This window comes from Denticeps clupeoides, chromosome 3, assembly GCF_900700375.1.
Source record: "Denticeps clupeoides chromosome 3, fDenClu1.1, whole genome shotgun sequence".
Taxonomy (NCBI): domain Eukaryota; kingdom Metazoa; phylum Chordata; class Actinopteri; order Clupeiformes; family Denticipitidae; genus Denticeps; species Denticeps clupeoides.
The window spans coordinates 8696213-8803208 of NC_041709.1; the positions used below are offsets into that span (position 1 = coordinate 8696213).

Consider the following 106996-nt stretch of genomic DNA (forward strand, 5'->3'; position numbering starts at 1 on the left):
CATTTCAGAAACCTAAATCTATGGCTTATTTGAACCACCAAGGTTTTGCCCTGGAAGATGCCAGCCGATCTTCATTATAAGCAGGGTTGGGCAAAATACAGAATACACTGAATACTGAATATACATTTAGCCCAGAAATATTGAAGGCATGAGCATCACCAGTTAATGCAGGTAAGGGTGTATACGTAAATAAATAAGATGTGTTCTTAAAATAGGGACTTTTTTAAAGTAACCATGTTCTAAATTGTTCTTTTGTAAAAAAAAAAAAAAAAAAAGTGTGTCCCCGTTAAATCCCCACCGTGATAAATGGGCGTGTTATAAATATATATATTTTTTAGGAGAATCTGAAAAGTAGTGGGGTGGTGGGCCTAGATGAGGATTTTCATCGCCCCCCCCCCCTCTCTCTCTCTCTCGCTCCCGTTCGACACGCCCCTTTTAAATGCATATTAGACGCATTGGGAAGCACCCGGCGCTGGGAGAGTAGGTAGTAACCCGCAGCGGAACTATGGTGCGCGGAGGACGGCGGGATTGAGCAGTGAGGTGGATTACTTGCACAAACGCACAAATTCACTTCTCGCAGAACGCGTCGTCGTCGTTGAATCTCTCTCTCTCTCTCTCTCTCTCTCTCTCTCTCCCTCCGTCCCTCTGAAAGAATGGTGGTGGGGAACAGATGAAAGGGTAAGATCACGCGTCATCCTCTAATCCTCAGCCTGCCATGTGCGTCCGTGTTTCGTGCCGTTTTTTCCCCCCCAGACAGGAAGCGTCTGCGCCGCGATCTGTGCAGTCGAGACCGCACGAACATTCGGGGCGACTTTTTCAGCATCACGGACCGGCGACGGTGAAGGATGCTGCGCAGGAGGCTGCGTGCGCGGCGCGGAGGGCTTCGTGTTCCGTGAAAACGTGGAGTTGGAAAGATCGGAAACAGCCCAGAGGCGGAAGGACTGCAGGAAGAACGACGAGTGCTTCATTCGAGAGAGTTGCGGAGGACTTTGGCTTTTTCGTTGCCCTTTAAAGCGCAATACTACAGATCACGTGATAATCAAGTGACGGTGCTCTGGGGATTGGGGGGGGGGGGGGATGCTGTGGGCATCCTAATGTTACAACTAGATTAACCTCAAACCGAGCGTGACGAGAGGGGGGGGGGGCTCTCCAGCGTCACGTGGTGCAGGATGCTGAGGGGCTTTACGTCATGCACCGAGATCACCCATCACTGTGCTAGTGCTGTCATTTCTGTGCATCTGATTGCCTCTGTCCGTCATTTTAATGTCATGGTCAGGTCCGTAAAAAACAGAATTGTATGTATTTTAGTTTAGGAATATGGTATTAAGCAGACTCTACAGTCTGTAGCATCTGTGCCATATAGATGGATGCTACATTTTGATCCTTGTAATACCTCCATCCTCACTGCCCGTCACTCAGAGACGCATCCCTTAGACCTGTAGTAAGATCCTGATGCTCAGAAAGCTGTTGTCTCCACGGGGACCCATGCTGCTTTTCCTAGAATGTAATTACTGGCCATGGAACACAGGGCTGTTGTCCCCCCTCCTATTTAGTACTCAGAGGCTTCAAACCCAGATGGATGAAAGCTTTGCACCCCCTTCGGCTATTAATTCTCTTTTGCCTTAATGATGTGGGTCATAGAGCAGCAACAAAAGTGCGGTTCTCTCTCTGTCGTCAGAAACGGGCCTGGTGATCAGCGAGTGGTGCTGAGGGTGGAGCTCCCATGAATCAGGGTGAGGGCCAGCTGCACGGCCCATGAGAGGGACAGGGAAAGCCTCCTGCGACACAGTGCAGGGTGGCAGACGGAGAACCCTCCCCTCCTGCTACCTCTGCACCCCAGTCTCATCATGCACAGCAATCTGTGTTCAAGTTACTGTTCTACTGTATTATTTCCTGCAGGCCCATTTTCTCTGGCTTTACATGGTCAAGCTGCTCTGCATGCCCTGAAGAATGTGCTCTAAATGTGCTGTATCAACCTTTTAACATAATTACAAGCAGAGGTGTTAGAGTAATAGTGGCCCATAAACAGTCCGAAAATAGATCAGAAATGAAAATACAAATATACTGCTAATAATAGCCTCATAAATGTCTTTTGTACATGTCTGTCAGGACGCACTGAAGTGTGTAGTCAGATATGATTTGAGCTGGGGGTGTGACTTCATGCTAATTTACAGATATGCTTTGTTTTTAATAGTAGTTTTGAGGATTTTGCATGGTCTAAAGGGGAAAGTATGTCAGACCTGAGACTGAATTCTTCATATTTTACAATGGTTATTGTGCGTTTAAATCATAACAAGTTTTGCATGGTCTGATATTTATTGTCCCTTAATCCTATTGTCCTCTACATCATTTCTGAAATCCTTGAACTGTAGTGTAGAAGCTACAGCCAAAACGAGTTTGTTCTGTGTATTGGCTGCACCGGTTCCCTTCAGAGTGCAATATTAGATGATTTCATGTGGTATCCTGTGGCATGAAGGGATTAGAGAGATTAGGGACTGGTGGTCCCAAATAGAGTGGCAGTAAAGACAGTAGACCAAGACGAGATCACAAATGGGTCAATCATACTGGTCGGGTGCTGATGGTAGAGAGCGATGGGGAGCAGATAAATCCAGTGAATGTTGACTGGTCACCATTCCATGCCAGGTCCCAATAACCATTAATTAATTTGGTTTTCATTTACATTTACTAGACGCCCTTAAACAAAATGACTTACAATCAGTAGTTACAGGGTCAGTTCCTTCACCTTAAGAAGTGTCTTGCTCAGGGACACAATGGTAGTAAGAGGGCTTCAGTGGTTTAAAATTTAATGTCTGGGCCATAAGCGATTCATACTTCTGGTTTTTCAGAAGAATATATTGATAATATAGTGTGGTAAATATGTTAGGGCCTTAACAACAACGTGACATAATTTTTGCATGCGCAATCCCAGCCATCAACTTTGCATTTTACATCCCCAAATCTATCTATCCTCAAAAAAAAAAAAGATTCGATCAGGTGTATTATCCTCTTGGAGGGGTCGCTCACACTGCTACATATTTAGGCATTTAGTAAGATGTCCGACCATCTTCCATTGTGGAGTGAGTCAACTTCTTATGTTGATGCATCAAATGGCTTTTCTGTTAATGCCCTAATCTGTAGCACAAAACTGCCTGCAACAGCATGAACAATCTACCCCTGTGCTTATGGACTGAATTTTGCACACTAAACTGCAGGAAAGGTCTTTTTCTGCTCTACTCATGACTGTCATATTTGTTCAGGTATCATTGCACAGTAGAACTCTAGTTTTTGCATTGGTATTTGCATTTCTAGCAGTATGACAAGCAGACCTCAACTTGCCTGCCATTGTTCTTGTTGGCAAATATTTGAACTGAGGACACAGCTACCTCACAATATTCTGCTTTCTCTCGGCTTTTATTTTATTTCTCAGGATGCTGTGGAATTGCTTAGACGGACGAGTCAGAGAATCTGAATAATGATTGTGAACAAGGTGTGGCTTGATAAGCTCCTTGGTAAAATATACATGTGGGAACTTAAATGTATTGGGTTCTTTTCTTTTCCCACTTTAACACTTTGTACAAAACAAGAACCTTGCAAATGATAGAAAAGAATCAGGTCATGAAACTTAGACCCAAACAGGACAGGAAACTTTTGGTCATAAGGACATTTTCTGTTCACTTAACCTTTCACAGTATCAGACAATGGTTTTCGTTGGCATGCCAGGATTTATGACATTTATGTCCCTGATGTGTGTGTATGCATAATATACCTCCACTTATAGCAGCCTCAACATTGTAAAAATGTGAAATATTGTTATCTTCTCAGAACTCACGATGGTGTAAATGATTTAGGTTATGTGTCGGTCGATGGTGTGAGCAGTGCAGCTTGGTTCCTTAGACTTTCTTTACAGGAGTACTGGTGTTGGGGTGTGTGTGAGTGACTGATCTGCATCACCAGGAGCAGGTGGTCCTTTGACAGCAGTAACAGGAGGGAGTCAATGGGACAACAGTAGTGCGGTGGCCATCATCATAATCATTTTGCTCTGTGAGTGACACAGCACAGATGAGTGCCGAAGTTCCCAGGTCCCCTGTATTAATGAAGCTTTGCTTTGTTTCTGTCCTTTTTTACAGATAGATATAGATTGGACTGGAGTGGATATTTTGAACAACTACTCACATCTCCCTCCATGCTCAATAGATGTGAAATGATATGTGTATCTTCAGAATATTGTACCATTTTCTGTTGTTAAACCTGGTCAGGTAACTGTTTAGTTAAACTGATTGAGAGGAAGTATTTAATGATTGCAGGGAATAGTTTTGCTTAAGAATGAATTATAGAACCAAGACAGACATCTCCTTTAAGACTTAGATGCATGTTAATGAAGCAGCTCTGCCTAAATTATTCACATCCATCTGGACAGCTGTTCTAGGTTAAAGGGGCCATGTGGATTGTTCTTCAGACAGCCATTCACAAGAGTAAGATCTCTAAGTACAGGATAGCATGCAAAATGTGCAAAAGTGCCTTGGGCTCAGCAAGTTGTGTGTTATTATACATTCCAGTTGTGCCAAGCTGTTTCAGGACAGCAAGGCCTAATCCTGTTACAAGCACCTTGGCACATTTGCCTTACTGTCATGAAAGTGCCAACAGCCAAATACAGACATTTTGCCAGACATCTCGATTTACAGTATCGTACAGCATTACGTATGTGCATACATATATATATTTTCCCCCTGGATTAGTCTCTTAGAAGGCGAAGAGTATTGTGTTCCCACCTGGCATGATCATAAGGGATCATGGAAAGCTGCCAACTGAGACACTCCATGAGTAAACATTGAAGGGAGGGATATTTGAAAAGCTGACGGATATGCATTTGCATATGACTTAAGTACCGTTGCGAAAGTGCACCTCCCTTTAGACATATTTTCTTTCTGATTTATCCATAATTGTAAAGTGATAATCGGATGTGATCATTGGACAGTGGTGGCGGTGCAGGTCAGTTGTGTTATTCTTTTCACTGCCTTTGTTAAGAATATGGCTGTGCAAGGTGTGGGTACAGGGTGTGTAGATCTGCCATCATATAGAGGTGTCCCGGGGGGTCCTAATGAGCGGGTGTTGCTACGTAGCCAGGGGCCACACACAGGTGCAAAGAGTGGCTCACGCATCGGCTGTCTCCTGAGAGGACGCGCTCTTCGAACTGTTTGTTGCCGTATGTTGTGCTGTACGCTGTACGCTGAAGAGTCATTTGTCATTGTATTAACCTACAACCTTTTCTATCTGCTGGTAGAAAATATTGATGTAAGCTTTAGTTTGCAGTACTTAATGAAAATGTTTCATATGCAAATTATTATAGACGGAACAAAATATTTCAGTTTAACCCTAATAACTGAATAATGAGATGGTTCTGTGTTTAGCAGAATTATGAAGTCTTTAGAAAATTATTAACAAACATACCATTGATTTGTGGATAGTTGCTAAAATGTAGATTAGGTGTTCATGTTTATTTTTGTGCTTTTTGGGGAAATATAGTGAAGTAAATGCTTATAGGGAATTAAAAATAGACCTTCTTCATTTTGATTCCTTGGAATTTCAGTCTTTGCAGGCAATTACTGCTCTGTTGCTCTGGTAACTGTATCCAATAGTAACCATAGTATGTTGCTGTATATATCACTATAATTGAACTTTGACATTGCTCTGCATTTTCTTAATTTTTTATTGCAAGCTATGTTTTATCACACTCTACTTGTCTTAAGTGTCATGTATGTGCAATACATTTTTATATTATTATTTGAAAAATATCTGTCCAGTAATAAAAGCTTAAGAACCATTTCTCTCTTTTTCTGCCAGGGTATGGCTATCCATAAAATGATTTAATGGAGGAAACTACAGCAGCTCCATTAAGATGACACGCACAGACCCACCTGACATACTGGTGTCAACTGTGTATCGAGACGTTAAAGTGAAATCCCTTTCATCACGCTCCGAGACCTCACATCCCTCTGAAAAATGTGATTCCCCATCTTTCAGCACAGTGGAGGACAAACGGGACAAGAACAAAAAAAGGCACTGCCGCAGTTTTAACTTTGTTGAGTCACAGGACAAACCCAGATATCACTCTTCTTCCATGGAGTACCCACACAGGAGGGCCGATCGCGTTGGGGCCCATCCAGATGTTGCCTGGAATACCTTGGGCCATCAACACGGACCACTCCGCTTTTCCTCTCCTGATCTATACCACCACAGAGCCACTCCACAGCCAGTGCCTGTTGATGTGACAGGTGAAATAGCCATGGCAGAGGTTAAGAAAAGGACAAGGTCAAAAAGTGCTTCACGGGTACAGTCCAACCTAACTCCTGTACCTTTTGATGCCTCGCCACCTGTGGGGAGAAGGGGAAGAGATACTCAGAGATCACCACGAAATCCCCAGTGGAAGCCAGAAGTGTCACCACGTAGAGAGTGTTCATTTGCAGCAACGCGAGCACTCATGAGTGAAGTACACCCGATCAAGCTGCAACCTCAAAGGACAGACACTAGCCGATACTCTCCAGTGTATACCCCCGAAGGTTTGGACGAAAGCCGACCTGATAAGCCAGCAACAAGCCCTCATGTCAGGTGCCGTGTGGACATTAAGCCAGATGATGTAGTGTTGCAGCAGTCTGGACGCAAGACTCCGACTCCAAGAGTGGACATACCATGGCAAAGGCAATCAAGTGGAGGAGGGCGGAGTCTGACAGTACCCAGGCATTATTCAGCATCCAGGACACCAACACCCACAGACTCATTCAGTGGAGAATACCGACATGGTTATCAGTATTCCCAAAGTATGCCAAACAGTTACATTCAGCCAGTGGAGATTTCACTGCAGAGGATGCCTTCGCCACGGGAGCCAAGAGCATATCATGGAAGGGAACGGAGGGCTCATTCCAGCCCAAGTGTGCCAACTAAATTCTTTTATGCAGAGGAGATGGGACGATATGGAGCCCGTTCTCGGTCATCAGGAGGGGCTTATTACTCTGAAGACCATTACAGCATTCCCAGCCAAAACATTCCGCCCAAAATCCAGTATGTACAAGACCCGAGAGGTCAGATTGTACAAAGCATACATGCTCAGCCATATTTCAATGAATATCCAGTGCAGGCATATGCTAAAACCTACACTGCTAGCGAACCTGGGCCATACATCATACAGCCACCTGCAACAAGAACATTTTATGGAGAGGACCCGAGGATGTACCAGATTCAGACTTTCCCTCCTCGAATTTTCTACACGGGCAACTCCTATGCACCACCTCTGGAACATCATATTCCAGCCAGGGCATATTACACTGAGGGTCGTCGGCGTGCCCGTGTGGTCCAGCCTCAACCAGACGACTGGTATGGCTCAGACGTTTCTGGGTATTCCACCTCATATGCCTCTTCTTATGTTGCTCAGGTTACACCAACAAGAGTTAGACAAGAGCCAGTGCTTACAACCTGGTATGCCAACCCCTGCATGGAGCCAGAAAGGACAGCCCAAGAGCCAAGGTCATACTCAAGGTCATGGGACAATATTCTCAACACTCATGTAGAAAGGGAGCAGCCTCAAGCAACACAGAGAGGTCGGAGCTATGAGACCCTCCTGTCTCAGGGCAAACAGACATTGTCCACTGAGGACAGACCAAAACCTGTGGTTGTTAACCTCTCAAGCTCCCCTAGACGCTATGCAGCCTTGTCTTTGTCTGAAAATTCTCTGATAGACAAAAGCCCGACAGAGGGGGGGAAGAGTGCATCAGCAAAGCTGTGGTATGTCACCCCTGAAATCACCATTACGGACAATGACATTCACCCGGGCCATCTCAAAACAGAGGTTCGGTCTGCAAGTTGGGATGTTCTGGATTCCAAAAGCACTCCAGATCCAGATGCAACTGAGCAAGAGACAATGTCCTGCTCTGTGGATTCTACCAAAGAAAGGACACACAAAAGTGTCTCACTGCAGCAAAGTTTAGAGCAACTTGATGAGCTTTTAGCTGATCTAGTGATTGATTACAAACCTCCAGTCAGCATGAAGCCAAGTGAAGACCTGCTGGACCAGCTTAAGAAGCTAATTGATGATGAGGAGGCTGCATCACTGTCACATAAAGATTCAAAGGCAGGATCGGAGTGTAGTGGTCCACTAGACAAACAGCCAACCTCCATAAAAATGAACTACCCAGACACCGGTAAAGATGCAGATGGAAGCTGTGATGGACTGAGGAGTGCAGGTGAATGCTCCCCGGAGCAGAGCCCAGATGAAGATGACACCATGATGTGCTCAAACAGCAAGTGTCGCAGGACTGAGACACTGTTCAACGCTTGTCTATACTTCAAATCCTGTCATAGCTGCTACACCTACTATTGTTCCCGTAACTGCCGCCGAGTAGACTGGGATATTCATAAGGAGAGCTGCCTCTACGGGCGCATTGGAAGTATTTGTCGGCACATTATAAAGCACTGCCGAGAGACAGCCGAGGTCCATAAAGCTTTTTCCCGCATAGCTAAAGTGGGCTACCTGTCTCGAGGGAGAGGGGTCCTGTTTTTAGGTTTCCCCAACCCTGGATCCTCTAGTAATTTTCTTCATTATGGTTTGGAAAGCCTTCTCATGTCCCCAACATATCTCTCCCTCCGTGAGCTAGATAGCTTCAAGGATAACTTGGGAGAATACTGTAAAGAGCTACAAGAAGCTGGTAAGGAGTATGACCCCAATGAATGTTTTCTTTTGAATGTATCCATTGCTGTTGGTGAACAAATGCCTGACGGACCATCGCCACGGATCCAGACCCCAACCGTCAGGAAGTATGCCAAGGTAGCTCTGGCATCTTATAGCCCAGATAGGAAGGTTAACAGGAAAGAGCATGACATGGAGACCCTGATCCTCACGCCACCTCCTGGGACGGCCGAAATTGACAAAGAAGGAGAGGAAGGAAGAAAGGCAAGGGAGATCTGCTTCATCAATATCCAGAGGGAGCTGAGGATCAGAGGGGTGTTTCTGCGCCATGAATACCCACAAGTATATCAGCAGCTCTGTGAATTTGTAGAGAATAATCAGAGGTTTACACCCACTACCATCTACCCCATCGACAAGAGGACAGGAAAACAGTTTATGTGCATGATCATGGCTGCCTCAGAACCCAGAACCCTGGACTGGGTAGGGAATCCCCATCTTCTTGATGATATTATTTAAACAAGTGCACCTTTATATATTATACACATACATATCTACAGGCTTATTTATATATGTTTGTAGAAACATATTTTATTATTGAAAAGATATATATTCCTGTCTGTGTAATCAGTATTATTAACATTTATTTGATCTAAAATCACAAAAAATACCATACAATCTTTTTTATCATTTATAGACATTTACTACATTTGGTAGGGTGAATAGCCTTAGTGAAGTTTAAGGTGGAGACTGCATTTTACAGCTCATTCTGGCCAGTACAATTTCTGACATTGAATTAATGCACTTAAATGATTTTTTTACTTAAAGCCAATGAGCCAGTCTGTTTATTAAAAATATCAATTGTTAGTCATAACACCATTCAGTAAAGTACTGTTTTCAATTTTCTTTCCCATACAAATATTTTCCTATGCAAAAGTAGCTTGTAGCCACCCATTTCTTGTTAAAGATAGCTTTCTTTGGTGAAAAAATAAACACATACTTAAATTTATATTCATATACCTGCATGGCAAGATACATATATATGTTTATTGATGCCGTATAAGCTGCAGAATATAATATAAAGAGACATATAACAACATCCTGACAAAGACATAAAGCAAATTAATAGTCAAAAAAGAGAATGGCAAAAATGGCAAAAAATAAAATTCATCTTACAGATGGCAAATCGGGAGCTAAGATGTTTCTTGTTAAAGGTAAGTGATAGCTTTTATTAGATTGAGGGATATGAATTTATATAATCTTTAAAATCCTGAGACTGTAGTGGAGTGGAGTTTGAAGACTAAATTTTGTTTAAGCTAGTGATTCATCCTATGGGTTTCACCTGAAATTGAAATATTGGTGCTTTATTGTGTGCTTGGTAGATTTACTTGAGCAATAATGAACTTGAAGGGAAACTCATCTAAGCTTGTGTGGTACCAGTCATATGCTCTACACATTAGGTGTTGGCCTGTACTGTTCAATTTGAAACACTGTGATTGAAACATCTGATGTTCATTGTATAGTACTCCTGGAGTCTTTAAAAAATAGTGTGTATCTCAGAGTTTAGATTACTACACTAAATATGAGCTAAGATGTTTGATCCACGGCTGCTGTACCTTTGTCCATAGAATTATTTGTTCGACTAGCTGTCATACGTTTGTCTAAGTTAGATGTGTGTGTTGAATGTGTACCTTTTTTTTTTTTATTCAAGTAATATTTGATGAAAACTTAAACTGATGATAATTATTTCAGAAACTTAAAGTTGTGGTTGGATTAAAACAAGTTAAACCTTTAAACACATTGACAACTTCATTTTCAAATGGATTCAGTGGACATTGTGGACCACATATAGTGATTCAAATGTGATGCATTTTTAAGTGGCCTTTTACTAGGAGCTCTTGGTTTTTAGCATTGATTTTTTTTTTGTGTAATTTTATGGTGTTTGGTTTGTCTTTTTTTATTCTCAAACAGCACCCACTGGTGTTAAATCAAACCAATCTAAAAGTTATTCCACAGATTTTTATTTGGATGCTAAAGATTCACACCATAGCACAAAAACTGTTGGGCACTCAGAGCACTCCTGCTTGATAAACAGTATGTACAGAAAAAGAAAGAACTAAATGCATGTAATTCTATTTTTTCTATTTTATCATACATTGATGAGGATTATTAATCTGCTTGACTATTTGATATTTGGAATTCTATGAAGGAGAATTATATAGTTCAAATAGTAGAAAACAATATTTTTTAAGATTATTGTGTCAACTGTTCCTGTTATGCTGACATAAAAAATGAAGAAGCCTCATATGAATATGTCTTCAAATAATTGTTGTATTTTTTTTCTATCATTTCTTTTTTGACTGTGTGCCGTTTATAAACATAATAAATGGGACAGGAGGACTCAGCATATGATTGCCTGATTTCTGGTCTGTTCATTTTAATTGAATAAATATAAGCTATTTATTGTGTGTTATCCTTCAGTGTGTGGGATACAAGAGAGAGATAAGAGAATGGAATGAAACATATAATGTCTCACATAAGAAGAATTATGTATTTCCTCCTCTTGCATTATTTGAATGGTGTTTGTTGTGGTTGGTTGAAAAATTTATGTTTATTTGAATGGATGGGTCAGTCTCAACAGAACAGGAAATGTGGGACAGGCACTAAAGCCCCCAATTAACAATTATAAATTATAAAATAATTAAATGCATTTACATTACTTTCTCACGGACATTCCTGCAATAGATTTATGTTGGCTGTTGACATTTCTGGATGAGAAAGATCAGGATTATACTGTATTTCAGTATGGCAACTGGCTAGAGGGTTTATGGACTCACCACTCAGCCAGTTGGTTGAATCCAGATTTAACATTGCTGAAATAAAGTGGTGGTAGCCAAGTGGGGTCACAGGTTCAAACCACCACTTACTACCATGAGCAAAGTACCGTCCCCACACACTACTACACTGGGTGCCTGTCATGGCTGCCCACTGCTCATCAAGGGTGGTGAGTTAAAAGCAGTGGACACATTCTGTTGTGCCACCGTGTGCTGTGCTGCAGTGTATCACAATGACAATCACTTCACTTTCACTTCACTTTCATTGTGACCCTGACCTCTTAACCCTGAGTGTCTCCAGTGGGACTGTCCTTTTAACTACTGACTGTAAGTTGCTTTGGATAAGGCACCTGATAAATGCCGTAAATGCAAATGAGGAAAGGAAAGTCATGCTCAAGAATATCACATGGTTGTGAGATTTGGCACCTCAGTGCTATCACATTTTAACACCAATGGGTAGACTTTAGGGCAGGGCTCCTCAAGCCTTTTCCAATCCCTCTACCTGATTTTATGGGAGAGTCATAGCATTCTAGTAAATAACCTTATGCTAAAATAAAAGAACAAAAGGCAATCCAACAAGTATAAGCCCCAAAATAAATATATAGTGTGAAAACAAATTAATTTAAAGCTCAAATATAAGTCTTACTAAAAGAATATACAAAAACATATCACATGAATACTGTGAAAGTGGCTGTGTAGAAAGAATGTAGGGCCAGGAAGTTCAAATTGAGCTGTATGAACTCCTGTCAGGGCACGATGCCATATATCACACAGATTTAGGGATTCGGGACATGGAAGGAATTTAAGGACCAAGGCTTTAGGGAATTGAATACTTTAGAAAAGAGCGCCATCTATTGTTGCACAATAGAAACATGCACAGTTTCACTGTGCAAAACATTTTGAAATGTGACAGTGAAGTGATTGTCATTGTGAAGCACAGCACATGGTGCACACAACGAAATGTATCCTCTGCCTTTATGTCATTACCCTTAGTGAGCAGCGAGCAGCCATGAACGGAGGAATGTGTGGGGACGGTGCTTTGCTCAGTGGCCCCTCATGGTGACTCGGGATTTGAACCAGCAACCTTCCAATCACAGGTCCGCTTCCATACCCGCTAGGCCACCACTGCAGGTAAAACCCTTGTAAAAAAATTTTATATACACATTTGCTTGTAAAGGTTCAGTATAGATCATACATTTTTTTAAATGGTACATATTTCAAATGTTAAGAAATGAAAGTAAAGTGATTGTCATTGTGATACACTGCAGCACAGCACACGGTGACAAAATGAAATGTGTCCTCTGCTTTTAACCATCACCCTTGGTGAAAAGTGGGCTGCCATGACAGGCGCCCAGGGAGCACTGTGAGGGGACGGTACTTTGCTCAGTGGCACCTCAGTGGCACCTTGGCGCCTCGGGATTCGAACTGGCAACCTTCTGATTAAGGGGGCCGCTTCCTTACCTGTTAGGCCAACCACTGCCCAGGTAAGTCTTCATTTAATATAAGCAAATGATTTGTTTAAACTACTAAAATCCCCATGTGATTAGGGGTATCTGGATGGTATGGATAAAGTCAGGAAGATTTTAACCGGCAAACTCTACATGACACGAGCAGTACTAATATTTGACTTAGTGGTGAACCGAACACACATTATGACATGACCACAACATCTTTCACAGCACAATTGGCACCCAATGCATGCTGGGAACATGATGGAATTCCACCAACATTACATTATAAACCCACATTTATTACATTTGAATGAGAGAATGATATATAGCTATAGAAGTAACACATGCTCCTTCAGAAGTATTTGTTTGAATGCTTGCTTGAATTTCTTCCAGATGTTACAGGAGGTAGTAGCCTAGTGGATAACACACTCGAACCAGATGACCACAGCGTCTCAAACCCCACTTATTTCCATTGGATAAGGGCACCTGATAAATGCTGTAAATGTTATGATTAATTTCCGTAAGAACAAAATTATGTTTTCATCTATCCCAGAATTTTCAACATATACACTTGACATGTTGGTACTGAGTCACAGCATTCATAATCATCATAACATCTACATGTTATCATAACATCTACAAGTGTCTTGCTCATGGACACAATGGTAATAAGTGGGGTTTGAACCTGGGTCTTCTGTTCCAAGGCTAGTGTGATAATGACTAGGCTACTACCACCCTGGTAGAAGCCCTGGAAGAACACACAAGACCTCTAAACAGACTGAAGTCTTTTAGCTTATAAAATATTTTCATGAATACAAATGGCAACTTTTTTACATGCTAAATTCCATTCTTAATTCTCAGGCTTCAAAAGATTTATGCATTTTATATGGAGATAGTGGAACACAGTTGGGCCCAGATCATGCCACCTCTTATCCACCCATCAATTGCACCGAATATTGTGGTGTTGGATAATTCGAGCCGGTCTCTCTCTCATATGTAGAGAAACTTATTGCTGATATGAAGCCCACTTTGGCTTTTAAAAGAATCATTCCCAACTTGGACAGGCATTTTATCCTTTCCATCATTAACAGTAGTCTAGTCTCAGGTGTGGTCCCCAAAAGTTTCAAGCATGCTGTTGTTCAACCCCTGTTAAAAAAGAGTCTTGACTCCACTGTCTTATCAAGCTGTAGACCTATTTTGAAGTTACATTTTATATCAAATCTTGAAAAGATTGTTCATGTTCAGGTACAGTCATTTTTGAAAAGCAATCCTGGAAGTTCAGAATCAGCTCTGTAAAGAGTCTTTAATGACATTCTCTTAGCAAATGATTTGGGGGACTCTGTGTTACTTGTGCTTTTCGATTTAACTGCAGCTTTTGATAAAATTTATCATGATATTCTTGCTTCAAGGCTGGAGAATATATATATATATATATATTCAGCAGCACTTCTGTGGGGGTGCCACAGGGCTACATTCTGGGTCATCTTTTATTTTTGTTATACTTATTATTTTTCAAAAACACAATGTTTATTTTCACTTCTATGCAGATGATCCTCAAGTCTACTTTCCTCTTAAGTCTAATGAGGGATGCTCTATCCAACCTCTTCTTGACTGTCTGATTAATGTCAAGAGGTAGATGGCCTTAAATTTCCTGGACCTAAATAACAGTAAGACGGAATGCATGCTGTTTTGTAGTGTTTTTTAAATCACCGAATGGCTAGTCTCCAGCCTATTTGTCAGACATAGTCCCCCCACACATGTCCTTGACAGGCGATGGGTTAAAAGCAGAGGACACATTTCGTTGTATGCACCATGTGTACTGTGCTTGCTGTGTATCACAATGACAATCACTTCACTTTCACTCCACACCATTCTCTCAGGTCTTCAGCACAGAGACTATTGACTGTTCCTAGGTTTCGTTACAAGCTCAGAGGCGACAGGGCCTTTGCAGTAGCCGCCCCACGTTTACGGAATGACCTACCAATCAGTGTCAGACAGGGGTAAAAGACTCACTTTTACCCATTGTGAGGTGGTCCTTATGCAGTGTTTTCTTTTACCATGTTGTCTTAAATATTTTCTCTTTTTTAATTCAATTTATTATTTTTTATTTTTACTGAACATTTTGTCCATGTCTGTCCTGTTCCTGGCAATTATAATCTGCAGCACTCTGGTCAGCTCCTTTGTTGTTTTAAAGTGCTTTATAAATAAATATGGTATGCTATGTCACCTCTTTTTACCTTCATGACTGCTTTGTTCACTATTTTGATTTGTAGTGTACATTTATGAGTAACCAAACCAACAGCTACTAGTCTTCCACAATTTGACTCTGCTCTGGCATCAGTGTACCTCTAGATGGCAGCCTCACTATTTGTTAATTTACTCATTCAAATCAAATAAAGAGTCAACTGCAAAAAAAAAAATGCTGTAGGCCTATGATGAGAACCTATATAACCTTATGTTGGGGACTAAGAGTACTAAACATCTTATTCTATCAATCAAAAGCCAATCAAACCATCACAAGGCTTGGCAGGCATTCTTGTAGAATCTCACATAACAGAGGCCATGTTTATTCATGTTTCCTTGTAAATTTATAGATATAGAGGAAAAGAAATCAATTTGCTGTCACAGAGTCCTCTGGCATTAATGACTGTCACAGTTTACAACGTCTCTTCTACCACCAAAACAGTCTGGAGATGTCTGGAGACTTCTAACATGCACTGACACAGTGCAGAGTATCTGCTCTAATCCCAGTGACATCCAGTTGCAGACACTGGCAACAAATGTGCCTGGAGAGAATGCAGTGGGGTCTATCTGTGCACGACTGCTGCCGTTGTGACAGACTCCTTCCGCCAGAGGTGCCAAAATTATTGGCCATCCCAAGAATAGTGAAGACGAAGACGAAGAGGAAGCAAAGGAAGACATCCCTCTCCTTTTCACCTCACATTTTCGAGGGGGGGAGGCCTGAGAAAATCCATCCTTGGATCTTTTGTGGCTGTCACTCTGCATTACCTCCATTGTCTGCTGTGAGACATCGTGGAGATATTTTTAACGGTCGCTCGTCTCCGCGGAAGGGCAGAAAAAGAACTCTCTGAGGGGCTCAGCTGCTGGTGAACTCTGGGGCACAGGAGGAGAACCCCTTCCATCCAGAGAGCCTCTTGTTAGCCAGCTGATGTCAGCCCTGACCTGACAATCCATCTGCCATTTTCCACAAGCCAACCCTTCACCTGTGGATCCATCACACCCAACAACCATTGCTTAACTATGTTTCCAGCATTCTTCAGGTAATCTATCAAAGCTCAACTAATCCAATTCTATCATTCTGTTACAACCACTCATTTTTTCATGTTAGCATATGGTAAACAATAAATGTTGGGGTCTTGGAGTGATTAAATAATGACTGCAGAAGTTATTTTTTTTGCGTCTTAAATCAGCAGGGTATTGACGTCAAATCAAGGTCACTTTCAAATTAAAACAACCTACTCATTAGCAGCAAGTGAATTAATATTCAGGTCCATTCTAGGCCAGAGATAAGGCTCTGGAATAGGCTATGGCAGAGTGTAGCTAATATAACGTGACAATGATGAGGCTGAATAATTACAAATCTGAAAATAAATGAAAAAGCACAGTGCTTTTGGGTGCATGGTTTTACAAGGCTTAAAGCCATAGAGCTTAAACAAAGGGACATGACCTGTGTTTTGTCAGTGGTTAGTGCATATCGGGTCAAAGGAACATTAGCAGTTGACCACTCTTCAGTTGTTCGGTCTGTCTGGTCTGAAGTCTTTGACTTTGCATGTGGGTTCTTGTTAACTGTGCTGTTTTGTGCATGAATGCCTGACAATTTCAGCCATTTGAAAGTATTAAAGGTCACTATTGTCAGCAGTGTGGCAAGTCATTGTAATTACTAAAAATGCAATCACAGTGTGTGGGAGAGATTCTTCTGTCTTTTTAAAGTAGTGTGGAGGTGGCAACCATAAATAATCATATTCCTCCTCAATTTTAACACGTACACACAATCCACACAATATGCTCTTTACATAATGTAGAACAGTAGCTTTTTACACTGGCAGCTATTTGCTCACACGTACACGACTTTAATCTCCTTCTCTTTTAAACTCTGCCTAAAGAACATCCACAAATGTATAACTTACATATATCATATAAACGCACAATGCTGTCTTACATACAATACATACAAACACACAAACAAATCAAATGTTAATTATCACAAGCACAAAATCTTATTAAAAATCTCAACTGTTTAAGAATGGCTTCCTCTACACAGCTCATTACACAGCTCGGTCCATATATCTCCATTTTACCTGAAGTGTCACACCTTTCTTATTCTCATTCCGTGATAAGTGACTGTATGGTAAACATTATCCTGAATTACAGAGATTTGATAGCATTGATTGGTAACTAGGACCTTTGGGTTGTTTTCATTTGGTCAGTCACAATTCAAACATGGACATCCTACTTTTTTATTTATATATTATTTTTATTTTCATGAAAATAGGGGCAGTGGAGGCCTAGCGGTTAAGGAAGTGGCCCTGTAATCAGAAGGTTGCCTTTCCAATGTTTCTCAAAGAAGTATGATGGAATTTATTATAATTTAATCCTGAGATTCCTTGACTTATTTAATAATATTTATAATGACTTTATAATTTTTTCCTGTGACTTCACGCTATATACCGTGACCCACACAAAAAATACACCCCACCGGGGTAATGTTTTGAGATCATTTAGAGATAAAACAACAATTTCAGATCCATTTATGCAGTTAAGCCATAGCTGATACTTTAGCCTACAAACTGACCTACAGAAGGAAAAAAATTTATACAAATTAAATCAGTTGTCTGACAAATCCTATTGAGGCCAATTAGGGACCTGAGATCTAATCATGTGGTATAAGATTCATTTTGCATAAGCCTTTAACCCAACTACCTTTTCAGAGGAAAATGTATTTTAAATGTTCCTCAGCTCTCCGGGGGCCCAGTGTGGCTCTCCAGATCCGGAGACAAATTGCAACTTCATCAACTTTGTGAGTTATCCAAGGCCTGGGAGGAGAGAGGCACACTGGCTTACTGTCGCAGACACTTCAGCAGCCACTAAATCACAGAGCTCCTCCAGGTTATTTCCTGTGGAGGGAGCTGACAGCACGGTTCATGTGTTAGAGACCTCAGGAGCCCCATTCATTAAACATCACTTACGTGCCATTGGGCGGAGGAGGAAGAGGAGGAGGAGTGAGCGGTATACTCAACAGCTGGCCCACTCTTGAACCCAGGCACAAACCTCTGCAGCCCAGCAGACAGAACGCAGTGAGGTTCTCCCTCCCTGCAAAAAATCGAGCTTGCTAGTTAGCTAAACAAAGCGTAGCACAACTGCTGAGAAACGGAGGACATGCCAATACACTGTGGATATTATTATCGAATTATATCATAATATGCAGTGGCTGTAGCAAAGTAGCCAAGCATGTGCTAGAATCTATAGGTAGAATCTACAATTAGCTGCTTCCATTTGGTGCTGGATTCAGGGTGTCATGTCAAGGTGCATTGTTGAATGTGCTGACAACATCGAAATAAAAAATGATCGATGGATATCAAATTGATCAACCCTTGCAGTTCTGGATTTAGAGTCACACTCTAATATAAAGTGTAAAAAGACACTACAGGCTGATCCAACTTTGATGTAATGTTCGAATCCCCAAACCGCCAAGGTGCCACTGAGTAAAGCACCGTCCCCACACACTGCTCCCTGGTCGCCTTTCGTGGCTGCCCACTGCTCACCAAGGGTGATGGTTAAATGCAAAGGACACATTTCATTGTGTCACTGTGTGCTGTGCTGCAGTGTTTAACAATGACAAACACTTCACATAAAACAAGTCAATGAGTAGTGTGTGTGGCCTCCATATGCTTGTATGACCTCCCTACAACACCTGGACATGCTCCTGATGAGGGGATCTCCTCCATTCATACTATATCCATAGGGTGGTAGTAGCCTTGTGGGTAACACACTCGCCTATGAAGACCCAGGTTCAAATCCCACTTACTACCATTGTGTCCCTGAGCGAGACACTTAACCCTAAGTTGCTCCGGGTGATACAGTATAACTATACAATACTATACATCTATACTATATAACTAATACAATAACTACACTGGGGAAAAAAGGATTAAAAGGGATCAAATTTCCAAAACACATCTTTGTTTATTGTCAATACTTGGTTGGGCCTGAAGGGTTTTTATTTTTATATCAAATTAATAAAAAAAATGACCCTTTTCATTAAATTGCTAACTATATTTTTAAAAGGCTGAGCTCTGAAATCTACAAAGAGATCTGGAATCTGGACGTATCCTGCAGACCATAACAACACAAATGTTTTGCATAAATTTTCTCCTTCTCTGTGGAGAGTGTTATGTTGGTGATGTTGGGGGGGGGGAACGAAAACACTGACATCTATTAATGTGATGGCTCTTCATTGAGTTATTTGAAACTTAGTACATACTGTTTGATCCACACAAGACAACACATGAACATTACACACGCAACATGAGAAAACAAGAGACGAAGTTCATTCTTTTATTAGAAAATCTACTTATATACAGTATATATGTACTGCAGTAAATATTGTTAAATTCCTTAGGGTACATGATAAACCCATAACCTTCCTCACTATAAATAAAGTCTCATTTGAAATGTCTCTTTAGTTTGCTGCTGTGTGCTCAATGCAGGAACACATCCCCCAGCACATTCCATCTTCTCAATACTGTGGTGTGGCTGCACAGAGTACAATATTTACTTTCTAAACAGAAAGGAGGAGGGAACAAAAAAAAAAAAAAAAAAGGTCAGTCAAAAGAAAATGGCAGTAGGAAACCTGAGTCGGATCATGTTTTGGATCTCAACAAACACCCTGAATCCATACAGACAGCAGCTTCTGGAGTTGATTACATTGTTGCGCGTCCCTGTGTGTGACAACAGGGAGAAAGTGAAAGCAACCACCCGAGGCGGTAATGAGCAAAACTGGGGGGGGGGATCGTGTTATTGCATTAGCATTAACATAACACAGTAAAAAATGGTACATTTCCTAAATGTAGCCTGATAGGATGAAATATTCACAGACAATATGTGGTTCAAAATAGTACAGTCCACAGAAGAAAAAAAACATGAATATGTCACAGTAAAAACATACAATAATGTCTTTTTATTTGATCATATAAAAAAATCTGTTTCTCATTCCATATACCCTCTGACCTACCTCCATGTGCTGTGAAAAAAGTGAGGTTTGCAGTTGATCGCCAACCTAACATGCCAAAATGCCTTGATTTGAATCATATATATTTATATTTATATATATATTTGAGAGGAAAAAAGCCCCTCACAATTCTACAGAACTGACGTTTTGTCTTATTGAACAGTATCAGGCACTGAAGTTCTATGGCCAAAGCAGGTTTGCCTCATCATGTTACCCTGAATGAAATCACTATATACATACAATAATAAAAAATGAAACTGCAAAGATATTCCCTTTACATGTCAATGTACAACACAGTTTGATAAGGTTTTACATTGTGATACTTGATCGGGGTGAACCGGGGAAACGGGTGTCGCTACAGTCCTCTCTACATGCATTCCATACACACTTATGTACAGTTCATTTGTAGGCAGTGGATGAAATAACGTCTTTCCATTTCCTCTTGGTGAGGACTGCGCCAGTCATTTTAATTGTTTTTCGTTTGTCAGTACATTCTTGATAGACAGGCAACAAGTAGAGGAGACGTCTGCTCTGATATGGCTGAGGCTGAGCGGTCCTGTCCCAGGACCCACAGAGGCAGACTTTCTCACATCATGCTGACCTGCAAAACCACCTCCATTTGTTCTTCTCCCACTCTTCATCTGGATTCTTGTTCACCGGCCTCCTCTCCTCTGTGTCCGCCGGCTGTGGAGTCAGACTCAGGCTACTCAAGGTGGAGCTACTGGCTCGACTTCTTGTCTTTCTGGAAACTGAAGCTTGTGCGGCGGCTGAGCTTCCGTTGCTTCTGAGCAAAGTAGTCGGCCCGCGATGTGCTGGCCCGTGATTCCAGGATGTAGTTCACCTGGTGATGAAGAAGACGCATGAACACATTAGGGATGGTGGAACAGGGCAGGACCCTGTCGGGGACTGTCAGATGATGTGAGCATATGTTACGGTAATGACGACGTCGCTGACCACGCCTCATAAATAACTTGAGTAATGGGGCTAGAGGAAGACTGGGGTCATGAGAACACTGATAACTTTAATGGATGGGTAATATTGCCAGTCTGCAGTAGAGTAAGCCTTTAGACCTTGAGGTGAGTAGGCTGTCAAATGAATGGTGGAGGAGCTAGAATTTAAAAAAGGTCTGCCAGTACTTATTTATCAATAACATAAATTATAATGGTTTTATGTCACTTGGCCACAAACGTATGTACAGTATGTCAGTATTACGTATCATATTTATAAATGCTCATATCCACTTGTTACGTTTAACCATCTTCTAAATATAATGTGCATATAGTAAAATGGCAGACATTGCAATTCTGGAACTGTAAGAATAATATTCGACAATACTAAATAACCCTAGTCTGAAGACCAAAACGAACTAAACAATTGTCTTGAATATAAGAATTTTAGTTTTCTTATCAAAATGGTTTTTGACCTTCAAAAAACACAATTTGTCAGATGGCACCATCTACCACTATTGACATCTTATACATCTTATAATGTATAAAAACTATAGTAATAACATCCTAATAACCGTTTAAGTGATTAGAATAATGCTAAATGTAACATTGGGTTTGAATTGAATCATTTCTAAAAGATTAGCCAAAAAGTCCACACACAAAAATAAAAATTCTGGTATCATAAAATGGAGCCCATCTATAATGTAACATGCACCCAGATTCTTCTGCACCTGCAAAAGCACAGTGTATAAATCACACACACAGGCGGCAGTGGAGGGTGGGAGTGCAGCCTTTACATTCTCCAAAAATAAAGAAATAGAAAGAAAGCGCTGCAGATATAAATCCTCTTTTTCAGTAGACAAGAAACTGTGAGCTTTCCTGTCAGTCCTCGTGCCCAGTACAGACCCAAGGCGGTGGCTGTTCAGCGGCTGAGTGCATTTTCTATTGTCCTCGCAACAAAAGTCAGACACCTCAGCTGCACCTTTCCACCATATTCCAGTTATAGAATTTATACAAAACACACAAAAAAACAAAGTTTATTGTAATTTATTTCTTAACTACATATATCTTAAAAAGAGGATTTAGGAACAAACTTAGTTTTAATCAGTGGAATTAATGATTTAATAAATGGCTGACATTAATGGCCCTTACCTTGAGCACAATCTCATTGACTGTAGCAGCGTCTGACTCAAAATAAAGAGCCTTGTAGTCATGATTGCTGAGATATGTGATCTTGAATATTGCATGACCTGCAAGGACAATGGCAAGACATTAGTTACACAAACAAAACAAAGGGATCTAAAGCAGACCAAGACTGTCAAAAACACCAAGGACATTAAATTACATACATTATGATTGAATATCAGTAGAGATTTGGGACTGTGGGTACGGTTTTTAAATTGTTAAATTGTTGGGCTTGTTTTGTAGTTTATGCTATCCTCATGGTTTGCATATATATTACAAGATCTGCTTTGTAGTAGTCCTTTAACTTGTCAACAAGGCCCTTGCTAAGTATGTAGCACTGTACTCTGCTTGAGTTTGAAAATAGTGCCTTGTCACCATTTCGCATGCTGGTGCTACTGTACCCCCTTCATATTTCAGTGCTAACCTTGACGTCAAGACATTTCATTCATTAACAGTAATGCACCAAAGAGGGGTTTAAATCAACCAGGACATGCAATGCACTACCAAGGAAGCTGCATGCAAACCGGTCCAGTCCCCATACATGCCACAGACCAGCCAATTGGTTATAATCAATTTGGGATTTAAGTGGCCGGAATTAATTTGTCTCAGACAAAAAAGCGGCAAGGGTCTGGACCCAAATAACCAACCACGCATCTAAAGTAATTAAGAGTACAGGCAATAGAGCAAAGCTGTGGAGCCTTTGCTAATAAACTTCAAAACCCAAAAATGCCTATCATGCAATTAGTTTTTATAGATTATTTATGGTAAAACAAATCAGTCATCAATTATCATGGCAAAAGAACGTAACATCCTAGCCAGAAAAGATTTTTGCAGATTTTTTAATCTAAGCAATAAAAAAAATAAATCTTTTCTCCAATGAAAATGCAAAAATAAAATGCTTAAGTGCATCTTACCCAACTATACAAACCCATAACCTTTATGCGTCAGAGAGATGGAGACAAAACAGGCTATTTTTCTTGGATTAATTTCATTTTATTGCCCATTAGTTTTGTATTGTAATTGTGTTATAATGGTAGTAAGTCATCATTGCAACACATATTTTAAATGGGCTTGACTGCGCTGATTACTGCAGAGACTATCCAGGCACCTAAAGATGCGTCTATTTTAGTGGCGCACCCATGCGTGGCAAACGTCTCCCTGTGGTGTGCCATCCCTCAGCCGGGCATCTTGAATTGAATTGATATGGATCAACTAGACACCCGCGAGCTGCGCTGGCACATTGTCAACACCATGCCCAGTTCTGAACGTTTTGGGTTAACTGCGCCACTCTGTACAGCTCACAGGTTGTCATGTTGTGAGTAACCCATCTAAAGCTGCGCCGTACTGATCAAATTTCTGGGTTAAATCAGAGCGCCTTTGCTCACTTTCAGAAGAGAAGAGGCAGCAGGACTTCAGCTAACAACAATCACTGTATTCTCATTATAACCACTGCTGCTGAGAAATGTTGGGGTGCTTGTAAAGCATCTAGAGGTTAAAATAATTTAAAAAATTATGACCCAGTCAACCAATCTGTACAGTAACTCTGGATGTGTAAGACTGAACAATTCTTGCCTTAAAGTCATGCCCACCTATTCAGGCTGTCCCCTGGACCACATATTTCTAAATTAGGCAGTCAGAGAAGCTAAGGTTTAATATCGCTGTGTCCCTGAGCAAGTAAGTGCAATGCAATGAGGCTTTGCAGAAAACAACAGGAACATTTCATTTATTTTATCAATCAATTAATCAGATTTCAAGATTCGGACAGTGGGATATTAAGAGCTACATGATTATTCAATAATAACATTCAATAATAACATTGTATTTCAGATTATTATAGGAATATTATTTTCCATGTTAACGTCATAAGTGGCCTGTTTTGAAAGACCCAGAGGACAAGGACAGGCACAATGTCAGCGAGGACACTGTGAGCTGCTACAGAAACTACTCGAAAACTGAAGGTCTCCACTGTGTGAAGTTTTCTTCATTGAAAAACTGATTACACATTAACATTGCTGACACATTAGAAATCCAACCATGTCCTTCCTGGCCTATCTAATAGGGATGGACTCCGTAAGGCCCAGATGACTGAGGTGTATGAGGCAGGATGTCCCTCACCACAGCCTGGTGGCTGATCCACATTACACGCAAGACATTAGTCTTTTGCTCAGGACAAGTTTGTTCGATTAACTCACAGTTAGGAATTGGTTAATCTGGACTGCAGTCTCCAGGGAGACTCCAGCCGTTCTCCTGAAGTGAGAATGTTCCTCATTAATCTTATGAGCTGTGGTGTAGAACCGGGAGATGGAGCATGAGACGATGGGGAGACGCAGAGTGTCAATCAGCTGGCCTGAACACCATGGTACACTGAGGATCTGACTAGGTCTGATGTTAGGTTCACACTCTGACAAGGATTCGGGTGAGGAGATGGGGGGGCTCTGATATCCTGTCAATACCTTTTTTTAGCTCATCTAGATTAGGGCTTTATTTATTATCAGGCGATTTATTTTCTCGATCAGTTCCACACATCTGCAATGGTTAGGGTTTTGCGTGGCCCTGCACCTAGCACAGTGCAAGGGCCGCTTTCCTGTCTAACAGGCATGTAGCTGAAATGACTATAAAGTCAACTCCAATTTCCCCACCGCTATGTCGCTGCAGCTGCACAAATGCCCTAGGGGGGCATTGGTGTCCCCTCGCAGCAACACTGACATTAACCAATTGAGCAGATTATTAAAATCGTGATTTTGGTTCGATTTCGATATATATATCGTTCAGCCCTAGTCTAGATCAGAATATGTTTAATGTTTAACATCTCCGAGTCTTCAGAGTGTAACAACAGATGTATCAATCAAATGTCAGAAAGCGTAACACAATCTCCGGCTCTCTGACTACACCGAGACGTTGTGCTGATGGATGAAAGATGTTTCTTACGCTGAAGTGTCTGTTATGGCACTGAATGCTGTTCTTTATGCAACTTTTATGGGTGCGAAAAAAAAGTTTCTGGTAGAGGCATGCGAGGTGAGTGCAGTGTCTGTGTGTGTTTGTTTTGAAAGCGGCAGTACTCACTAGGACTCTTCTCCTCTACAAGGTCACAGGCACAGAGGAGATCGGAGTCGATGGAGATAGGCTTCTGTCGGATCCAGAACTTGGTGCTGGTCTTCTGATTGGTGACAGGGTCGATCTCTACCTTCTCTCCTGAGACGCCTGCGACAGAGCAACGAACTGGGGGTGAATCAGGATGAACAAGAACAATCATAGGTCCCTTATAATGTGAATATTAATACTGGCTGCACAGTCAATTTATACTTGATGCATTGCAATGCAGATGTGGACGTTTCTGATTATGTCATAATGAGGTTGTTTGATGATTTTCTGGCAGCAGCATAAAAATTCTTGTTAAAAAGCAGTGCCAGTAGTGACTGTGGACTCACGTCCAAAGGAATGGGCCTTAATCAGTGACCAAGAACCAGATGGTCACTCTGTCAGAGCTCCAGAGTTCCTCAAAGGACAGAGCAGATCCTTATAAAAGGACAACCATCTTTGTAACAATCTTAAAATGGCTATGAGCCCATGCTTCCCATCTAACCTGATGGAGCTTGATAGGGGCCGTACGGAGGAATGGGCCAAACTGACCAAGGACATGTGTGCCAAGCTTGTGGCATCATATTCAAAAAGACTTGAGGCTTTAAGTGGTGCCAAAGGTGCACCGACAAAGTATTGAGCAAAGAATGTGAATACTTACGTACATATGATTTCTTTTTTTTTTTTTAAATAATTTTTTTTTCATGTAGTCATTATGAGGTGTTGTGTGGAGAATTCTGAGAAAAAATATGAATTTAATCAATTTTGGAATAAAGCTGTAACATAACAAAATGTGTGAAAAAGCGGTGCGTTGTGAATAGTTTCCAGATGCACTGTATATTTTGCACATTGTGGACATGAGATAAAAGGTACAAATAAAAAAAAACAAAAAAAAACCTTCAACTGAAAATCATGTTAAAATAATTTCTACCAGCATGTATTTTAAGGTTGATTTTTTCTGGATTCGGAATTATAAGATGTGTTTCCATTGAAATATTCATATAGTAAGTGAACTTTCCACAAGAAATTCAATTTAGCTTACAACCTCACATATAAAGTTTTGTGCATGTTATTCAAACTCTTCCCAGACTGAAAACATCTGGTGAGGGACCGGCTGTCTTCTTTCTACAAATAACAATGAAGAGAATCCGGGATGAAACTGAACAAAGGGAAGGGGATATTGCTGGCTCTCGCCACCCCCCTCTGCGATGACAGATACTGTGTACTGCAGGAATATTTGTCCTCTCTTCTGTAAACATCTTCTATTCAATAATCTGGAAAGCCATGGCGGCACTGGTGCACGCGCACAGGCACACACACACACACACACACACACACACATACACAGGCTTTCCTAAACAGATGAGTGAAAATTCTTTAGAACATGAACCGAACCCCCTAACTCCCACCATTATGTTCTATCTACATGCAGACACACACACAGGCACACACACAAATAACACTCTGGAACCGCACCACAGGGGACGACCAGAGAGCGGCGGAAATGACAGCTGTCAATCAGACAAACCAACGTGAAAAATTGCAGGCAAAGATCAGCATGCCAAAAACCCCACTTGTCAATCACAGGCTGCTCCACAACACAATCATCTTTACAATGGAATGCAGCACAACGGGGCTGGCTGCCATTTTGGGAAAGCTTCTGAACAGTCAGAGCTTTTTTTTCTTCCTTTACCCTGGTCATTTCAGGAATGAATGTACTTGGCATTTGAACAGGAGCAGTCCCTGAGTGATAATGGCAAGTCAAACCCCTCCATCTGCTACAGATATTAGAGGGAAGATGTAGATAAAAAAAAAAAAGGCTATTAAACCCACACCTTCACATTTGTCTTTGAGCATATGGGAATGGTTGCCATAGCAAAAACACAAAGAAATAAATCAAAGAACAGTGGCATTCTGGTGTAATGTGAAATAGCATAGCAATCATCCAAAATTACAACCGGAGATTCTCAAAATGGGCAACAAAAAAAAATGGTAAAATTTCGTTAGGCTTCAAAAGGTTACTTTTGTATGTTTACCATATATCAAAGATTTTGAAGCGTACAGTGTTATGAAATCTTTTATGCATAGCGCACACTTTATTTATTTAGTTATACATTTATGCATCAATCAGATTTCAATGACTTTCCGTAACTTTATAAGTTTATTTTGTATGCCAAGCCTTTAAAAAAAAATGGAAAATGATATTTTCAAATTCCATGACTTTTTAATGACCATAAGAACCCTGTGATTAGAAGTTTCTTGTATTTAAAAGTCAGAGTGATTAGGGGCATCAAGAGCTGTGCTACAAACACTACGGCAGGTATTCAGACTGATCGAACCCAGCTGAGAGCTGATCCTCGACCATATGATCGTGGAGTGTCACGCGGTCCTCTGCTCCTACTCCGACTGTAACTGGCGAATGAGCTGTTCTTTCTGCTAACGAGAGGCGACACCTTCCCAATAACTCAGCCTTGCAATCCTGAACATTCGCTTTTCCGCCATGTGGTTAATGAGCTTTATTGAACCAGTGACTTGCCATTGAACATGCTGCCATCTTTTTTCATTTGCATCCATTATGTGGCTGTGAGTAGCGCCGACCTGGGAGCTGCATAGACCACAGGGAATAAGAAGGGCAGCATCTTCAGCGGCCCCGCACGTCTGCCCTTATTTTTCAGCATTTGCTGAATGTTCTTATCAAGAGTTGAACCTCAACATTTCTACACTGCATGCAGGGAGTCTGAAGGCTGATTACTGACTTCCTCACTTTCTAGCTCAAGGAACTGCACCTCTTCTCCCAAGGGGCTAAATAAACGTTGATTACCCCCGACCTCTCAACATAATCATGCTCTCAACGGCAGCTTTCTGTAAACAGGAAGGGGCCAGCATCCAATAGGAAGTCCTCCCTCCTGACCTGTGCCTGACCTCTCCAGCACAGATTGACAATTTTTCAAAGTGCAACATTTAGTTACTCTGTCTGAAACCCAACCCGAGGCGTGCAGCTCATTTGGTTAACATGAACCAGACATGGATTACACAGGAGCCACGTTAAGGTTTCACATGTCTGCGGGGGTGGAGCAAGGGCCTGAGTGGGATCGCTGAGGGATTCTTACCGAGCTGCACATCGGTGGTGAAGCGCAGCTTGTGGATCATGCTGATCTTGAAGGATTTGTAGTGATGGCTGCTTAGCATGTCCTGCACTGTAGTAATGTCTATGGGTGGGTCCTCTTCTGAGCTCTCCTCCCCTCTGGAGCCTGGAGACAGAACCCAAGTAGATGAGGAGAGAGAACAACAACCAAAAAAAAACTCGCCCTGAGTGTGTTTTTAACAGCCATGCACTGGGAGCTGCTCCAGCTTGTGGGATCTCCTCCATCACACTCACTGTTTTCCCTGACCAGGCAGAACTCCAGGGTACTCTGACTCTCCAGTGTGCTCTCCAGATCCACTGCCACGTTGGGCTCTGTCTGCTTCTCCAGCCGGTACATAGGACCTGCACAGACACGGAAAGACTTTTAGAAGGAGTCACCACAGGTCCACACAGGTTATTTAAGAAAATAAAATATAGACATGTTAGACATGTGGGTGTGTGAAACTCTTCTTGGGCTTTGGGTTCATTCTGATCACAAGATCACCAGGGTCAGGGCCATTCTCATATTTCGTTCCACAGTGTCACAGTCACCCGACACAAAGGTCAGTGCTCCCTCTCTCCTCCCTCTCTCCCTAACACCCACTTCTATCCTTCTCCAGCTTCAGATGTGAGACAGGCACCAACGCTCCCTCTTATGTTGGTGACCCAGACCAAGGGACCAATTGGATTCTCTTTCTCCCCCAACCCAAGGGTGACCTATCTAGATCTCTAACTGCCAGATGCAATCATGCATCTCCAGTGAAAAGACCAACAATGAAATAAAGTACAGTTGGCAATGGAAACAAATAATGACTGCAGAGCTTGGAATTGGATTCTTTGGTTGCTGCGATGCTTTGTTTTATTCAATGTCAGACAGAAACCTCCTTCTGTCTGCAGAGTGGACATGACAACGCAAGAGCTCAACTTAAACCAACCTGCCAATCTGTGTTTAAATGCGGGTCTGTGCCTCACCTATAGAAGACTAATCATGAAGACTAATTTCACATCAACAAAGTTACATCCTATATAATGACGTTGAAGCTTCATTAAAAAAAAAGGTAATTAAGTAAAACATGCTTAGCCTTTTTTATGAAATATTTTACAGAAATAGCTGTGACATGGCCTGATTGGATTAGCCGAGTGCCGGTGACGTGTGCCAGGCGCACTGCTGCATTATATCCACAGGTCTAATTGAATCGGGCCTGTCCTTTTGAATCAATACCTGCTGGGGCTGAAGGATGCCACCGGATAGCTGCCTCCCAAAGGGTCCGCAGATGACTCACAATCACCAAGCGCTCCCAAAAGGGCCACGCCATTCCGCAAAGGTCTGCATGGGGAACTAAAGCCTGACCCAAGATATGTGTACATTTTTTTTTATTTCCCTCCTTATTGCCATAATATGAAAAACCACTGAAAAAGATGAGAATCTAAGTAGGGCAAAGGCTTTGGGCAATATTTACCCTTTTACAAATACCGAGGTTTCCAAAATGTCACCAGAGCCTTGGAATGCTGATAACCTCCACAGAGAAAGAAAACAATATGCCTTCATGGCCTAAAGCGTCTCTGTGTTCAACAGTTTGCCGGCAATGAGGTGAACACTTAAGTACGTTGTGGCCACGTGGCTTATGGCGGTTTACGTGGTTTATGGCGGCTGTTGCGTATGTGCGTGTGATCAAATGCACATGCTTGTGTATCAATATCTGCACAACAGTCTGTGATCCCTGCTTCCCAACATGACACTGAGGAGGAGAAGAGGGTGACTAATTCACAAACACAAAAAATGACCTTTTAAATCCCTGCACAGGCACTGGTGACCTGGTGAGAACTTAAGGGCAGGACATAACCTGCAGATATCCTCATTTTTGACATTTGCGAAAATATCTTGCAATCTGCAAAAGTCAAGAGTTATTTTTACCAGAAATCATGTAATATTTTCAAATTAGCTTGAAATTATGGCATTTTCAAGAAAAAGTGATCAGAAAAATGTAACAATAACCTACAATATAATATATGTAAAAGTTACATTATATATGTTAACAAAATATATACAATGTAAATATTAAAAGAATGCAACACTTAAAGCTGTTATAGATTTTCTCATCTCCCTGTGGTCATCATAAAGCCAATTACATAGTCAGAAAAGCATTTTGGGAATATTTAAATGCTCTAAGATGTTGTTCATCTATAAAACAACAGAAAGGGTTAATCAGTTTATTCTTTTCAAGATACGGGGAAATAGCAACCTTTTGTGTTTTTTCATCTACTTATTCATAAAGCCTAATGCAAAAAGTCTATTCCAGCACAAAGATGGGCATGTACATTTTGGAACGTTAACACGCAAAAGCTAGAATTTTGCTGTAAAATTCTGATGTGGCGAAACACAAGCTCTGCACGGCCGCTAAACAAACATTAGCATGGCGCAAACATTGCCTACCGCTAAAACAGTCACATAAACACACACATATATATTTCCACACCCGGACAGACACACACAGCACTGCTGCCCACACCAAACATGCCCTTGCTCCTCCCTTTGGGCTGCAGAGCTCATTTGCAGTTCAAACACACACAGTGCCCAAAGCTCAGTCATCACCTCCTCCCAAATGTCAGCGGCGTTTACCCCGATAACGCACACTGTGTCCATTCAATCCCCTCTTATCTGGGCCTACAGATGCAGCTCGCTTTATAGCCCACGCCTATTCATTGTGCGTGTCATATTTCAGAATAAAATAAGCCGGCCGTGACTGCCGGGGACCTTTGGTGGTGTTGCACCATTTTAAAAACCCAGTTAAAGAAGCCGCTCTGAGTGCCAGAGCGTAACGTTACATTTATTGTCTCATTGTCTCACCCATGCTGTTTTACTATTTTTTATATTTTTGTTTCAATATTATATATGGTGAAAGCAGCCAGACTGAGATTACGTGAAAAGAAACAGCCCAGACTGAAGTGCTGCTAGTGATAAGCGTTCAGACCAAACCTTCTTTGTCTCCGCAGGTGCAGGTTATAACAGCTCGGCTGATTTATCTGTCCAAATCACGGCAACTGAGAATCGAAACAACTGAAAGGGGGGGGAAAAAAGAGAGGATTTTTTGTATTCATGGTTCAATAGCAGGCTGGCGAGGAAGTGGATACATCACCCGTTGATTACAAATCTATGTGCAAAACAGATACTGGGACACAACTGCAGAGTCAAAAACATCATCATCAAAAGTGAGTCTCGAAGGAAATGTCGCAGTCAATAAAACACGGACCACTGAAGACGCAACTGAGACCTCCCAGGTAATTGCACCATTTCCCCTGGAAAAGGCTATCATTAGATTAGATCATTTCTCATTTGGTAGATGAATTACTGAATGCTACCACAAGAAGGTGAGATCCGTGGCTCTGGCCTGGCAGGGGAATCGAGGCTCTCACCTGCGACAACAGCCAAAAAAAAAAAAAAAAAAATGCAGAGGAGCGTCTGACTCAACCCCCCATCTCCCCCAAAAAGATACCAAGAAGATGCAGCCAGAATGGATGGAGGGAGAAGATTGGAAAGACTACCCCCCCCTCTCCAGTGAGTAAATAAATAATCAATACTCATCTAAATGCAAATGGGAAGTGAGGCCACTTCTGATAGCCAGGCCTTTATCAACTGGCCAGTTTTCCCAGACTTCTACCACCACCTAATCACCATCACTCAGTCTCAGTTCACAAACCTCCTCCTAGCAAATGGCCAGGATCAGCTGAAACCATCAGAGCAGGCCATGCACCACTGCCTGCAAGCAGAGGGGTTGTGCTGGGCTACCCCTGTGTGTGTTTGTGTGTTTGTGTGTGTGTTTGTGTATTGAAAAACTGTGATGCAATGTCATATTTGAACAAACAAATAAAACATATAATGTATCACGTGTGATATCACCGTTACTTCACAAAGATGAGAGCACTCTCAAATTGTGTGGTTAAAAATTCAGTCCTTCACCTCACCTGCCCTCTGGAAAATGCCATGCCATTATTGGAGATTTAATAAAGCCCATAGTTCTCTATTTTTCCGTTCAAATATCCCCTGCCTACAAGTAAGCAAGCAAATAAATAAAGAATTCTCACCATGATCCTACCCCAAGTCGGGCTATATAAATTTTAGGTAAAATGCATTTTTATTGCACTTTCTATTTTAAACAGTAAGTGAACAAGGTTTTCAGTTCAAACCTCAAATAAGAATAACTCATAAATAATAAAATAAAAATTACCGAAGACAAAGGGCTAACAAAAATATGATTGTGGTAGTGGTCTATGGACAAGACGTCTGGTCGTCTAGTCCTTAGACCACTACCACAATCATATTTTTGTTAGCCCTTTGTCCAGATTCAAATCCCACGTACTACCATTGTGTCCCTGAGCAAGACGCTTAACCCTATGTTGTTCCGGGGGGGGACTGTCCCTGTCACTACTGATTGTATGTCGCTCTGGATAAGGGTGTCTGATACATGCCATAAATGTAAATGTTCTTGTAAAAATAAATAGCAATTGCACAGTACAATGATAAAGTGCAAACAAATGAAGAAAAAGAAAGAAGCCTATGCACAGAATTTTGTAACATACAAGATAAAATAAAATCTTATGTATTGATTCTTCATTCACTCATTATTATAGCTGGTATTATAGGATGGCTGAATGTGTTTGGAACCCTGTCAAAATATGACTGCAGTATTGACTAGAGGTGTGAACCTTCACTGGTTCAATGCCTCGATATCGATGAATCACAATGCATGCCATACATTTTCCAAATGGTCACATGATGTTTTCAAATACAAGAAAAAATGTCTCAAAAGCCTGTGTGGATGCTTCGATTTGCTACAATGAGCAGAAAAAGGTTTGTATTGTTCTCTTCCACGATGGTGGCCTGTAACCACAAGAAACTTTAAAAAACAAAATATCTAATTTCACTTCAGTGAAATCATCAGTGAATAAGTAAATGTCAGTTTTTCAATGTTTTATCAACTTGGTCACAGCATAGAAATGAGATGTTTTCTTTTGAAAAAGGTTAGATGTAACTATATACCTGATTTGTAGAACAATAATTTCTTTTAATATCTAATACCTTTTGATTAACATTATTTTATTATTAATTCAGGTAAAAATTGGTAAACAGTTGCATGTCAAAACCTTTATTGAAATATAAAGTGAACAGCAACACTGAGTATAAAAAAAAAAATCCAACACTGATGTTACTGTGATATCTTAGTTCAAAACAGAATTCAAAATCTTTCAATTCAATTGATTTAAACTCAACATCCAATTTCAAATGACCCTGATGGGACTATTCAGACCGTGTACAGATTGAGAACATGTGTGAGAACTGTACACTGTGTGGACACTGCTACAATGAGCAGAAAAATCATCTGTGCTCAGTCCGAGCTCCCCACAATGGCAGAGAAATGCCTGGTTCAGACGTCCGTGGTGTCAGATGAGCGCGTACTGAACACAGACCGTTTTTAGAAAATCTAAAGATGCTTCCAGGCCGAACACGCTGTGCGGCTGAATACAACATCAACTGTATATATCTATGGTGCATATATCTATTAAGGTTGCCAACTTTTTCCAACCCCAAATGAGGGACATTTTCTTGTAGGTGCGCACACTTGTCTCACTCGGTCACAATTTGAGGTTGCTGCTCAGTCTATTCTTTTGTTTGCCCCCTGGTAGTTGGCTATTCAAATGTTAATATCGCTGACGATCATCTTAATTTAATTGTGGCAGCCAAAATCGTGATTGTGATTAAAATTCGATTAATAGTGCAGCCCTAATCCAAAGTTACACAGTCTGACTGGTGTTATAATTTTCATTTGGGGCACATTACACAAGCATCTTCTAGTATATACCTCCCTCCGCTCCACGCATGATGCTTGAGCTCTGGCTCTGTGGTCCGTGCAACACTTGAATCTTTCCAGAGAAATGCAGAAGACGGAGAAGAAACGTTTTGACAAAAATCACACAAACCAGAAAAGATTAAAAAAAAAAAAAAAAAAAAACGATGAATAAGAAGCAAATAAATGAACGGTGTCGCAAAGGAGTGGGAGTTCTGCTTGCCTTTGTTCAGAAGAGTGTGCGTGTGTGTGTGTGTGTGTGTATATATATATATATATACGATGCATGTTTATACGCGTATCCACCAGAGACACTGCTGCCAAGAGAATAAAGTTGTTTTTTCCCCCCACCTTCTTCTTTTTCTCCGGCTAAAGAACAGTGAGACATGTTGCAGACAGAGACAGGAGCTTTCAGACAAACCTGTCAAATATGCAGTTTGCAGCTCTGCACAACAGTTCCATCCCTCTCAATAACAACTCTGACAAATATAGTTACGTTTGAACACCGCTGAATAGTGCTCCGCAGTCAGTCCCCAGCCTCAATTCTCAATGGTATTTTAAAGCCATTTTCTAAATATAGAGTTAGAAGAGTATCAAACCTCAAAAAATAAGAAAAGGGGGGAAAAAATTAGATTTCTGTTGCTTTCCTTCCACAGAGAACAGAGCAGCATCAGATCATACAGTCATCATCCTTCATTATCACCAAACTATAAGGCGCCAGCAAAGAAAACCCTGCTGATGCAGGCCAAGGTGACACCTGACGAAAGCCGGAGAGGCGTCTCCTATTGTCCTCCTGTAGAAGTTGTTGCTAAATGAGGGCTTATTCCCGAGAGGCGGGGGGTTAAAAGAAAAAAATCAATGTTATCTTTCCACAAAATGCCCTCCAGTGAAATTAGTGGTTGAACTAAAAATACAGATTCGAGCACCACAGGAAGAGCTGCCACTGTAAGCAGCTTTGAAGGCACTCTGGCTTATCAAGGTGGTTCAGGGTGCATTTTAATGTATTTGAAGTCTACAGTTAAAAGGTCTTGGGACAACATTTTGTACGTTTGGCTATATTCATACGTTAATCTTCCAAACACTCAACCAACAATGGCCCGCAAATTGATATGTGCTGACAAATGAAGACTATTTCTTGACAACAGTCCAATTGTGAAAGTGGAGAGGTGCAAAAAGAGAACGCAGAACAACAGAGTGTCCGGGCTAGAGAGGGTCGATCGCGATCTTCAGCACATCTGTTCCTACTTATGCCCATGGCCTTACTGACACTCTCAAAAACCACACACACAGACCCCACCGACCACTGTCCCTTTCAGCAGTCAATCACTGAATGGAAAACAAAGCTCACGTCTGGGAAAAGAGTTGTCACACAATCATCCACGCCTGTCATCCAAAGCAGACTATCTGTTTTATCACAGTTTTTTTTTTCTTTTCCACCTGCTTCACAGCGTTTAGAAGAGCTTTGCTGAACATTTGACAGAAACGGAGAATGATGATTGATAAGCAGCAAGTTGCGTGACTGCTGAAGTTCCGTTGATGGGTGGTGGAATTTAGACGGAAGGAACTGATCGTCAATTTGGGGCAACAGAGCTCACCTTGCTTCAAGTACAGTATTTATAAGATATAAAAGCCCGAGATTAGATATTTAAATAGCTGGCACAATAAAAAATGTATAGTAATAACTTGATTATTTTATTTTTGTGATAAATATATTATATAAAAGTTAATAAATGAATGAAAGCTGATTTAAATATGAGTATATCCATAGCTGATAAGACCAATATTGAACAATGTTAAGTTCTACACCATGGGAAGTACTAAATTGTAAATATATCAATATATTAACATATTCATTACCCCTTATAAAGCCACCTTTATCACCATCACAGTTCCATCAAATTTCCATTATGCTACGTCGGTAATATTAATATTATTTAATCATTTCCACTGCTAATGCTGCTCCATGCCCTCAACCCGCACCAAAGCCAATCTCCTATCCACCCCTTATCAGAGGTTGCCACTCTACTTCATCAGTGTCTGACCGAGGGCTATCCGTTACCCACGACTTTTTATATTAAATCTTCAGCCTTTATCTGATCCCCAGCAATCCGGCCATGAGAAATTAGACATCACATGCCAGTGTGTTATCACCCATCTCAGCAGATGGCTCCTCTCACACCTTTAGCTCCGAGAGGCCTGAGCAGCACGCTACAGCACATTCTACATGCCGCAATACTGCACTACTACGTTGGGCCTATCTGGCCATGACTTATGATTTCATTTTTAAGGAGGGTCGTGGACGTAAAGCATGAAGGTAAGACGTTTCTGATTGTGGGTCATTATGGGTGAACTTCTACCTGAGCCTTTCTGCGATCCTTTCCGTTTTTTGAGTGCCTTCTGCAGAATCTCCTTCATGGTCACCTTCAGGCTGTCCACAGGGATCAGAGAGAAGCCATGGGCTGCGTTTCTGCAGTAAGAAAAAAAGAGGAAGGAAAAATATATTACAGAATGAAATTGGCAGCATTGGGACACACAACAGCTACAACAAAAATCTGTTGAGAGCTTTTAATCATTGTTTTTTATATATAACAAAGGGTTTGAGTCACTGCTCAGAGACGGAAAAGAGGATAGCCCAGGAGACATGGAAAAAAAAAAAAAATAAAGAGAATCATTTGCACACAAAGCTATGGCCATTTAAATATATCACTTCCATTGATTCCCTCTCAATGATATCTCAAGGTTTCATGTACCAAATGCTGCTTTTATCAGCATTTGTTAGTAGATTCAGTTCTGTTCCTGCATTAAACTGATATTATTGTACCTCTTTTGTTACTTAATGTTCAAATTGAACGTATTTATTGCTATAAAGCAAAATGTTATTAATAATAAGATCTTAAATAAAGCTTCAGAAAAAAAGGACCAGTGGGGGCTAAAGACAACATTTTGTGGCTATAATTTAACAGTTCATTAGGATGTCTCATAAAATGATTCAGTGATGCTGAAATGGGACCAGTCATCATCCTCCGAAAATTGTGTTGAGGTCAGTGTGTCAGTCCTTCAGGTGCTTGGCTAAATTTGATACTTTTGCACCTTCTGTTTGCACCCCTTGAGTGTGAGGAGGCGGGGCTGTTTGGGTGTGTGTTTCAAATCATAATGTACATCTGACTAAATACCGTGCACTTACAAATAGTCCATATTAACATAATTAGCTACAACTTCCATTTTCTTCATACCAGGAAAACTTTTGAAAATTCACACATGGGCAGAGTTGGTCATGCAAGTGATGCATGACCACTGCAGCAGATGTGTTTAAGAGCATAGTGCTCAGGGAGGAGAGGACACAGAGTGAATTCTGTTTCCCTTGCTCTTCAACAGTAACAACAGCAGCAACACAAAAAAACAACCCAAGGCCACAGATGGAAGGAAAACAAGCCCCACTGTTCCAGTCCAAGGAGCCAAGTGTCCACTTCCATTTAGTGACCCTGACCCACATCAAGGCCAAGTGCTTTTGACAGCGTAAGCGGCCAGCAGCCTTCACATTGGTTTGCACGTTAAGCTGCTGAGCGCCATGCCTGGCCCGGCCTAGCCCCTGAGTGGCGTCTGATCCCCTACACCGCTGCTTAGCGAGAGTCAGGCCCTGGGCTTGGCGTTACCACATCAGCAGCTCTTGCTTCAGGAGGTGGCAGCTGACCCTTGGTGCACCGCTCCCCAGGAAGCTGGACCAAGGCCCAGGGCAATAAAAGAAAAAAAAGTGTGTGGTAGACAGGACAGTGCAAGCAGCTGTGCCTCCGCTACCCCCAACAAACACACACTCTACACTCCAAAAATAAGATCTTTCAACAGCTCTTCAGAACTGACAAAATATACAATCATAACCACGAGTCAACCGAAGTTTCCAACAAGAACCATGGACAAATCCTGTTTAGCATGTAGTAATTAAATATACAACTACATACATAACACAGAAACCCTAAAAAAAAAAAAAAAAAAAGGTAAGGATTATAGGGTGTGTTGGGGGAGCAGCATGTTAGTGACTTATTCCATTGAACACATTCCACATAATTAGCAAAGAGGAGCTGTCTATGGTGCTGATATATTGTTGTTTTTTTTTTTTACTAGATTACAACACAGAAACAAACAAAATTAGAATGTGTAGATTAAAATGTTTAGCATTTTATGTTACATTTGTCATGAAAATGTGAAAACTGAAGGACTTTTTACATGTTAGAGAATGTAGAAAACATCAATACCGCAGTGTAATACTGCAAAACCCAGCACCAGTCCAATACTAGTCTGACTACTCTCAGGCAAGCACAACGCCACCTTTGTATTTGGAGCCAAGCTAGTGTCATCAGCCTTGAAATGAGGAAACTACCGAGACTACATCATGGAGGCTGTTTGGATTTACAACAAACTGAATTTTATTTTCATACAGACAGAAGACTTTTCGTTTTTGCCTAAAGCATCTGACTGACTAGGCTCAGGCTCAGAAATTGAAAGAGACTTGTGTCACTGGGGGAAAACAGCTTCTTCCTGTTCACAGCTTCTAACTCTTTCTTACAGATGCAGATAGACTGGCCACGGCCCATTCACACCAACAGCAAGACTCAGCAATATCTTCAGGGTATTTCCGATCTGAACAACATGAGCCTGTTCCTGGACTGGAACAGGCCACGCTCAGGCCTGCATGTAAGTGCAGCGAAATCTGGGCCAAAGTCCAACATACACACACATCATTTTATCCTTTTACACTGTGGTAGGAGACACTGGCTTCTTTTTTAATGCAGTTTTAATACAGACTCTTTTTAAAACAGTCTCTGAAGAGCATTACATTTTCTTGAAAAAAAGGGAAAACAGGTCATTTCAATGTTAAAAGGGCACGATGGCACAGGACTCGTTTCACTGTGGATAGTGATACACTCTTACCAGCTTCAGCCAGCATCTTCACAAGGTCTTTTGCTTTTGTTCTGGGATTAATATGCACATTCAATACCAGAACACGTTCATCTCTTGGACTCAGTAGCCATCTCCTTCCAGAGCGGTATGATGGCTGGACATTCCTATGTTGTTTATACTTGCGTATAATTGTTTGAACAGATGAACGTGGCACCTTCAGGCATCTGGAAATTGCTCCCAAGGATGAACTAGTTTTGTGGAGGTCCACAATTCTCTTGACTTTTGACTTTGTAGAAAGTAATAAAAAAAGATCTCTAAAAAAAAATTCACTCACACATTATTTTGACATTTAGCAAATAGAAATTATTTTTGGAATCCAAATGGCCCTAAAACGGAAAGGGTTTTGTATGATTTGAAAAAAAAATTATGTGTCTTTTTATACAGTGTATGTACATGCCTGGACAAGGGAAATCTGTATGAATGCTTTGGATTGATGGTACTTACATTCTCACAAAGAGTGACTGCTTAGCTGCCAGGCCAGGGGAGGAGTACTTCTCCACAAGTGCCAACGTGCTGAAGCCAAATTTGTGAATGGGTTCGTTTGAGTCCAACGGTGGGAAGTCTGTGTCTACTTCACCATCGTCTTCAGCAATGTGGAGGCAGTACGCATTAACGTTCTCACTGTAGAAGAGAAGGTACCATGAGTGAATGGACAAATACACACACAATACCAGGGGTGGGTAAGCTTGTGGCAAACATTGGGATTGGTGAATAGTGTTGATGACATCATTTCTGCAAATGTCCCCTATAGGCGGCTATCCTCCTTGTCCCGTCTTTCTCCTTCTCATTTGCATTTAAAGCTACACACAGCGAAACTGCGCATCCTGGGGAAATCATTGTGGGACTGACTAAAAATGGCTTTAAATCTGCACCACTGCTGAATTTCAGAGGACTTCAGGTATAGTATTTGCGGAACACTAAGACCTATATAAAAATAAAAAGGGGACCTTTAAATGTGTGCATGCACACAACTAATTTGCTTTATGTCTAGAATGGGACATTTATACATTAATTAACATCATGGTCAAAGTTTCATTGTTGGTGAAACTAAAATGTAATAGCCAGATGCTAAAGTCCATTTAAACGTTGCACCTCCTCACCATTTTTGCATCGTTCTTGCACTAATAAAAAAATATTTACCACTTGTAAAAAAACAGTTGGGAAAGGGCTGAAGTTGTTCAGCTCTATACGCAACACCTGGTAGAACGCCAGACATTACAGATCAAGGTCAAATAAATGCGGTCACAATCATGATTTGAGTTGGGCGATTCTGTACCAATCTTCGATGGGCCGGATGAGGCCCACAGGCTGTAATTTGCCCACTTCTGCACTAGGCCATCTTCTTCACCCTTCACTCTGGAGAAAGCTTCTGACAACTTTCTATCAGCATTAGTATCTCTTCAGAAGAGCAAGTATTTGCTCCCATTAAACAATGAGCCTAGGGGATCCATGAAGCTGTTTATAGGTCATGGGTTGGGTTTCCTCTGGTCATTTAGGGTAAGTACCAACCACAAAACCACACAAGACCATCTGTTTTGGAGAAGTCTGATTTAGTGTCACAACACAGTCTTCCTGAAAGACCGAAAATCATTGTCCATTTTCCTGCTTCCAACACAAATCCAAGAAATGACTGTTTCCTTGCTGCATTATAAACACTTGAATTACCATTGTGAACAGAAATTGTTTTTTTTTTTTTTACTTCACCTTGCAGTGGTTTTAACATTCTGGTAGATATAGTGTATAAATACATGGGTCATTAAAATTTCCTCATTTGGGAATACCACTGTGCGCCCCAGTTTGGCATCTCCCTCCAGTTTCCAAGTCAACACAACAGAGGGGTTATGACCGCCTCAAACCCTGAACAAGAGCAGCACAAACAAAACAGAGGCACAATTTAAGCTGTCGGCCAATTAAAAGCATGGGTAATTAAAATGGAGGGAACAGTGGGGGGATTGTTACAAAACTCTGCTTCTGTTTGAGTACACAGGGTACTCAGTCTTTTTAAGGCTTTATTTTTGGTATCTTATTCATGTGAGAAGACAACCTCAGAGACACAAATTGCATCAAGACCAAAAACTAATGTCATGTGGGAGGGTGGGTGTGAAAACTGAGAATTCCTGTCTCTGATACTGGAACAGTTTGTACAAAAGCAACGGAGGCTTTTAATGTGGCGTAACATTTTCATAACTGCCTAGGTGCAATGAGAAAGGAATTGGTTGATTGGTTCAAGTTTGAGTCATCCTCTGTACTGTATGAAGTAGTGGTCAGTCGATAAAAGCCTTTTCAAGACAAGTGGCATCCGTGGGCAGGTGTTTTGTAAAAATAAGGGCACATCTCAAACAGAGACAACTCTTTTGTGTTAATGCACAATAAATGTTCATTAGTACATGAGTCACATTTGTTGTCACATTTTTATTCCTAACAATTCTGTCCCAGCAGGAGTGGTGCTCCCATTAATAGGGCACGAGCAATCACTGAATGGTCGGTTAGAATGAAAATGAAGAACATGAGTATGAAGGTGTCTGTCAGCATAATAAAATGTATTTTATGTAACAAAAATAATAAATTTTCAGTCAAAAGTGATGTTAAAACATGTTTTATGATACTATTATCAGAATATTTGCAACACTTTGTTAGGTTTTATGTTGCAGGGCTTTCATGTTTAATGTAGGATATATAATGCAATAATAGCTATAAATTAGCCTTCAGTCTCCTCAGAGGCATACTGGGAGAAAACCCCTCACTGCTGGACCGGAGAGGAAGTGTCTTAATTTTGGCTGACACCTCTCTGGGCCGTGGTCTGAGTGGGAGAGACTGGCTGTCAGAGCTCATGTCAGGTCCTCTCCCTGAGCAGCACAGGGTAGAGCCTCAGGGAGCACAGCTATCTGAGAGGTGAATCTCACCCAACCTCTCCGTCATTCTGCTCTCTGCTGCATCTCCGCAGCTCCTCGTCTCTCCTTTGCTCTCCTTTTACGGTCCTTCATTTCAATAGCACTGGGCCTGACGTTAAGTAGCAGCAGCAAAGAACAAATTGCCCAAATTCCTACATCTTCAGTGCTAAAAGACTCGATTCTCGGTGAGAATGTCTTTGAAAAAGTTCTTCGCTTCTGCCTGTGAGCCCGAAGACCATATTCACAAGGGCCTGCCTGGGGGTGGGGGGGCACCTGTAGGTGAGGCTCATTCCCAGCACTGCTAGAGTCTCCCGGGCTCTCTGCAGCAAAGCACCCTGGGATACAGGACTTCTCATTGCTATGCCATTCATGTCGCACCTCAACCACTGACTGTCAGGGGTGGCCTTTGTTGTGGCCGTCTGGGTTTCGCTGTGTTTTTTTTCTCTTTGTTGTTTCCCCCTTTTCTGTTTTTATTACTGTATTCACTCCAATGTATTTAAATGATAAATCTTCATATTGTGCCATCTACTGGGGAACAGATTCTTCTGCTGATCAGAGGGCCATCCAAGGATACTATTCAGTGAAGAGAGAAACAATGGGCAACACTTGCAGAGTGCAGAGCGCTAAAGCCCAAAGAAACCAAGAAGCAGCCAGCAGCACAGAAAAATAACACAATCACGTTGCATACTAAGCAAATGCACTTGATGAGCATTTTATAAACATTTAAAAATAATAATTAGGGAATAAAGTTGCATAAAATAATCTCCAGCTGTCTATATCTGTATAGACTGTAAATAAAGATTTAGAAAAAAAATTAACAACTTTTGAAATGATTTTTATTGGTCTAAATCCATAGTTATAATACTGCATTTCCTAAAGATTATTTTAGCATAATTTCTGATGCTGCTCACGCACATTTTGTGTCACAGTTGCAGTTCCAAATGGAGGGTTAAAGAGAAGAGAACACACTCACTTGAGTTTGGGTTCCCGCCCCTCACTGGTGTACTGCCAGCAGATCAGTCCAATGAGGTCATGGACCCGAGCGTTGGCCATGGTGACGACAGTCATGGGATGCAGCTTCTCCTGAGCAGACTGCATCGAGAGGTAGACATCGATTTTTTTGGTTGCTGTTGTACCTACATGGCCCTGCAGGCGGGAAAAAAAAAGCACTTTAAATTAACAACAAAGAGAGGACAACATCAGCAACACAAACTAAACGCAGCATCCCGGTTATGGGCCAGCAAGCCCATTCCCAATTACCTGAAGCTTTTAATATCAGACGTTACAATCAACATTTGTTTTCTACAATCACATAATAATTTGACCGAGGATTCAATTGCATGTCATTATGCTGTCTGCCGCACCCGGGAGAACGTGTCAAAGAGTGAGCGCGAACAGACAGGCGAGGAGGGAAACAGGTGCGAAGGCCGTTAAAAACAAAATGATGCAGAATGACAATCTGAACCAAAAACTGCAGAATGTCAAAAAAGGCTGTTTATTTCCCCCCACCCCCTACAAAGGTGTGAGAGCCCAGGGCTGAACCTAATGCAAGGAGGCATCATGCAAACTCGTCTGACAGCTTTGTGTTCACTTCAAACCATTTGAGGAACAAAGCAGCTCGATCCTTCACATTACCATCCTCCTACCATCGAATGCCACTGCTGCACAAAGCTAGTCTTTGTTCCATACATTTGTAATTAATTTCTCCCCCCACCCTAAAAATATTGTTTATTACTGTTCCAATAAAGGATTTCTCGGATAAAATAATGGGTTTTGTGAGCGCCTCATGTTGGCAGAAGTGATTTCTTAAACGACAAGTTTATTGTTTTATAATTGTGCCAGAGCTGGAATCGCAAGGCCTTCTAGGCTGACCCGCGATAATGATGCATCAACCATCGCGTCTGAGTGAAAATGGCAAATTATAAAAGCATTTGCAGTCTCCAAACATGAACAGGCTCTGAGCTCTTACAAAACGAAACAACCCCAGTCATGTGCTTCCCATTTTGGGGAGATAAAAGTGATAACCACTACTGTTGTGCATTTCTTGTGAAGTCATTAACACTTTTCTTATAGTTAGAAACACCCGATGACCCTGAGTGAAGTGATTGTCACATGTGATACACAGCTACACAGAACACGGTGCACACAGTGAAATTTGTCCTCTGCATTTAACCCATCACCCTGAGTGAGCAGTGGGCAGCCATGACAGGCGCCCGGGGAGCAGTGTGTGGGGACGGTGCTTTGCTCAGTGGCACCTCAGTGGCACCTTGGCAGATTGGGATTCGAACCGGCAACCAATTACGGGGCCGCTTCCTTAACCGCTAGGCCACACTGCCCCTGGGTTCACCACTGAGGATGTGTTCATGCTGCACGATGTGTATGTAATAACTGTATTTCTTGTGAATTCATTAACATATTTCATAGATTTAAGAAGCTTACAAATAGGCCAAGACAAAGAGAAATATAAATAAAATAGAAAAAGATAAGAAGCATGGCCAAGGTGTGCACCGCCATGTTGAAAACCAATATGCATGGGCAAGTTTTCAGCGACTGAATTGGTTCAAAAAGTAAAGCAGATACTGATATGAAGGAACTTCAAGCATAAGAATTTTAGTTAAAAAAAAAGTACAAAATGTACTTTCAGATTCAAAATGTAGTCCAGATTCAGGCAGAAGAACAGCAGCAGCACAGTTCACAATATGTAAGTTCACTTGAGTCTTATGTCAAACAATTTTGCTGAATGTCAGAACACGTACACCTCCCATAATCAAGACAATCAAGTGGCAACAAGGAAAGCCATATTCCATGTGAATGTATAACATTCCAAATTATTTGCTTCTTGAAAGGGTTCAGGGAAGCACAGAGTCTTCATGCTCATCTGTACTGCTTTTTCTTTGGAGCCAGATACAGACAACCAAATCCACATTAAGGGTGGAAGTAGCCTAGTGGGTAACACACTCACCTATGGACCAGAAGACCCAGGTTCAAATCCCACTTACTACCATTGTGTCCCTAAGACACTTAACTCTAAGTTGCTCCAGGGAGACTGTCCCTGTACCTACTGATTGTAAGGCGCTCTGGATAAGGCCGGCTGATAAATAGGGTTACTTGGCTCACTCTCATTCTGAAAACTGTACGAATCTGGACTTTAGAATCATTCAAAAGCTTGGCAATAAATTCTGAGAAAGCTGCTGTTGATGGGGAACAGTGACTAGCCTACTGTAAATTGGTACATTGGTCAGTCAGACCAAAATGTCTTTTCAGAATCTATTAAACAGTTTAGTAGGAATAAAGATAAATGATCTCTTTACAAAGCCTAAAATAATACTGCACAACTCAAAAAACGTTTACGGAGCCCAGCTCTCCCACGTTGCACTGAACTCCTACTTTGTGAATTCGCCTCCCCCTCACCGCGCTTACGCTTTAATTGTAGACCTGTGTTAAAGGCCTGCTCCATAATGAGAGGCTAATGTCTAAGAAGCGATGGGGCCACGAACGAGCTCTGAGCGGCGGGGCCGCGTACGAAGGCCTGAGCTCGCTGACAACAGGCCATTACCTCAGCGTGTGGGAGCTGAAGTGCCGGGCACTTTAACATGACAGCCAGCGCTCTGCACAGAACTTCCCGGCGGCTTGAAGTGCTGCCAGAGTTCAATTTGTTAGAAGCTGGCGGGCTACCTCAGAACATAAGTACGTTTTTTGTGGTTCAACAAAGTTAATTCATCCAAATGACCTACAGCATTATAAAGCTGATTGCAGATGTGACAATGGAAAATGTGGTAAAAGAGAAACAGAAACAATGGAGTCTGTGCTTTAAATGAACATGGACTGTGAAATAGCTGATGTGGTCTGATTGATGACTTTATAAAATTAATAAAACCAGCTTTAATTAGGATCATTAGGATGACTTCATTTCTTGCTCAAACTGATTTTTCCCCTCAGAATGGAGATTCTTACCTACGATACATAAAGAAAAAAATTCCGAGCCCTCTCACAGGAAAGCTGGGTACGGGTACGGCTCTACAAATGAGGGCTGAATGATTTTAAGAAAAAGCGCCACTCGCTGATTTTTGAAAGGAAAGCTACATCTTGCGGCGAGCACAGTGAACTTTGGGTCACGGGGCTGTGGTGTGACGCGAATGTCGGAGGAGACATGGAACCAAATCTCGAGATGACGCAAAGTAGCGGATGAGTCTCCACCGTTTCCTCTGCGAGCGTGTTCAGCGTACACTGCAACCCCCACGGAGGCTTGACGCTCGCACAACGAACACAACAAACAGGGAATCGGGGTTGAGGAAAGCAGGAAAAGGGGTCGGGCCAACTGGAGTTGAGGCGAGTTGAGGGGAGCAGAGTTGACGCCACATTGACAAACACTGACAGAGCACCGGCCGGCCATCAGAATGCCAATTAAATGGAAAACGCGTCATCCGCTTCCGCATTCGCCCCACCGCGGCATGGTGGCATCTGCCTCTCTTCTGCCCGCATGCCCAACGCTCCAGTCTCTCGCTCACTGACTGTCTCCAGCCAACCCAGCATGTCTGTGCATGAGTCTTCCTGCAGCAATAGTGCAGAGTCTGGGGTTGCAAAATAGTGTTGTTATTCAAATTCGTCATGTCGTTCGGCCCTACTACAAATGGTCAGCTAATACCTCATTAGAATTTCATTTTGGCCTTTGTCTTTTATTTTCGCTATAGTTCCACAAAAAGGGATTCAGGTATAGGCAGGATGAATTCATTTTAGACGTGACATTGGTGTTTTTTTTCTAAACCCACGTGATGTGTAAAGCGCTGCTGAGCAACATCCTCCTGTCTCCTCAGTGCTACCTGTCTGCACATAAATCTTCGCCACAGTTTAATTCGATCCATAGCCCGCTACTGACACGCCACGCTGCAAATTTCATTACGAAGACTGTACTTTTTAACTGCTGTCAGAGTCAAGCGGGGCTCATGTAAACATCTGCCCTGGCTCCACTGTGTGGTCGTCTCCCATTATGCCTATCTTAAATCACAAGCCTGCCATGAATCTTAATCTGCTGCTGATGCAGTTAGACCTCGTACGCTCGCAAAAGGCTGCATAGTCTTCCCTTGTCCTGAACGGGAGAGACAATTAACCCGGATCCCCACTTGCAATTTACTGCGGCTTTCTGCCAGAGTGGAGCTTTGGGAGGAAATATATAAATGACAGATGGTGAGGTGTAAACTGTCATCAGAACATGATCTCAGTGTGAATACCAAAGGACGCATTATAAGGAAGAATGTGTACAGCAATGGAGGAAAATAAGCCAAAGTGGACTGGGCCATCTGTTGAAATGAGTCATGATTTCTAGCAATACTGGTACTGCGGCAGCACAGACAGAAGAAACCATGGGCACACAGCAAGGAGCAGAAAAGGTTAAACCTGTTCAGATCATGCATTGCGACAGAGCGTTCAGCTGTTTGACTCTCTGTAAATATCAGTTGCAAGAGCTAAATACTAGGCGCGCAATTTTAGTAAAATTGCTTACTTGGTTGCTTAGCAACTAGGGCTGCAACAACGAATCGATTGAATCGATAAAAATCGATTACTAAAAGAGTTGGCAACGAATTTCCTAATCGATTCGTTATGTCGCGCGACGCAGAGATGTTTGATTATTTAAAAAAAAAAAAAAAAAAAAAAAAAAAAACTTTATTTGAGTGCGGAGTGAACACACTCGGTCTCACTCGCGCACAGATGCTAGCAGAGTTTGCCGTCTCATAGACAGCACGGAGCAAAAAACCCAAAAAAAACAAGCAGAGGTAGAGGAAAGATACATGGCGGAGGAAGAGAAATCCGCGCAAAAATATGCAAAAGCGACATGACACGGCACAGGAGCACCACGGCAATGATCCAGCACCTGAAACGCAAGCATGTTGGAGTGTTTGAGGGGGAAGAAGGGAGTTCAGCAGCAGGGTAAGTCACTACAGAATCCTACTATTGTTCCGTTTTGAAGTGAGGAACGTAATGTCCCTGGTGCGGGTGTTTAACTCGCCGCGGAGGAGAACTAGACGGGGACTTACAGCGCCACCTACAGGTGTGGAGGGGGGAATGAAACAGCGTTCGGACTCTGCGTCTCCGCTTGGACGACTCGCATATTGTGTCCCTGAGCAAGACACTTAACCCTAAGTTGCTCCAGGGGGACTGTCCCTGTAACTACTGATTGTAAGTTGCTCTGGGTAAGGGCGTCTGATAAATGCTGTAAATGTAAATGTTTACCCGTCATCCAGCTTGACAAGCATGACAAGTTAGCGTTAGCTTGTTAATAACAGTAGTAAAGCAGGGGTGCTATAGTTACTTTGCATTAAAAGACTAAAGACATGTTTTATTCACTATCCTTTTTTGGACCATTCATTTTTCAATCTGTTGTCATGTATAGCTACTCTGCAAAAAAAGCTTTTCTTACATAGTAATTTTGTCTCGTTTCCAGTCCAAATATCTAAAAAATCTTAAATCAAGATTACGAGACAAGAAAAATGGCATGAGAAAATTAAGTGATGCTTAAAACTTCTGTTTGAGATTATATCTCATTAAGATTAGTTTTCTTACCCCATTGGCAGATAATTTTGCTTGTTTTAAACAAACAATCACTTAATTTTGAGATGTTTTATCAGAAAAAAAGACAATTTCTTATGCTATTTCATGTGTCTAGTAAATGTATCTTGATTAAGATTTTTTAGAGATTTGGACTGAAATCAGGACAAAACTACTAAGTTAGAAAAGCATTTTTTGCAGTGTGTGTGTGTGTGTCAGTGTGTGCGTCTGCGAGTGTGTGCATCTGCAGTGTAGTGTAGAGAACAAGTTCTGACATTCAAACAAATCCTGTTAAATTTTCTGATTTGTATTGTTTTTTTTCCTTCTTCTAATTATTTTTTTATTTATTAAATTATTTATCGTTCTGGCAGCTCATGTGGCACTTTATTTAAAAAAAGTCTATATTTGGCAGATGTAAAGCATACATGTGTATGTTTTTTGTGTTAGTCAATTTTTGTTTTATTATTATTATAACAGCTCAAGGAGCAACATGTTCTGTTCTGTTTTTGAATAAAGGGTTGGAAATGAATGCTTTTCTTGTTTTTTTTATATCCAATTCTACGATTAATCAAAAAACAATCGACAGGTTAATCGATTATTAAAATAATCGTTAGTTGCAGCCCTATTAGCAACAAAGAAAAAGATATAATACTAATTATATTGAGCAATTTAGTAACAATATATAGTGCCTTAATTTGCATTTAAATGTAAATGATCCGCCAAGGTCCCACTAAAGTGCCACTGAGCAAAGCACAGTCCCTACACACTGCTCCCTGGGAGCCAGTCATGGCTGCCCACTGCTACCAAGGGTGATGGTTAAAAGCAGAGGGCACATTTCGTTGTGTGCACAGCACACCGTGCACACAACGCAATGTGTCCTCATTTCGTTGTGTGCACGGTGTGCTGTGCTGCAGTGTTTCACAATGACAGTCAATTCACTTTCTTTTTTTGCGTCTTGCTCAGGGATACAATGGTAGTACAGTGGGGTTTGAACCTGTGACTAGGCGGGTGTGTTACCCACCAGGCTACTGCCACCCCTATATAAATACAAGTGCAAGAAAACAACAGCCTTGACAAAGTCCCACAAGTCATGCCGAAACCCGTGATTGAACCAGGGACATTTAGATCTTCAGACTAATGCTCTCCCAAATGATCCATTTCGGCCAGTCATGTTAACTTGCAATGCTCTGTTTTCAATGCAAATTAATCATATACACTGAATTCAGCACCTGCTCATGTAAGAAGACTTCGTGCCATAATTGCAGTTTTCATTATTTCCTTTTAGTTGCTATTACTGAAAAGCAAGAATATTTTAAATGAATGAGAAGGTGTTCCCTGGTGTGCTTCACATTAGGGCTGCACGATTTAGGGAAAAAGACATATTGCGATTATTGAGATCAATATTGCGATATGCGATTGCGATATGATAAACATACAAACTACTTATAACCTGAAATGCCCAGTGCTTTCAAAATACAATATTCTACAAAATTAAATAAATCACAAAAAACTCTTTTACATTACTGTCGAACGACAAACCCTGGTAAGGCTAAACAACTGTTTTGATTATATTTGGCCATTATAAAATCCTTAACGTTGTTTGGAGGCTGACTTGAACTCAGGGATGCATAGCTTTTCTAGCTTAGCTAAGGTTAAGATTTGTAAACAGAGGTGAATTTCTTTAGGAAATCTTCAAAGTTTGAGAAAAGTTAAGTAAACAGCTAAGAACAGTCTAAATAGTTAATGCCTACGTTTAGCCAAAACGTTGTTTGGAGGCTAACTTGAACACAGGAATGCATAGCTTCGCTAGCTTAGCCTATCTTAGCTAAGGTTAAGACTTATAAAACGGGGATTTAATAATGGCCAAATATATTAAAAACAATAGTCCAGCCTTACCTATGAAATGTAATCCCTGGTTTGGAGCATACAGCGGTTTGTAGAGCCCCAAGCAGCACAAGAGTGAGGCATTTTTATGCACTTCTCTCCATAGACATGTATATGCTTCATGCCACAGCAGAGCCTCTCGCAATATGGCGGCGACGTTGACGTACGATGCAGCGCGTCATGCGGCGTCTAACCATATGTCTCCAAATCGAAAGTCATGTGACCAAATACGTCACATCCGACTGAAGTGAGACTCGCAAACTTTGAGAGAATGAGAGAATGGATCGGATATGTTGCTGATCCAATCCATGTACTAATCATTTAAATCGCAGCTTTTTGCGTTCATGTAATCGCACAGACTGACATCGCGATTACGATTGCGATTAGATTAATGGTGCAGCACTACTTCACATCAACCAAAATGCATTGTGTGTTGGTGGTTGCTGGTTTGGCAGCAGGTCAGTAGCCCTGGAAAATGTTCAGTGTTGATAGATTGTTTTGGTTTAAGTTGATGCCCACACCCACAAAGTGAATTTGTTTCATCTACCAAAAATACAAGCAAATTCATGCTATTATTGTGATTAACTCAATTAAAAAAAAATATTGTTTGGCACCACTAATATATATCAATATATGTACATTGGCTCCATTTTTGCCTGCCTTTTCATTTTTCTCACCTCATATTGGCTCACGGTGACTTTCAGATGGGTGTTTATCACAAAATAACACTGCAGCCCAAAACCCTCATCAAGAAGACGAGAACATTTCCTGTATAAACACCTACCTTGCCGTCAAACTTTGAGTACTCGTTGAAGGGGTTGTTGAGCTGCTGTGGACACTGTTCCAGTCGGAGGGAGAGGGTGGACTTCACTCCTGTGTTCTTAGGCCTGTCCTTAAAGTCCTTCTTTTCAAACAAGGAGCCCAAGTCTTCAACTAGGCACGCAATTAGGACACGCGGGGACAATTAGAAAACAATGACATTAGAGCAGGATGAGTTTATAACATCAAACGAATTGACAAAACTCCACAGTATGAAGAATTCACACAATACCTGATTGGGAAGTTGCTCTTTCTTTCCACTGGACATTTTTGCATTTGATTTGGTTCTGTCTTTCCTTCCTCAGTCTTTCCAGTCTCTGAGCTTGAAAGCAAAGTGATTCTGATTAGCCTACCTCCCAAACCAGATAACAATTTTGGGAAGACTCATCATCACTTTCAGATGTCACAATATTACTTATCCATCAATTATCCTTTGATAGGGCATATACAACAGCCTAATAAATATAATTTGTTGAATACTGCTGAAGACAATATTCATGCATGCCTACGAAAAGACAAGCAATTTTTTTCAGATTTCAAAAAAAGGTTGTATGAAGATTTTGCTACAGCTTAACCCTCGAGTTAACAGAACATCTCCCTGCCCAAGGTTTTGGAAGAAAATGCACTCATCACGCAACCTCCTTGGATTTCAGCATCACAAACCTTGCTTGAAATTCAGATTACAAATTTTGTGCGGCTGAGTATCGATCACGCTTCAGCCGGTGCACAGTTTATGCCCCTCGGAGAGTAATGTCAGCGATTGTCTGGCAGGTCGCATCGTCGCCTGGATTGATATGCAGCATGGCCCATCGCTGACATAACGCATCAGAAAACCACTCTGCCAATAGTTTATGGCACCATTCATCAAATGACCATGGTGCTGGACTGACTGACGTCATGTTTGGCACCATGGCGGTTCACACACTGTCCTTTCCATTTAATGCAAACACTTATAACATGATGTCTGTGATTTTTGTGATCCTACACAAAAAAAGAAATATATTTCCAATAATTTTGGCCATATACCCACAGTAGAATTCTGAGGGGAAAATTTATTAAATCCCTTTTGGAAAAAGTCTGTAAAATAACACGATGTGGAAAAAGTGATGCTCTGTGAATACTTTCTGGATGCATTATATAAATCATACATATAATCAAATAAACAATAATAAAAACTACACATATGTAGTCGATTATATATTATACAGCTACAACAAAAGTGTATAATAACCACAACAAAAAAAAACTCTAAAATAAAGGAAAATACTAACACAAACAGAACAATAACCCTGACTTGCAACTTCAGGCTGCCAAAATGCTGTAAATGTAAATTCATATTACTTGCCCACAGATTACATGCCAATTATATAAAAGAAGGCCATTTATTCACGTCTGCATTGCTTACCGGCTGCCACTGGTTTGTCTTGAATGTCTTCATGCCCTGGTAGGACTGGTAAGACATTGCATTTAGATGTTTCTCAGAAGAAAAACACTGAGTGCCACACGTTCCACCAATGAGACCACCAGTCCTCAACTCAAAATATGCAGAGCCAAACAAGAGCCAAAAGGAGGTGCCTTTGGACTCCCTTTGGTAATTACAAAAAGCCCCACTTATTGGACTTACAGACAATGAAGCATTTAGGCTACAGGTCGTTCCTAAAATGTGGTCTCCAAATCAACCAGTGCCCTCTCATGGAACACCAGGTTCAACAACCATTCTGGCCTCACTTGCCACTCTAGGTACCTTCAACTGTACAAAAAAAAGAGGCAGCGTGATGGTAGAATGAGGACCTGACCGTGTCTAAAAGCTCTTTCCTAAGATGTCTGACACAAGCCCGCATCCCACCAGTCACCACATGTACACATAAACAAAGGCACAGAAGATGATTGAACATAAGATGACCCAAGATTAAATCCTAAACTAAAAAAATTATACTCTAACATTAACATCATCCCAACACAAAAAAAATGCTGAGGGGCGGAATCTGTTCAATCATTTCCGTGCACAACTTGTTTGAGAAAAACAAAAAGGCATTATTTCCATTTGCGTCAGCCTTATGCACCACCTGATTATTACAGAAGCACAAAACATTTGCCAAAACCATTAAAAAGAAAAAAAAATTGAAAACGGTACTGCTCAATCCCAACAGAAATTGAAAACAAAAACTGTAATGTAGGTAAATCCTCCACACCGGCTACACCCAATTACTAAAAGCATTATGCCAATTAAATGGACTACCCCTTCCATTGGAAGGTAAAACTAAGCTCAGTTAGCACCGTGCTGTCAAACCTAGCAGCAAAAAGTCAACAATGCAGGCAATAAGGCATGAAATGATATTCAGGAGGAAAAATCACTGGATTTAATAAAGCAATGTTTCATTGTAAAGCGTACGTTTTCATTGACTGGTTTCTCCTCATTACAAAAGCTGAAATGCTGTTGCATTTTCATGCAGGCTGCCAATGTTGCCATGGTTGCATTCTTACTCGCGAGGTTCTAGCAAGACCCTCATGAAAAGGCTTTATACACCATGAAGCAATAAGTCATTTGCGTGAATGAAGGAACCAAAGCCGTAATAGCCTAAAAGCTGCAGATCGATGATTAGGATTTAAGGCCCAGAAGCAGAATCTGTCAGTGATTCAGACAAGAAGTCAGTGGAGAGAAGATGAAGGACCTCTTACCTGTGTTGGACCTTCGACGGATCCCGAAGTCCCAACTGGAGGTAATGTCCACCGACTGGGAAAGGTCACAGTTCTGGCTGTCTCCCCCACTGCTGCCGTCACTCAGCTGACCAGAGCTGAATGAGGAGCCGCCACCTCCAAGCAAGGCAGACGCCTGACACTTCTCAAGGTCCACGTCATGGTCAATCAGCACCATCTCGCACATGCCCGTGTCATCGCTGGTCACGTGGGACTGTCGGATGTGTGCCAGTATGATGGTGGGGTTGTCCAAGAAAGCCATTCTGACTTAGCGCTTTCAACAATCTTCGAACCATCCACTCTCTTCCCGGCTCTGTTCTCCCTCCAATCCAACGTTTGTAGTCCCGCGATTTCGCTCCTTGGATGTTCGGCCAACTCAGTGGGGCTCAGTTGAGTGGGCTTTGTCTCCTCCTCCTCCTTTTTCTCCGCTTGTGTGCTATTTTCTCCTCTCCATGGTGGAACATGTGTGCTGGTCTGCCAGAAGAGAATATACATGTAGTCTATCCACATTCACATCATTGCCAATAAGAAAACTTGGCTAATGTCACTTCTCTTTTTCCTACACTTGTCCAGAGAGCTGTGAAACTAACTTGGCATGGTGGCTTTAGATTTAAATTGTTATTGTCATATCTGTGTTGACATAGAACACACCCAGAATGAGAGATTTATCTGTCTTAATGGCAAACACAAACGAATAATCAAACCTCTGGCCAGCTTTATCCACATTACAATAGCGTCTCGCTCTCTAGCAATCTTAGGGTCGGTCCACCTGAAACCCTCTGCGGAGCCATTTATCACAAATTATAAATTTGCTTCAAACAAACCAGCTCGGTCGCGCATTTAGTCTGTCTGCAATCGCACAGGTCCACCAAAAGACGCCCAGGCGATGAAAATGCTAGCTGGTTAACTGGAGTTCCTGAAGTTACACAGTCGTGACAACACCACACGCGGGGCACTATCAAGGTCCAACAGCCATACGTACAGCCGCGCAGACGGAAATCAGCGGCTCAGCCAGCGAAAGGCCGGTCTGAGCGCGGCTTTTGTAATTAGACTGATGCATTTAGCATCTAGCCAACTTGTTAGCAGCGGATGATAACATACCTTTATACATGTCTATTAAAAAGCGGAAAGGTCCAGGACGCGAGGTGTCATCTGCCCGAGCAAATGGTCTCATTTCACCGTGGCGAGTACAAGAAAATAAATGATCACAAAATTAAAAGAAACCAATCTATGTCTTCTGTTGTTGCCATATGTAATACGCTATTTCCGTCTTGTGCGTCCTCATGCCGGAAGTGGACATGTGATTATTTAGGCGGCGCAAGGAAGCAACGCGACGGAGTTTGACAGACATAAGGAACAACCAATCAGATTACAGATCTAAAACAATTGGCAGACGTAATAGCCAATAACATCTGGCCATCTTTAACAGCAGTCAAAGGAAGTCTCTGAGGCAAGTTGTCTCAGCTGACGGGCTTTTGGGTCTCACTTCAGTTATGCGAGCGCTCCCACTGCGCGTTTAGGTGGTGCAGAATAACATTTACTTACAACTGTAAAAATGCAACTGAACATAACCCGGTGTGGTGTGTTAAGTCGTATTCTATAATGCACCATATTGCAACAAGACGCTTCTCCTCGCCGGGCGGGGAAGTGAGTGCAGCGCATAGTCTGTGTTCCTACGTGCTCGGCGGCTGCGTCTTGACAGCTGGCCACGGTAATAAATGTCGTCATACAGGGACATTGTCACTCGAGGCGCTCCCACCAAATACTATATGTATGTCTGACCTTATTTACCTAATAATAGTAAGTTAATGAACGTCATTCATCCTGTGCCCCCCACCCAAAAACTGGAATAAAATGGCTTTGCCCACTTTTGACCATTGTGTTAAAAATAATATAATCTTAGATATTTTTTAAGTGGAAAGTATCAATAATTGCATCAAATGACATTAAACACTCGGACTTTATCATGCAATTTCAATAGCTCGCCAAGTGTCTGACTTGTTCTGCACAGAAAACTACTTGGAATTTGGAGGAAAGAGAGAATACACTTCCAGACCCCACAAACAACACAAAACAACAAGAACAGCACCCAGAGGATTTCAGTTCCATTTAACACAGCAGATGTTGCACTGAATTCAATCGCGTGTTACCGACTTACCTTTCACGCTTCGTTTTGCACGCAAAGTTCGATAATATTTCATAAACTGGAGGTTTTATTACATTACAGGCATATGTGTGTGTGTCATTTTGTCATCATCATCGTCACCGGCGCTTCTTTTCCGTCCCCAGCGGTTAAGGTGAAGTCGCGCAGCCCTCGGTGGGCGGAGCCTCGCTCCTCGCCCCGCCTCGCCGTTTTATGCCGCTCTGGAGCTCAGTCGGTCGCGGCTGTGCCACGCGAATGTCGCGTACCGCCGTCTGCCACCACACGATCTCGAACACATGTTGAGAAATCGGTCTTTTGCTCTGCTAAGCACCGTAAGCGCTTTCATTCATCGTTTTTTTTCTTCTTCTTCTAAATCTATCTGATTATTATTTTCATCGCTCCCCATTCGCATCGGAATTTGCATTCTCATTTAAAATTTAATTAAAGGCTTCATGATACATCAGTGCTCCCATTGTGAGATTTATCACCTACGGAAAGATTTTTTTCTCAGTTGGAATTTGCTGTGTCTGTGTGTGTGTTCTCCATTTCTTTCCTTCCAGTAGACACACCACAGAGGGAGGATTTTGTGAACTTGATGGGATTTCGGACAAGTTTTTAGGGAGACAGACTGGTGCTGCCTTAACCGGGGCTATTCTGAGGCAGCCGCTGCAGACTGGACATCAGCCTTCTCGGTTTGCGCCAGAAGATTGATCCAGAACCGAAGCTGTGGAGAAGCTTGATGGCGAAGAGCCCGCGAAGTGTCTGACTTATTCTGCACAGACAACTACTTGGAATTTGGAGGAGAGGGAGAAGAACACACTCCCAGACCCTGACGGCTTTTCGGATTGCATTTTATTCCTGGGGATTATTCTTACCAGTTTTCACCGTCACCCTCATCATCATCATCCTACCTCCGGGCGCGTATCTTTTATGCGATTTAAAGACATTAGCGGCGTTCGCCTGCACCTCGCGGCTCCAGAAGAAGCGCATTGATTGTGCTGCGGCAACACCATGGAGGATCAAGCCCGGATCATGCAGTCCCTCGGCGGCGTCACCCTGGCCGCTCACTCGGTGCAGGGAGGGATGGCCCTGCCGCCTCCGCACGGACACGAGGGCACGGACGGGGACGGGAGGAAGCAAGACATCGGGGACATTCTGCACCAGATCATGACCATCACCGACCAAAGCCTGGACGAAGCGCAGGCAAAGTTAGTTTCTCGGATTGATCGAACGCTAAACACGATATAGGTTTGAATGGAATTGGATTCTTGGGTTATGTATTATGCATTTGCTTATACTGTCCACGTCTCCCGCAAAAACAAGACAGGTCGGCACCAGCAAAGTTAAGCAGTGTTGGCGGCTAAGTTTTATCTATCGTGCCAGAAAGTATTAAAGGTCTTCCGCAGAAAACGCACGAAATATGAAATACATTTGTCAGCAGCTGTAATTGACTATCCGGATAAGATTAATATTACTACTTTAAAAAAAAAAAATGCATTTCTTCTTCTTCTTCTTTTTTCTTGTCCCGAAAAAGGAAACATGGACTGAACTGTCACCGGATGAAACCGGCGCTCTTCAGCGTCCTCTGCGAGATCAAAGAGAAAACCGGTAAGGTCGTGTTCACCCCCCCACATCACCCCCCCAATATCCCGACGTCTGTGTTTATTTCAGGGGTGCCGCCGCCGCGCCATCTTTGCTCTTTTAGCCGGAGCGCCGACGACCACGTAGTTCGATGAAGACGTCTGTCAGCTCCTCTGTGATTGACGGGGGTCACGCCCCCCCCCCGATGATCGGCAGCCAATCAGCGCCGCGCGTCGCCCGTCAACCAAAGAGGCTGCGACTAACTTTTAATTAACTTCGTCGTTACCGCGACTGGCGAGCGGGCGGGTATCGTTGTCGTTACATCCAAAACGAGGATCGATAGTTCGCGTGCAGCGTGGGATTCTGTTTTCTTTCCGATGCGATCCGGAATGATGTATCCGGCTATTTTGTTCTCTGGAAGAAGGTGTGTGGTTATTAATAGTTGCTGAGGCTGAATGTAGTACTGCGTGATAAGGCATTTTATAAATAAGACAACAGGCATTTTTGCATTTTCAGTGGACTTTCAGCCGAAAAGGAATTGAAACAACAAACGGCTAAAAACTGTTTAATCCAAGGCAGAATCGGTACAGCATTTTTTGGAACATTCACAACTTGCTGATTTAATCCGCCAAGGCTGAAGTGCTTTGCCACTAGGGTCACATTTTTGACATCCCCCCAACACGTGCATCAAAGCGGGAATTGCTGTTGGTTTTCTGCCTGTATCGATGCCTTGGCTGCACAAGCACCGTTAACAGTTCCGAGAGAGCAGTTCATTACACTTCCTTCACTACAAGTCGCGTTGTTGGTTGGTGGAAGTTTCACTTGCAGTGAGTGGACCTGGTGGAATAGGCCATGCCCTTCTCCCGCCGTCCGCCTCCCTTCATCTCCCCTCACACCCATGACTTTGACCTTTGGTGCATGCAGCGGACTCAGAGCTTGCATTCCAATTGACTCTTGACTCGTTGCGGTAAAACACAGATGCCCCGCTTCTCAAACGGGATGGGGGCTGGGTAATGGCATATCTAAAAATCTGCAAGGTGAGCGTATTCATAAATAAACTACATACATCTTGAGCGGTTCTCCCTCAACCGAATCAATGCAGACGTGAGACTGTAATAAGCAAAGTGAAGGCAATTTAAATCATTAGCTTGATTTACTGGCGGCATTGGATTGAAGGAGTAAGCAGTTCTTAAGGCAGTGGGGGACATTTCATTTTCGAGCAATCAGACCCGGAGTGCTAATGAGACCATGGCAACACTATTTTTCTAAAATACTATCTCTATCCTGCTGAAGCTAAAATCAAAAGCAATGATGCACAGCGAGGAATATATGACCTTATATAGAAAATAAATATTCACTGGTTGTTTGAGTTTGAAATGTCCAAAATCGAGTTACTGGTTACCATGAGGGTGCCAGTACATCTGCCGGGCTGTGCCCGTGTCCCCAGCGGGGCATCAGGCAATTAAAACGAATGCTCCTATGGCCCTGGGTTGCGTCTGTACATCGTTACCCTCCATCAGCCAGTCTCGTCCACTTCTGCTTACTCTGTGGCTTGTGGAAGATTGTCAGAGATGGGTCGCATGGACCAGTGGTTTGGAAAATGGACACAAGAACAGAACATAATTGATTTAAATCCCAGACAAGTCTCAGAAGTGATGCACTCTCGAGCCCTAATCTGCCGCTGCTCGAGTAAGCTTTCACCAGTGTTGTAATAATAATTATGAGGTAGTCATGCGCAGATATAATACGGGTCTGCAGGTCAGTGTGTGGATCATATATATATATATATATATATATATATATATGGAGTAAATATGTGGGAAAACAAAAGGGATGCGGTCCACCACACTGTCTTTGTCTCTCTCTCCATGCCCAGTCTGGGGGAACGTGCCATTTTCACAGCCCATGCTGCAAATATCGACCGTAATTGTTTTTCGCACTCAGGCTATGCTAATGAGCCATTGTGGCAGGCGGCTTAGCAATTAGCGTCCTCAGATTGTATTTTAGCAGGTTAATTGAGAAATTTTTTACATGCTGCACCTCCCACTTATTAATTAGGCATGACAGAGGTGGCAGGATTGCAGTCCGGGGGCAGCGGCTGCCAGGAGCAAATGCCTGTCAAGCAGAAGTGCCAGGATTGATTAGATGGGAGGTTTTCGTGGCTACGGGAAAGCTCAGGTTCGGTGTTTGTTTGTGGCGTCAGCGCTGTTTTCCAGTGTAAACATGGCACCCTTGGGACGGCGCGGATGCAACGTTGATAATGGAGGCGGAAGTGGGGGAAAAGGGGGCAGTCGTTGAGAGCTCGATAACCTTGCCGTGCCTTTCAGACAGGGCTTTTTTCTGGAGATTGAAGGCTGGCGTGCAAACGTGTGCGAAACACAAACATTACTACAGCGGCCTGACGGTATCCCAGAAGGCCACCCTCAGCACTCAGAGGCCCTGCTGACAAATTCGACATTGCCTCAGATCTGTCAGTACAACCTCCATCTCTCCGCAGGTTAACCAAATTGAGCTAAAGTATAGCAGCATTAAAATTTCATTTCCTGAAAGTAAACGTCCCGCCCCGCCTTTGTCCATTTTAATATTTTACATCTCTCCAGTGACATGTGCATGTGCCATAAGTGCCGTTTGTGATGCGTTGTCATCCATAATTTTGTCATGGGGGATAAAAGCTGTAGACCTCGCCTCGTGTGTTTTATGGAGGAAAATATAACATTAGTGATGCTCTTGAACTTTACTCTCGCCTGAGATGTGCATGGGAGGCCATTAGTGAGTTTTATGATGGATCAAGGAATTGTTTTTTTTTTATCGCCTTCGTGTCATTCAATTTCGCAGCCCTGAAACTCCCCTTTTATATACACCCTTTCATATACATAATGGTGTGTGTGTGTGTGTGTGTGTGCATGTTCACGCACAATTTTTAAGACGTTTCCCTGCCGTGTGTTGTTATTAAATAATCGATTCATCTATGCAATAATCAAATAAACTGTATGAAATCTAGTTTGCTTAATATTTTGCCACATGTGAATTATTGAAGTACTGCAGTTGATGACCTTTCTTTTGTAGATGATAAAACCTCTCGGTAGGTTCTGAAAGAAACGATGATATGTCTGGGGATTCATTTTTCTTCTGTATTCTGATTGAATTGTGCCCTTTTCCGTGTTTTGTGAAAGTGATCACATTTTTTAACATTAACATTATGGGTGATCCTCTTGGTCATGAGGCTTCCCTCACGTCTCTTCATACTTAATGTGCAGACGTGGACAGTCACTAATCTGCAGCCGAGCTCTGCCCTGCTTATTGCGCTGACTCCACTTGCATCGTTGTCATTTTGATTTAGGCGTTGCAATGCTTTCATGTTGTTTTTTTAACCCTCCCCCTCAAATACTTTTTTTTTTGCCTTTCGGTCGTCGTTTCTTGCATTTGTCAGTGTCAACTAATCTAAATCGTAATAAATATACTGCCAGTGTTATGAAAAAGGTGAAAGCAATGGGAAAATGAATAGTTCTCTATCTCTCCATTGAAAATGAATTAGTATTAAAAACAGAAATTTGCACACTGCTATGTCCCAGCTCTGTGTTAGTGACCAACACCAGCCAAACGTGCTGCTACAGGATAAAAAATAGGTTTCATGCATCATTTTTTTTAATGTATGCTGTTTAAAGTTATGAAGACACATATTTGGTTAAAATAAATTGTCTTACATCATGTCATGTTTTCTCAAGGGGACGTTTCTAGAAAAGCCTTGATCCATAGCAACATTTCAGGAATACTGTCCCTGCAGAGTGTCTAGTGATGTCACTTGTGCATTTGCTTGTCACAAATTGGATTGAGGAATGGGATGAAATAAAGGCTGCAGTGCAATGCAAATTTAATCAGCATTTTCTATCGCTTTAATAAGGCAAATAATTCTCATTGGATGCCAAGAAGCACTGTCTGATATTTAATTCATGGCCGGCTCTGAGCTATTCTAACCGCAGCCTCCGAAATGCTTCAGTCTGCTATACGAAGCACATTCTCAAACTGTGTGTGTAAAAAGTGTGTAAATTAAAAAGGCAGACTGATATGTTTGGAAAGCTAGTAGTTTGGGATTTTCTGATTTTCTTCTGGCCTGCATACGCCACCCATAATCCAGAAACTGAACGGCTGAAGAATGAAATCTCTTTAACATCCAACCTTTCACACCATGCATTCTTTTCTCTGCCTGATCGGATCCGAGGATGTTCACACTGAGGTGTGGACATGGGTTCTATGATGCTCTGTGCATTCCCCTTCTTTACAAAAGAGTTTTCATTGAAGTCCTGAGGGGTTCTCGTGTTGCCCCGTGTTTCACCCAAGCGGCTGCTTGGGTGAAACCAAATGTAGATTTCATGTCCAAACCAGCACGTGCACAGAAATATAAATGTCAGTTTTATGCAGACACTATATCCCTCAATATACTTCAATATCTTCAGTTTTAGATAAACTGGAAGAAAGGGGTGATATATTTTTTCTTTTTTTTTTTTCTTTTTAAAGCATCAGTTTTCACAGGGAAACGAGCCCCCTGCTGGGACTCAGCGGCTTTAAACAAATATTGCAATGTTGTAGGGTGGTGGAATTACTATAAAAATATCATAAACTCCCTTTTATTGTGTCATAAAGCACTAGTACATGTTACCTACACCGTTCTCACGGCCCACTTCTTCTTTTCTCCAGTTTTGTTTGCCTGCCGCTATTTAACAATGTGTCTTTATAATGGAGTATAACTAGTGTGAGGGTGAACTTGTAGCGAGGAAGAACAAACAAGTAGTGAGGAGTGGAAGTCACTCAGCTTTGTAAAGGGTGCAATTTGTGTTTCCTCTGAGGGTTCCTCTCACAAAACAATATACCCTTATCAGATCTGCCGAGCATCCTGTCTGGTTTTAATTGACAGACATATGAAATCGGATATTCCCTCATCTTTCAGCTCGCGCCTGTGGGAATTGTCTCCTCTCAGGCCCTTCCTTCATGGAGGTGGCTGCGAGGTGGTAGCAGTCATGGAGTTTGGTTTTTAGCTAACACATCACCGGTCAAAAAAATAAAAGGGTGGTGTGCTGCAGGTGTGTATTTCACCACCTGAAATGTTCAAATGTATAAATTAATACAGTCATTTAATACATTTCTGCAATAAGATGTTGAAATATTTGAAATGTGATAATGAGAAGAACACTGTGACTTATCTAGTAGTTTTTTTTTATTTAAAGCATTTAAATTTCCTTTATTTTTGTCTGTAAATGAAGTTTTCATTATTCCAATCATTCCTTGAAGATTCCAATAATCATATAATACCAGAATATGTCAGATTTCGAGGTACAGTATATGAGGACATTCACCCATAAGATGCAATGTTTTGATTCGTGACGATACAAACACTACATTGCATAAAATGCACATTGCCTTGCATAGCAGTACATGAGTAGGTGTGAACAAGAGCATGCCTGATAGTGTTCTGGTGGTTTATGAGGTTGTGAAGTCACTTTTGTTCAATATGTCAGTTTGTGTCTCTGTCGATTCTTTGTCTCAAGTTCATACCCAGTGCCGTTGTGTCATTGACAGCACGCCCCCTCCCCCCCACTGGTGGCTCACATTAACAAGACTGGAGATGCATCCTGAAAGGCTAATTGCGCTGCCGATGTTTGAGAATAGTTGTGGTGCATTACTGTTAATTCAATTAGCCTTAATCACGTAACATTATAAGAGCAGACCCCCCCCCCTCCTTCTATTCTTCTATCCTTGTTTGTGCACGTTTTCTGTCTTTCACACACGTCGTCATTAATGTGGCAGTTTTAATGCACAGGCTTTTAACAACAGAGACTTGCAGCTTAAACAGGATGCTGAAGTGACAGTGACATCAGGCTGCAGAAGCACCTCTCACACCGTGTCATCACAGCAGGCTGTGAACAAGTCTGGCCCTGTCCTGTCACAAGGTAGAGGGGCAAAGGGAAAAAAATCAATAGCGCAATCTTCTTCTCTCCCATCCGTGCTGGGTAATTGAAATGGAAAATCAAATGAACGGCGAGCAGATAATTGTTTTATCAATATCCCCCTGCCTGCCCTACAAGGGTCAGTGCAGCATGATCACGAGGCAAGGATATGACGAGGACAAAATGTGAAATTGAACAGCTAGATGGTAATAAATCAGCTCTGACAGCTGAGAGTGACCAGCATGTAGCAGCACTGGACAGCCTGGGAGGGTGGGTACCCCAGACTCAGGAGAGAAATCCCCTTGTCTTGTTGAAATGTCTGGGTGGGACACTGCAATTCAACGATTGGCCCACTGCAGACAGTCTTACGTAGTGGTAATTAAAATAGGCATATACATTTTCATAATGACTTTCAAAAAATAATCACATTTCAGATTGGTAATGGATTCTCACATCCATAAGTCAGAGTCGAGGTACTGAGAATTTAAAGCTTTTTTAAACATGTAGATGCTATTTGTGGTCTTTTTAGAACAATTAATCCTGATGCCCCATATATTTCCCATCCTGGAGACAACATCATAAATTCTGCCACTAGCAGATTCAAATACATAGAAACTCATCCTAATGCAAACCCCAGCCAGCAATGTCTCTCCGGGTCCCTTTTATTTATTCATGGTCAAATTTCAGTCATTTTAATTTGCCTTATTGAACAAGAGATGGTTGAGGAGTTATCTTTCTTCTGCTGTAATATCATGAAATAATGGCATGAGGAAAATGAAGCCTGACCGATTGTTTTAATATGATGCACACAATACTTTACTGCGTGAATTAAGAAATATGCATGACATAAGTAAGACACAATTGTTCGATGTCCTGTTTGTGAGCACATGCACACACACAAGCACACACACACGCTGAGATGTGCAGAACAGTGGCACGCAAAATTAAACACCCTTTTTGCCTGACGGACTTGTGTGATTTAAAACCGATGGTATTGTCACGTTCATGGGAATTTATTGGGATCTTAACCGGGGTCATGTAGAAGCCACTGGTTTGATGGATAACCTGGAGTGCATCAGGGGCTGGATGGCTTTGATTTGGCTGGGGTAGAGTGCCACTAAATCTCCCCGATGTGTGTCTGTTTGTTTTTCGATGCCGATTTCTGCTCAGTTGGCTCGACACGTCTAATTGCCAACCATGCACACTTGACCCCATGAATGGGTGCTGTAAATCAAAAAGCCCTGATAATAAATTAGTCCACTTCCCATTTTTTTGGTGGGATCTCTCCCCCGGGTGATTTACGGCTCTTTGGTGCCTCAAGAGAATGTAGAAGTTGAATATTTTAGCTCCTTGTTTGTACTGTGGGGTCCTCGGTTCACTTTGACCGAACGTCCTCTTAAATTAGAAAAGGAATATGTTAGTGGCCTGTATGTTGATAAGGAGAACAACTAATGAAACCCAGGCCGCTTCACCAGTATTTTAGGACCTCGTTGACCCCGTCGTCTCTGGTTTCGCATGTGGGCCCACAAACACAGATGTTAACATAACCCCCTGTGCGAGAGAACACTTCAGAATGAACGCCGGTATCTTCCCCACGGTGAAACTGAGCCCCGCTTGCAGGTACACTGAGGGCATTGTGTCGCCGGTATGGTACCTGTCAAGGTGAAGCTCTTTCATCCTTACAAGGAGAACAAAAGATCCCTTTCAGGTTTTGCCAAGAAAAGCACCAGAGCCAAGGTGAAGTGGTGCATGCTCCGTCTCCGTTGGAGACCTCAGCTTTGATCCAGGCTGTTGAATGAGAGACTGGCACACAGGAAATCAAAGCCAAAAAAAGTCACCGCGTGTGAAGCCTTAAGATTGCTTTCCCATTCTCATGAAAAGCATAAGTGAAGTGTGAACTAACAAGTACTTGACATTGAGAAAAAAAAAAAGAACCGCAAGAAACGACTCTTAACCCGTTCCAGCCACTAATTCCATAGCTTTGTTCAATGAGAGCTCAGTGAAGAAATAGAAGTAAAGACATGATGGCATGTAGGTGACATGGCAGGCAATTCAGCACAAAGTTATAGTCCATATGCAATACCGGGCAATACCGTGTTAATTGTTGAAGGTTATCTTGATTTATGTCCGTCTCATTCGGGACCATCGGGGGTTTTGACATGTTTACGCTCGTGCAACCGCTTGAAGTGAACATCTCCGGCATCCAGCATTGCACTGAGTGCAGGCCCCACCCCTTCCCGATTAACCATACCTTTATTCCCTCCTTTAAAGGAGTACCTGCACCAGTGTTCCAGGTCCGGTACTGTTGTCTGCCCATCACTGTGTGCGCGTGCCTGCGTGCGCACGGTGCTGTTGGTGGGCTGGTGCGGTTGCAGGTTTTACTGTGTCTTGTCAGAGTCGGAGGGACTCTGGAGTGTGTTCCCCGTGTGAGTGAACCTTTCCATTCCCCGTTCTTCACTCCCCCCCCCCCCAGCAGATTCCTATATGCTTGTTCGACCAACATGTTGTTGAAGTGCCTGGGTTCTCCCCTCCCTTGGTGGCATGACATCACTACAAATGGTGGGGCAGTGGTGGCCTAGCAGTTAAGGAAGCGGCCCCGTAATCAGAAGGTTGCTGGTTCGAATCCCGATCTGCCAAGGTGCCACTGAGGTGTCACTGAGCAAAGCACCGTCCCCACACACTGCTCCCCGGGCGCCTGTCATGGCTGACCACTGCTCACTTAGGGTGATGGGTTAAATGCAGAGGACAAATTTCACTGTGTGCACCGTGTGCTGTGCTGCTGTGTACCACATGTGACAATCACTTCACTTTTTTTTTTTTTAAATGCAATGTGACAAAGTGGAGCAATGGGAGGAGAATCTGGTCATGATCAGGACATACAGGTAGAATCAACATAATGAAGAATAAAATATGACTTTATGTTCATCTGAAATCTCAAACTAACCTTACAGTATGTGAGGTAAAATGTTTGTTAATGTCACAGCATTTGTGTATTCTAGATTTACAAAAAAATACATCCATACAAAACACTAGACTCTGTATTAATGGAGTTTATTTAATGTCCGTACTTCAGGACCCAGGGTCATTTTGAATCTCTTTCTTAGTCCATTTGGTGCCTGGGGAAATCACGTTTATTGATATCGCCTACGCCAAAGAACCCAAAGAACACTAAAGCAAACATGGAATCCCCTTTAATTCAAGGCCTAATTACGATGTTTCAAATCAATGTGTATAATCCTAGTTTCTGTATATGAGCACATACGATACAGTGCCGCTCAGTGATGGGTGGGCATCTCTAATATCAGGTCCCTGTGGCCCAGTAGAGTTCACAAGTGCAGCCGTGCTCACTGAGCCATGCCCCTGCAGCCATTAGTGCTGGTGAGGAGGCTGCGGTGAACACAAACGGAAAGCGTGAGCCATAAACCAGGCAGCCCCAGTCACCCACTGAAATATCATTAAGATGGGCGTTTATCAAATCGCGAAGCTTCCCGCTCCTCGGGGGGCAAGAGCTGAATATTCAAATGAGCTTCGGAAGTCAGTCTTCAGGACTTCCTGCCAAGAGAGCATTTCGGGGGTTTGTTGGTCGTGAATGTGATGGTTTGTTTTTGTAATGCTGGCACTGACTGTGTGTGTGTGTGTGTGTGTGTGTGTGTGTTTGCAGCTGCTGGTGATTAGCTCAGCAGTTAATCCTGGCCTGGCTTTCAATCCACCTGAGCTTTTGTTATTTTGTGTGTGTACAATTTTTTTTTTTGACAATAACCTGACTTGGCAGGCACTCCTATGCGTGGTAACTAATGGATGCACATTTTGAAGGGATGCTTGATCACTGCACTTGATCACTCAGATTTGACCCTAAACACTCCTCGAGGACCAGCATAGGCTTTTGATTTGAATAATCAAAACCGGGTTTTGATGGACGTCACAGTGAATTAGGGGCAGGGGCTAATTAGGGTAATTAGGAGTATGTAATGCTAGTGGGGGCAGGTTGGCACATATTAACTGCTGCAGGTCAGCTGCATTTTCCACTATGGGTGTGAGCGCTACTCCAGACCAAATTAATCGTTGACGGATTGGCTCTGTCCACCCTGCCCCACCTCCCTGGCACTGTTTCCTACGGTATCTGTTGTCTCGGCCTGGTGGAGTCTCTGTAAATCAATAGGTTCAGGGTCTCCAAGACATTTACAATCAGGTTTATCATTTTGCGTGACTGATGTGGACAGGCTGAATTTATTACTCTACCCAGTGAATTAGAGTGGGAAGACACCCATAAGTTCCCATGAGCCCTTGTAAACAGAGACACCAAGCTCCACAGTGCTGTACAGACAGCCCGGTTTAGGACAAGGCTTAACACCAAAAAAAGAAAAATCTAAACTTTGAAATGTAGAATATTAGATAATGAATACGAAATAGGCCCGCATGCCTGCGTGCCGGTTAGAGATGTGGTGAGCTTGAATCCTGTGTTGGACCTTGTGTCTGTGGAGTTTGCATTATCTCCCCATGTCGGTGCTGGTTTTCTGCGAGGCTCTCTGGTCTCCTCTCGCAGACTCTCAATTGTCTGTAGATGTGAGTGCATGAGTGAATTGTGTGTGTATGCTTTTTGGTGGCCTGGCCCACGGTGAGTCCCTGCCCAGGATGGTCTCCAGGCATGGACCATGAGTAACAGGACTAAGTGGTTATGGTGGTTATGGTGGTAGTAGCCTAGTGGGTAACACACTCGCCTATGAACCAGAAGACCCGGGTTCGAATCCCGCTTACTACCATTGTGTCCCTGAGCAAGACACTTAACCCTAAGTTGCTCCAGGGAGACTATCCCTGTAATACTGATTGTAAGTCGCTCTGGATAAGGGCATCTGATAAATGCTGTAAATGTAAATGTTATGGAAAGTGAGTGAGTGAATAAGAAATAGTGAGTGACAATTATGAAGTTAGAAATTATGATTTAGTCATGGATTTGATAAACCACGAGATGAACTACTGTGAAAAATACCATTTTTTATTCTTTCTGTTTTATTTTATAACTGCTTTTAGCTGTAGTAAGATTATTGCAAAAGTGTTTTTGATAACCAACAAAGTCATTAAAAGTGGCAGACTTGCATTAGTGAGCTCAGACTAGTATTTCCAGATAGCATAGCTGTTTACACAAAGAACAATGTCTGGACATGATTTCTGATCAATGTGATTCATTTCAATCAAAAATGAGGACGTTTCTAAATTTGAATGATAGCGTATTTTGGTGGGGCTTATTTGGATCCACCTTCCTATTTTTAATACTGGAGAATCTTGCCAGGTCATGGCAATGTCTAGTTTCCAACTCCTTCCATCCTGATTTCAGCTGTAGGCCAGAGGATTTCAAATGTGATTACACTCACAGAACTAAACATATTGAACAATATGGAGATCTTTGCCTTATAGCACATGATAAAAGACCAGGACACCAGATGTGATTTATAAATCGCTTCAGTCCTAAAGAATAGTTTGTGTTAAAGCGTTAAAAAAGGCTTTAGCTGAATGTGATGACAACTGGCCACACCACCCAACCATGTAATGGCTCCTGAAGAGACAGGAACTGCAGAAGCGCTCTGGTATCGAGCCATTGACGACCTGCTCCAACTTCTGTGGGGTGGTCATCAGTTACTATTGCATGGTGATGTTTCTTTCGAACTTTGCCACATGTTCACCGCCACCAGCACACAAAGGGAAAGGCCTGTAGCTGTCCCATCCTCAGCTAAATCTTCACTTTCTTCTGTTTCAAATACTTGATGTCTTCGAGGGGAGTTAAAATAAGCATTAATGACCCAGAAGTGAACACGACATCACGACTGCAGATGTGTCACTATGCAATATATTTGCGGCAACGTGTCAGAAAGTGCTCAAAAACCATTTTGGCAATTACAGCCAACAGTTTGTCATCAGGCACAGAGACGTGTAAGAGGGGAGAAACGCAGCTTCTGAAGGAGGAGTGGGAGGCAGCAGCGGGTGCGAGTGTGTGAGGTGAGAGTGAGTGCTGTTCTCTTTAATTAAAAGCATCTCCTTGTGGGAAAATAACACATTCTCTGATTCATTAGTAACCCAGAGCCGTGTCTCTCTGTATTTTTTTTTTTATGCTCCTGTCTCTCTTTTCATGCTGGAGGACATCCTCCAATGAAAGGCTGACACAAGTTTATTATTTTTGGCTTGGAAAGACAAAATGATGTTCTTCAATTTCTTATTATTATTCGGGCTGGGAAAGTGGTCCCGTGTGCTTTGCTTGTGCTTTTATAAGCGATCCGCAACTCCACCTGTGTGCCACACCCATTATTTTGAGCAACTTCCCATAGAAATAACATGGGACCACAATGGGACCACATGTTACGACCACAATTTTTGTTGTAGACACACTTATAATGGGAAATTTTAACTTGGTACACATCTTCATCTGAGGCCAACTTAATTTTCTCTTTCTCTTTTTCATGCCCACTCCCCCTTGACCCCTTTAGGGTCAAATCTGAGTGATCAAGTGCAGTGATCAAGCATCCCTTCAAAATGTGCATCCATTTTACAGAGCAATAGTAGTCACACTTTCAGCCTTCCATCCAACACGTAATTTATTTAACCAATGTAACCAATTAAACCTCATTTAACCTATTTCAACTCATCAAGCTATCCTCCATTCACCCTTTCATCCCTCCATCCTTCCATTGTCTTGTTTTCCCATTCTCTCACATGCATTTCACAGAGCAACAGTGGACACACTTGCTGCTTTCCAACAACCATATAATTCACCTATTCACCTCCTTCCACTCAAAGTGTTGGTGAACCCTAAAAGCTGGCAACCCTAATCGATACATAAACCATAGATATATACACTAGATGTTGCATTCAGCCTCTCAGCATGCATCACTACTGCCATCATATTTGGACAGGGTTCCAAATGTTGATACGCTTCTCTGACGGTACGAGCGAAAATCACCCCCCCCCCCCGGGTACGGCTATAATAATGAGCGAACAAAGAATGAATGCATAAAATTCCATAAGATTTTATTTTAGACGAAATTGCATAATCCAACTAAAAAAGGAAAAGAAATCCACTATAAAAACGTGTGATTGTGTATAATTGGCTTCTCTGGCCGCTGCAACCCACTACACCTGTAGAGGTGGGACTTTTGCACACCAACGCAATGTAAATGTGCGGTCAGCTGTGGCGAAGAGGCTGTCAGTGCCGAATACGGACCACACAATGCACAATCGATTTTATGTTGAGGTCAAACTTGAAGCACTTTTATTTTACAAAAGGAATTATGTATAATATAGTGAAATTGTTATTTGCATATTATTTACATGTAAATGGTTTACAAAAGTACAGAGTAAATGTCCAAGCACCTTGTTGAACAGTGATTAAATGTGAGTTGTCAATTTGCAGGTTATTTTTCCCCACCTACTCCATAGTTTTTAGGTTAATAAATATTTTTGTAATAGACAACATGGAATTCGGAAGAATTAAAATAGAAAAAAATCTCAAAATGTAGGAAAAGCTAAAACGGATTTCATCTGGCCCTATTTAATGCGTAGATATTTCATTGTCTGTAGTTCTTGACAAATCTATACAAAATGCCTCTGTTTATGGACCTGCCCTGTCTTTAGTTATTTTTTCCAAATAATTAGGTATATGGGTGTTCATTTTTCATATTAAAACAAATTAAGTATTTTCATAGGGACCTGCCTTCGGTCATCTCTTAAGCCAGAAAATGTTGATGGGCTGGTTTTTATTGCCTAACTCTTTTCACTTACTGTTTATTTTAAATAGAAAGTGCAATAAAATATGTTTTACCTAAAATAATGATTAATCATGATAAATAAACGTGATTACAATATTGTTCAAAATAATCAGGATTATAATTTATGACATAATCGTGTCACCCTAATACAACCTCGCGCCGACTACCTTTGACCTGACCACGTTTCTGGATTGCCCTTCTGCCTCTTGTTGACGTTCGATGTTACTGATCACTTTTTCCACCCACGACTATGACTCCAGCCCCGTCTCTGACATTGCATCCGCTCCTGAAACCACCCACGTTCGTCGACCCCATTTACAGCCAGCGGCTTTCCTGTTCCAGTACTCTGGGGTGGGTGCCACTTTGTCCCTACCGGCCTCATGGCCTCCTCAAACCATAGAGGGACCCCGCAGCTCTTATTATTCTCCTGAACACAGCCGTACCCACTCACACCCCCTTTGTGCTACTGCCCAAGCACCAATGTTTTGAGCCTCCCATACCTGCTGTCAGTTCGCCCCACGTCCTCTCTCCTGATCACAGTTATAATAGTTTTGGATTTTTCATTAGTTTTAGTTTTTATTTCGTTTAGATTTTTTTTTTCAAATTCAGTTTTAATTAGTTTTTAGAGGCAGATTTACTAGTTTTTATTAGTTTGGATATTTTGAAGTTGCTTAGTTTAGTTTTTATTAGTTACAGTGTTAGTTTTATTTATTTCTTTTGTAAATTAGGATATTTGTCAGGTGCATGAATCAAAATCACCAGAATAGCCTTATCCATCTTAGCTCCGATAAGGTTATTGACTCTTGCAGCTCCGGGTGTTTTTAATTTTGGTTCGAGTGAAGTGGTGAACTTTTTGAAGGTAATCGAGTCACACAGTCGTGTAGTAAATAAACATATTTACCAATGCTTCTTCTCGTTTGTGGTGTTCCTGCGTATTTACTAGCCAGCAGCTACTTGGTCGGCGGTGGAAGCGGTCCATTATGGATGCTGTAGTATCACGTTCCTTTCCCATGTTACCTGGCCTGGCTACCGCTTCTCTTTCGGGGGAGGGCGGGCGAGAGGCTAGCTTGTTCAGGTACTCTTGGTTCGCCTTTTTGTGTGAGCTTTTCAAATAGACTTTCAGATTCGTGGGGTTTTTCCCCTTGAGAAGTATTCCACATATTGTATCACCTGCTTCTACAACAAGGCACTTACTTTTATTTTTGCCACTGTCATAATCAAAGAAATCCCAAATAGGACTTTCTTCCGCTTTCTTCCGACTTTCGCTGCAGCCATCACGCTAGCCGACTATGGACACGTGACGTCACAGACCACGTGTTACCATAATGGTCAAAAACCTGGCTTAAAACTGGCAGCGTGAAGTAAATAGATTTTAATTCAACCCAAAAGGCTTATTACAAAGATGAAAACGAAGGACGTTTTTGCCATAATATTAGTTCGTTTAAGTTCGTTTTGTATACACACAAAACAGTTTCAGTTAGTTTTCGTTTTTTTTAACTCTTTATTTCAGTTAACGAAAATGCTTTTTCAATTCTAGTTTTAGTTTTATCGTTCGTTTTCGTTAACTATAATAACCTTGCTCCTGATACATGCTAACATGCTCGTTTTTTGTCCCGAATGTCACCAAATTTCATGTGACGCATTGTGGTCATTAGCATTGTTGATGTTAGCATTAGACTAGCACTACCACACTAGCATTATTATGCTAACACGCATATAAAATCCCAAATGATATCGCATTGTTAACAAATTTAACAAAATTAACTAATTTAACAATTATTCCATTGTTCAATTTCCAGTCTTTTAACCTTTCACCTTGTTCACAAACGTTCCTTTTATAGTTAGCAATGCATACCGATCCCATTTTTTTGACCCTGTGTGATCACGCCAGTCCACAAATAAACACAATTGACCAGATCAGCCTTGGCAGCAAATGAAAGAGGCGGGTGGGGCTGGTTGATGTTGTTGGCATTGTTAATAAAAGAGGCACTGACTATTCCAATGGCTGTGTGAGAGTATGTGTGCATGTGAAGTAGGTCTGGAATGAATATCTAGCCACAATGTCAAATAAGTAATCTATGCACTATTACTAACTTGCAAAAATCAAAAGTAAAACCCTTTGTGTGAAGTACAGTTAAAATAAACAATATGTATGAAGCAGGAACACAAAAGTACTAACCAAATAACAAAATTACAAAGTAACAAACTAACCACAGTCAAGTTAAGTTTTTAATAATTTTTTTTTACAGACTACATGAATGGGTACTACAAAAAGCTGCTGCACTAGTAATATATTGTTAAATCTGGATCCAGCTTTGATTGATCTTGGTTGGATTGATCACTACAATTTAAAAAAGTTTTGAGAAGAACATGCACAAATAGTAATAAGTGCACTAGTACATATAAAAATACTGCTGTATTGGTGCACAATTGTGTTACCGCTGGACATATTTTGTTGGTTGTTGAAAGCTGCCCCCTGCCTGTGTACAGAGAACGTCTTTGGGAGACATGTATCTACTTTTCATTATTCCTCCTGCAGAAAGGACTGAATCCATCTGTTTGAGAGCCTCAGTGTGTTTGTTCACGTCTTGCATGGCAGCTTTCATGAGACGTTTATCCAGTGATTTGCGATGAGCTTATGTGGGAATAATTAATGCCAATTACTCCTTAATTATGGTGATTAGAGAATTATGGTCACGGGAAATTAAGCTACAGCTGGAGGAGCATCCCTGCATCCAAGAATGCCAAGCTCTGCTGAGGGTACATGCCAAGGGCTGGTGCCTGGTAACAGGGCGCGAAAGCATAAAGTGGTCGGGGAGCTGGCACAGAGTGACTCACTTGGATTTAAACTGTAAGGGGCTTTTTTGTTATGTGGAGGGCATGTGCACTGGCTTCGGCAGTCTGTTTATTAGGAACAGACGTGCACAGAGTCATGAGAATTGGTTGCGATGATCAAAGGTTCAAACAAGCGCTGGGTTCCTCGCATGGAAACTCCACAATTACTGACCTGGGAAAGTGGCTGCAGATGTTGCATCATGAGACAGTCCGACTGTCTGGCCAGTTTATGAGTACACTGCACAAAAGACCACACAGGACTTTTATTTGCCTCTCTGTGTGGAATAAGACTGTGGGCACTACTGTCAAACTGAGCCACAGAACTTGTTTTCTACTGCATGCTCAAGCATCCTCTGGATTAACATAAATGGCAAAATTTTTATTAAAAAAAAAGTTAGCTACAGGAAACCACTGCTTTTATCAGCCCGGTTTGTCATGTGTCAAAAAGAGCTAACCCCCCCCCCCTTGACAATCTGAACCTGAACATAATTTGACTCTGGCTGAAGCCATTGGTCCCACTGGCCAGACCATACCATTTTTCATCCCGTTTATTGCATTTATAGACTCAGTGTGTATGGGAGCCTGTGTGTGTGTGTGTGTGTGTGTGTGTGTGCACGCACAAGTACCGGAAACCCATCAATGGCCTTGTGAAGTACATGAGCCAACATCCCTTGAACATCATGACCACCAGACCCATATTAACACCAAGTTGATTGTCCCAGTGGAGCTGTAATGTGCCTAATTCAGCGCAAGGGATGTGCAGCCACCCGCTGACTCAATAGTAGAGCAAAATGAAGCGCTTAGGAGGAGGTAGAGGGCTTAAATAATATCTGTGATTATGCCAATGGCTCTTTTTAAGGCAATGTTACTGTGTTTTTATGTGAGTAAGTAAAATGGCATCAGGGAGGAGGCATTGGTGTGAATTTGGGAGTTAATTACATTATCTTGGCTCATTTTCTCTGGTTTCTGGGGGGTTTCTTAGGACTCACTTTGAGACCCTTGAGGCTTTTACTGTTTTACTGTTGGTTTAAGGCTTGGTTGTTTAAGGCTCTGTTTGTTACATTTTTGACTCAAAATATTTTTGGGGGGCAAAATGGTTATTAAAAAATTATTATTAAGAATTATGAAATATGAAAATATGGTTTTGTGTCTCAGCGCTGGGCTAAATGAAGCCTGGCCATGTCAGCATTTTCCATAGACTATTGCAATGAGACAAATAAATGAGCTTCACACTCATAGTGTATTCACTTCCAGCCACACTTCCCTCCCAAGTTACCTTGTACCTCACCTCAAGATGAATTTTTTTTTTCTCTCCCATCTGTACTTTTGAATTTTAAATGTAAGGTTCTTTGCATCTTAATAGATGTCATTGTATGCCTTTAGCTTATTGTTTCTTTTTAGAAAAGTGTGTGGGGATGGTGCTTTGCTCAGTGGCACCTTGAGGATTCGAACCCACGACCTTCTGATTATGGGTCCATTTTCTTAGCTGTTAGGCCACCACTGCCCCATCAGATATGGATGACAGAGCACTGATGTACACTGCTCTGGACAATGTAATTGTGTTTTAGAACACGTTGGGTCATATGTCAGTACTTTTATCACAGTACAATTATCACATTATTTTAACTCATCACATTTGGGGTTTGAAATTTAAATTACTGCACAATGCTATTCAGTATGTTCATAAATTGTCTGCCAGGTGTTTTGATCCTAATATCCTTAATATCCTTAATATGTTATATGGTCTTTTGTATACTAGATGCACCATATCCACAACACTGAAGTGGTTTTATTCCAGCTTTGTTTGGTTTGGTGCAGTGGAATGACCTTAGACATTTGTGTAACCTGGCATGACATGCAAGTCTTCAAAACCAAAGAATATGCTGTGAGCCACTTCAAACACAGGGAGAGCCTGGTCCAGCTGTGTTGTCTGTCAAAACTGAACATAAAGACTGTGATGTGAACAAGGTTTTGCTTTTAAACATGACAACAAATATGTTTCAGAACCAAACAAAACAAATGCACAAAATTTTAGAACATGAAAGACAGAAACAGACATAATAAACATAACTCCCCCATAAAATCAACATATTGCGTTCATTTTCTCAAGTCACCCTGTGTGTGATTAGATGTCTGTATGTTGCATATGCTTTGCTAAATCAAAAACAACTGTAGGTTCCATTGAATGAAATTGTTGCAACCCTACACTGAGAATAAATTCTCAGATTGCATTGTAAATAGAGGAGCTGGGCTTTGTGGTTATGTTCAGATTGGCATGGGTGGGCGGGGAGCTTCACTAAACCGATGTCTCAGTCAGCTGTCATCTTCATTTTTCCAATCGTTACATGCTGTGAAATATTTTCATTGATGATGTGTCAGAGCCCATATGAATGGTTTATACGGCCCAGAAGCCTTCCAGATCCACATCTACACACCAGCTAAGGGTGCAGGAAGTAGGCTATCGCAAAAGCTTTCCTACGTCTGAGTTGTATTTTCTTCCTCATTCAAATAAGTGTTCCCTGTGCTCCTGCACTAAGCAGGAAAGGGTTCATCCAGCATTTATTTGCCTCATAAGAAGGAATGCACAGGAGGTAAATTGGATTTGAGAGACAGCGGGAGCCCGAGTCTGCTCTTATGTTTGTTTCTATGGCTTGAGGAAGCCATGCTCCTAAAATAAATTAGTTCATTTGGGTGGCAAATCAGACATTATTACAGGACTTCAAGGCTTAAAATGCAGGCAATAAAGCCATAGTGCTCTCTTGTCTGAGGCTCCCGGTATTCCCCAGCCGATAATTCCACACCAGGCTTTGAAGCGGTAAAAGCGAGATGGAGGTTTATAAAATTTCATCTTAAATATGAAGGGAGGAGTCATGCAGGTTTTCTAAACATTTGATCAGTCTAAAGAGTCCTGCCGGAACAAAGAGGCAGTGCAACAATGCAAGAGCCGTCCATCTGAGCTGAGTGGGCCCATTAGCCGGCGGATCCCGGAAGGTTATCCCTGTACACCCGAGACCTCCCACTGACCCTTCTGTACCACCAAATTCCGAGCTTTCGGTCAGGATCAAGTCGTTTAGGCCAGGATACACCCTGGATGTCTTACTACCCACAGGTGAGAAGTACGGGACGCAGGATAGCAGGGAGGCTGAGGCTTGATAGAGTACAGGGAGCTCTTCAGAAGTCTGCTAACGGCAGAATCAAAGAGGAGTGCTGTGGGAGCAACGTGCCAGGCCAGAATTCCAGAAAAGGAAAGAATTTGAAGGCATGGTTGCTTATCTGACTGGGCTATGTTTTTATTACCGGTGTATTTTAACCACTGTATTTGATGCAGGAACTGCCTGCATTTCCAAGGTCATACCAAAACAGTTTATTATTTTACAGGAAGCAAAAAATAGCAAGGGTGACTAATTTCATGAGAAGAAACACTAGTTTATTGTTAGAGAATAGCTGGTTTGAACATTGCTGGTTTTGCATGAAATCTGCATGTGCTCATTGCAGCCAATCACATATTGTGCTGTCAAGTTGGCCTATTTCCACTTACACGTGACTTTAAATTGAGAGAACCGTTTTGGAGTGCAAAAATAAAGGTCACTAAACACATTCTCGAGATTATTTTGCTTCATATTTCACAAAGCTCGTGCTTTGCTGATGATGCATTATTACGCCTTGCATCTTTCCATTGTTACAATGTTAATTACACCCATTTGGGAATGTGTTTACTTTGTTGTGTATATTGCATGTATTAGTACATAGTACTAGTACATCCCCAAATTTTAAAAATAATTTTTTAAGGGCAGTTTGGGTGCCTTTGTTGCATGGTTAAGCTTGTGATTAATCAAATGTGAGTAGCTTGTGTTAAGAGACACACACAGTGGAATATCACATTTGTACACAAAAGGAATGTTTCATCACATCATGTATACAAATTTCACAGAAGGTGAAATGATGGATTATCTTTAGTATGCCATGTGTAAGAAAGCCCCTCGCTCTATTCATTCTGCAGCATTGTTGCAGAAAAATACTGTCTTTGTACAGCCATATTTTACCCAGACTAATTTGCACCTAACAAAACCACAATGCTTGATATGCATCCATGAAAGGAATCCTGCTATTCCCACCAGGGTGTCGTGGGAGGGGAACACATATTTATGTGTCTTTATGTATAATGTATGCATTTAGGTCCCTCGCTTCAACCCCAATCCGTTCTGCTTAATGAAGAAATCCACCACCGCCCGCCGTTATTTCCAATTTTTAATTCCACCATTCTAAGTCTCTTTTGCCCCCCCTTCCTCAACAGAAAAAAACTGTCATTACAAAACGATGATGCCGGCATGGAGTGTTGCACCAAGCGGATTAAATTATACTTGGAAATGTGAGCTGAAGTGATTTAAGGGTTGAAGGACTGTGTATTTGTTTAGCGTGAGCAATGATGAGGTCTCGTGCGGGAAGGACTTCATTTCGATCACCAGTTAATTTGTTTCTGTATTTATTCATGTTTTCCTTCCAAGTTCCCTCCTCTGCTCTCGGCCCTGTCTCCCTCACTCTCTCCTCGACGGGTTCCCTGGTGGCCTGCTATAGAACACAGAAGCTAAAGAGCGTCTCTCTAGAGTATTAGCTTGATTGCTCCAATTGGGTCATTTTTGAAATAGTGAGATAGTCCATCACATATTTTAGTGTACCATGACTGCATAGTAAAAATTTAATCGTTATAGAAATGTAGTGACCGTGCATGAGAGTGCAGTGATTGCCCTCCGCTTGCTGCCCAGCAGTAATGGCAGATTAAGGTAATAAGGGATCCCTGTTGGTTATCCACATTAATTACAATCGGGGTAAATGCACTTACCTCAGAGCTGCCCTTTTTCATTCAGTTAGAAGACTTTTAGACTAAATGATCATGGACAGTTGGGTTTGCAACGGAGGTCGGCGTGGTAACATGGCGTCTTTTAGTTTCATAAACTCATCTGCTGCCCTCCATTCCATTCTGTGTCCTCTCTCCCCTTTTTCTATGTCAGTCAAAGCACACACAGATACCTTGTTGGGTAGAGTGTTTGAGGGGTGGGGGTGGGTGGGGAGTTGTGGCTGTCTGGCTGATCCTGTAAAACACTCAGAGCTTTAGCTTGGACCCCCCACTGCCACAGTCTGCGGGGCACATTACAGAGCAGGCCAACTTCAGCAAAGAGCTAAAACGGAATTAGAGTCCATCAGGTTTGATGTTAATTCAGATGAAATCCTACCCCAGGAATACAGTGTGCAATGATCTTGCAATTGGTGAATTTTGATACATGCATCACAAATTCATTTGTGGCCTCAACCAGGGGAATATTATGCATACATCATGAACTATTAATAAAACAATATACATGCTCATATTCAATATGTTTTTACAGTTAATGAATATTTAATTTGCTCAATATTATAAATCATATCAGTATTTCTTGCTTTCCTTAAATCTGAATGTTTTAAAAACATTTATACGTGTAATGCCATGGGGTGCTGGAGAAACACAAATGCGGTGGCCCAAACACAAAAGTTTTCAGAAGAATCACACGCAGCATACAGGCATGAACATTAAATCACGAATAAACCAAAAATGCACGACACACTCATGACTGGTTATAATCATCCACTCCTAATGAGAGGCAGCTACGGGTGATTAGAACCCTCCCATGGCTCTGATTGTGCCCTGAGCTCCTAGGCATCGCAGTATGTATTTTTTAAATGATTATTTATATACATTTTAATTATGCATTTCAGAGCATAAAGAGCAGGGCTGTAGTCCATTTTTAAATTAATGCTGAATTTCAGATCCACATATGAGCCATCATCAACAATGAAGTAAAACCATATTTTTGTTGATTTCCAGAAATGAGTGACCCTTATGTGAAAATGCAACCTTAATCTCATTAATCTCAACCTTCATGTCATTTTAAACCAGCATGTACAGCATGTTCTTGCCTTGAAATTTCACATGTTCATTTCAGGATTAAGCTCTTTCGAAGTATTTACACTGTATTGCTAATGTTGTTATATAATTATATCAACCAGGCCTTAAAAAGCATTCATCTCATTGATTTCTTTACTCCTGCCGAGCACACAAAAGAAATTTAAAGCTGCCAGCCCGGGGTTTCTCGGATATTTATGTTTTAACTGAATGCAGAATACATCGGCTATCTATCTGTCTGTGTGCTCAGTAATTACAGCTGGAGGAGTCCGTTTGATTTCCCAGGAACGGAGGCGGGGTCATTTGTAATGTTTGGGGTCATCGCGGAATTCAATTGGGGGGCTCCTATCCCCAGTGACAAATAAGACTTTAAAACAACAGTCTGCCTGCCGTGTGATTAGTTTCTATTGATCCGCGTTTCGTAAGGACGTGGGCAGAGCGAGGCTCAGTAATGGTGCCTGAGCATAATGATCTCAACAAAGTTAGGATACAGACAGAGCTGCCTTTAAAACACATGAGGGGCCTGGCAGACTATATTGCACGGGCCTGTTTATTCATTTCTTTTTGGCTGCTTGTTGTTGTTGGCAAAGTCAGCTAAATGTCACCCAGGAGAAAATGATGCTTTCAATTAATATGCCGCGCAACTGTTGGTTGTATGTATGAAGGATCACAATGCATTGGTACTGATGAGCGCTCATCTCATGCATAGTAAAAGACGGATAATGAAGGAATAAAACAACAGACTGAATAGTTATGGGAAGAGATGGCAATATGCTCTGGTGATCTCCCTCTAGAGATATATAGTCAGTTCTCTGGATTCCGGTACTGTTGTGTTCTCATCTTTTTTTTTGTTTACATGGATTACATTCTGTTATATTATTGCAAGTGTTTCATTATCATTTACAAATCAGACTTTTTCTTGACTACATATCATTTGCTAATATACCTTTTTTCTCTCATCTGAACATATTCTGCATCTCAAATAATGAGTCTATTCATGTAAACCTAAATGATATATTTTTAAGGAGCCAACATAACAATTGCTTCTTGGATTAAGCTCATCAGGATATTGGTCCAGATTAGGATCACACAAAGATTAGCCACAAACACCAACTGTTTTCCTCCTCAAAGTGGGGGTAGTTGCCAAGTCTTTCCTTCAAATGTTTACCTTGCCAAGGATTCACATCCTAACTGTCATGCAAAAGCAGCGGTGCGCCGCTGCAGCCCTTGAGAAATCCTTTATCTGCTGGCAGATGTTTTAGGATGCTGTTTACACGTTTAATGGCTTTTCCATTCAAGGCCCAGTCGTGTCATTGCCATCTTGTTGCAGCAGCAAACAGAACTGGCGTCCACGGTTGGAGTATTGAAAGGACCTCAATCTTCAACCAGAGATGTCCAGATCTCTTTCAGGCAAACATCCTAAGTGTTTTGTCTTGAAGAGGCACACAATGGTCTTGACGAAAGAAAGCAGTGTATCGGAACAAAGGGGCATTTCCATCTTACCTGGCCACACACCAGGTTACTGATGGGAAAAAAAGGTCTAGAAGGCGCCTTGAATTTCACTACCATGTTCTGAAAGATAATACCTTGTTCTGAAAGGAGACTTTGAAAGGCCTTCCTCCTGCGAGAGGAAAATGGCAGTTATTTGTGAATGACATGCTCCATTTGACCTGAGATAGCACCAGCGCTTTGATCTTTTCTCAGACTGAAGCTTTTGCTCCAGGCAGTGCACTTAGCGATCATATTTTACTGAAGGTCAAGTGACCACTTTATGGCTAATGAATGAGAAATCTATTCATTGCGGCCGACTCTCACATTGATCTGTGAGTGCTCCTTGCCTTAGACGACAGGTTCACAGTGAGAAAAATATGCAATTTGACTTCATAATGCTGCATGATGATGCAGTGGAATGGTCACTTTGAAATGTTCTTGATGTAAATATGCATGATATGCATTTGGACCAGCAGCCATGCAATGATATGACCAAAGAATTATACGGGTATGTATCCATATGCAATTGCTCAGTTTTCACTGGACTGGTCCCCAATCTGGAACCCATGCTTTTCCACTGAAACAAAATTGGCAGTGGTGCTACAAATTTGACTCTGAACTGTCAGATCTGGAACCAGGAGCCAGTGATGTTACCTGAGGTTGTTGTATTAAGTGCCATAAATTTTGATAAAGAAAATGAAGAAAAGGACAAATCTGGAGTTGCTGAAGAGAACAGCTGAAGAAATTAACATTTTCAGAACTATTGCATGTAAAACGGGGTAAATGTGAGCCAGAATGTATTCTTATAATATGTATAGTACTTAAAATGAATATGTGAAAAAAGATGGCTACCATACTGATGTGCATCATCGCTACAAAGTTAAGCCAATGCATGTTTAGCGCCCCTGGTGGATGCCTTGCAGCACCGTCCATCCCAGTGTCTTTCAATGAGGTAATAGTCTCGCTCTTGTTGACTCTTGTTGTCTAAGATGACTTTCTATCTACATTTTTTTTGTTTAAGGTAGGTGACAGTCTCAGAAGATACTGCCTGCAGTTTCTGTATGTCATGAGACAGGGCTACCACAGCGTGGTATTAGCCCCATGGGTAACACACTCAACTATGAACCAGAATGGAACATGAACATTACTGATCACCCACTGTAGAGTGTGGTGACTGAAATGAAAAACACCTTCAGTCACAGACTCATCAGCATAAAGTGCACCACAGACAAAACCTTCCTTCCCACCGCAATCGGATTCTATAACCGTTCCCTCATAACTTACCCTCATAATAATCAGCACAATAACTGGAACTGTACTTTTTAACATAACTATATACATGTGTGTGTGTGTGTGTGTGTATACACCGATAATTACTTATCTATCAGAATAATTTCTAGGTGTAACATGATTTTTAATTTACTTTTACTTAATAGAATGTGTATATTTGTATACTGTGTGCTTTTATATTTCATACTTCTAGTATGAGACCATGGATATCATTATTTTTTTAATATGAGATAGATAGTACACATAAATAAATAGATAGTAACAGAGACTATCTATTTTATTTTAATTATATTGAATGCTTTAATTTTTTACTTAATCTTTAGTGATATTCTTGGTACATTTTACTGCACTGCTCTTGTCTGTGTGCTTTAGGCATTTGTACAGTCGTAATGTAAGCAGGTTTTCTGATTCTGATATGTGGTGCAGACTGCTGCTTCAACTTTGACAACATGGCAGCAGTATTTCTTAAAGCCAGCAGTGATGAGACCTTATTGTACCTTTACCCACTGATGTTATTTACTGCTGTATATAGATGCCACAATTCAGATGCACACATAGAAAGAAATACTCTCTTCAGGATGTGTCTGAGTGACTGTGTACGTGTCGTTATGCTGGCAGTAAACTGCTCTCTTCAGTGAAGAACTGTAAGAGTAGAAAAACAGCCCAAATTTCATTCCTTAATTCATTCATTCATGGACCTTTACACATCGCCATCAAGTGCAGAAAATAATACTACACTCGCACTCACTTTGCCGCCCTCTTTATCCATGAAGGATTTAAACAATAAGCTCGCTAAGACAAAAGGATCCCCCCTGTCCTTCTTTCTTTGGAATTATTCATGCCGGCTTGTGGTCTGAAATTGCATTCCGCGTATATGCATGTATATATTTATGCTTGTGCCTGCCTCTACTCAGCAGACCTATGCTGCCGGTTGACCCATTCCTATTTCGCCTCTGCCTACTAATTAGGGTGGCTGTGAGAGTATGGAGGGCCGGGCCGCGCAGGGGGAAGGCAGCCGCCTGCGGGCATTTCATGGGGCTCCTTGCTGCGTCAAATTAACATTTTTTTGCCTGGGGTCTGAATAAGGAATTGCACTACCTTTGCCTTAAGACGAGCGTGCTAAAAATGAAACCGAGCGAAACAAAATGAAGGGGGATGAAAGCTGTGTGAGTGAGTGGGGGAGGAATGAGATAACCGATCTTCACAGAGGATTTCAGAATGTGATGAGAGCCCGGTTTTCTCCAAATTACCGTTGTTTTTGTTTTAGGATAAAGGCCCCTCCACAAGACGCCAGAGAATCACCGCAATTCACCCATTTTTCACCCTCTGCCCCCTTCATCCTCACACCATGCGCTCATGTGTCTAAACGCATCAGGTTCATGAGTTTATCCGCAATTAGAGTCAATGACTTCTGCACTGGGCTAGGTTCAGTTTACTGTCTTTGTTTACAGTCCTGTCTGGTCATACATCAGAGTCTATGCTGAACATAAGCATAAAAAAATCACACAGTAGGGTCAGTGGTGGTGCACAAACCATACAAATATGTCTCATGGTTTGACCCTTTCCTTGTATGTGTTGGAGGTCAAGTGTGAATATGAAGTCAGTATAAGCTCCAGTGACTGTGGATGAAAAGCCATCTTGTTAGAGACCAAAGTCATTATGGAATGCCCACCACTTATTGGTAAATGGATCCTTACAGTTCTGGCACTGACAGATGGGAAATAGATGGGAGCTACCGATCGGTGGTGCTCATAGTGTATGCAAGCAAGGCACTCAAACACACAGGAACGGACGGTGATGAATAAGCGTTGACCGGTGTGTTTGAGCAGCCATTGACTTTATTGATCCTGATGTTAAGTGAAGTGAAAGGGCTCGAGCTTTCTCCTGACACCTTTTTATTTGTACTTTGTGCCGGCTGCAGTTATTAGGACAGAGCTGTGGTGTAGCATCATCCTCGACAACCTCCTTTCCAATATGTACAGTTTAAGGGAGAAGCTGTTAGAGCGGGAGGAATGAAGATAAAGTACTGTACATAAAAGCTAATAAGCAATACACTGAGGCAGGCTGTGTTTTACAGTACTTTTATCATATACCAATGTTAATTGGTTAAATACTATAGTACTACATTAAAATATGCACTTTGATAATAAATATTAATAATTCTATAGTGCATTAAAACAATGTATTTACCTTGAAATCTGGCTGTAGACAAGTGCTTAATATCATGGCTGTGAACATGGCTCAGATTCCATAACAGGAAATGTTATATTCATCAAACACATTTTTACACCTCTGATGATAACGGTTGAACTGGAATGAAGTTCAAATAGCTGGGAAACAAATCGTGCAACTGACCTGCAGTTATCAGGACTCGGGATTCTTTAAATTCTACAAATTTTGTGTAACTATGTAATACTGTGTTCATGAGAGTGTTGATGAGAGGATGATATTATTGCACAATGCAATAATTATTTCACATAAAATAGTACTGATAATATTCACCTCTCCGTTAGTCCTGCCAACACTTGCCATGTAGTGTTGTTGGTGTTTCGTTATCATTTCATTACCGAGTAGATAAAGTGAAAGTGAAGTGATTGTCACTTGTGATACACAGCAGCACAGCACACGGTGCACACAGTGAAATTTGTTCTCTGCATTTAACCCATCACCCTGAGTGAGCAGTGGGTAGCCATGACAGGCACCTGGGGAGCAGTGTGTTGGGACGGTGCTTTGCTCAGTGGCACCTCAGTGGCACCTTGGCGGATTGGGATTCGAACTGGCATCCTTCTGATTTCGGGGCCACTTCCTTAACCACTAGGCCACCACAGGCCCTGATGGCGGACTTGACTTCACTCAATGAATTGTCATCGGGGCTATATTATATTAAATGTATGTAATGAAATATTTGTGCAGAGAATGAGGTACCAGTGGTTTGGCGTGTGTTTGTTATGTGGGGGGTGAGTCAGCCCTGATTCATGTGTGATGCCTCTGCCTGTGTCCTGCTTTCACCCGGTCAGGTCTCAGCATCCGTGGGGCACAGGAGGACGATCCGCCCGACCCGCAGCTCATGCGGCTGGACAACATGCTGCTGGCGGAGGGGGTGTCCGGCCCTGAGAAGGGGAGCGCGTCAGCTGCGGCCGCCGCTGCCGCCGCAGCTGTGGGGGGCGGGGCTGACAACTCCATCGAGCACTCGGACTACAGGGCCAAACTCACGCAGATCAGACAGATCTACCACACCGAACTGGAGAAGTACGAGCAGGTGGGCCTTCACATTGTTTAACATTCTGAGAATATTTTTGTTTTATGGACTTTCTGCCGTTGTCTAGCATATTTAATTGCTAAAAACTACTATTCATGCAAACACACTGTCCAGTTGTGCCTCTGGGGAAATTGGGAGAAGTGAGCAAAGTGCCTAATGACTGTGGACCTGGAAAGCAAAGTGCTTTGTATCGTCGCCTCCCATTGCTTTGCAATAAAACCCTTTGCCTAGAGTGATCGCCCCCCTCCTTCAGCCTGCGTCCAGATTTTTAATTACTCAAATGTAAATACTTAATGAATTTGACTTGACTAGTTAATGAGCTCAAGTGATTCCCCGAATAAACAAATGCCCTTTGCGATCACACTTAAGATAAAGGTTTAACAAAAAGCCCTTGAAACTCCCTGGGCTGTTGGATTAATGCCAAGAGCTGGGCTGTAAGGGAGCTGATGCTCTGGTTTGGTGGCTGCTTGTGCTGAAGGGGTGAAGACCTCACAGATGGCTCACTTGTGAGACGTTCATTAAAACCAATGATTACACATTTTAAATACTTAATAGTTATATTTCATCTAGGGAACTTTGAACCGCTCTCGGAGCGCTTGTGAAGTCACTTATGTTCCAAATGGCTGCTGCATTGCTGTGATGCTGCCTTGCAGGCGTGCAATGAATTTACCACCCATGTGATGAACCTACTGAGGGAGCAATCGCGCACGCGGCCCATCTCCCCCAAAGAGATCGAGCGCATGGTGGGCATCATCCATCGCAAGTTCAGCTCCATTCAGATGCAGCTGAAGCAGAGTACCTGCGAGGCAGTCATGATCCTGCGCTCACGATTCCTCGACGCCAGGTCTGTGGAGGTTTGCATGTGTGGATTCTACTGATATATCCAAAGATCTTGCTCATTTTACTTCAAGAAAAACCGAATACATGAAAAAAGGTACAAGGGTCTAGCAAAACTTATTTCTGATAAAACAAATAATTTGCTCTTAAAGCAAAAATGTTTGCAGTGTAAATAAATTCAGTTATATTACTGTAAGCGCTGAGCTTTGATTCGAGCTGTGAATTCTTTGAGAGCAAGGTTCCTTTGTCCAGCAGGGAGGTGGTATAAGGCCTTTCGGGATTTTCTCATTAGTAATGGTTGGTTGGGGAGAGTGCGGGTTACATGGGCAGCAGTGAATTAAGCAGAAAGCTATTCGCGTCACTTACATAAGTGAATGTAAATAGGTCAGAAAGGGTGCAGCATTTGGGGACATTAGAGAGTACTGCTCTCAGAGCTCATCTGTACTCTTATGAACGGAGGGATTTTTATGGACTTTTCATCGGTCCCCTCAGTTTCTTTGTTTTAAGACGTTTACTACAGGCAGGCGCCAAGTGATATTCGGCAAATGGTGCTAAATCTGCAGAATCAGGACCTGTACTAAAGCATCTGTTCCTCCCACAGGAGGAAAAGACGGAACTTCAGCAAGCAGGCCACAGAGATCCTGAACGAGTACTTCTACTCACACCTCAGCAACCCCTACCCCAGCGAAGAGGCCAAAGAAGAGCTGGCGAAGAAGTGTGGCATCACGGTGTCCCAGGTAAGCAGCATTGCTTGCTGTTCATTTCTAGACAAAATGATGATGGGATGCTGCCGGTAGAAGTGAGCTGGAAGAGTAATGCATTCACTGGGGTCTATGTTCCTTAGCGTAAAGATCATCGGTTTTGGATAGAGTCCATCGGGTTTGCTCGATTTGTGTGCTGGGAGGGCTTACCTGACTCACAGCTGTCTGGCAGCGCAGCTTGCAGCTGCTGAGCCAAGAGATAAGGTTCCAGACCTGCGCAGGTGCCAGGAAACCACATTAGCCTCGCTGCTAGTTGTGATTCCCCGCGCTTCGCCCACCTCTTCCGCACTCCCACCTGCCCCGCGTGCGTCATCCTTGTCTGTCGGATCCGCTTATCCCCAGCGCACTGTGACACTGTGACAGCGGTGAAAACCACTCTTTAACTGGAGCGTGACATCTGAGAGGGAGCGTTGGCTTGCCAGCCCACGCCCCAGCAAGTTTTCGGTGCTAACTTAATGGTGCCGGCGGCGTGTGCGGTTTGTTGTTGTTGGTCACTTTCCCCTCACGTGTTCCCATTGCGGCCTATTCCTGCAAAAACATGCCTTCAACGTGTAGTTTGCCCGCTTTAACGGTTAGAATAATGTGCATGTCGTAGTCCTGAAAACACAAAACGCAACATTTTCTCGCTGTAAGGTAGCTTTCTGTCCTGTGAAATGTGCCAGCTGTGCTAACTGCTAAATCAGCTAAATGCTAAATGCATCTGGGTTCTAAAATCACCGTCTTAAAAACTCAACACCTTCTCTCCGTTAGTCACCCTGCGAAGGTAGTACCGTACCCCTTGGTTAATATTTGCTGCTAGAATAGTAATTAGACAGTCTACAGTCAGCATGTGTTGCCGTGTTTGGCCGTTTGCGCTGGGAACCTCTTGGAGGTTCTGAAGTGATCTGAACTGTTGTCGCAGTAACACTTAACTCGATACCCTCCAACAAACAGAGAGCCCCGCTAATTTCATTCTCCACCGCGACGGCACGGCTGTGTCGCTTCCCCCAGCAGTGCTGTGCGTCTACCCAATATCATCAAGTCTGCCTTAAATCTCCCGAAATGGGCTCCTCTGAGTCCCGATGGCACCTAAAGGAGGGCGCTGGTGACTGAGGGTCTCCAGTGAAGGTTTACTGTTGTCTCTCTTGTGCTGAGGATTGGGTTGAGGAGGCATCATGTTCGGTAAAAAAGCCCATTCTTTTTTGCCTTCAGGGCGTGGGAAGCACCATCACAGTGTCACAGGTACGTCATGACTCTCGTACGTGTTGTTGTTGTTTGTCCGTAAGCACAGGCTTTCGTTGTTGTATCTGCGCTAAACCGACACATAACAGGTAGCTTTAGATACATGCTACAAATTCTTACAAATTTAATAGGTCCATAAATGTTACCGAGGTCCACGGTCCAAGTACATGTTTCTTAATCCTAGGTTATTAAATTATTATAACTACACAAAACAGGGGCATGAAACAATGGTTTCTGACAAGTGCAGCTGGCCAACTGTCCAACTGTAACCTCACTAAACTGTAAAAGTAAAGAGAGCCTGGGGACCAGTGCAATAACCCCCTCTGATCACATGTGGTGCTATAATGGAACTAAAGAGCTCCACAGTTAGATGCCTCTATAAGAAACAAGTGTGATGCTTTGTCATAGGCCAACAGTAGGGCATTTATTATCTCTTTGTAACACTGTTCTTCATGATTCAACGGTTCCCTTGTATGTGTGTGTGTGTGTGTGTCGGGTTGCAGGCAAATACAGATTTTTATTATTGCCTCAACAATACAACATACTTGTCAAAATATAGAATATAACCATAGACATGGCTTTGATGACTGACTAATTTGATCAATTTTTTAAAATTATATTTATTTGTTGTTTATCTGGAAATGTCAATTTGGACATATTTGGACATGACTGTAGTGTAAACTATATTTTGGAGTTTCTTTTTTAATATCCAGATGTGTTCGTCTGCTAATGAAGCAACATAAAATACGCACATAAAATTGGTCCAGTTGTTTAGCTTTTTGGAAATGACACCCACTCACTAAATGGTGCATCGGTCACTGATGCTTAACAAGGATAGAAATCCTAAAGCAATGATCCATTAATACTGTTTATACTGCATGGTGGAAATGAAAAAGTAAAGGAAAAAAAAACAGGAAAATGGGAATAAATATTACGATGCATTTTCTATTGAATTTGATTTAAAGTTAACATTATAAATGTATAAGTATAAACTTGAAGGTCCAAAAATGTGCTTAAATTCTTTTGGATCCTTTGAACCAAGGCCATATAATGAAATAAAACACCCACTACAAAAAAGCCTCTTATTATATAAGAAAATATAATGATTTATGTGACAAAAAAAAAAAATCTAGAAATGTACCATAGTTGAGGAATCACCATTACACTGAATAAGCAAGTGAACAAATTAATTGTTTGGCATGTTTTCCATCACCAGTGGGAGCCAGTGCCAGTTTCTCTGTGGGCAATATGCCTCTCATTGTTTAGGCCTCCTTATCCTCTCAGTTGGTCTAATTACCCAGCAGGCACAGCTGTTGGGAGGCTGCAATTCTGACCGGCTGTTCCATCTTGCGTCTATCGTCTGAGCTAGGGTTCTACTCTGACCCCCACTGTCCCTTCATCTCACCCCTCCTCCCCAAAAAAACCCTCCACCTCTGTTCCTCACCTCAGGTGTCCAATTGGTTTGGCAATAAGAGGATTCGCTACAAGAAGAACATCGGCAAGTTCCAGGAGGAAGCCAACCTCTACGCCGCCAAGACAGCAGTAAATGCGGCCCACGCCGTTGCAGCCGCCGTGCAGAACAGCCAGGCCAACTCCCCGACCACACCCAACTCTGGTAAGCCGCCATTCTGATCTCCACAAATGCATCAGGTCTATCACAGTAACCAAGTAATAAAATTAACTCTGTGTAAAGACTGGGGCTAATGGGTAAATTTGAGGTCCCGTTTTCTCCTACCCAGGATTCCAGATGAAAGATGAAGACTTTCAGATGGACGCAACTGAGAGTAAAAATTCACTTTTATCCAACATGTTCTCTGGTATTTACCACATTTTCAAAATTTCTGCTCTTTCTATGCTACTCATGACGTGTGTGCCACATCAAACCCATTAAACTAGATTTCACTCTGTGTGACTCTGGGTCAGAGTTTGGTGTATGATGGCTTTCTCTCCACTAAAGACCTTCTGGGCATGAGTCAATTGCCAAAAAAAGGAAGAACGATGACTTGGCCAAAAATAGATCAACTGACATCTGCCAGTTGCTCAGAGTGTCTTTTTCTCTTTGAGTTGAGGGTGTTTGACAGGTGAACTTTTATGCAGTAATGCTGTGTATTCCACAACTGGAGGAGAAAAAACACACTGATTCACTCCACCGTGCTGTAAATTGTTTAGACCTTTTATGTAATTAAAATGTTGCCTTTTGATATCATGTCTGCACTGTTTGCATTTGGTAAATGTTCAAATTTCTGAGAACACTCACTATTCATTACCACATTTTGGTCCACAAATACATTTCTCCGTGAAATGTCAGAGGCGCCAGGTTTTCACACCAATTTTGCCAAATGCTAGTGCTTCTTCACGTGACCTTGTGCAGTTGTTAATAGGCAAGATGTCTTCTATGTTTTTTAGTCATATTGGCTCACAGCCTTCATATTCAGCCTGCTCAGTGCACAGCTAGGGGGAGTTCAGTGGCTAGAAAGCATTCATGTCATTTCAGGCATTAATGACAGCAGGTTATTCTGCTTGTTTTAACATCCTGTCTCATTTGTTTCTCAGTTCATTGTGGATTCATTGTATTTCTTTCGTTGGCTTTATTTGTCCCAGTGACCTGTGCATTTGTATTATTTTCTCTGCTGTACATTTGTATTACGTAGTCCTTAGAATGTGAACTCCGGCTGATGAGGTTGTGTGTGTTTGTGTGGGTGTGTACAGAGTGTACTGTGATTAGATGCAAATGCATGCATTTCAGATGTCTTTGCCTGCAGATCCCCTAGTCTGCATGACGTCTCCTCTGAGTTGCTTCTGTCTCTTCTCTCCAGGTTCCTCCGGCTCTTTTAACCTCCCAAATGCTGGGGACATGTTCATGAGCATGCAAAGTCTGAATGGAGCATCCTATCAGGGAGCTCAGGTTGGAGGGAGTGTGCAGTCACAGGTAAGACAGGTTCAGCATCATCATAGCTGGAGCCACTTGTGACGAGGTCCAAAGAGATGGCATATCTAAATTTGGCAAATGTCCTGCATCACATTTACATGAATCCTCCCATCCTGGGACGTTGTACTTATACGAATGGCCTCATTCGCTTCCATGAGACTAGGTGTGTTACCTCTGAAGCTACATGATGCCACTTCATGTTACTGTAGTAGCTTCATGCAACTATATTGTTGTGAGATGTATTTCATAGTATTAAAATGTTCTGCCCAATTTTGTTTTAGGTATTCAGTACCATTCAAATGTCATTTTGTCAATTAAAATGAAATAAATGGTGATGGCAGCTGAACATGACCGTTAATGAATGGAATATCTGAGAGGCCCATTATCAGCCATAATTAGTCCTGAGTTCATGTGAAATGCTGTGCTCACTAATGCAAGTCTGTCACTTGCAGAATTATATCATCAAATTGACATCTAGATGCCAAAGGTCTGCCAGGCTGTAATTGTATATATATGAAATGTGTGGGGTTTTTTTTTTTTGGCTTTTGTTGGAAGAATCTCTCTCTATATGTATGTATGTATGTATGTGTGTGTGTGTGTATAATATTTTTGTGATTTTACAAGATGCATCTTTCAAATGTTTTATTTATGTTTCAATGTACTTATTTGCAGGGGGATACCATTCGTCATGCTATCAGTCAGGCAGTGGGATACAGTGACGGGCTGCGAGGGCATCTCTACAGCCCGCATGGTCTAAACGTGAGTGTGAACCAAAATAAAACTTCTTGGGAATGAGTTTTCACTTTTGTGCATCGTTTGTAGCAATGTCATTATAATCAGCACTGTATAAGGAACAACCATGGCAATAACTGTAAAGAAAAAAAGAAGAAATATTTAGTTATTTCTCAGCCTGTAGCAGAGGTAAGGCTCAATAAAGGAACATTTGTAGCTGTTTAAAGGCGGGGAGCTCCCCACATTTAAAATTTTTTTTTTTCTTTGAGAAAAGAAGGGGGGTGGTGGGGGTGGTGAAGGGAGGGTAATCTCTCCTCACCAGGCCTCCCAAAGCCATTCAGCGAGCCGCCAGTCTGATCAAACTGCTTTTCCAACAGAGCAAAAATCCGACAGGAAAGATTAAGGGCGGTAGACGTGATGGCAGACTCTGAAAAGGCAAAGATAAATGTATGGTTTCATATTAATACACGCACACACACACCCCATTTAAAAAAAGGAAAACGCAAACACTTTTCATTTTCATTGCTGCAATGCTCCCTGTAATAACCCAGAGTGCGGTAACGGTGGCCACAGTATCTGTGTTTTCATAGAATCGCTGTGAAATGCCTCTGAGAGAATTTGCAGTCAGTTCCCTTATCAGCATAATGAAATATGAAACTGGAATTGCCTGCGGCCTTGTACAGATGTGAATGGTGTCGTCTCTGATGAGGACTGATAAGGCCCTTTTTATAATACAGCAGATCTGAAGCCAGTGAAGATTCATTCATTTTAGCAGGCAATTGCAGAGAGGCACGGGAATCCTGACAGACCCTGCCTTAATACCGTCGCTGTGAAATATTATCGTTCTCCGGCCGCTCTCTCGCAGTGGAACGATGGTGATTACTCTACGACCCCGTACATATAGTATTTATATCCTCTTTTTTTCAACGGCAACAGATGTTTGTGCACATAAAATAAAAGCGGAGCGAATCACTATTAAAAAAAAAAAGAACAAAAGCAGTGATATTAGGTTTAGCGGTGTTTTAAGATGACTTTGTGTTCCCTGTGCCGTTATGAATTGGGAACAGCGTTCAGCGGACAGCGCAGTGCAGAGACCGATCTGGTATAAGAAAGTGGTGGTTTGAGAAAATCTAATAAGCCAGCCATTTTTTTTTCGTTTCTGATTTTATTTATGGGTCGTGAAAAAGAACAGTGGAAACAACAAAGCAATGTGCTGGGAAAAAAAGGAAAAAATGAGGGAGCTGTTAGAGACATTCACACAGCAAGGTGTCATTTCGGTTTTGTCGAGAAGCCGCTTTTGCCCGGGGCGCTGGAGGCGATGTGCCATCCTCCAGCAGCTTCAAACTGCAGCGTTCGGCACTTTCTCCCCTTGTGCCCTTAACGCTCGCCTCTCTTATTTAGGTCATGGAAGTGCCCATCATGCAGGACTTGTGGAAATGTGCATAAGACACTTGAGTAGCATAGCCTCAGCAAGCTAGCCGCTTTCCCAGGGCAGGTACAGGAACATGACAGCACACTAGACACTCGGAGACAAGCTGTGTGAAAGGTGGCATCTGAACACTGCGTCAATCTGCAAGAAAGACAAGGAAGGCACATGCATGCAAGCCACATTTGTGTCAGCAAATCACCAAATCATCAGTCAGTTTATTATATGCACAAATGTCCTAATGTTTGGATTCATGGAATTATTCATTTAGATAATTAAATGTTTTTTATGCCTTATTACTTAGTTATGTAGCCTTAGTGTAAGATAATTGTGCTTTTTGTTTTTTTTTCAATTGATTTCAGTTAAAAAAAATTTTATGATGATTGGATTTTTTTTTTATCTTAAGTTGGTTTTTTATAATGTCAAATTTTACACATTTTACACTCACTATATTCTTCATACTAGCCCTTAATTCTGTCTCTCTCTTTTTATCTCCCATGCAGGTTAATGGAGGCTGGCATGATGCCCCTACCCCGTCCTCAGTGACCTCTCCCACCGAGGGGGCAGGAAGTGTGCACTCTGATACCTCAAACTGATGCCCTCCCACAACCCTTCCCCAGCAAACCAGCCTGACAAAACTTAACAAAGACTGTCTGATGTGCTCCTGATCACCTGTCTTAACGGACACCACACGCTTTAATAAAGGCGCCTGCATCCATTTTGGCTCCTGGCGTTATTGAACATTGGCAGGAGTTTGAACGCACCCCAGATTCTTCATTCTCCCGACTGCCCAGACATGAATTTCATTTGTTTCTCTGTCCTTTTACTACATCTCTCCTACAGACTCTCAGAAGGCTGACCATAACAGCAAAGGGGTCATGCTGGAAGATTTCAAAAAGCAGACGGTTTTTCCCTGTCCTGCAAATAAGTGTGACATCACTCTTGTAATTATTATAAGTCATCAAGAACCCCCACAAAAGGCAGACACCACAGAGGGACTGGAAAAAATGTGTCAGGATGAATGTGTAGTCACTTTGCAGCTACTTTGGCTCCAGGTCTGTGTTTAAGCAGGTCACATTGAATTGGAGTGGCACAGTGGCCCAAAGGCTCATGGGAATTCCAGGAATCGGATTAATCAACCCGTTTAAATGCCGCACCTGATTCAACAAGTCCCAGTCCCTGAGGGTATCCCCAGAGTTTAATGTACTGATGTAATGTTTGTGGTTTGATACGCTGTATGAGAAGCTGTTTTTCATCTTTTGCTTTTAAGAAATATGGCTCCACATGTGTAAACCTGTGGACGTACACGTATCTGTAAAGAGCCAATGATTATTACATTATGTTTTATTTAAGGGTGTTAAATAAAATTCTTCTTTTAATCTCCCAGTTAATTGACCAATATACACAGAACAGATGATTTTTACTTGGAGTGTGGAGAAAATTTTGCCTACCTAGAAATCACAAGCCAATTCAAACATTAGCCTTTAACTGAAGAGATTTATAACATCTAGCTACCTCCCGCATTACGCCTAGACAATGATGAGCCAGAATCCAAAATACAAAACAGGTTAGTTGACAGAAGTTTAAATGCATATCATTTCACAAATTGGCAGTAACCCCTGTACAAAATCGAATAGTATCACAGTGGCCAAATTAACAAAATTTTAACTGGATTGTCTGGCTGTAGCTTATTCGCCCACTAACAAAAACGTATCCTACTCACGTTACTTTACTTTCCACAGCTCTGAGTGCTCACATACTACCTCCTGGTATAATCACTCACATCGTTTTCACAGATTTCTTTAGGTATTGTGATTAATTCAGGGTTTTGTTCATTGTAATGCTGTGTCTATTTTCATCTCGTTAATTAATTCCTGATTCTTCACGGTAACTGTTGAAATCTTGCGGAAGTGCTCGAGTGTGAAATAGGTCACGGTGACAGGGCTCTGATACCGGGCGGGTGTGATTCTACACTTACACAAACAGTGAAACTGTTGTAAATAAGGACTGAAGAACATTTTGAATGTTGCTCATTTTGCTACTTATCCTCTCAAATAGGACAAATAGGAGAAATATATAGAGGTTTCAGTATCCATATATGTATATCATGCTCTGTCTGACAGGGTACACTTACAATTATTTCTTTGATTAATTCTTTTCTTTATGCTTTGTATTGTACACCATTTTGAAATGGATGAACTTATGAAAACAAATGTGATGACAAAAGTTATTCTAATGTATGATTAAAATGTTTTGTGTTGATTTCTAATCATGCTACAGTAAATAGAGGACTTTAAAAAGTAATTCCTCTCTGTGGTAGCCTATGTGTAGTTTTAAAAAAAAATGAATAAACTATTACTTTATTGTTGTCTCTTTAGTAGCAAACCCAATCAGCCACCTTTCTTTGAAGAGTCATGAACATTTCTTTATATGAAGAGTTTGCTTGACATTGTTGGTTTTAGGACGGACATCTTATCACATGGAGCACATTTGCTAGCATCATATATGACACCTCTTATTGCTTCTCAGAAATGAATACAAAGCTAAACTGCTTGAAAGCTGTAGCCTACCAGCACTTTACTGTTCTTTTGCATTCATTCCCAGCTTAGACAGCATACAGCCCTGCTTGATTTGACCATGGCAAACATGCTCTAAATGGACTAAATTGTCCCTCGAAAAGTGACATTAAATTACAGGCCATCACATATATGAGACACCGGACAATTTGCAGGCTGCTTTTAGCTTGCAGAGTACTCTCACCATCCACAATCTGAGCAGCGGAGATGAAATGTCTCGGGATTAAGAAAAGAAACAATGGCACTTTATCCTGATATCATTATACTTACAATCCTGAGCTGAAATGTGTGTAATGCTTCCAGTCATGATAATGATAATGGTAATGATGAGATATATTTTCCATGATCTGAAACTCTTGTTGGGGTGAATTTATTTCCCAGAAGACATACTTGATGTCTCCCATGCTAAATGCTAAGACTCATAAGAGATAAGCCTATTTAGCATTTTAAAACTGTTAAATTACAAGCCATTAATCATAATGCATACATGTTTGTGAACACACACACTCACACATTGAGAAAAGTCACACTTATTCATGGAGCCACAGATTCATAGGCCTTTCCTTTCTCCGCACGTTGGAAGATTATAGTGCACTAGTCAAGACACCAGCCTGACACACATGGCTTTTTGAATATGATGGGATTGCAGAGTAATGTTGTCCTCTGGCAAGACTGAGGAGAAGCACTAATGATCATGGAGAGACTGAACTTAGTATCGGGGGAGGGCTGCGAAACGCCTCGGGCTAGGACCTGTCTCGGCTCCAGCTTTATCTCTCATACATGACTAATGAAATGACCAATCTGGCCAGCCCATCCTCATCTGTGAGACACGGAACGTTCTCATGTAGCCCTACATCAGGGATTCCAGAAATGTTGTGGTACACCTCTGAAACACAAACACTGTTATCATTATCACACATGACTATCACTCCACCTGCTTCATTTCAGGCATTTGAGGTACTTGCACAATCAGAGTCGGACCTTAGCAAATATCAAGTGTATCCAGGCAGGATTTACCCTGACGCAATACCTGCTTCCGGAGAACACTGAATTTTTTCTTTCTTTTTTTACGCTTTTGATCAAGTCACCAAGCACCTCAGGCAAGGACCTGTCTGAGGTCTTCCTGCTACCCATTTCAAGCAACATATTCCAGTGTTAGGTGTTAGGAGCTGCCAACTCCATCATGTCAACTGCCTGCATGTCCAGGAGAAATAATCTCTACTCTTCAAGGCAGATGTTGCAGTCAGCTATGTTTCCACACAGCGTTCACGCACGTTTTCGGGAAAAGAATGCAGAACGTGAGTATCCATGGGATTTTATGGCTTGAGAGTGTATCTTCAAATCTTAACTAAATGTGAAAAGAAATTCAGTTGTGAAACAGTGATGTAAAGTCAGGTTCTTTTTACTGCTACTGTTTTCCATACTTCCTGAAAACCACTCTTCAGTGCAGAAACACTGCAAAAAGTTTGTATATCTAATGAGAAGCACTCTTGTTTTATTTATAGACACTGAAGAGATGCTAAATGTCACATTAAAAATGTGTTTTGCCATTGATAAAACATATTATGACCATTTAGTCTAATTGACTGTCAATGCTCAATGTTTTGTGCATTTTTTTAGCAAATGAAATTCAATTAAATTAGGGCCCCTGTCTAGGGGGTCTGTAGAGGTTCGCCACACCGCGCATATTTAATGTGCTCTCAATTTTTGATTAACCACACATTAATACACAAAAACATTTCACAGTGTGAACCCTGGATGCTGAAGGATCATTTGGACACTCATCTGAGAACAAAACAATTGTCTCATGTGATGAGGTGACAAATCGTGTTTTCCCACTGTAGCGTTCGTGCTTCATATTTCATGTTTTGGGCAGCAGCAACAACTGCCATTTGTTTCAACCATCTGTGAACTATTAGTTAGTGTCTGATTGAACTCTTCAGCAGTTGTGTTTTCTCCTGCTGTGTAGCATCTTGTTCCCATTTCTCTCTCTCCCTGTCTACTATCCGGCTCTTGAGGTTTCACTTCTCATTACAAATGCACTCAGTCATTTCACTCCCCAGTTGCACGATGTTATTATCGTGTATCATTATTAATTATTATATTAATAATTACAGTCATAGTAATATATTACTAATAATCTAAAAATAATTGTGCCATTTTTAAACCAAAAGTTAAACCCAAACTGGATGACAAAGTTCCCAATTTGGATGAGAAACTAAAAGCATACTGAGCTGGACATAATAATTAGACAGAGTTGTGATGGTTGAGAAAAAGCTTGGATGTTGCAAAGATCTGAGGAAGGTAAGTAAAGAGTTGACATTTCATCAACACATAGATTATAACATAATCTATGTAAACAAGGGTAAGAAAACATTTAAATCACCAAGACCAGGATATAAACAAGATATTTGGTCATGTTAAGTTGTAATCCCTTGATGCAGGCTGTTGTAGATGGAGGGGGGTTATAATAAATATGGGTTGCATAACAATGAAAATCGGATCATTTGTAGCCTCATGTAAATTTTGAAAAGCAGGGGTCTGTCTATAGAGCCTGGTGGGACACCTTGTTTGACATAAGCAAGGGAAGGGACAGTGGTGGCCTAGTGGTTAAGGAAGCAGCCCCATAATCAGAAGAATGCTGGTTCGAAGCCCGACCTGCCCAGGTCCCACTGAGGTGCCACTGAGAAAAGCACCGTCCCCACACACTGCTCCCCAGGCGCCTGTCATGGCTGCCCACAGCTCAGCAAGGGTGATGCAGAGGACAAATTTTTCTGTCATATGAAATAAACCAAAAAAGAAGAATTATGAAAGTGAAATGATTTTCATTGTGAAGCACTGCAGCAAAGCACACAGTGCACACAACAAAATATGTCCTCTGCTTATAACAGATTTGTTCAGTGGCACCTTTGGCGGAACGGGATGCTAACCGGCAACCTTCTGATTATAGAATTATCTGTCTAACTGAAATTGTCATTTGCCAATCCGCAACATGAGATGCCATGAATTAGCAAATTGTTACAGATCCCTTTTTTTGTGTTCTTCTGCTTCTGAGTCAGGCATTATCAGTTTTATTAATATTATTGTTGTTGTCATTATTATTAATGCATTTTGAATGGATGACTTAATGTTGAAACATACTACTTATATGTCTCTGTTTTATACAGGCCCCCCACTAATTTTCAGCTGAAATTAATAACTGATCAAATATAATTCTACAAACCTCTGTATTCAACAGAACACAATAAATAGTAATACTTCATCAAGAATTACTCCTGGTTCCATTTCACTTTACAGTCAGACATGCATGTCATCACACACATGGTCCTGGCTTCTTTTTAACTACAGTCATAGTTCACACAAGCATTTCAACCATGAACACAGCACATAAAAAGTATTGTGAAAGGAAATGAGAACAGAAAACAGAACAGGCCACAGAAAATGAGAAATGTCTAATTTCAAGCATTTGTAATTAAATGTGGCTTATGTGTTTATTTTGAAGTACCTGTAAACTGGCCTGAATGCTCATTGTCAAAATATGTTCGCTTGGTCCTGCCTTTCCATCAAGAAAATGACTAATCTTTTTTCTTTCTTTACATATTTTCAATTCTTGGTTTGATTCTCCCTCTCCTTAGAAAAACTGGGCAGATCTTTACTCTCTCAAAGCCTCTCGTCTCAAAGATGTCACTTCTCAATTTGCTCTGGTCCAAATAGCTTGGTGGCATATGTATTGATTTTCCCTTCGACTGGAACAATAATGAAATGTCACAGACTAAGGTCAGGCTTCAGAATGATACTGCTCACCACAACAGCAAGACTTTCTTACATTTTTCTTGATTTCTTTGGTTCAGAAAACAATGGAAAGCCATTTATTGTAAAAGGCACAGTAATAGTGATACTTTAGGGGTAGTCCCTCAGAGCCTTAGAGGTTTACAATGGTCAATTATAATTGCTAAAAACATTTAATAAATCAAGATAGAAACTAATTCTATTTTAGATACATTTAAAGACAACAACAACAAATAGATTGGTCTAAAATGTTATAGGATAAACTCGGTGTAAATAAATTCATGTGATGCAAACACAAACCCTCCCAGCAAAACAAGACATCAACATTTCCGAGGCATAGGCTCGTCATGCCAAGGCGGGGTCAAAGCGGTACGCTGCAAAGCGGCGAAATGCCAACCTCACTCACATCTACTTTATGCAGGCAGAGACAGGCGCACCTCAGATTTTTCACTTGGAGTAACCACGCCAATGAGTCACATGTGCAGGAGACGAGCGCGGAAAGACATTCATTTTGCGTTTAGACCCTTCACAATTCAACAATTTCCATGCTTGCAAAACAGCTTTTTATTTTCGATCGTAATTTTCTACGCAAAGTTTCAATGTTGCGACTGTATGTTTTGTGCGTTTCGTTTATTTGACCTTTAGGACTGTAAGTATGGACAGATCAGGAAGACCAAAAGGGGCAGGGTGATCAAGTGTCATTTAATTACTAAGTTGACACAATATTAAATGCTAGTGAACAAGACTGACTTCTGCCATGACACTAACAGCGTGCTACCCCAAGTTCCGACAAATTGAGATTCATTAATAATTCCACCTGTGTGGTGATAAATCTGAGATTGTCCACGATTAACCTGGACAAGTACCTATAAATCAGAGAGATTAGCAGGGAATATTTCAGAATCCCGTGTCAGATGCGTCAGGCTAACTAATGGCTCCTGCAGATCCCTCAGAGTGATATGTCACGAAAGAGAGATTCGTTTTGAAAATGTCATCCGTGGAATATGCTGGCTTTTCTAATGGCATGGATGCGCTTTTCATTATTTATTTACCCGCTCCTGACAGCTGAATGCACAGGCTTGGAGGTCAGCCCAAGCACTTGTATGCCTTCAACATTAATGAGACATTTTCTTTAGGGATTTTTAAGGATCACTTCACTTGTCGGCTGCTTATCTTTATCAAGGCTGCGAAGCAGCAGAAGAAGATTGTGTATTGATGAAATGCCTGCATTGTTTGATCATTTTATCCCAAGGTGATATCTCGTGTGACTTTTTGAGCAGAGCTTGAATGCGTGATGACAAACGTGTGAAACGGATCCTGTGAAATTGATATAAAACAGAAATTAGTGAGAAAAAAGGCAAGAAGGGGTTTGATGGTTCTTCCAAAACCTTTGTGGGTGGCCATTTTCTTGGCAGTCAGTCCTGTCATGTTATAATGATAATCTTCATGCTTTTGATTAAACATTTCTGTCTTGATGAGAGCTGTTTCTTCTAAGGAGATGATGTCTCCTGAATGGTTGACAAGTATAAAAATCACATGCTAAATTACCAAAAAGTGTCACAGTTCCGGGTACATTAAAGGGGGATTTATTAAAAAAAAAACCATGGAAAAACATTGACACACATAGCAACAGAGGACAAGACGCACCTCATACAATGACCCGATGAAGACTTGATACAAACAGGGTAGTTTTATACAGATAAGAACAGGTAGCGACACTCAGGGAACACAGTAAACCCACAACGTCAGTCCCTACCGAATCCCTTCCACCCCTGAATGCACCTGCTGTGTCCAACATGCGCATCATTGGTAGCAACATGGTCCAGGGGTGGCCTAGCGGATAAGGAGACGGACCTGTAATCATTTTTGTTTTTTTGTTTTTTTTGCTGCCTTAAAATAGTAATGCACATACAAAGCAGTCAGCCACACCCTATTAAAAAAAACATTCACACTGAGCTGAAAATGCACGTCACGCCCCCAGTTCATCAATCCTTTCATCTTTCACCTTTTGTCACGCCCTCATCTCGTGTGGTCTGTCTGCCTTTACCTGTGTCCTGTCTCGGCTTACATCAGTGTCATCACCCGTGCCTGTCTGCCCCAATCAGCCCCTGCATTACCCTGCATAACCATTGTGTATTTAAGAAATTGGTTTTGTTCATGTTTGGCCCAATTCATGTGAACGTATATGTGCCAAGCAGAGATAATGCTGTAACCAGTGTTTGTTCTTTAATAAATTCCTTTTTTTGTTGAAACAGCCGTGCTTGGGTCCTCAGTCCCCCATCTCATGACAGCACGCAAAATCACTTTGCTATTTGGAGGACACGAGCACATGGTGAGAAAATGAACGATGCACCGCCAGACAGTGTAAAAAAGACAATGACCCATTTGAACGCCTGTGAGAGACATGGGGCTAGACGAGGAACTTGAGGATCCATCTCAGGCATCCTCATCAAAACACCAACCTTCACTGTGAGGCTGGTTTCCCATTCGCCTTACCTCAACAATGACCGCTGCAATTAATCAATGCTATACCGACTGAGATACAGCGCTCCCCCACACAACAACAAAAACAGATCTAATCACACCTAACATGATGCTCATAAAAATATAATGTATGCAAAAAAAAGCACATTATATAGGCGGAGTAACCTTGTTATATTTCCCCTGAGGATGGTTCACACCAGGAACACTCTCCCAGTCTCCTACTGGCAGTTCATTGTGCTCCCATTAACTTTGAGCAATTCTCACCTCAGACAGACACACCATCCCACTCATGGAAAGAACGAAAGAATGAAAGAACAAAAGAACGAAAGAGAGACGTTTGACACTCATGCATTGAAGTTCTTGATTGGATGTTATGAATATGAAATAAGCGAACAGCACATTAATGCACATTAACAGCCGTGAGCGGCGCTGGAATTTTAAGCATCGCATTTGGTCTGGTGTTAAGACGGAGAGGAGGACTGAAATCCCACGAGGAAGAGGGAGACGGGGAGAGAGAGAGAGAGAGAGAGAGAGAGAGAGAGAGAGCGTGCAAGCCTGTAGTGGTTTAACTAGTCACAGCTTGCCTTGGGCCCTATTTGTTTATGTGAGGCAGCACTGTGTGTAATGAAAATTAAACAGCACCGAACCGGCGTCAAAGGATTCCGCTCTGAGCTCTGCTGGGATTTTACTGCCTGGCTTCCCACGTGGCACAGGCGCTGTCACCTTCCCTGCTATGCTAAGTGTGATTTGTATGACTTAATATATATATATATTTTTTTTCAAATATAACTTATTGTTGGAGATGGTGAAAAAGAGAGCTGGGCTGTTGGGGTGCATGAGATGTGCTCAGTGCTGGAGGGAGTCAGGGGGAGGAAATGTTCACCTCATAAATTAGCACACTTCCCCCATTGTCATTATTAGCATTCTCTGCAGTATGCTAATGGCCTACGGACCAAATATGGCATAATGAGATAGAGAGGCTGATTGTGTCTGTTCCACACTGATGACCTATTTTTAATGTCACAGAGCCAGGGAGCGGCGAGGCAGCGAGGCATGCTGAGAGCACACCGGCGTCCGCCGGAGACGAGGGCATTTTTTAAAAGAACGACGCACGGGCATGTAGGCAAAAATTCCAGAGGATTCGAGGAGCGCTCATGGGAACATGATAAAAACAGGCCTATGGGTTCCTCGTCTGCAGACTGTACAAAAGAGAAAGAGGGGGAGAAGAGAGAGAGAGAGAGAGAGAGAGAGAGAGAGAGAGAGTTTTGCAGGATCAGCATGAGACCAGACAGAGGCCGGAGAAGCGATTTAAAGACCACCGCCTGGGAATTACCCCCCCCTCCCCTCATCCGGCAGAAGACCCTCACTGCATCAGCATGCTTCTGACAGACTCACCTGTCATCCAGTCAATCTGCAGCTCACCCCGTTTCTCCACCACAGACAGCAAAAAGAAAATAAAAAAAAACACCGGAACACAGGAACACAAAACAGAATCCATGTGCTCTACACAACATCACCAACCAGACAAATACAAACACCAGCCTGATAATCAACTCTATTACAGGGTTATAACATGTTAATTAAGTACAATAAACACTGCCTGTGTGTTTCTTCTCATATGGGCATAAGCATTGCTTTGTGATTGGTGGCTAGTGTTGACAGTGACACCTGCTGGCATGTCTTTATCGAACATCCCTGCACCACTGTTCATGTGAGAACTGCTGAAAAAGAACTGGACTGAAACTGTGCCTGGAGTGGAAAAAAATTCCCTAAAACGGGACTTAATTCTGCCGATAGTGAGGATTTTAATGAAAGTGCAGTAAAACAGCAGGACGTTTCATTAGCGCTGATCATTGTCCACACACGAATTGCAGCAGAGAAGCAATGTTTTCATTGATAGAGCTTTATAATGCAATATAATGCTTATATATCCAACTAAGGACGTTCACACACATTTGCACACACACACACACACAAACACACTGTTTCTCATCAGGCTACCTTATTGTTATTTATCCCACGAAGACACGTGCCACATTCTTTCTTTTGTTTTGTCATATACACAACTTTATATAAAAGGTTGTGATTACAGGTTTGTGAGCAAAGTGACTTTCAGCAGTAAAGGTGATTCTTCATCCATGCATCTTTAATACGTCGCTTTCCTGTAAAGAAAGAAATATTGCCTTTATACTGTATCTATGAATACAGAATGTGTGTAGATGAAGCTTTGTTTTATGTGTAATGCCTTTAGACTGTATTTTGAATATTTTGCTGCATTAATTAAGTGCCCCCTGGTTCAAAGAAAAAAATTGGGACAAATCCAGTGGAAGCGATCAGCAATGTTGTAATAATTCTGATTAAAAACTAAAATAACCATGTTATTTTCCACCCAAACAATTAACCTCTTGAAACCCATTTGCTCAACACCTTCACTGTAATTGTGATGTGTTCAGTTTCCCCTTACCCATATTCAAATTCGCAGAAATCTAATCATGCCAGCTAATTTCAAAGACAAGTCCTTGGGGCTCTGTCCTGCTAATACATTTTGCTTCTTTCTCTGGGCTGAAATATAACATGTCCACTGTTATAATTCCCTTATGGTTGAGCTAGTGGAGAAATTATGACCATGACCGGACAGGTTAGTAATGGCCAATCATCTCGGCTTGTATGAAAGAAGCAGAAACAAAATGAAGCGGCATCCAGTCGGCTCATTATAGAAGGGGAGCCCAGAAGACTGTTTCCAGGTCATTAGTTGTATTAATGCATGCTGGCAGAGGCTACATGAAATAAGTTAAGGTGTTTGTTCAATTTCCCAAGAGCCCTGGGTGTTTGGGTGATTGGCTGTTTCTTTTCATTTTCTTACTCTGTGGACCCGTCTCAGCAAACGTGTTGACATTTTCTTTGTCTGTCTCTGTCTCCCCCAACACACACAAAATATCTTGAAGATCCCAAAACTAATGAGTCATATTACCACTTTATGTCACAAGCACACATTTCACACTTAACCGTCAACGGTGCTGATGCAAGTTGTTCATAGAAACAGGATCCATAATGCATACTGAAAGAATGATGCAGAAAATGATGCAAAAAATTATAAGGTATGTAAAGCATGGAGAGTGTCTTCAGGATTTGGAGGAATAAACAGATACGGAGAAGAAAGAACTGCTTGTTGGTTTTCTTATAGAGGAGGAACTGTCTACCCACCAAGCCTTTTTTGTTCTGCCACCCTGAAGATGACATTTAATTATGCTTTTATATGCCATAGTGATAATTGACAACTATAACTCACCCTACCTTCTCGATGCCAATAAATCACACATGCAAAGTAGCAGTAACAGTGTTGCCAAGTATGTGAGTGTCTCAGAGCACAATCATCAGAAAATTGATTAAATTGGCATATAATTAACATGCTTAAATAAGAATTGGGCTTTTCAATTCTTATTCTTGAGGATAAATGTTTCTGAAATATGCAAACATTTGGTTACACTGCGCAAAAGGTCCTGTCTCATGTTCTCCTTGTATTTTCTTTGCTCATCATCTCTTTCATTTCTTTGCTCATCAATGGGTATACTTTTGTAGACAACAGTTATTCTGGAAAGCTGTATGCACATTATCACCACTAATTAGCATGCTTTCTCTCACCTTCAGGCAGTTTCCCATAAATATCATATAATATCCAATGGCCATAACCACTTGGTTGAATGATTTTCGTGGCAGAACTTGTCGGTGCTTGAATTTGTCCGTATTTGGGAAACTGGGCCCTGTTTTGTATTTGTGTTACTGATGGACTGAAGGCACTCTGGGAGCTGAGAGGGCAGCGTTCCCGCCATCCT

General features: G+C 41.8%; 3 protein-coding genes across 12 annotated transcripts; 2 read left to right on the forward strand and 1 right to left on the reverse strand.

Moving 5' to 3' along the window:
* Positions 1–464: 464 nt before the first annotated feature.
* ajm1 (apical junction component 1 homolog) lies at positions 465–11074 on the forward strand. Of its 6 annotated transcripts, none has more exons than XM_028974569.1 (3): positions 465–540; positions 653–678; positions 5842–11074. In XM_028974569.1, the coding sequence occupies exon 3, from the start codon at positions 5897–5899 to the stop codon at positions 9191–9193; it is 3297 nt and encodes a 1098-aa protein (XP_028830402.1). In that variant the 5' UTR covers positions 465–540; positions 653–678; positions 5842–5896; the 3' UTR covers positions 9194–11074. The 6 variants fall into 6 exon arrangements, with proteins under 6 accessions (XP_028830402.1, XP_028830398.1, XP_028830403.1 ...); XM_028974570.1 differs by lacking the exons at positions 465–540; positions 653–678 and adding exons at positions 1173–4041; positions 4128–5203; XM_028974565.1 differs by having other exon boundaries at positions 468–678.
* Positions 11075–19631: 8557 nt separating this feature from the next.
* On the reverse strand, positions 19632–55457 carry mapkap1 (MAPK associated protein 1). The gene is made up of 12 exons (XM_028974828.1): positions 55277–55457; positions 54158–54649; positions 51711–51800; positions 51444–51592; positions 43206–43378; positions 39786–39962; positions 36743–36852; positions 28798–28905; positions 28529–28669; positions 25404–25541; positions 22308–22405; positions 19632–21049 (listed from the first exon to the last, which is right to left on the reverse strand). Exons 2-12 carry the CDS (start codon positions 54435–54437, stop codon positions 20927–20929), a joined length of 1587 nt encoding a protein of 528 aa, XP_028830661.1. The 5' UTR covers positions 54438–54649; positions 55277–55457; the 3' UTR covers positions 19632–20926.
* Positions 55458–56558: 1101 nt separating this feature from the next.
* On the forward strand, positions 56559–95693 carry pbx3a (pre-B-cell leukemia homeobox 3a). Of its 5 annotated transcripts, none has more exons than XM_028972977.1 (12): positions 56559–56650; positions 56879–57526; positions 57853–57926; positions 86167–86408; positions 87062–87252; positions 87847–87982; positions 89198–89227; positions 90677–90842; positions 90967–91044; positions 92044–92156; positions 92829–92915; positions 94818–95693. In XM_028972977.1, exons 2-12 carry the CDS (start codon positions 57330–57332, stop codon positions 94908–94910), a joined length of 1407 nt encoding a protein of 468 aa, XP_028828810.1. In that variant the 5' UTR covers positions 56559–56650; positions 56879–57329; the 3' UTR covers positions 94911–95693. The 5 variants fall into 5 exon arrangements, with proteins under 5 accessions (XP_028828810.1, XP_028828813.1, XP_028828812.1 ...); XM_028972978.1 differs by having other exon boundaries at positions 56565–56650; positions 56882–57526; XM_028972980.1 differs by lacking the exon at positions 90967–91044 and having other exon boundaries at positions 56564–57526.
* Positions 95694–106996: the final 11303 nt, after the last annotated feature.

What these genes read in the sequence shown, in the direction of transcription:
- mapkap1 (XM_028974828.1), bottom strand. Translation starts at nt 54,437, where the DNA reads ATGGCTTTCTTGGACAACCCCACCATCATACTGGCACACATCCGACAG. An exon ending in CCGTCGAAGGTCCAACACAG is followed by an intron (nt 51,801 to 54,157) that starts GTAAGAGGTCCT and finishes TTTGCTTTCAAG; the next exon opens with CTCAGAGACTGGAAAGACTG. An exon ending in CAGTCACTCTTTGTGAGAAT is followed by an intron (nt 36,853 to 39,785) that starts GTAAGTACCATC and finishes TTCTTACTGCAG; the next exon opens with AAACGCAGCCCATGGCTTCT.
- pbx3a (XM_028972977.1), top strand. Translation starts at nt 57,330, where the DNA reads ATGGAGGATCAAGCCCGGATCATGCAGTCCCTCGGCGGCGTCACCCTG. An exon ending in CGAGATCAAAGAGAAAACCG is followed by an intron (nt 57,927 to 86,166) that starts GTAAGGTCGTGT and finishes TCACCCGGTCAG; the next exon opens with GTCTCAGCATCCGTGGGGCA. An exon ending in GCACCATCACAGTGTCACAG is followed by an intron (nt 89,228 to 90,676) that starts GTACGTCATGAC and finishes TCCTCACCTCAG; the next exon opens with GTGTCCAATTGGTTTGGCAA.
- ajm1 (XM_028974569.1), top strand. Translation starts at nt 5,897, where the DNA reads ATGACACGCACAGACCCACCTGACATACTGGTGTCAACTGTGTATCGA.